The sequence below is a fragment of the Mirounga leonina genome, unplaced genomic scaffold (assembly GCF_011800145.1).
Source record: "Mirounga leonina isolate KUSES-001 unplaced genomic scaffold, KU_Mleo_1.0 Mir_126, whole genome shotgun sequence".
Classification (NCBI taxonomy): Eukaryota; Metazoa; Chordata; class Mammalia; order Carnivora; family Phocidae; genus Mirounga; species Mirounga leonina.
The window spans coordinates 22,952,823-23,088,257 of record NW_023270314.1 but is presented as its reverse complement, the minus strand read 5'-3'; the positions used below and the strand labels follow the sequence as shown (position 1 = coordinate 23,088,257).

Below are 135,435 nucleotides of genomic sequence, written 5' to 3'. Positions count from 1 at the left end.
AGGTACAGGCTTCTACTTATGGAATGAATAAATCACAGGAATAAAAGGTACAGCAGAGGGAATGTAGTCAATGCTATTGTAATCCTGTTGTATGGTGACAGATGGTAGCTACTCTTATGGTGAGCATAGCACGATGTATAGACTTACTGAATAGCAATGTCCTACAGCTGAAACTAATGTAACATTGTGTGTCAGCAATACACAGTAAAAACAAACAAACAAAGTATCATCGATGAATGAGTAGAAGTGAATTGAGGTGTCAAAGGGAAAAGACCATATGTGACTCTGCATGCACTAAAGGAGAAGAAAAAGTAAGATTATTAAAACAAGGAAATAAAACCACAGGTATCCTGGAATGGAAAAAGTGAGGGTGGATGGGGTAAAATGAATCTGAAATTGCAAAAACGGGTCAAATATTACTGTGTCTTGGCCCTGATAAAATTAGACACATTGAGGGTACTAAGAAACTTTTTTAATTTTGCCTGAAAAATGAGAAGTATGAATTTCTCAGACCCATGTTCTCTGAGCTAGAAACATTACTTGCTGGGGATAACATGGCATTGGTGCACTAATTGACTCACTGTCCAAATTCTCCAACCTAATGATATTAGAGCGTTGATCATTTATTTAATAAACAACAAAAACAGATTTATATCTTACATAAGAATAAATTTTGGTTGGATTAGGAAGCAAATGGGAAGAGTGAAACCATAGAAATAGTGAGCATAAATGAATATTTACATGATTTTGAAGTATGTGTGGAAAGGTGCTCTAAGAAGACTAGGTCACCAAGAATTCTGGATACAATATTTTTTAGTAGAAGCACCTCATAAATAAGTTAAGGAGAGGTGCAGAAATACACCTCCACTACTGCCTGGTTTCCATCCCTCATCAATCTAGGTATATCAGCACTAATTATTATCTCCCTTTTGTTTCTCTTTCCAGTCTTCGTCAAATTACTAAGTAGAGAAATAAAACAAATTCATTTGGAATTGAAGACTTTGCAACTGAAGGCCAAAAATAAAAAAGGGGGAGATGGCGCGAGCCAAGCTACTCATGCTGTTTGACAAGGTCCAAGTATGGGGGACGATCCTGAAAACAGGAGACTCCACAGCTGGCTCCTGCTATTCTCTTTCATTTTGTTTATGGCAATCTTTATAATTGTGGGAATATTTCTGGGGTTTCATGATAAAGTGACTACTCATCTTAGTTACGCCTATCTAAGCAATCATAATGAAACTAATTCCATGAAGAATTAGTTTCTATAGAACAAAATAACAAGATGGTCACGCTCTGTCTAGCACCTTTCTCTTTGCGTACTGTTTTTTAGTTTTAGCGAAAGTCGATAAGCGGAAATCAATAAAGGTCATGTTAATCATTACAAAGGAAAAATGAAAGAAGGCTATGGCTGTAATCCAGAAAGTGATCTAAGATTATCTCGATAAATTGTAAAAAAACATAATCACATGTTACGAAACTATGGAAAAACAAAAATATCCTAACATATAAATAAAGTTCCTCCGAGGCTGTCAGGAGGAGATGCTTGCAACCTGATCCTGTGTCTGTGTCTCCTCATTCGCCGACTCCGTCCTTTCCTATGAGAGACCCACCCCTGCTGGAGCTGGACTCCGGCAGAGAGGTTCTGAAAACTTGGTGCAACAAAAGAAATTCACCATGTTTATATTCAAGAAATAAATATCTCCTACTAGTAAATAAGACATAACCCCCAAAAAGTGAACATGAGTTAGGAATAGACAATTCATAGTTGGAAAATAAAATCTTTTAAAATGTTCAATCTCTCTAAAGTATTATGCTCACTGAAATAAGGTGTCAGAGAAAGAAAAATACCATATGATTTCAACCCATAAGTGAAATTTAAGAAACAAAACAAATGTGCAAAAGGAAGCAAAAGAGAGAGAGACAAACCAAGAAAGAGACTCTTAAACTATAGAGAACAAACTGAGAGTTACTAAAGGAGAAGTGTGTCAGAGAATGGGTGAAATAGGTAATGCAGATGAAGGAGAATAGTCCTTGGAATGAGCACCAGGTGTTGTAGGGAAGTTTTTAGTCACTATAGTGTACAACTGAAACTAACGCTACACTGTATGTTAACTAACTGGAATTTAAATAGAAAGTTAAAAAAAAGATGTAAGTGATTATAAAAGTAAGTATAGAAATATACAGAAATTTTGCTGTACTTTAGTCATTGAAACTCCACTGTTTATAACCTTTCTTTCAAGCAACATCTTCTTTTTATTACACTCTAAGTGTCTATAAACTTAAGTGTAGACACATATGGGAATAGCCCTGTGTTTGAGTCATTGAAACTACACTGTATATAATCATTCTTTCAAGTAATATGTCCTTCATTAAGATATAAGTGTCTGTAGACTTAAGTGTAGAAGCATATGGAGATTGCCTTATGCTTAATTCATTGAAATGACACTATGTTTGATCCATCTTTCAAGAAAAATCTTCTTTCATTAAAATGTATGTGTTTGTAAACATATATGTAGGAACATATGGAATAGCCCCATGCTTCACTCACTAAAACTATTAGGTACAAAAAAATGTTCAACCTCACGGGTGCTTGGGTGGATCAGTCAGTTAAGTGTCTGCTTTCAGCTCAGGTCATGATCCCAGGGTCCTGGGATAGATCTCCACGTTCAGCTCCCCGCTCAGTAGGAGTCTGCTTCTCCCTCTCTTCCCCGCTGGTGCTCTCTCTCACTATCTCTGCCTCATAAAATCTTTAAAAAAAAAAAAAAAAAAGTTCAACCTCTCTAATAATTGGGGAATATAAAATTAAAAGAGTAAACATTTATCTACTGAGTACTTCCTGTATCCTAACTAGTCTGTAGCACTTTCACTAATTATCTCCTTTAATCTTTAGGTTATCCTAGTAGTTAAGACTATTAGTCTTCTCATTTTATGAGTAGAATAATTGATGCTCAGAAAGGTTAAATAAGGGCGCCTGGGTGGCTCAGTCGTTAAGCGTCTGCCTTCGGCTCAGGTCATGATCCCAGGCTCCTGGGATCGAGTCCCACATCGGGCTCCCTCCTCAGGGGGAGGCTTGCTTTTCCCTCTCCCACTCCCCCTGCTGTGTTCCTGCTCTCGCTATCTCTGTCTCTGTCAAATAAATAAATAAAATCTTAAAAAAAAAAATAGAAAGGTTAAATAAGTTTTGCAAGTTTGCAAAGATATTGGGTCTCTTTAACCTCAACATCTGGGCACTGCGATCTGCTCTTTACATGACTGTCATTATTTAGTGTATTGTGGCTTCATTTCGTCTTTCCATTTGTACAATGTGTAAATGATTTCTAATATCTGTGATGCTTAGCTTGCAATGGTGTTTATTCTAGTCTGTGGGAGGGAAATTTTGAAATATCTATCAAATTTTAGTACTCAAATGTATGTTCTACCAGTACTTGTATATATGAAAAAGAAAGCACACAAATAGACTTAACATTGTAGCTAATGAAGTGATACTGGTAGCAACCTGATTTCCTAAAACTTAACCAACAATGAAACTGCTAAATTATATGCAAGTCTTCTCTGGTATTCTGTGCAATTTACTCTTATATTTAAAAATGAAAAGTTAAAGTTCCAAACACTCTTCTGAGTTTTCAAGGTATTAAAATGCTTCTTTGAAGGGAGAAGATGGCGTGGCGTGGTGGAAGACCCTGAACACACCTCCTCCACAGAACACACCAAATTACGCCTAATAGTAGTACAATTCCTCCTGAAGAAGAACTGAGGGCTGACTGAATAGCTTCTGAATGCCCGAAGACAAAGACAAAGGCAAGAGCACAAAATAAACAGGGAGACACAGTAACAAAGAGAGCCCCCACCCCCTTACCGGGAACATAAGTGGGAGGGATGGTACTGAGGGACTAGAAATAGATTCCTCTGTCCTTGGGCAGGAAAAAAAAAAAAAAGCTGTAGTTTAAAAAAAACCAAAGAGCTACAGGGACAATGTCTCCCATCCCATCTACCCTAAAAGCCCATACTGGACTAGGATCCGTGTCCAGTGGCCTGAGACCTCAGTGAGCAATCCCTATCAAAATACCAATAGCATTTTTCACAAGAACAGATAATCCTAAAATGTGTAGGGACTCACAGAATACCCTAATAGCCAAGGCAATCCTGAGAAAGAACAAAGCTGGAGGTCTCCCATCCCAGATTTCCATATATACTACAAAGGTATAGTAATCAAAACAGTGTGGTACAAAAGTAGACACATAGATCAATAGGTCAATACAACAGACTACAGACCCAAGAAATAAACCTATGATCATATTGTCAATTAATCCATGACAATGGAGATAAGAAAATACAATGGGGAAAGAACAGTATTTTCAATAAACAGTGCTGGAAGTTACATGTAAAAGAATGAAACTGGCCACTTTCCAACACCATGTACTCAAATTGAAAAAAAAAAAATCTCAAAAAAATAAACTCAAAATGGATAAAAAAACCTAAATGTGAGACCTGGAACCATAAATAATCCTAGAAGAAATCACAGGCAGTAATTTCTCTGACATCAACTGCAGCAACACTTTTCTAGATCTGTCCCCTCAGGCAAGGGAAACAAAAGCAAAAATAAACTATTGGGACTGCAGCAAAATAAAAAGTTGTTGCACAACAAATGAAACCATCAACAAAACAATAAGTCTACCTACTGAATGGGAAAAAATACTTGCAAACGATATATCTGATAAGGGGTTAATTCCAAAATACTTAAAGAACTTATGCAACTGTACACCAAAAGCAAATAATCTGTTTTAAAAAATGGTCAGAGGACCTGAATAGACATTTCCCCAAAGACATATAGATAGCCAACAGTCACACGAAAAGAAGCTCAACATCATGAATCAACAGGGAAATGCAAATCAAAACCACACTGAGATGTTACCTTACACCAGTTAGAATGGCTAAAATCAAAATGACAAAAAGTAACACATTGAGAAGATGTGGAGAAAAAGGACCCCCCTTGCACTGTTGGTGAGAATGTAAATTGTTATACCCACTGTGGGAAACATTATGGAGGTTCCTCGGAAAATTAAGAATAGAAATACCTTATGACCCAATGATTTTATTATTGGGTATTTATCACCCCACAAAAAAACACCAATTTCAATAATATACACACCCCTATGTTTATTGCAACATTATTTATAATAGCCAAGATATGGGACAACCTAAGTGTCTGTCAATAGATAAATGGATATGGAAGAGGTGATATATATTATCATTGTGTGTGTGTGTGTGTATAAAATGAGGTGATATATATAGTGTGTGTATATTGTGTGTCTGTGTCTGTGTATATATATATAATGTATATAATGGAATAATATGCAGCCAGGGGCGCCTGGGTGGCTCAGATGGTTAAGCGTCTGCCTTCGGCTCAGGTCATGATCCCAGGGTCCTGGGATCAAGTCCCGCATCAGGCTCTCTGCTCCTTGGGAGCCTGCTTCTCCCTCTGCCTCTCTCTCTCTCTCTGTCTCTCATGAATAAATAAAAATAAAATCTTAAAAAAAAAAATATGCAGCCATATAAAAGGGTGAGATCCTGCATTTGAGACAACATGGATGGACATAGAGGGTATTATCATAAGTGAAATAGCTCAGACTGAGAAAGACAAATACCATATGATTCTCCTCATAAAGACTTCTTTAAAAAAAAATGAATAAACAGGGTGCCTGAGTGGCTCGGTCAGTTAGGTGTCTGCCTTTGGCTCCAGTCAGGATCTTGGGGTCCTGGGATCAAGCCTGGCATGGGGCTCCCTGCTCAGCGGGGAGCCTGCTTCTCCCTCTCCCCTGTCCCTGCTCATGCTCTCTCCTGCTATCTTTCTCTCTCTCTCAAATAAATAAATAAAATGTTCCGATAAACAAACAAACAAACAAACAAACAGCAGAATCAAACCTGTAAATATGGAGAACAAACTGATGGTTGCCAGAGGAGAGGTGGGTGGGGAGTTGGGTAAAATGGGTGAAGGGGAGCGGGAGACAGGCTTTCAGTTATGGAATGAGTAAGTCATGGGAGTAAAACACACAAAAGAAGATACCCAATCAATATTGTAATACCTGTGTAATGGGACAGATGGCAGCTACACTTGTGGTAAACAGAGCATAATGTATAAACTTGTCAAATCGCTAAGTTGTACACCTGAAATGAACATGACATTGTGTGTCAACTATACTCACATTTTTTTAAAAAATTAATAACTTTAAAAAGAAAACATAGGTAAGTTTGTTGAGCACAGAGCAGGCATTTTCAAGGGAATAATGAGATCCAGAATTGGTCCCATGGAGTAAGTAAGTAGGTTGGGGCTGAGGGCTGACAAGATAAAGGATTTCTAGAGAGACTTTTAGATCTGGCAGAGGATTTAATCCTGAATGGTTTTTGGAAGAAGGTGGACAATAGCTTAACACTGAAGTCGGAAAATGTTTTTTTAGTTTTTTGTTCTTTTTTTTTTTTTTACAACAAATTTGGTAACTGGGACATTTTCATTTCAAAGCTCTATTTTCACTTTAAAGTTAATAATAAAAATACACAACAAAAATAAATTGTTTATTCATTCTATTTTATAAAGGTGGAGATGTATAAATTAAAAAAGCCTGGTGCTACCTTCACTGAAGGGTCCACTACTATGCAGCTCAGTCCTGTATTTAACCAGTCCCAAAGGTACTGGGAATAAATTATCTCCTGAGTGTAGATTGAGTTCCATGGGCATATCAGGAAAACTAAGTACAGACAAAGGGAAACCAGGTTGATTGGGTTGCTGGTAGGTACACTTTTGCTTTTATGTCACTATTTTGCTAGCTTTCTGGGAAGATGCATGTCATGGCATCACTGTACTTCTTGAGTTTATCTCTTTGCACCTTTTCCTTTCTTCACTCTGGTCTCTCAGGGATTTATACAATGACCAGACAAGGTAAAATTGTTTTGGTTTTGGATAGTATTCATTTAATCTTCATTTTATCCAGGGAGCTGTGAAATATTTTACCTTCGTTATTCCCTGGAAATCTCTTAAAGAACTCACAGGTTTACAAGAGTACTTCTTGAAGTTCAGGTCAAAACAATGTTTATGGTTATACAGAAAGATAAAAGTGATAAAAAGAAATTCCTTTACTTAGAGCAGAGGCTATAGAAAGCTTGCATGCAATCCTGCATTTTCTCAGTGTGAGAGGCTTTTACATTACAAAAACAAGGGTAAACTCATGACAAAAGCCTCCTGAAGTAGATTATGAATGCACTGCCTCTCACATTTTAAGTAAATTAAGAAAATCTGGGGTTATATTTATGACTTGAATCATTAGACATATCAAAAAGTAAGTATGTTCCATTCTTGTCAATGAATGTGTTTATCTCTCATTCCAGAGGTTATTTTGTTGAAATAAATTGCAGGGATCCCCAAGTTATCACACTAGTATATTTACAATTACTAATTTTATAATTTAATATTTCAGTCATTGTTCAAAATACAGTAACAATCTCTGAATTTTGATCTGCCAATTTTGCTGGTATGTTATAATAAATATGTGTCTATTCCTAAAAGAAGAGAATATTGATTGTCAGGAAAAAATAAAAGAAGAAAAGGCACAATGTAAGCTTGACACTTATCCCCACAGGAAGAAAATAATACAGCAAATATTATTGAGAACTTATAGCAGAGATTAAATCTGGTTGCTAAGAATAAAGACAGAACATGATGGATAAAAGTCATATAGATTACATTTTTTTAATCACAAAAATATTTTATATCTTTCGGCATTGAAAATTTCTCCAAAACCAAATTCACTGAATTTACTAAAAAAGAAACCTATTTATTTTAGTTAACTGTTTTTTTTTAATTGAAACAGAATGAGCTTCATTTTTTTTACAATTTTTAATTTTTTTATTATTACGTTCAGTTAGCCACAAAGATTACATTTTAATAATTTGTGGTTTCTATAAAGTAAATTTTACAGAAAATTTTATTGATTCTACTTATTTAGTCTTCTGGAAAGAAGACAATGAGATATTTTGTGATCAAAAAATTCCCTTATGCACTCCTCTTGTCCTCAAATTTGAGAGTAAAAAGACAAAGTGAACATAGTTTGAAAAGAAAAAAGAACCAGGAAACTAAGTCAATTGTTAATTTAAATAAGGAACATGAAGATGATATAACTGGATCAGTATGTTGTAAAAAGTATGTTATTTATATGGCTTCATCTATGTGTTAAATTATATCTCTGGCTTCTGTTTTATTTCCCACAAATAAAAAACTTTACTCTCATCTACAACCAAGGCAATTCTAGTTTTATATTTCTAAGATAGGAAACACATTTATTTCTTCTGGTCACATTTAAAAGAATATATATTAAGAATAACAATAATCGTAGCTCTTAATAAGTTCAGGAATTGTGACTGGGTCATCAGCTTCCACCAAAATCTTAGAAGACAATGAAGTTTGAAAAAAAAAAAGAAGACAATGAAGTTTGTAAATGGCATCAAAGTTAAAACTCAGAATTAGGCATTTCAGTCCTAAGGGCACACAATCTTGGAAACTGGAAAACAATGTCTCAATATCTAAACTACAGATGTGATAACTATTATAGCAGAAATGAATTTCCCTTGCCTCTAGAGACATATCTAGAAAAATTTTGTTATGTCCAGTTTCAGAGAAATTACTGCCTGTGCTCTCTTCTAGGATTTTTATGCATTCAGGTTTCACAGGTAGGTCTTTAATCCATTTTGAGTTTAGTTTTGTGTATGGTGTAAGAGAGCAGTGTAGTTTCATTCTTCTACATATAGCTGACCAGTTTACCCAACACCATTTGTTGAAGAGACTGTCTTTTTCCCATTGGATATTCTCTCCTCCTTTATGGAACCAAGAAACAAACTCTTAGCTATAGAGAACAAACTGATGATTACCAGAGGGGAGGTGGGTGGGAGAATGGGGGAAATAGGGGATGGGAATTAAGGAGTGCACATGTCCTGATGAGCACTGGGTGATGTATGCAATTGTTGAATCACTATATTGTACAACTGAAATGAATATAACAATGTGTGTTACCAATACTGGAATTAAAATGAAATAAAAATAAATAAGTAAAAATTAAGAAATATATTTCATATATAGACAATTTATATAACGCCTACAGGAGTTATATAAAGTCACTCATGAGGGGACTTTTAACAGAGACCTGTGAGTATGGGTTTTCCTTTTTAAGAGAGAATGTGTGAAATATTTGTGCCAAAATTGTACACAGGAAAAAAGTTCCATGTTTCATTTCAATGGAGATAATAATATGAACATTTAAATCTTTAAATTTTCAATTCCTTGACTATTCACATACTCTTTCTTTCTGTTTTGTTTCTCAACAGATTTTGCTTAAAGAAAATAAAAAGCAGTATGAGAAACCATACAATGATTACAGAGTTTGTTCTCTTGGGCATCTCAGACGACCCACAGCTTCAGGTTGCAATCTTTATCTTTTTACTTATGGCTTATGTGTTGAGTGTCACTGGAAACCTAACCATCATCATCCTCACCTGGATAGACTGTCATCTCAAGACTCCTATGTATTACTTCCTGCAGAATTTCTCCTTCTTAGAAATTACATTTACCAGTGTCTCTATTCCCAGATTTTTGAGGGCAATCATTACGAATGTCAAGACCATTTCCTATAACAATTGCTTAGCTCAACTATTTTTCTTCATCTTCATGGGAGTTTCTGAATTTTTTCTTCTCACTGCCATGTCTTTTGATCGTTATGTTGCCATCTGCAAGCCTCTTCATTACACCACCATCATGAACAACAAAATCTGCACCCTGCTTGTCTTTGGGTCCTGGCTAGGAGGATTTCTTACCATTTTCCCACCACTCATGCTCATCCTCCAGCTAGATTTCTGTGCTTCCAATGTAATTGATCATTTCTCTTGTGACTATTTCCCCATTTTACAACTCTCATGCTCAGATACAGGGCTTTTAGAGATGATTGGTTTTTACTTTGCTTTTGTTACTCTGCTCTTCACTTTGGCATTAGTGATTCTTTCTTACCTGTGCATCCTTAGCACCATCCTGAGAATCCCATCCGCTAGTCAGAGGAAAAAGGCTTTCTCCACGTGTTCCTCTCACTTGATTGTCATTTCCATCTCTTATGGGAGCTGTATATTCATGTATGTCAAGCCTTCAGCAAAAGAAAGAGCATCACTGACCAAAGGAGTAGCTATTCTCAACACCTCGATTGCGCCCATGTTGAACCCTTTTATTTATACCCTGAGGAACCAGCAAGTAAAACAAGCTTTCAAAAACTTGCTTCAGAAAGTACTGTTTTCTAGAAACAAATGAAAGGATGTATTAACATGAATGGATGTCAGTGTGAAGATCCAATAAAGGACAAATAAAATTTCAACTTCTAGAGTTTCTTCCAATATCCATCTCACAGATACTTGCAAGGCTGAGCACTTCAATTTTTCTTTTAAACCGAAAGTAACTCTGTTGTGTCTTTCTTTCAAACCATCTATAGATTCCATTTCCTCATTGACTTACAAGTCTAAATAGAAAGCCAGTGGCTATAAAGCATACATCATTTTACTGATTGTTCTGAATAATAAAGATATTGTAAATGGTAACAGCAAAAGGAGTAAACAGTTTTAATCAACTTACTCTTAAATTTTATTTTGTCACTGATATCACAGTTTCTTTCTTAAAGTTATAAGAAGTGAAATATATTATCTGTAATAACCATATTTTTTGCATAGTATCTGCAGTATTTGTCCAAGTCCTCCCTCTCAGCTATAGGTTTGTTTATTTTACTGCTTGTAAATTATTTGAAGGTCATATGTCTTCTGTTTTATAGTTAGGCTTAAGGTATATGTTATGTCTTATTTTATATACTCTCCTTGTTTATCTGTATTATATTTAAAAATATGATATAGACGAATATTTAGGCAGTCACCATTACACTCATGCCAACTGGAAGTCTAATAGGAATTTCACAAATAATAATATCTCTTCTGTATAAAGCATTTATTCTATGCCATATACCTAACTAGGTATGTCCTAAATCATATCGTATTTAGTTTTCACAACTATATGGCAAATTAGACTGATTATCTCTTTTTTATAAATGTGTAAATTGAAAGGTTGAGTAATTTGCCCGAAGTCTTGAGCTATAACAGCTAATATGATAACCTGATTTGAAAAATGAAACAAAAAAATGACTAAAAACTTGTTTGCCCTATTTTATACATTTTCCAAACTCTTAAGGACCAGCATATTTTGCTTAGCTTTTACTAAGGATTTGCACAATTTCATTGGTATTTTACACTCACATTATATCATTTGGGCATGACTGCATTATTACAGTCTAGTCAGGGAAGGTGCCAATTCCTAATATTATACTTGGAATATACACTGGGACGTTAATCAATCAAAACAAGAACCTCTTCAAATGCCATTGCTGGTGAGCAACAGAGGGAGAAGGAAAAGAAGCATAAAGTACTAGCAGTACTATAGTACCAAACATTCTTCTTGGAAGGCAGATTAAAGTTAATGGAGACAATGCATGACTTAGTACAATGTGGTAGATTACCAGTTTTTAAAAATGACATGGCGTAAAGACAACTTTGGTAGAGTTTTGAAGTATGAATTGAGATATTTAGTTGGTAACTCTGTCTGAAAAATAATCTCTGTTGGTCTGTTTGTTTCTCAAGAGAAACAAATCACACTTAGAGTGGTTGTTTGCTCGTTGTTATTTTTTCTGTCTCACTGGACACTGTCCCCCAAGCTTCCTTGTCAACTTTCAGTTCTAGTGTGTATTATGTTTTATATTCCTTAGTGTTTTGTGTGCAGTCCTGTTCTGGCAATTTTGATTCACTGAATTATTCCCCGTGAGCCATCGGCAGAGAGAACAGATAAAACATTACAAAGCTCATGCTACATAAAATCTGTGTAGAAACCATATTAGACAGTTTTAAAACACCTTCTGATATTTTCTCTCTTTCATACATTTGCTCCTGTCTCACTCTCTGTACTCAAGAAATAATGGGAAATTTAGGACAAAAACATTAACAGTAGAAAGCGAAGGGGTTCATTAAGAGGAAATGTGTTCAGGAACGCTGCTTTCCCTGCATTACAACAATGGCAACTGCTAATACATTTTATGTTATGGCCACTCTACATGTTAGTCAGCCTGCATGAAAATCAGAGGTACGTCAGACATACGGAAGGCAATGGAGTCTCCCAAACTGTATCATTGCTTCATTACTTATCAGCTCAACTTTTAATCAGATTAAACAGGATATATTAGAATTTCAGTTTCCAACTGGATTTATTTCTAAAAATGTAAAGGGATGTTAGTATATTTTGTTTTATTATATCAATTTATTCATTCTCCATTAAATGAAAAGCAGGAAATTACCATCTCTATGCCGTGTTTCTATCTCAGGGGTTCTTAGAAGGGATTCTTGATTTTGACAAAATGAATGGAAGATAATTTAAGGTAAACCCAAACCATGTTCTTGCAGGGGAAATATGGACCTGCATTCAGAAATAAAAAGGTGGGCTAAATGCTTAGAGATATCCTTCATACTCTGCATGAGTACATCCTTGGGATGGCTTCAGGCTTGAGGAATCATATGCACCTTGTTAAACACTGAGGTTTTTTCTCCCCGAAAGCTGCTGAATGAATGAATGAATGAATAGCATCCATCAGGCTTAGCTGATGTTGGTAAATGAATACAGTTCATTGATTTTCATTAACATGTTTACATAAATAGTGTAGTATACCTCCCCCAAGTCTGTGATATTGGATCATCTCTTGGTAGACTTTCTTTAGGCTTGTATTCACCGATCCTTGAAAATTGGCCTTTAAGTACTCCTTTTCAGTGATGCTCACATGAACCTTTCTATATATATTAATATCTTCCTTCATAGCTCTTCATACATTTCCTCAAAGGTTTAATCAGTAGCCAAAATGTGTAATTCAGTCAAGTTATTATTTTTCAGAAAGTGTTAAAATTGGTAGGAAAGTTAAGAAAATAAGGGATATGCAAAAAAAGTTGAAATAAGGTTAAAAATGCAGTGCATTGACACAACCTATGGAAGAGTAACAATATACCCTTTTAAACCAGGATCTCCTAAGCCAGTAAATTTAGTGCAAAAGTTTCAATTTGGGGATTGAATTGAAATTCAATTCAAATGAAACCAAATATTGTCTATTTGATGAGAATGCATATTGAGGCTTCCAGGTGTTATGAAAAACTGTTTCCTAGGAAAAGCAAACCCTGATGAAGACACAGTATTGTTACTGAGCAGGAGTAAAGTTAATTAAATGCATTCTAAAGAAATTTAATGAAACCGATTTTGAAATAATGTTTTATGAAGTTTTTTTAAAATTATGTATCAGAAAACTTTGGGCTTCTTTTACATGTCCTTTCTTATAAATTTACTCCATATGGAGTATTTAGGCCCAGCAAATAAATACATATTGAAAAGTAGATAAAGTAGGAAAACACATCTTGTAAAACAAAGACACAACCTACATAATATGCAGCCAGGAATTGGGCATACAATAGAGAACGTCAGGTGATGGGTGTTTGTGATGCAAGAACAAGCTCAGCATGACTAATTAATTAATTAGACAAGTGTTTGTTTTAAGCCTCTTATGACACTTCCAGGCACTGGACTGTGTTGCAAAGGCTTTGAGGTTCAGACTCTGTCCTAACTTTCACACACACACAATGTAGTGGAGTAGTTCACAGGAGATTTCAGCACAGATGTGTGGTGGGCCAGGAAGAATCTGTTGAAGATTCATAAAATCTCGCCTAGAGATGAAAACACATAGTATTTCAGCCAAATTCTGGCTCCACACTTCGACCTTTGCTAATTCACTCTTCGAGTTTGTTCCTTGTGTTTTCTCCTAGAGGTCTGGTAGGAGAACAACAAATAAGTGACTGAAGAATGAGAAACCACACAGAACTAACAGAGTTTATCCTCCTGGGATTGTCAGATGACCCACAGCTTCCGGGGGTGATCTTTGTCTTTCTGCTCATCACCTACATGCTCAGCATCACTGGAAATCTGACCATTATCGCCCTTACCCTGCTGGATCCTCACCTCCTTTCTTCCCCAGAAACTTCTCCTTGCTAGAGGTTTCATTCACGACTGTCAGCATACCCAGGTTCCTGGGCACCCTGATTACAGGAGATAAAACTATTTCTTTTAATGATTGCATTGCTCAGTTCTTTTTTTTTTTTTTCATTCTGTTGGGGGTCACTGAATTTTACCTCCTGGTTGCCATGTCCTATGACCATTACATTGCCATCTGCAAACCTCTGCATTACATGACCATCATGAATCCCAGAGTCTACATACTCCTTGTCTTCTCTTCATGGCTGATTTCATTCTTAATCGTATTCCCTGCACTCATGTTGCTCTTAAACCTTAATTACTGTAGATCTAATATTATTGACCATTTCACCTGTGATTATTTTCCCCTGCTGCAACTTTCTTGTTCAGACACAAAATTCCTAGAGATAATGGGGTTTTCCTGGTCTCTGTTTACTTTAATGTTCACTTTGGTAATCATAATTCTGTCCTATATATATATCATCAGAACAATTTTGAAGATTCCTGCTGCTAGTCAGAGGACAAAGGCCTTTTCCACCTGTTCATCCCACATGATTGTCATCTCCATCTCCTATGGCAGCTGCATTTTCATGTATATTAAACCCTCAGCAAAAGACAGAGTGTCTCTGAGCAAGGGAGTTGCTGTGCTAAACACCTCAGTAGCCCCCATGCTGAACCCCTTTATTTACAGCCTAAGGAACCAGCAAGTCAAGCGAGCCTTCATGGACAGGGCAAGGAAGATTCTATTTTTCTCAAGCAAATGAAATGCTGAGGTGTCACGAATTAGACACTCATAATGCAGGGCAATTTAAAATATACAAACATGAAATTTGAGCAATTTCTTCAAATCGCAGTGGCCTTCCTGTCAACCTTATTCATTACATCTTTCTAACAGCTTATAAGCACATTTAATGTATTTCCCATTCAATTGAAATAACTTCATATGCCCTTCTGGTTCCTGTTCTTCTGAACCCATTGTTAGTTGCAACTTCTTGAACAATAATTATCGTAATTCAGAAAGTTGTACTTTGAGTCTTGTTTAGGAAAACAGTTATCCCCCAGAATGGAGGATATACTGTAAATATTGATATGATATTTTCCTTACTCTATACAGAAAATATAATTTTGTGATTTTCATTGATCTTTGTCAGAAATCCCTTCAGCATCTTGCAATTTCTCTAGGAAAAAAAATTCTTCAAATGCCATATGATTTTTTGAAAGATGTGAATGCTTTCATTTAAAAACCAAGAAACATTGCTCACTAGATAAGGTGTGTTCATATAATTTATCTAATGGTTTAAAAAGCGTAGATATAATGGGGCGCCTGGGTAGCTCAGTCGGTTAAGCGGTTGCCTTTGGCTCAGGTCATGATCCCAGGGTCCTGGGATCGAGCCCTGCATCGGGCTCCCTGCTCAGCAGAGAGCCTGCTTCTCCCTCTCCCTCTGTCTGCCGCTCTGCCTACTTGTGCTCTCTCTCTATCTCTGTTAAATAAATAAAAATCTAAAACAAAAAAAGGATTAAAAAAATAATAAAATAAAAAGCGTAGATATTTAACATACATGCTTTTGTAGGCATGGTGCTAAATACATCTCCATCTTTCCAAATCCAGCTACGACTCACTAGGTATAGGTATGGCATAGGTAGGTATACAAGTAAATGCATACATACATACATATGTATACACATACCTTAGAAAGTAGTGATGAAATAGTGTCTTCGATATGTAGAATAAGTTCAATTTCTCTAATTCCATGGAATGTAAGCTCCACTTTCTGACTATGCTGAAATATTTATGTATAGCTCCTTTCCTAGTTTTGGAGTAGTTTGAAACTGGGCATGTGTCTAAATTATTTGATGCCTAAACAGTAAAATCATTTAAGTTTTGTAGAAAATAAAAGCTTCAAAACAGAGTAAAATTTTCCATTTCATATAAAATTAGAATTACATAGGTTAAAATACTCTTCCACTCATTCTACTTAAGGTATTAAGTGCCTAAAGTATTTTGGAAAGATGTACGTGTATGTATGTGTGTGTGTGAGAGAGAGAAAATGAAAGAAGAATATGGATACGATAAAGTATTCTAAATAATATAAACCATTTTTTAGTAATAGAAATATACTATAACCCTATTAGTGGTGCAACATTCCTAATGATTTCTATGCAATATATTCAACTGAGAAATATAGCACAGGAATTGATGAGAAAAAAATAAGTAATAGAAAATTGAAAGGGACTCAAAATGTAAGAGAAAACTTGTGAATGATTTCTCAATTTCATCCAATCTGAAGTATAATCTGTATGTGAAAGAAGGCAAATAGTTGACAAAGTTAGGGTTTCTATAACCTCTCAACATATACCTCCCCACTGGTAAATCAGGTGTCAGATATATCTGGCATATATAACATACCATAGGGATGAAAATGAATCTGTCAAGCCCATAGCATAATTAGCTATCAATAAATAGTAGTGATTATTATTAATATTGGTCTCTATACGTAACTGCAATAATTGTGAATAAGTACAAATTATATTTATAAAGTGGTGAGAACACCTAACTCGAGATCTACCCACTTGTATTTTTAAGGGCACAATATAGTATTGTTAACTGTAGGCAAATGTAGTACAGCAATGTTCTTCAATAATATTCATCTTCAACATCTTGAGAAGTTACTCATCTTACAGAACTGAACTTTGTACCAGCTAACAGCAACTCCCCATTGCCCACCTTGCTCCATCCCAAGACAGCCACCATTCTACTCTCCATTTCCATGAGATAGACTTCTTTTAACATCTCACATAAGTGGAATCATGCATTTTTTTGTCTTTCCACTTGTTTCACTTAGGGTAATGTCCTCCAGATTCATCAATGTTGTCTCATATCTTTAAAAGAAATAAAAATGGAAGAGAAAGAAATAAACAACCACATAATGATCAGAGTTTGTCCTGCTGAGCCTTTCTGATGATCCTGACTTCTAATTGTGATTTTACTCTTCCTATTTATCACATACATGTTATGTGGCAATGGAAACCTGATTATCATCACCCTAACTTGGGTGGGCTTTCATCTACAGACACCTACATATTTCTTAGTTAGAACTTCTCTTTATTAGAAATCTCATTTACAATTATATGTAGTCTTTGATTTCTGGGGTTAATTATCACCAGGGATAATATCATTTCCTATAACAGTTGTGCAGCCCAACTTTTCTTTATTTTCATGGGGGTATGAATTTCAAATTCTAATTGCCATGTCCTTTGGTCATTATGTTGCCATTTGCAAGCCCCTTCATTATCCAACCATCATGAACAAGAAACTCCATAACCTGTTTATGCTATGTGCACTGCTGGGCATGTTTCTGACCATTTTCCCACCCCTTATACTCCTCACCCAGCTAGATTACTGTGTTTCCAATGTCACTGAACACTTTGCATGTGGCTATCTTTCCTTTTTGCAATGGTCTCATTCAGATACATGGCTCCTAGTAGTAATTGGCTTTTTCTTTGTTTTGGTTATTTTGCTATTTACTTTGGCATTGGTGATTTTGCCCTATGTATACATCACATCTCCTAGTCAGAAGAAAAAAAAATTTTTTTTCTCTACTTGTTCTACTCACATGGCTGCCATTTCTATTTTCATATATGCTAATTCTTTTGCAAAAAAAAATCATTTACAAAAGAAGTAGCTATTCTCAATAATTCTGTTGCCCTCATGCTAAACACTTTTATGTATACCCTAAGGGATCAGAAAGGACACAAACCTTCAAAGATGTGGTCCTTGAAATACTGTTTCATACAAACAAATCAAAATGAATGAATGTTATCATGAAGATTCAATAAAAGAAAATGAAATTTAAACTAATTTGTACTATCTTCCTATATCCATGTCCCAGCTACAAGAAATGCTGAGCTCATTTGCTAAACACTCTTGATAACATGGATGTGGCTGAGTTGTGTCTTCCTTTAAAACTATCTGTAAGTTCCATGTCCGTGATTTATGATTGTGAATATAAAACCTGTCATTATGGAGGATAAATCATTTTGCTGACTATTCTGATTAATCAAAATGTTCGATCAAAAACACTAATTCCAAAAGATATATGAACCCACATTGTTCACAATAGCTAAGATATGGAAGCAATCCAAGTGTACATTGATAGATGAAAGGATAAAAATGTTGTGAGATACATATATATAATGGAATATTAGTCAGCCATAAAAAAGGATAAAATCCTGCCATTAGCAACAATATGGATTGACCTAGAGGGTGTTTTGCTAAATGAAATAAGTCAGACAAAGAAAGACAGATACCATATGATTTCACTTATATTTGGAATCTCAAAACAAAACAAAGCAATGAATAAGCAAACAAAACAGAGACAGATCCATAAATACATAAAACAAACTGATGGTTGCCAGAAGGAAGGGGTGGGGAGATGGGCAAAATGTGTGAAGGGGAGTGGAATGTACAGACTTTCAATTATGGAATAAATAAATCACATGAATAGAAGGTAAAGCGTAAGGAATATAGTCAATGCTATTGTAATAGTTCTGGATGGTGACAGATGGCAACTGCCCTTGCAGTGAGCACAGCATAATGTATGGACATCTTGAAATGCTACGTTGTACAACTGAAACTAATGTAACACTATGTGTCAACTAAACTTCAGTAAAAAACGTTTTATACTGTAATGACTTAAAGTCAATACTGTTTCAATCAACTTATTTTAAATATCTCTTTTCTCTTATTGATATAAAATTATTTTTCCTTTTAATAGTTACCTGAATCATGAAATAAATATCTATAGCACCATTGTTTTTGTGTACTATCTGTAGTGTCTGTCCAATTCTTCCCATTCAGTTAATAAACTTGGGTGCATATGTTACCACTTACAAACTATTTGAAGGTCATGTATCCTACGTTTTCTAGATATGAAGTCATGTGTTATGTCTTGTTGTATAAACTCTTCTTTTTTTTAATTGTTTTTTTTTAAAGATTTTTTATTTATTTATTTGAGAGAGAGAATGAGATAGAGAGAGCATGAGAGGGGGGAGGGTCAGAGGGAGAAGCAGACTCCCTGCCGAGCAGGGAGCCCGATGTGGGACTCGATCCCGGGACTCCAGGATCATGACCTGAGCCGAAGGCAGTCGCTTAACCAACTGAGCCACCCAGGCGCCCTGTATAAACTCTTCTTATTTTCTGCATTATTTTTTATAAAAATATGTAACATAAAGATTTTAAAGATTTTATTTATTTATTTATTTATTTATTTATTTATTTATTTATTTATTTATTTTAGAGACAGAGAGAGAGGGCGCATGAGGGTGGGGGGAGGAGCAGAGGGAGAGGGACAAGCAGACTCTGCTCTGGGCACCGAGCCTGACACAGGGCTTGATCTCACGACTCTGAGATCATGACCCAAGCCAAAATCAAGAGTTGGCCACTTAACCAACTGAGCCACCCAGGCACCCCAAGGTAGCCACTTACTCTTATGCCACCTAAAAGTTTGATAGGAATTTCATAAATAATAACTCTTATATAGAGAGCATATATTTTGTGTCATATGCAAAACAAGGTATGTTCTATACCATATCATAATTAACCTTAAAGCTATATGACAATTAGACATGATTATCCCTTTTTACCAGTGTATAAATTGATGCTTAGAAATGTTGAATGATTTGCCTAAGGTCTTGAGCTGTAACAGCCAATATAATAGCCTAATTTGAAAAACAAAACAAAACAAAGAAAAACTTGTGCTTGCTCTCTTTTATTTATTTATTTTTATTTATTTTATTAACATATAATGTATTATTTGTTTCAGGGGTACAGGTCTGTGATTCATCAGTCTTACACAATTCACAGCGCTCACCATAGCACCTACCCTCCCCAATGTCCATCACCCAGCCACCCCATCCCTCCCACCTCCCTCCACTCCAGCATCCCTCAGTTTGAGAGTCTCTTACGATTTGTCTCCCTCTCCGGTTTCATGTTGTTTCATTTTCCCCTCCCTTCCCCTATGATCCTCTGTCTTGTTTCTCAAATTCTTCATATCAGTGAGATCATATGATACTTGTCTTTCTCTGATTGACTTATTTCTAGTTCCATCCACGTCATTGAAAATGGCAAGATTTCATTTTTGATGGCTGCTTAATATTCCATTATATATATATATGTATATGCATATATATATGCACACACCACATCTTCTTTATCCATTCATCTGTTGATGGATATCTAGGCTCTTTCCATAGTTTGGCTATTGTGGACATTGCTGCTATAAACATTGGGGTGCAGGTGCCCCTTTGGATCACTACCTTTGTATCTTTGGGGTAAATACCTAGTAGTGCAATTGTTGGGTCATAGGGTAGCTGTATTTCAACTTTTTGAGGAACCTCCATACTGTTTTCCAGAGTGGCTGCACCAGCTTGCATTCCTACCAATAGCGTAGGAGGGTTCCCCTTTCTGAGAATCCTCACCATTTGTCATTTCCTGACTTGTTAATTTTAGCCATTCTGACTGGTGTGAGGTGGTATCTCATTGTGGTTTTGATTTGTATTTCCCTGATGCCGAGTGATGTTGAGCATTTTTTCATGTGTCTATTGGCCATTTGGATGTCTTCTTTGCAGAGATGTCTGTTCATGTCTTCTCTCCCCATTTCTTGACTGGATTATTTGTTCTTTGGGTGTTGAGTTTGATAAGTTCTTTATAGATTTTGGATACTAGCCCTTTATCTGATATGTCATTTGCAAATATCTTCTCCCATTCTGTCGATTGTCTTTTGGTTTTGTTGACTGTTTCCTTTGCTTTGCAAAAGCTTTTTATCTTGATGAAGTCCCAATAGTTCATTTTCGCCCTTGCTTTCCTTGCCTTTGGCGATGTTTCTAGGAAGAAGTTGCTGCGGCTGAGGTCAAATATATATTTGAAATTCTGTAAGGACTTGCAAATTTTGCATAGCTTTTACTATAATAAGAACAATTTTACTGGTGTTTTTACTCACCTTATCTTAGCTGCACATAGTTATATTATTATAGTCTAGTCAAGAAGGGTACTAACTCTTAATATAATACTTAGCATATAAATTAGAACTTTAATCAATCAAAACAAGAAACTCTTCAACTGCCATTGCTGGTAAGCAATAGAGTAAACAGGAAAAACAGTATTATGTGTAATGTACTAACAGTATTATGGTACCAAAATTTTCTCACTAGGAGGCAGATTAATAATAATGGAATCAAGGAATGGACTTAGTACAATGTGGTAGATTACCAGTTTTAAAAAATGTCATGGTGTAGAGATGCATTTAGTCAAGATCTACATTAGGAAATAAGATTTGAGGTTGCTCATCTCTGTCTGAAAAATAATGTCAAGGAAAACAAACTTCACACTTAGTGTGGTTGTTTCCTTGTTGGAGGTTTTTTTTTCATGTCACACTGGACACTGCCCCCAGGATTTCCTTATGTCGCTGTTTTATATGTTAGTAGTTTATGTATATTCCTATTCTGACAATTTTGATTCACTGAATTAATCCCCTTGAGTGAGTGGCAGAGAGTATAGACATAGTATTAAGTACTTGTACAAGTTAAATCTGTGTAGAAACCATGCCAAAGAATTTTAAAACACTTTCTGATATTTTTCTCTCTTTTATATAGTTGGTTCTTTCTTACTCTCTACAGTTAAATAACTATATTCCCCGTGGGAAAAAAATGGGAAAGATAAGACAAAATGTCAATAATAGAATATATACTTGTTCAATGGCAAAGGAAGGTTATCAGAAATGCTGGCTCCTCTAGATGACAACGATGGAATTTGCTAATATTTTACTATTCCAGCCATTCTGTGTTTGCGAACCTTTATGAAAAGCAGAATGAAGTTAGGCATATAGAAGGTATTCAAAGTCTCTCAAACCTTATCATTGGTTCATTATTTAGCTCAACTTTTAATCACCTTAAATGGAATGTATTGGGGTTATAATTTGCAACTGTTTATATCAAAAAGTATAAAAATAGGATAGTATTTTTTTTATTATATCAATATAGTCATTTGCAGTTAAAGAGAGAAAGTAACTATGTCTCTATCTGTGTGTTTCCAATAGGCTATGTGGTATTCTGTTTAAGAGAACAGACTTTAATTTCACATTATATTTGACACTTGCTAGCTATATGAATTTATGTAAGGTACATAGCCGCTCTGAGCCTCAGTTCTTCATTTGGGAGCAAAGATAAAGTCTACTAACTCTGTTATAAGAACTAAATGAGATAAATAAAAAGTCCTTAAATATTACTGAAATAAATAATGATTTTGTTAAACCACAACAACAGTGAACATCCTTCCCAAAGTTAGGAATTAATTCCAACTAAAAGAAAAGTAAAATAAATAAAACAGCTATTCGTATGTCCAAGTAAGTGCCACATAAATTATAGAGCATGAGGTTTTGACAGTTGATATTCAGCATAAACCCCTACATATATGTGTGTTACTATTTCTGAAAATACTATTAAATGTGATTTGGTGATCTCTTTTTTCCTTGATTTGTTTCTATATGCAATTGTATGAATTTCAAAAAACTGAATCTGCTTATCTTCGTTGAAATGAAGAAATATAAAAAATTCAGATTGATTCAGGTAAATAGTCATCTAAAATAATTATGAAGAAGAGTAAAAGACAATTCCAAAAAAAACAATTCTTCCAACCACTCAGTGGGATCAACCTTGGAGATTTTGTCTCATGCAAGCAGAGGGAAAGTTTCACACAAGCTCTAGTTAATTTGTCAAGAATGAATAAGCAGTGCCTGAAGTGTATTTCAATGCAATTATGAAACTGAGCTAGATGTTGCCCATAACATTAATTAAATTATTTTCCTTTTCTCTAATATATTAAGCATGAGTAACTTTACTAAACATTTTAATAAAGGAAAAAGAAACAGGGTAACATGATCAGAAAGCAAACTGCTTTGGAGATACTCTCTGAACATATTTTTTAAATGACTTTTAATAAGGTTTAACCAAAGAATAGCTAAATCAGTAAATAAATAAGATTAAAAAACTAGACTTTCAAAATCAATGCATTACTAAGGGAGACTTCCACCCAGCAAAATGATATCTATCATTATTTTAAATTTTTTTAAATTTAAAACACCTGAAATGAAATGGAACAGTCAAAAGGTCCCCTCTCAGATTGTCAAAGGAACAGAGCCTATATACTTTTTTAAATAGAGTCCTTTGTCTAACCTCGAGCATCAGTGAAATTTCCAATGACTAGTTTATCAGAAGATCACTGTTAATATTTACTTGATAGTAAAGATTTTAGAAGGGTAGGACATCAACATGTTTTAAAAACAAAAGCCCTGAAGATGTTTTCTGGCTTTCTTATTTTTTTATTTATTTTTTTTTAGGATTTTATTTATTTATTTGAGAGAGAGAGAGAGCAGGAGAGGGGGGAGGGTCAGAGGGAGAAGCAGACTCCCTGCCAAGCAGGGAGCCCGATGCGGGACTCAATCCCGGGACTCCAGGATCATGACCTGAGCCGAAGGCAGTCGCTTAACCAACTGAGCCACCCAGGCACCCTCTGGCTTTCTTATTTAGCCACTGTTCAGTATTATTTTTTAATTTCAATTTTAAATGACTCGGTGAATCTGTCTCAGGAATCCTTAGAAGGCAAGTCAGAATTAATTGTTTGAAAGGAGTGGAAGGAAATGTGTATCTTAGTAGCATAAGCCATTACACTGAACTGGAATAAATATAATTAAATATATATTTAGTTGGTGAGATAACCAAATGAAGCAGAATTATTCTGAGATCTTAAATGCTGTAATTGAATGGTACATCCAAGTGAAATTTAACCTAAGGGCAAAAAGAATAGCTTAAAAATTTTTTAATTGTTCCTAGGTAGGAATATCATGGATGGTATTGCTGTCACTGTTACTCTAATGCTGTTGTATGTGCAGTGTGAGGAAAAGAAGCAAATGAGGATTAATGTTATATTACAATCTTATCTAATTCTATTCATAGTCAGGGCTCTCATCATGAGATAAAGAAAATATAAATGTATAAAAGGTAAAGGGGGTTTCATAAAAATACTGTAGTCCCAAATTTGAATGATACATTGAAATTGCACTCATAGACATTTTACTTGAAAAAAAAAAAATATGTGTTTGCTGGTCCTGTCCACTGAAAATACCTAGAAAGGATGATCAAACTCATAGTATTTATCACAGCTAGTGCCCAGTTTCTTACCTTGATTCACCATTTCCTAACCAATGTAAGAAGGCTTCTTTGGAGAAATGACTCAGTCCAGTTCTAATACAGAAAAGTGTAGCATGAGCCTGGAAACCCTTGTCCTACAAGATGGGAAGGAAACAATCAAGAAGAAAAGTGTACAGTCCAAGAGAGAAGGGTCTACCCCAGAGCTAAAGCACTCCAAAGAGAGAGTGATGCCAATTTCAATCTCTTTTGAAATATTATGTCAATCACTAATGTGACCTACAACAAATATATAATTTATAGAGCTATGTATTCCTAAAGATACCAACAAAAATATACTAGAGAACCAACTCTGACTACTGAATAAAAATAAAGTAGGCGTTCATCTGCGCTTTTTCGTATAAACTGTAACAATGAATAGGCAAATGGTAAATGACAGATTAAGAACAGCACATAATGAATTAAAGGATCCAGCCATTGATCAACAATGGTAGTGAAGAATAAAAATGGAAGACAACTAAACATGTATCTCCTATTGAAAGTTGCAAAAAAATTCCCAAACTTAAATTTTTGCAAAAAAAGTTCCCAAACATAAACGTGGATTAAGCCCTGAATCTAAACAACAATTACAGGAAATCATGGGAATGAGCATGCAGTCAAGTGAGCATTACTGCACACGTGCCCTCCATGAATATAAGAGAGTTTCTTATTGCCTATTAATTGGGCTTTTAGGGTAAAAACATGACACCATTTAATTCTTGCAATGAAACTGATCTACAAGACTACCATATTATATACTTAAAATTGCTGAGAGGGTAAATCTTAAATGTTCTCACTACAAAAAAGAAAGGGTAAATATATAAGTGATAGATGTGTTAACTAACCCTATCATGGTAATCATTTCACAATACACAAGTGTATAAAATCAATCTGCACTCATACCCCAATGATGTTATATCTCTTCAAATTTACACAATGTTATATGTCAATTATATCTCAATAAAGCTGAAAAAAATATAAATGAAGTGGACAAGGGTATCACTCCCTATAATATAGAGCCACATCAGTCAAAATGTTCCTCTACTGAGTGTTCCTTTACTAGGTTAAATAAACACAGTATATACTGTCATAAATTTGAGTTTCTTCCATTTTTCTCCCCACTCTATTCTAATTCCCCTCTTCCAGTAAGTAATTTCCAAAAAATCTTGCATTCCAATTGTGATTTACTTCTGTATTGGTAACTATGTCATTATCTGATTACACAAACTGACAATTGTATTTTTTATGTTAAATGTATATCTTGTTATTTTATTTAGATATATAACACTTATTTAATATTAACTAGTTATGATATAATATGTATTATTAGTTTATATAATTATATAACAAATAACAAATTACATAACAAAAAGCCTTATTTTAACTGATTACATATAATATAATTTTTATTATCAAAATATTTGGGAAACATAAAGAATTACATTAAAAAATAATAATAATTCACTATCCAGAATTTCAAATAAACAAAATATTAGTATTTGGTGATATTTCTCATTAGAATATTAAAGATAATGACAAATAAATATAAAGGCCAAGTTGAAAAATAAGATGGGCAAATTGACAATGCAATTAAATATTGCTATTGTAATGAGGGTTAAATTAACGTGTGTATTGGTATTTTTTTTAAATGTGACCACAATATGTGCTTTGTAATAGTTATTATTAACTCAGAATTATGAAATAACCTTGCTTCTCAATGCTTCAACACCAACAAAGCTTAAGGATAAATAAAAAGGATATATTTAGAAAAATTTATATTTCCAGATGATTAAATATAAATTAGATTGTGAGTTTATTTTTGTAAGAAAGTAGGTTTCACAATAGTTTTTTATTACTCATAAAATATTAAGGAATTATGATTAATGGAAGTAATCATCTTGTAGAAGTCAACATTTTAGGTCCTCTGTGGGATACAAAGATGAACACAACCATTTTCAAGGGAGATTCACTATAGAGAAGAGTTAAAAGGCTACTGAGAAATGCAAGGATGGCTTCCAGAAATCCCTCATGGTCTGTAATATAGCACAGATCGGGCCTGGACTTGGCCTTGTTCCCAGGAGATCAATGAACAACTTTCTTTTGAGGTCAAAACAAGTAGACTTGGAAAATTTCAGCTATAAGCCCAAGCAGAGGAAAGCCATTCTAGTTTAAGAATCTGCACTCATACCCCAATGATGTTATATCCCTCTCAGTCCTCTCTCTAAATAGTGCTTTCTTAAATTTTTAGATCAACATTATTGAATAGGACTACCATATTATTTCCACATTTTTTAAGTTTTCTGGCATTTCATTTTTATTTCCTGAACTGTTTTCCTTTGAGTCATCAAAGGAAACCTAATCTAATCAAATAGAATTTGATTAGAGTGAACTTTGCTGGAGCCTGGCAGAGAAGCGATGATTTGCATTCTATTCTTCACAGCGCAAATTTGACTGTTTTAAAATATAAACAAGGTAACTGTCATAAATTTAACAATCAAAATCTACGGCACAGGATCTGGTAAGCGCTGTGAATTGTGCAAGACTGTTGAATCTCAGATCTGTACCTCTGAAACAAATAATGCCAATATATGTTAAGAAAAAAAAAAAAGAAGAAGAAGAAGGTAGCGGGAGGGGAAGAATGAAGCGGGGGATATCGGAGGGGTGGACGAACCATGAGAGACGATGGACTCTGAAAAACAAACTGAGGGTTCTAGAGGGGAGGGGGGTGGGAGGATGGGTTAGCCTGGTGGTGGGTATTGAGGAGGGCACATTCTGCCTGGAGCACTGGGTGTTATGCACAAACAATGAATCATGGAACACTTCATCTAGAACTAATGATGTAATGTATGGGGATTAACATAAGAATAAAAAAGAAAAAAGAAAAAAGAAAAAGGGAAAAAAAAAATCTACAGCACAGGATATCCAGCACAGCTGGGAATTACCTGAATATGTTAGTACAAATAGACGACATTTTCTTGTATGTTTCTGAAATGTCCTTATGGATCACTATTCTCATATAAAAGATAAGTGTGAGGCAGAATTACAGGAGAACCAATTTTTTTTTCATAAAGCTAATAGCTCAGAAAGAAGAATGTTCAAATGGAAAATGCACTGGACAACAATCTGGGTGACCCAGCTGCTAATATCTGAGGCAAGTAGCTACTTTCCCAATTTGTGCTTCAGTGTAAAATAAAAAAAAAGATGCATGTCCCTTTAAGCTCAAAAATAAAAATATTTTTGTAGCAAGTCACAGGAGATATCAAACATTAATGATTTTGATGGAATTACAAGAAAAAACAATAAGCGAGTAAGTGAATATGTTCTCTATTAAAAAAATAATAAGGCTATTAACTCTCTCATACAGTAAATATATACGTAATATACTACTATATAATATGTATATAACATTCTCATACTATTTTAAAACTACGCCCCAAAATATTAATGTATAAAATAAAATTAATAAATAGATAGTAATTTATTTGCTAAGAAAATCATTAATTGATTTCTTATGTCATAAGATGTATAAAAGTTGTTACTTTAGCTGTCTTTCACTTTTACCTTGTGATGGAATTAAAAGCATTCATTTCTGTTTTTAGGTGGTGGTATAACTAGTAAATACTTAACAAAAGAAAGAAAAAGGCACATTTTTAAAATTTTTCAAACATTATGTAATGATTTACATAAGTTGGACAGAGCAAGAAGTACTGACTTTATCATTTCTCAATAATGTGAGTTATTGTATGAAGATTAACAAACTTTTCCTGCTACATTTCAAATAAGAAAACTGGTAAATAAAGCAAAGCTCACAAATATGTACTACAACCAAATGCAAACAAGAGGATTAAAGGAAAATAAGATCAGCATGGACTATAGAATATATTTTAGAATTGTATCAATGATGGTGATATTGATCATCATGAATTACACCTTTCATGTCCTCCCTTTAATTCTCTCGCCACCTAAATACCTTTAAAAGAAGAAACGGAGAGAGAGAAATGAACCACACAGCGATCACAAAGTTTGTCCTGCTAGGCCTTTCTGATGATCCTGATCTTCAGATTGTGATTTTCCTCTTCTTATTTATCACATACTTATTAAGTGTCACTGGAAACCTGACGATCATCATCCTAATCTTGGTGGACCCTCATCTACAGACACCAATGTATTTCTTCCTCCAAAACTTCTCTTTCTTAGAAATCTCATTTACAACTGTGTGTATTCCTAGATTTCTGGGGGCAATTATCACCAGGGATAAGACTATTGCCTATAACAACTGTGCAGCCCAACTCTTTTTCTTTATTTTCCTGGGGGTGACAGAATTTTACATTCTAACTGCCATGTCTTATGACCGCTACGTTGCCATCTGCAAGCCCCTTCATTACACCACCATCATGAACAGGAAGCTCTGCACCCTGCTTGTGCTCTGCGCGTGGCTGGGTGGGTTCCTGACCATTTTCCCACCCCTTATGCTTCTGCTCCAGCTGGATTACTGTGCTTCCAATGTCATCGATCACTTTGCATGTGACTATTTTCCCCTTCTACAACTGTCGTGTTCGGATACATGGCTCCTAGAAGTAATTGGCTTTTACTTTGCTTTGGTTGTTTTGCTATTCACTTTGGCATTGGTGATTTTATCTTATATGTATATTATCAGAACGATTTTGAGAATCCCATCTGCCTGTCAGAGAAAAAAGGCTTTCTCCACATGTTCCTCTCATATGATTGTCATTTCCATTTCTTATGGAAGCTGTATATTTATGTATGCTAATCCCTCTGCAAAAGAAAGGGCATCATTGACAAAAGGAGTAGCTATTCTCAATACCTCTGTTGCCCCCATGCTCAACCCCTTCATTTACACTCTGAGAAACCAGCGAGTAAAACAAGCCTTCAAAGATGTGGTCCATAAAGTAGTATTTTCTTCAAGTAAATGAAATATTTCTTCTGGGCGGGGGGATGAAGGACACTGTAAAGAGTAACTAAGTAAAATCCTGAAATTCCTAAATATCTGTATCGGTATGCTTCTTCTTATAGTCTCTTATATGCCACATTATAGTTAATTAAATATTTTCCCTGCTCATTTCTTCCAATTCTATACCCAAGTTTCTCCAATGTTTTGTTAATTGACTTATTTTAAAATGTGGTAAACTTTATTTCTCCTACAAAATTTTGTGGAAATGGAATGTATTTCTATAAGACATACTCTATAGCACAATGTGGAAAATACTTTTAATTCTGATAATAAATTCCCTAAAAGGTACATATAGTTTCAAATTAGTGTGTGATTTCTTGTGTGTTTTCAAAAGGTTCATTGGTGACCTCTTAATATTTTAAAAATCTACACTTCCTATATTATTGTATATTAAATTCAGTTCTTAGAAATAATAAGCAGTTGCGATTTGCACTTTAAATGTAGAGCTTTATATTTTGTGAAATTTAGTGCATATTACAAGATAAATATTGATCATGATACTGAGTACTATTTATAGAATTTCCATGTTCTCTATCATTTCTTTAAAAAATATTTATATTTGGGGTGCCTGGGTGACTCAGTCAGTTAAGCGTCTGCCTTTGGTTCAGGTCATGATCCCAGGCCCTGGGATCAAGTCCCGCATCGGGTTCCCTGCTCAGCAGAGAGCCTGCTTATCCCTCTCCCTCTGACTACCGCTCTGCCTACTTGTGCTCTCTCTCTCTGTCACTCTCTCTGTCAAATAAATAAATCTTTAAAAAATATGTTTATACTTGTTAAAGATTTGAAACAAATACAATAAAACTAAAACACATGCCACTTGCCTGATTCATTGAGCATCTTATTACAGAAAATTTGTCAGATGTGCCTATATTTCTCTAGACTGCTAAGAAGGATTTTGTTTCTTGATTGGAGCATTTTTCTCTGTTTCTTCATGTTCCTTGTACCTTTTGCTGATAGGTACACATTTGAAAAACATTTGAAAAACAACCGTCTCTCAGTCTTGTAAACCTGGGTTTGTGCAGAGGAAGACCATCACCCTTCAATCCAGCTTCAGTCCACAAAATTTTGGGGGCCTCTCAAACCTTTTCCAAGGATGTGTCTTCTCAGACTTCCATGGGGATATTCCCAATTAGAAGATTTTGCCCACTTTCTTATTTTGATGGAGTTTGTAATCTCTTGCTCGCTCTGTTTCTGTCTGTGTTAACTCAGGTCCTTGAGGTAACATCTTGCCATCCAGATCCTTTTTGTTCTCAGCAGCCTACAATCTAGACCTAGAATATGTCAAGTGCCTTAAGATAACAAACAAATGTTTTTATTTTACCTTCACTATTCCTTCTGTAATGCTCTTCGTTACTTTATGTAGATCTGACTTTGTGAACTATATTATTTTCCTCCTTTTTAAAGCATTTCTTTTAACAATTCCTTCAAGCCTTGATACTGACAACACATATATTTAATTTCTGTTTGTCCAAAGAATTCTTTATTTTTTTTTTATTGTCAACTCTCTGCTTATCTTTCCCTTCTGTTCTTGCATTCCATCTACTTTATCCACTAGAGCCCTTATCATATTAATCAGAGTTGTTTCAAATTTCCAGTCTTATCATTCTAACACCTCTGCCATGTCTGGTTCTAAATCATTCTCTGCCTCTTCAAAAAAAATGTTTTGCCTTTGTTTTGCTTGTACTGTTTTCTTGACACCCAGACAGGATGCACTGGGTAAGAAGAACCAGAGCAAGTAGACCTTGAGAAATGTGATGGTCAGGCATAGGGAGAGGGAAGCTTTCTATAGTCCTATGGTTAAGGCTCAGTCTCTTAGTGAGCCGAGGCCTCTGGGCTGTGAACTTCATGTATGTTTCTCAGCTTTTTCTCCCCACTTAAGTAGAAGGAAGTTTAGAGTGGGCTGGAGTTGGGTATTTCCCTTCTCCCACATGGAAGGCTAGAGGATAGTCTAGCTGGGTATTGCCTTGTCCGGGGTCAGTTAAGCTCTATAGTGTCCCAGCAGATTAGGCTCTGGTCAGCTATATTTCTGTGAGGGCTGGCTCTCTTAAGAACACAGCACTCTCATGGATTTCAAAATGGTCCCTTTCCTCTTCCCCTGAAGCACAAGGTGATTTTTCTGACATTACCCATCTGAATCTGGTTGAGCTCTTGGAAGTAAATCTCACAATATGGTGGAGGTCTCATATATCTTGGTCCCCCCAGAGCTTTTAATTCTGTGAGTTTCCTCACTGAGCCTCCACAAATAGTCAGTTATACTTCAGGTTTTCCTACTCTAGCACTGAACCCTATGGCAGTTTCTGCTCATGAGCCTCTGCTCCCTGAAACCTTCACTTCTTGGGTTTATCTGTCTGATTTTCAATCTTGAGGGCAGGGATTTGCCTGCTCTAAGGATCTAAAACAGTTGATTTTTCAGGCTGTTCATCTTTTTTCTTATTGTTAGACCCAAGTGGTGACTTGCGACTTCTTATATGAAGAACTGCAAACTGAAGGTGTCATATGTCTTAGAACACATTATTTTTCTGTTTAATCTCACATTTCTATATGTTCATTGCATTAATATTGATCTGTCTCAAGCTACTCCTTCTTACAGAAACAGAGAGTTCCACATATTATGTTTTATTTAATTTGTTAAAAATTTGCATTGTTAAACCCATTTTAGGAATGAAGAAAGAAAGGCCTTTAACAATTTTCTAATCTGACAACGTGAATAGATAACAAAGCTTGAATTTAAACCTATCCCTCTTGGATCTAAAACTCCATTAAAAAAAATCCTTGCTGTATACTGCCTCCCATTGATATTCTTGTATATTATAGGCACTTATGTATCAAACTAAAAATATTTTTTGGATGTTTTAAAGCCCTGAAAGTAACAAACTTATGCATATATGAAAATTTTAATAGAAATTAAAGATATCTGTTAAAATATCTCTTTTTATAGATATGCTGGTTATACTGATTAGCTGTGATATGAACAATTAGATCATCACCCTCAAATTACTTTGATCACATAATTTATTAAATGCTGTGGTTGAATCAGAATAATTTAGAATATTTAACAAACAAAGAATCACCATTTGGGGGCAGCTTTTGGTGAATATGTGACTTAACAGAAAAGTCAGAAAAAGTTGAAAGTACACTTTTGTATAATTTCATATTCGAAAAATGACTAAAAAATAATGGATCAATAGTCTATATTACTTGGTATAATGGAGTAAATTTGCTGATTAAAAAATGGCTTGGTGTACTAAAAAAAGTTCTGAACTGAGAGACAGGTTACTTTATTTATAACTTTCAGCATATTTTCTCTCATTTGCTTGACCTTGATTTTTTGTAATCGTGTAGCAATGGAAATCTTATCTATTTTGATTCCATTTTATCCACAGTCTTTGTATACTAGTTAAAGATAGCAGATCCTCGAAAGATACTTGTTGAAGGAAAAAAATAGTGATTGATTCAACAGACTGCTTTTTTTGTCATTTCTGAAATGAAACAGAAAGAAATCAGAATTGTAAAATCCTGCCAAGTTCCTAGAATTTATGTTTCCATTCATTATGGGGTTAAACTTAGCACATCTTTCAAATGGAAAGGGGACTTTCTGGGTAGTAGATGCTTCTCCAGAATTAACACCATTAGTATGATAGGAGAATGACTTCAAGTGATTCTTGGAAAAGTTTGAATAGTTCAATGAATATTTAATCCATAGTTTTTCTTGCCTTTCAATGGGAAATCACTGAGCACTGAACTCTATCCCATTCTTTTTATTGTTCTATATTCAGTGTTTTTGAATAATGTATTTGATACCTACCAGCTTGGAGAGCCACTTTTATGGAGACATTTTAGTATATGATAAAAATATAATGTTTTCATATAAGATTAAGTTGTCCCAGTATTTTACTCAGCAAAAGAAGAAGTGGGAGCCTCTATTCTTGAGAGAAATCCTGACAGGAAATTCAGGAAACCTCTCCCAAAAACTTTGCATATTTAGTTATTTTCTCATTTAGATCATATGCAAAATATTCCATATGCTTTTGGCTTACTTCTTATGCCCTTTCTATCTCTTTGGGCATTATCCCAAAAGTTTCTCATTCCAATATCGGTGCAACTGAGGATAACATTTATAATCCTTAGTGTATTTTCCTCAAGGCCCTTGTTGGTACATTTGATTCACTGGAGTATTTGCTGTGAGACATGGGCATGTATGGTAAATAAAACATATGCTTTATGCAGGGGAAAATCTATATAGAATCTTTGTCCAGAAAGGCCCAAAGTAACTCCAAATCTAACTTCTCTTCACTATTTTGGCTCCCATAGCTGCAAAGGAAAATGTGTAAAAGAATATTAGCTACAGAAATAAAGTAACTGCAATGTATTGGGAAAGACTGATTTTAAAAATACTGAATCTCTTCACCTAAAACTGAAATAGTTGTCAATTTGCTTTTTCTTATCATCTCAACCAGCTGATGCAGTCATTTGTGTGACAAATAGAGGTAAGATTGTAAAGTTGAAGCCAATGAAAAATCTTAGCACTCATTAATGCTTAACTCAACTTTTCATCGGAATACATAGAATAATCTGGTTTTGTTATGTTATCTGTATTTATCAAGGATTATGAAAAATGAGCATGTTACATTTCCTGTTTGTCATAATAATTTATTCCTCTATTAATTTTCAGAAAATTATTGTCTCTGAATTTGATCTTCCTCATTGAATACAGGTTTAATAAGTAGTACATGCTCTGGTTTCAGGCAGAAAGAGTTAGGAATTCCAATTCTACTACGAACTAACTTATGATGTCTGATCTAGTTTATGATAATCTCTTTCATTGTCAGTTTCTTCATATTAACATAGATAACTCATACCGAGTAAATGAGATAAGTGCGTACAGTCTTTCTTTGTCTCTTAAATGAGTGCCCTCAAAAATGGTTTTTGGTGCTTAAAGTGGGGCTGTATTCCTCAAACGTGTTCATTGATGTTATTTGGGGGAAAATAAAGATAATAAAAACCACTGTCTGGCAGTACATTTTATACAAATTTTGTATAATTTAATTTTACTTTTTTTTTAATTAACACTCATGATTATTCCATGAAATATTATTCCCATTTTTTAAATGAAAGAAAAGCTAAAATTCAGAGACAGTAAGTAACTTGTCCAAAGTCACAATACTATAATGTGACTGAGTTGCATTTTTAATCCATTTCTCTTTGAAAGCAAAGCCCACAAGTTGCCCCAATATCATTCATTATAAATAAATATTAAGTCCTGATGTCATATGTTTTTTAAGAATTCCTTTCCTTTTTAAGTTAAAAATTATCCTCAAATATAGATACCTAGTTTACAAACTGAGATAATCAGGATATAAGTAGAATATCTCTATGAAAACCTACAGATTTTGAGAGTAATTTACATGATTACTGCTTTTCCTTCATTATTCCTATTCTTACTGGTTGGTGCTTTGATCTGACTTGGAATTCAAACTCCCCCTTTTTATTAGGAAAAAAACAAGGTAATTTTTTTTTCCAGGGACTCAGGGAAACAAGATTCTGAACCAATTTTAGAAACACTCTGAGGCATTACTAAAGTAATAATCTGAAAAAAAAACCTAAATTGGTTCTTCATGAGATTTTTTTGTATTCAGTCACCATGAAGTTCTTGCATGACATTAGTTGTCAACAAACATAGTCAGGAATGGAGTGAATCATTCCAGAAAAAAAATTAGTGGCTCTTACAAAACCGAACTGTTATTCAAAATATCACATTAAACCAATATTCTGTTCTCTTCTTTGACAAATTAGCCTAACATATAAACCTAGAAACCAAGAAAAAGAGTGTCAAGTGAGAGAGAAAGATAGAGAATTGGAAAACTGTGTACTAATTTATAGGTGCAAATTTCCTCGAATATATGTGTTCTTTAAGGAGTTTTAAGAAGAGAGAATTTAGCACACAGAATTAAAGAATTCTCTCTCTTTAAATTAAGAAGAGAGAATGCAGAATGATAATGTTAGTTTCCCATTATATTGTTGAACCATGGGGCTTTTTACTGCTTCTTCTAATTATTACAAAAATAAGGAAAACAATCTCTTCATCTTTAGTAGGCCTCTAAAAATTGTTGTTTCTTTAAATTAGACAATCTGGGGAATGATATTGTTCTTTTTTCAAAATTCATATGGAATGGCAGAAGAGTCCTAAAAATCATTTCCAGTTATTTTATTTAACACAATAGTAAGTACCTCTTTATAGAATATGTTAATTTTTACTTTCAATGAATGACACACGTGATTCAAGAATTAGATATCCATGACAGAGTAGAATTCATTGAAAAGAAAAGGACAAATGGGACTACAAAGCTTGTGAACATAAGTTACATGTGACTAGGTAAAGGAAACGTGGATAGGTAGTTAGGAAGGAAAGCTTGAAATGATGTTTTAGAGTCTTGGATATATTTTTCATCACTCTACCAAAAACATCACAGAAATAATTTACAGATCAAAGAGTGTACACACAGTGTTAATTATAGAGGATTGTTCATTGAGAACAATGACTTTTATGATTGAAATATCCATCATACACTTGAATTGCCATAAGTTTGTTTACAAACTATGTCATTATGATGTCTGTTTCTCTTATAAGTGCTCTTCAGCCTGTTTCCTCCAGTCCTTGAGAAATAGCAAAAGAAATGTTCATTTCTTGTGACTCTCACATGCTTTCCCAGTAGGCACTATCCATCTCAGCTGGAATTTGCCTTAAATAATCAACAGCAATATTTTTTGCTAAACAGTGAAGTGAAAAGAGAACTCAGGCAAGTAAGGGGAAAAAAGAGCAAGAAATTTCACAGTATTATGATGCATTATATACCAATAATCAACAATTCTACATCTTGAAACTAAATATCCTATTGCAAAACTTCTCTCATGATACTAAATTGAACACTTTACTATTTAATGAGAATGCACAGAATGAGGGATATGATAATGGACTGGTTTGATTTATTGAGGAAAATTCAGCTTCACTTTAAAATACATTATATTATTATTGTTATTATTATTCAGGAAAAAATATAAAGGGATTTCATGTACTGTTTCATCATATACTCCAAGGTGTTGACAAAATAAAGCTTCTATAACTGAATGCTCATGTAGATAAAAGGAAAAATATAAAACTATAATATGGGATTGAAAGCAGAATTCATATATAAAGAGTAATACTGGGTGCCTAGGTGGCTCAGTTGGTTGAGCAGCTGCCTTCGGCTCAGGTCATGATCCTGGAGTCCCAGGATCGAGTCCCACATCGGGCTCCCTGCTCAGCGGGGAGTCTGCTTCTCCCTCTGATCCTCCCCCTCTCATGCTCTCTGTCTCCCATTCTCTCTCTCTCAAATAAATAAATGAAATCTTAAAAAAAAAAGAGTAATACTAACAACATTTAGATAGAAGAAACTCTGAAGGAAAAAATGTTTGGTAAAATAATTTTAGATATAAATACATTGGTTTCCTTAGCCCATGAATATGTAGATGCAGTCTACTAAATTTCTACCCTGCCTTCTCTCAACTCTGTACTCTTTAAAGTCTGAGGACATTGTGTCAAAGAATTCATTAACTGTGGCTTCAGGTGAGGCATAGGAGGTTGGAAAAGAAGAGTGTGAACCAGAGAGAAAACTTGGGAATTTTGTCATAATGTTGAAAATTGAACTTCAGTGACTCAAATTTTGGTCACATCCCCATTTGAGTGACCTTTCTCCAAACACATCGTCTTTTCTATGTTATACTACTAAATAATAATACAGGGAATTATGTGACAGAAATGAGGAAATGAGACAATTTCTAGTTGGAAGAAGGACAAAGATTTTCCCAATGGGAAGGGAACCCTTCAGGGAATTACTCTTAAGAGTCAACAGGCAGCATTTCTATTCCAGTTATCAAACATTCAGAAAAACCTAGGTTAAAATTCCTGTTCTTCTCATTGAGGGTACGTAATGTGGATGAGATTTTTAAAAATATTTTTAGATTCAGTTCCCAAAATGAGAAATAAGGATTTTATGAAGAAACATTCTATGTAAAACACAGAGTGTAGCACATGGTAAAAATTTACTTTAAACATGTTACCTACTTTTATTAAGTTGTCTTAAAGATCTCACAAATTAATTAAATTAAATTAGTTTACTTCCAGAGATAAATTCCAGCACTACCCATATGTAATCCCCTTTCTCTAATCCTTCCATTTGTGTTTTCTCCTCTAGTTTACACAAGAGAAAAAAAATGAGAAACTACACAGAAATAACAGAGTTTATCCTCCTGGGATTATCAGATGACCCACAGCTTCAGGGGGTGATCTTTGTTTTTCTGCTCATCACCTACATGCTCAGCATCACTGGGAATCTGACCATTATCACCCTTACCCTGCTGGATTCCCACCTCCAGACTCCCATGTATTTCTTCCTCAGAAACTTCTCCTTGCTAGAGGTTTCATTCACAACTGTCAGCATACCCAAGTTCCTGGGCACCTTGATTACAGGAGATAAAATCATTTCCTTTAATGACTGCATGGCTCAGTTCTTTTTTTTCATCCTCTTGGGAGTCACTGAATTTTGCCTTCTCGCCACCATGTCCTATGACCGTTACATTGCCATCTGCAAACCTCTGCATTACATGACCATCATGAATCCCAGAGTCTGCATACTCCTTGTCCTTGTTTCTTGGTTGGCTTCATTCTTAATCATATTCCCATTACTCATGCTGTTCATACAGCTTGATTACTGTAAGTCCAATGTTATAGACCATTTCACCTGTGATTATTTTCCCCTGCTGCAACTTTCTTGCTCAGACACAAAATTCCTAGAGATAGTGGGCTTTTCCTGTGCTGTGTTTACTTTAATGTTCACTTTGGCGTTAATAATCCTGTCCTACATATATATCATCAGAACAATTTTGAGGATTCCTTCTGCTAGTCGGAGGACAAAGGCCTTTTCCACCTGTTCATCCCACATGATTGTCATCTCCATCTCCTATGGCAGCTGCATTTTCATGTACATTAACCCAGCAGCAAAAGACAGAGTGTCTCTGAGCAAGGGAGTTGCTGTGCTAAACACCTCAGTAGCCCCCATGCTGAACCCCTTTATTTACAGCCTAAGGAACCAGCAAGTCAAGCGAGCCTTCATGGACAGGGCAAGGAAGATTATATTTTTCTCAAATGAAAAAATAAAAGTGTTGTCATAAATTAGAGGCATAATGAAGAACAAGTAAACAAAAACCAGGGCCCCTCAAAAGTCTATGAATATCCACATAGTCTCACTAGAGTTTTATTTCATTGCTTATATTTCTATTGCCAGCAGTATACTGAGGATATTTGAATATATATATATTTTTTCCATTTAAATTCCAATCCCTTTCTCATGCATTTCCCTTCCTTTAGCTAGTCTTTCCACTCTGTAACTATGAGACTGACCTCATTTCCTTTTTTTAAATATTTTTAAATTCCAATTTTTCCACAATGATTCTTATAAAATTAAGAGACAGAAAAAGACAGAACAAAAGCGTAAGAGAGACTGTTTTATGACTTCATCAGAAACACACTTTCTAGAAATTCAGAAAATATTAAGTCATGTTTAACATTTTTAATTTACTATACAAAGACCATAAATATAGTCATGGCTAAGAGTTATAACACTCTCTTACTTTTTCCGGCAATTTTGATATAATAGCTTACACATACAATTCATTTCAGTGCAAATGATGCAAAACCTTATTTGTTTCATAATACACTTTGTTCATTGAAAAATCATTTTAACAAAAATCAGTTACAAGCTCGCTATCATTGTGTTTATTCAGTACTATACTGGAGGTTCTACCCAGGGCCCTAGTAAAACAAACACAAATACATTTAGGAGCATTGGAAAGGAAGAAACAAATAAGTCTTTCTTTGCAAATAACATGATTTTCCTGCTAAGGCCTTAGTGCATTTACACTAGGTGGTTCTTAAACCAGACACACTCCTCTCCCAGATATCCACATGTCACCTCAATAAGGCCTCCCCCGATGACACTACAGAAAATTATAGTAGCTCCACCCTTCCAAGGTTTTTCAGTTTTCTCTTCCTTTACAAAATAGTTATTAATTTATAAAAGACCTTATAGCTTACAAATCAATCATGCTTATTGCTCAGTGTCTGTATTCTCTAGCATCCCTCACCCCAGGAGAGCAGGGATCTCTGTCTCCTCTGCAGACAAATGCTGTGGTCCCAGCAGCAGGGTGCAGGGCCTGCCTATACGCTTCCCAAGAGCCAGCTGTGCTTGTGTCTTCTCAATTCTGCGTTCAGAAAGCCCACATCTGTAGCTTGCAACCTGCCATGGGAGGGACTTCACATCTTAGAACAGGATCAACTCTACAGAGCAGCCCTCACCTCCACCCCCTGAGAGGCAGTTGTTAGACATTGACCAGAAGTCACTCTCCTCCTCATTTAGAACCTGCATCTGCCATGTAGTGGGTATTCAATAAATATTTTTTGAATAAATAAATATGTTTGAATAATTTAGAATGGTTCCAGTGTCCTAGCAATCAGAGCACTGACTAAATATTTTACCCAACTTAAACACATATAATAAGGTACATAACACTGAGTTAGCTTTTAAAACAGTGTTCACCTCCTCCACTGTTGGTGGGAATGCAAGCTGGTGCAGCCACTCTGGAAAACTGTATGGAGGTTCCTCAAAAAGTTGAAAATAGAGCTACCATATGATCCAGCAATTGCACTACTGGGTATTTACCCCAAAGATACAAAAGTAGGGATCCGAAGGGCTACGTGCACCCCGATGTTTATAGCAGCAATGTCCACAATAGCCAAACTGTGGAAAGAGCCAAGATGTCCATCGACAGATGAATGGATAAAGAAGATGTGGTATATATATACCATGGAATATTATGCAGCCATCAAAAGGAATGAGATCTTGCCATTTGCAACCACGTGGATGGAACTGGAGGGTATTATGTTGAGTGAAATAAGTCAAACAGAGAAAGACATGTATCATATGACCTCACTGATATGAGGAATTCTTAATCTCAGGAAACAAACTGAGGGTTGCTGGAGTGGGGGGTGGGGTGGGAGGGGGTGACTGGGTGATAGACACTGGGGAGGGTATGTGCTCTGGTAAGCACTGTGAATTGTGCAAGACTGTTGAATCTCAGATCTGTACCTCTGAAACAAATAATGCAATATATGTTAAGAAAAAAAAAAAGAAGAAGAAGAAGGTAGCGGGAGGGGAAGAATGAAGCGGGGGAAATCGGAGGGGTAGACGAACCATGAGAGACGATAGACTCTGAAAAACAAACTGAGGGTTCTAGAGGGGAGGGGGGTGGGAGGATGGGTTAGCCTGGTGGTGGGTATTGAGGAGGGCACATTCTGCATGGAGCACTGGGTGTTGTGCACAAACAATGAATCATGGAACACTTCATCTAAAACTAATGATGTAATGTATGGGGATTAACATAAGAATAAAAAAAACTAAAAAAAAAAAAACAGTGTTCAAATAAAATGTGCATTTTATCATAACTAGACATTTTGTATGACAAAGAAATAACTAATTGAATATTTTCTAAGGCATTTGGTGTTCATTTTTCTCTTTTATTTTACATTAGGCCTTTGACAACTATGTAAAATCAATTTATTTGATGTGTATTGATTTTTGTGAAGTTAATGAGGACACTTCTTGCTAAGGTTTGCATATGGAGCTTTCTAATGGTAGGAATTCCCATGATGCAAACCCTTATTTTTTTTTCACACAAAAAAATTCTTATAACTATTTGGATTACACCTAGTAATATATGAGGTCCAACATCATCTGTCAGTCAATACACTTCTGAGATTAAAAATTCAACTAAGTAAAATAGCTCAGTTGAATGATGGTAGTCAGTTAATGGGAAGCCAACCAGACATCTTGTGGAGGGGCTTACTTATAAAAGATGATAATATATCACTGAAAATAATTAGTAATACATACTGGAATTATTCGGTAATCTGATGCCAGTTCAGGTCTTAGAGAAAGTCTTAAAACATTTGGATCCCTTAACCATTTGATTTAACAACTTTTATTTTTTGATTTTGAACATGTTACAGCAAACCATTATTTGTAATTAAAATCCATCCTCCACTCTCTGAGGAGAGGGAAACCTGGTAGCTTGAACGATGTTTCATTGACCTAAAACATAGTCACTCATCAACCTCAGAATACATGGAGGTAATTGACACATTAGTAAAAAGCAGATGTCCTACTAGCTTGTGGATAGGAAGGTAACAAGTGTAATCAGTGTTCATTAAAAGTAAATTATTAGGAGGCCTAAAGAAAAGCTAGAGAGCAATTTGGAACTAGGAATAAAACAGTAAAGGTAGAAAGAGAGTGAGAGAGTGCTCAAGGAGGAAAGAGAGAGACAATCCAGCATCTAGGAATTTGAGAAAAGATATGAAGAAGAAACATGTCTAATAGGATATTTCATGAAGTGCAGTGCTTTGTGAGATAGAAATTCATTTCCTTTTCCTGTAAGTCACTAAAAATTGCGTTGCTCACAAATACACAAGTGGTGGACACCAGACACTTTAACTTCTTTCTGCTTCAGACTCTTTCTTTACCTGAATAATAATAGCACTGACCTCAGAGGGTTTTGTATTGTCTGCTTGTTTGAAAAAATGAGATAATTTTATGGTCAGTGCCTGGTAATCAATAAAAGCTCTGAATAAAATATGAAAACATTCACTATTTGGATACAAAACTGAAGGCAAAGGAAACGAATTTTCATAAGTAGAAAATGAGTTTCACTATCTCTACTGAAATATCTTGAATAAATATTTTCAGTGCCTATTTCAATGTGTATCACTTATAAATTCAATACATCTCAGTGTTTATGTATTTTCCTATGTGTGAGTTAGTGATTTAGTTCAATCATAAACAATCTGCACTAAAAAAAATAATAATAATCTACACTGCTGGCATTAAATGCATGTATGTTTTTATGTCCACATTTATAACTGTGAAGAAAATAAAGATAAATTGTTAAATATAAAATTATATTACATATACGTGTACATATGGCATTCTTATATATTTCTATACCATACTATTCTTCTAGTAATAAAAATGACATCTCTCATTGAAGGAAATGTGGAAATAAACAAATTCAAAATATCCAATGCCAGGTTGGTATTTATTTATTGATTTTTATTTATTTATTTTATTGATTCATAAATATTCTCAATATGAGAAGATGTCATATGCACAAATATAAACAACTGTTTAATGCAAGTAAATAACACAGTGAAGAAAATAGTCAAAAGGCAATAAAAGCCACATTAGGGAGGGGCTATCAGAAGGGTTTCCCTAAATTCAAAGGGCCAATGTAGGTATAAACCTTCTCATCAGCCTTTAATAGATTGTCCATTTCAGAAGACAATCAAGTCATACTAGAAATCCATAGCAGTGTTTTCCACCATTTCATTCTGGTAAAGAATTCTTCTCTAAGTTGCCAAAATTCAAAGGATATAAGCATACTAATTCTACTGAAGGCAAGTCCAGTTTCTGGGAGAAAAATGTGAATTCCTTGTACAATCATAGAGGAGTGAAATTCTTTTTTTTTTTCTCTTTTATCTCTCTTTTTTATGTTTTTGATTATCTTGGCTTTGATGGTGTATCTGTGGTAGCTTTCAACCACTGGATTTTTTCGTAGGTACATTTTGCTTGGGTCGTGGTGAAATTTTGGGTAATGGGTATTAAGGAGAAGAGTTAAATTCTAAATCAAGCATTCACACACTCAGTATCACGTTGTTTCTATATTTGCCTATTTACTTCAATCATTTTGCTTTACATATACTTTTTAATCAATATTTATAAAAATGATTCACCTGTATCTTAAATGATTCTTCTCCTTGGCACTCTATTTACTTAATGAATTCCCCTGGGCCACAAAAAGACACAGATAAAATAAGTCCAGTTCCATTTCTATGGCGTAGGTAGAGAAGAACATTCCATATTTTCTATCTTTCAAAGCAGCGTTTGCAGGAAAATATAGCAGTCCCTGAACCTAAGGAAAATACTACTTACATTTTATAGATGTATAATCAAAGAATTACAAAATACTGATTTTAAATGATTGCATGAATGGAAAGAAAAATGATTTAATAAATAAGTGTTTTGTATTATATGAAAAGAGGCAAATGGAAGAGTACTAGTCAACCCAGGTGTAGCTGAATTTGTACATGGAGTTTGAGTGAGAGATGAAAAGCAAGAATGAGTTGTATTATAATAAAATGTTGTCAGCATTTTGTAGGATCAGGAATGAAGGGCATTGAGAGTCAAAGAGAATTATACTTCCTAAGAACCATGAAAAAGTTAAATCAACACACTTGTTTTGAAAGAACAATAGAAACCAAATATTTTGTTAACTCGATTTACCAGCTCTGAAATTGTGTAAATGTTTAAGCAAATCAGATGATAAAATTTGAGACTAAATCATCAAGAAGAATCAGGAAGTAAGTAAATTTTTTATTCTTCAATATACATATCTTCATTTTACTCAAATGTTTTAAGAAATTGTGTTTGTATGTATGTTTAAGGATTTACAACTCTTTCAATACTAAAAATTAAATAATTACTTACTACCAAGAGACTATTAATGAAATCCTAAAGCAGGAACACAGAAATCAATCTTGGATTGTTCATTTTTTTTCTAATTTGAAATTGTGTTCTGTTATAAAACAGAGTTATTTTGAAAATTCCCTATTAGAAAGAATATCTGCTTCCCAGTTAATATTATTTTGACCATCTACTTCTTCATTTTCCATAGCTGTATTGTAAAAAAAAGAAAAGGATTACGCATTGTATGAATTAAACTATTTCTAGACAATTATTTAATTTAGTAATAGGTTACCTTCTTGTCCTTCTGCCTTTTTATTAGTAAAGCAAAAAAAAATATATATATATATATGATAAGAGGGTGATAGCATGAACCAAACCTTGAGAAAGTAATTTATGAGAGAATGCCAACAAAACATTCCCATGGATAAACATGCACGTTCTACACCAAGATGATTACTGTGCTGACTAATTGTTTAATCTTGTGAAAGTTTCCTAAACTATGTGGGCCTCAAAATATAAAATGTGGAGGTAGGCCTAAATAACCCCTGTGAGATTTCAAACACTCTATTTAGATTATCCATAATCCAGACTACTTTTTATAATACTGAGGAAAAGAAAAATATCAACTAGAATATTTTCATGTTTTTTATAAAAGGAGCTAAATATTTTAAAGAATAATTAGAATCTTATTTTAAAAAATTAGAATAAATAGCTTCTGCTTAAAGTCAGCGCAAGATTTTTTTTATCCATGGCCCACGACAGTGTATTTTCAACAAAAAGAAATCAAGATTTAATTTCAAATAATATGTATTACTTGAATGTGAGGCCCAGTAGAAATTGGACAGAGTTGCTGAAAGAAAACGTTTGTTTTTGGATTTCATAGATTATTCATCACCATGGATATTTTTAAGATTCTATACCCTAACCTCAATCCTGTTTTAACTTTTTTATGTCCTATAGGGGAACATACATTTTCCATTCTAAAGGGGGGAAGAAAGGATCGGCAATGAAAAACCACACAGTACCCACAGAATTCATTCTTCTAGGGCTATCAGATGACCCAGAGCTTCAGATTCTGATTTTTCTCTTTTTAATTATCACATATATATTAAGTGTCACTGGTAATTTGACCATCATCACTCTCACCTTGGTTGACTCCCATCTGCAGACCCCTATGTATTTCTTCCTCAGGAACTTCTCTGTATTAGAAATATCTTTTACAACTGTCGGTATTCCTAGATTTCTGGTCACAATTATCACCAGAGACAAAGCGATTTCATACAATAATTGTACAGCTCAGTTGTTTTTCTTCATCTTCATGGGTATAACTGAATTTTATCTTCTAACTGCCATGTCCTATGACCGCTACGTGGCCATCTGTAAACCCTTGCACTATACAACCATCATGAACAAAAGAGTCTGCATTTTACTTGTCTTTTGTGCTTGGCTGGCAGGATTCTTAAATATCTTCCCACCAGTTATTCTTTTTCTCCAGTTAGATTACTGTGGTTCCAATGTCATTGATCACTTTACTTGTGACTATTTTCCCCTCTTGCAATTATCTTGCTCAGACACATGGCTCCTAGAAGTGATTGGTTTTTACTCTGCAATAGTGATTCTGCTTTTCACTTTGGCATTAATAATTCTGTCCTACATGTTCATCATTAGAACAATTCTGAAACTGCCCTCTGCCAGTCAGAGAAAAAAGGCATTTTCTACATGTTCCTCACACATGATTGTCATTTCCATCTCTTACGGAAGCTGCATATTCATGTATGCCAACCCGTCTGCAAAAGAAAAGGCATCATTGACCAAAGGAGTGGCTATTTTAAATACTTCTGTTGCTCCTATGATGAATCCATTTATATATACCCTAAGGAACGAGCAAGTAAAGCAAGCCTTTAAGAATACCATCCAAAAGCTTATATTTTTCTCCAGTAAATGAAAGTATGAGTAGCATTAAAAGAATGAAGTTCTTGTAAATACTATTATTCACACTTTCTTAAACCTCCCTTTCCTTTACTAGAGTTATATTTTCCCCTTTCTTTCCATTCCCATATTAAAGTTTCCCAATCATTGAACTCAATAAATTTGATCAACTGAATATTGTTTCAGAATTTTCTGTAAATTCAAGTGTTTTATTCAAATGTATTTGGATGAAGTAATACAATTGGGTTAATGATTATGATTTTGAATGGTAGTGGTTTGCCTTTGAAGAGACACTGGGCATTTAGTTTGATGGAAAGAGTGTCAGGATAGGTGCGGATTTCTGAACTTTTCATTCTTACCCAGTAATAGAAATGAATGTTATTAGAAAATTTTGATTCTATTTGTCATTTCCATGAAATTAAATAATCACAATCACCAGAGGACTGGGAATAAAATACAAATATCTACTTAAATATATTAAAAGATTAGAAACTCATACATATTAAAAATATTTATACTATTCATAATAATTATGATGCTAATGAGGAGGAAGAGAAAGAAGGTAGAAGGGGGTAGAAGATAACATAAAATTTTTCAGCAATTCCTACATTCTAGATCTATTGTTTCCTTTGTATTGACTCATTTAATCCTGCCAGCAACTTTATGGGGTGCTATTTTTTATGGGGTGCTATTATTTACTAATCTCTCTTTGTCAGAGGTATTTTTCTTTAGGTAGATAAAATACCTCCAAAAATTAAAAAATAGAGAACAGACAATGTAAAATATATCAAATGGATAAAATGGATAAAACTATGATAAACCAGTGGAAGTTCACCTTTCTGGAGAACTGAGCTTTAAATTTGTGGCATCTGGAACTGACTTTAGGGTTTTAGGAAATATGAAAGAGAAATAATATCTACTGATAATATTCCACACACTCTACTTTGTATTAAGCAAATCACATGCAGTATTTATTTTACAAAACCTCTTAGAAAGTGAACATTATTACTTCTAATTTATAGGTGAATGAACACAGTGAAACTGAGGTTGAAAGTTCAATGTACAGAGATTGCAGCTTTCAGAACTGGGAATTTAATCACTTTCCTTTAACCTCAAAACCCAGACTAGTTGGGTTACTTTCATCTTCACACTGACTTTCATTTGTAACAATTTATGAATAAAAGCTCATGTTCAATATTAGAACTGTTACATTAAAGGACTTTCTAATGTGTAATGAACTCATTTAGGCTTTTCTTACTTATGGCAGGCTTTGGGGTTATACTGATGAAAAAGGAGGATTCTTGCTCTAAATTATCTCAGATTCTAGTGGGGAGAAAAACAACATGTAATTAAAATTTAATTTGATAAGTGCAATGAATTAGGCATGAGTAGCCTATTGGCCCGGTATAATGTTATCATTGTCAAAGAAAATGTCAGTTTTCCTGCCTTTTCTCTTAGCACAATTATGGTCAGTTTCACAATAATTGCTAAAATTGGTTCTTTTAAACCCTAAAGTCACATGCATAAGACAAACCTTGTCTGCTTTGGCTGTCATCTTAGTTTTCACTTGTATTTTATTTCTTGATCATTATCATATATGTTTAAAAAAAGTTACATTATTTCTTCAGTAAAAAGGGTTTTTGGGAATAGGATTATGATATTCTCCAAGACTCTCCGGCAAGACTCCCTTTACCCTCAAACTGCATTGTGAATCATGCATTCATCTTACACTCAGTTTAACCTGTTCCCACTCCATATCTATTACTCTCTCAGATCTATTTGAAAGAATTTATATCAATGACCACAATCTAGATTTCTCAGGTATTTATCACTTTACATTAGGAAACTCTGAGATATATTTGTCAAATTAAATCCATGCACTAACAAGGCAAACTAAAAGAAAAGCCAATAACAATACTTAATACCTATATGTGGATATTAACTGCTTACTAGAAGCAGAATAGGAAACTCACAAATATAATTTCTTCCTAATTTTTATAGTGAAAATCATTCAAATGTTATTTCTAAAAAGACTTTCAAAGCATCTACATTGCAGGCATGTGCTAGCCATTTGAATAATAGAATAGACCATCTCCACCTTATAAGATTTCAAGCAACAGATTAAAAAGGTAGTCATTTAGATATGGAATTAATCTTTTATAAAAACATATACCCAGGGCCATATGAATATAAAATCTGGGATTGCTCACAACATTTGCAGTAATGCAGTAAGAATCCCACGTAAAAAGAAGAAATATAATTAAATGGATATTCTGGGCAAAGAGATTAATGATTGCAAATAACACAGTTGTAAAAGTGAGAGAAGTGGGCACCTGGGTGGCTCAGTCGTTAAGCGTCTGCCTTCAGCTCAGGTCATGATCCCAGGGTCCTGGGATCAAGTCCCACATCGGGCTCCCTGTCCGGCAGGAAGCCTGCTTCTCCCTCTCCTACTCCCCCTGCTTGTGTTCCTGCTCTCGCTATCTCTCTCTCTGTCAAATAAATAAATAAAATCTTTAAATAAAAAATAAAAAATAAAAGTGAGAGAAGTGAATGGTGAAACCTGTGGATAGAAACGGAAAACAAGTAGCCATTACTTCTCTTTTATGCTTTCCATGAAAAGCCAATTTTATTGATTCAATTTATTATGCCCAGAAAAAATTATGCTATAAAACCAATACTCATGTTCCTCATGTGAATATTATATATTTTTTTAATGGTAGCCCCAGGTTTTATCAAGGTGTGCCTTAATACAGGTGCTGGGGCTTGCCCACAAGGCTTTTGATGTATAAAGCCCAGACCTCCTCCTGCCAATTCTCCTTGAACAACACCACCTGGAAATTGACAGCTAAGAGGATGTTGTACACAAGCTCATCATCTTTTTAATTATCACATATATATTAAGTGTCTTAACCTTCATCTGGCCAACGGCCACTGCCAGACAGAGCACCTTCTTCATTTGCAATTGGATCGTGGATTTCACTTCATCCACTTTGGCCCCCATGTCCTCATTGTGGGTCAGCATGGAAAGGAACTTGCCAGCCTTATTCAGGCCTGGACCCAAAACTTGTGGGATCTGCTTGATCAGAGATTCTGAAGCCAAAAAGGCACCACACTTCTTGGCCAGCTTCTTGACTAATTTTTTATTCTTGTTGAGTTTTCTTCAGTGTGTCAGTGTCCATGTGGGGAATATCCACAATCTTGGCCTCATCACAGTGCTGCTTGTCCCCGAAAACTTGGGGCAGGGAGTGGACTTAAGCCTGATGGTGCCTGAAAAGCATTTGTTCTTCTAAGGGTCATAGTTCTTCAAGCTGATCTGCAGCTCCACCGTCTCCAAAAACTTCTGACACTGGCACTGGTTCCCGATCAGGACCTCCCACACTACCAGGACAGGGTGTCACTTGAAGATTTTGCTGCTCATGGTGCCTCATGCTCAATAACCAGATAAAAGAGCAATGCCTCAATAACCAGATAAAAGAGCAATATTATATGATTTAAACTGTGTTAAACATTTTTTTTGGTGTAATTTTGTGTGTGTGTGTGTGTGTTTTGTGCATGTGTTAAACATTTCACTTATGCCCCTAAGATATTAACAATCCATTTAAGTGGGTATGCTTTTCTCCTCCTTTTAAAGAATGAGACAGATATTCATAGGAAACAAATAATGTATATATGGCCAATATACATTGGAACAGTGATTCAGATCAAAACTATGCCCCCCAAAGAAGCCACTGTACCAATTACTGGGGGAGGTGAGAAATGCTGCAATATAAGCACATATAAGGAAATCTTAGCATTTCAGAATAGGATGTTATTTCTTTCAAAAAATTACTTTTTTCACAAGAGTATGAAATAAGCCCATCTAAAATGCCAGGCTTGGCTTACGGGGATTTCTCTCCAAAATAACATATCTCAGAAAATTAAAAATTCAGAAGACAACTATTCCTTTGGAATTAAACTTAAATCTCAAACTTAAATGCAGAAAATTACTTTCACTAGAGAAACTCAGAATCCCAAACTCTTCCACTGGTTATCTCAGATATAACATATAGCTGTATGATAATATCATCTCTCATTGGCAAGAGTCTCTGTCATTTCTGGATTGAGCACTGAGTTATCCACAGCAACAATAACCGCAGCCATAACCATAGAATATGGGATTGGCAATTGATTCTCTCACTGATAGATAATATTTAGTCATTTCTGATTTGAGTCACAGTAAGCCTTTGTATTCTTAAACAGAGCTCTTTGGTGTTCATCAGGCCCTACCTCTGTCTCTGATAGTAGATCTCCAATGCTAAAGTCCTCAAACTCACATTGCCCTTTTTTGCTCCATCTATGTAATTGGATGTGTTTTGCTATAATTTACAGTCATATAGGATCACATGAGCCTCATGGTACAGTATGCTTATCAATGTGATTAGAAGTTATCACAATATACTGGAATGTCATCTTTCTTGACTATATTAACAGATTATGAGCATTTTGCTAGCAAAGGGAATACTTTGTTCATTATTGTCTACCAAAGGGCTTCTTATAGTGCAGTCATTTACAAAAATATTTGTTAAATTAATCAACAAAAGGATGGAGGTCTCAAAAAGCCTATTCCTATCTAAACTATTAATATCTCCTGCCTTGAAATTATCATTGCTCTGCTCTGATATCTCGTTTGAATAATTTTCTATGACTGGGTTTTCTAGGACGCTTTGTTTTTCAGAACCATGGACAGAAATCGCTATACCCCCTTCAACAATAGCAGCACCTCTCAAACTCCTTACTCAACAGACAGAAACTCTCTTTTCTTTTTAGGTCTACCTCCCAGGATCTCCACTGTGGACACATATAGGGCAAAATTCTATCTTTTAATCAGTAAGGTACCAGATGGAACCCTATGATTAGACTCCCATGGGTATCACACTTTTAATGTTTTCTTAACTAGAGATGTTTTCATATAGACAATAGTAAAAAATCATAATGGTGCTCAACAGTATTATTTACTTAACACATATTAATGGCTTTCTTGACACGGATCCCTTCAGGTCTCTGTAGCAGCTCATATACTCCATTGTTCACTCTACTAAATCCCCATTTGTGCAACCTTGGAAAAATTAGCTAAACTCTCAATGAGTCACTTCCTGACATAAAAATTAAGGACAATAATAGGAATTTCCTCAGAGGGTATTTGTAAATATTATTTAGACAAGGCTAACAAACATGCCTGGTACCTGCCTGGTACCTTCCAGGGCTTAATAAATTAAAACTATTACTATTATCTTAAATAATGTCATTTTTAATTAAATATCATACAGCCAGCCACACGCAATTTACTCAAAAATAATTTGGCTTTATGCACCACAACAGTGTCTATAGGACAACTGTCCTTGTAGGGTACATTATGTGGTACTCCATCTGTAAATTGGGGATGACAATAATGTTCATTTGATTTATTGATGTGAGTAATTTAGACTTCTTTTGCATATCATTACTGGTGTTTTATTATGAACTTACACATTTTGCATCTTCCAAGTTCCATCAAATATGTCTGTCTATATGCAAGGGCTTCGCAGGCTACATTTTCAGTTGTCCTTGAAGCTAGGATTCTAAACGTAGTTTCAGTTCTGCCAATCAGATACATTCAATTAAAAGATACAAACCTTAAACACTGTTATAGTTAAGCATCTTTATTGCTGGTATAAATCATAGCAGATTCAAATGACCCTAAATTTTGTAGCAACAGCACTAGATTCCTGAGGAGGAGTTCTATGGGGATTTAATTTTGTGAAGCAGCTTTGAGATCATTCCAGGAAGCTCATCCTAAAATCTGCCTTCAGGGATGCCTGGGTGGCTCAGTCAGTTAAACATCTGCTTTTGGCTCAGGTCATTATCCCATGGTCCTGGGATCAAGTTCTGCATCATGCTCCTTGCTCAGGGGGGAACCTGCTTCCCCCTCTGCCTGCTGCTTCCCCTGCTTGAGCACTCTCTCTCTCTCAGACAAATAAATAAATAAAATCTTTTAAAAAAAAAAAACCTCCCTTCAGCTCTCTTGATAATTCCTTAAACCAACAATTACTTAATACTAAATAGATTTTTTTTTTATTAGCTACCATAAATCCTGCTCTCTGCAACTGCAGTTGAAATGTAGAGCATATCCCGGTAACAGACTCTCAAAGGAGTCTGGTTTGGTCTGAAATCAGCAACGATTCCATTAGACAATGAAACACTGGTAGTCTACATGGACACATTTATAAGGCAGAGTTCATCTAGAATTAAATGCCTACTAAAAGCAAGGCTGAATAAAACTGAACAATGAATACAAGGCTTATGTAGGAGCTGGCTGCTTCCAAATGCTTTAGACAGCTTAAAAAAAGAAAATGTAACTTTAAAGTTTCAATTATGTCATAACTGAAGAGATGAAATAGCCAATATTAGATCCTTATCCTACAGGTTCCTTAATTATCAAGCTGATTTAATTCACAACCTCTTCACATGTCTTATGTGAATGCTAGGACACTGATTGGGAAAAAATGGAAACTGATCATAAGAATGGAGGCATCTCTGTAGATTCAGAAGACTCAGAGTACCTGAATGTGAAAGCACCACGTAGACTCCCTTGTCAACAGAAGGAACCATCTTTATCTTGCTCTGATTCATGAAACTGACCATGTATCTTTTAGAACCTCTATAGTTACCATGCATGAAGGAATTAGCTTTAAATTTTTCCTTATTTGTACAGTCACCATTCCTAGACTATTTCCTGACCTGTATTCTGTATCAGAATCTAGCCTTACCAGGAGATGGTAAGCAAGTACAAACTCAGGAAAAGGCAGGATTACATTGAAAAATTTTACCTGTTTTTGATAATTTATCTTAACATAAATATGGGAACCTATGTTTGGATGGATTCTTATGGCACACGTCCAAGAGAGAAGAAACAATTTTACATTATGCTGAATTTATTGAATTGAGTGCATCTCTCAGAAAATCTGGGTTTGAAATAATACATTATATGTTAAAAAAAGAAGAAGAAGAAGATAGTAGGAAGGGGAAAATGAAGAGGGGGAAATCAGAGGGGGAGACGAACCATGAGAGACTGTGGACTCTGAGAAACAAACTGAGGGTTCTAGAGGGGAGGAGCATGGGGGGATGGGTTAGCTTGGTGATGGGTATTAAAGAGGGTATGTACTGCATGGAGCACTGGGTGTTATATGCAAACAATGAATCAGGGAACACTACATCAAAAACTAATGATGTAATGTATGCTGATTAACATAACATAATAAAAAATAAATAAAAATAATAAAAAACACATAAATAAAATAAAAATTAAAAAAAAAAAAGAAATTCTGGGTTTGCTAAGCCACCTTGAATAGATAGAAGTTCCAATGGATTCTCAGGTGATTACTGAACTGATGATTCCAAGTTAACTTATAACAAAGAAGTTGAAATGCCATAAATTCCTTAATATAAAGTTTACAAACAATAGACTGATGATATAGATAGTTTGGAAAACATTCAGCATGTTTAAGCTATTCATTGGCCTCCAAACTCTATTCCCTAAGACACCAAGAGTTGAAACAAATACAATGACTTTTTCTTTTTTAAAAAACTGAGGAAAGGAACACCTGGGTGGCTCAGTCAGTTGAGCATTTGAATCTTGATTTCAGCTCTGGTCATGATCTCAGGGTTGTGAGATCAAGCCCCCTGTCAGGCTCCACACTCAGCGGGGAATCTGCTTGAGGATTCTTTTCCTCTCCCTCTACCCCTCCCCTGCTAGTGCTCTCTCTCTCTTCCTCTCTAAAATAAATAAGATCTTTTAAAAAAACAAGGAAAAATGGGAGAGGGGATAATGACTAAAGTGGGAGGTACTGTTAATGAAAGATCCATTAAGCATCCCCACTAATGTCTCCCTTAAGTCTTCAAATGATGAAAGCAAGTTATTATACAACATCCAAGCATGTCTAGATTGGTAATAAAAATGATAATTGACAAAAATTGACCTTGCTATAGGAAATTCATCATGAAAGTCTAGGACAGAAATAAATGGCCAGCCCACTGAGGTAATTCTTATTCAATAACAACAACAGCAGCAACCACAATAATCATAATGTCTTATTATGAAAGCCTGACTTGAATTATCATGATTAATCATGAACTTTCATCCAATGCAGATTTGAATGAATTTCCAGAAAGCATCTTTTGTGAAGTAGAAAGTGTTCTGTTACAAGTTAAGAAAGACCCTGCAGGTTCACAACATACATGCAATGAAATTCATGGTTAATTTACAATGGCTAGTTATCAGAGGAAGAAAAAAACTGAACTTGGTTGACAGATAATTCTGCATCATATAATATAATTGCAATAAATAATCTACTGAGTCCCATTCAGGAATGGCCCTAAATCATAGTTAGGATAGAATGTTTTTTCCAGTAGAATCATTTCCAAGAAGCTTACAGCTAGTCAGATGTAAGATTTTATACTGTTTCATGAACATTAGTTAATGATATGTTGGGTAGCAAGAGGCTTAGAAAGAAATATTGGAGTATCAATAACAAAGAGAGTTAAGAAATTGGTACTTGAATGAGACTCTCATAATGGAACCAGAATATTTAGGTGTTTGTGTGCCATGTGACAGTTCAACAAATATTCATCTGAAAAAGAAATTTATAATAATCAAGAGGATAAGATGATCCATTTTATGAAAGCCATTCACTTTTCCTGAACCATTTACTTCAATATTTGATTACTAAGTTAATGAAAAATATGGCCATGAAGGCAATGATTAAATTTATGTATAAGTTACCTGGATGTCAAACTTGCTAGTACCCAAGATCATGTTGCACTTTTGATATTGCTCATATGCTAGAGGAAACAACCAGCTACCTGACAGAAAATTGATAAGTTTACATCCCTTTCTTCATTGAGGGGGCTACAATTTGTACGCACTGGAAGAAAAACTTTTTCTGAATACGTATTTGCCTTTGCTTCCCACAAGGCTTCTTCCCACAATACCATCTGCAGGGTACTAATTATTTTATCCTGAGTCACAATGACCTAAATAAAACTGGTTCTGAAATGGAACTCATTCGAAAGTAAAAGAAGTGAGGCGACGACACTGATATATCTTACTAGGTCCTGTATCATCCAGAAATGACAAACACAAAATAGCTATGATGATAAATTTTGATCACTCATGAGAAATATAAGTATTAACCCAGTAACTGGGGTTTGTGGGAAATGTCTAGGTGCCAAGTATCCCCAGGGATCTGACTAGCATCACCATTTAAGTGGTAAATTAAAATGGAACATACGTGAGAGATACAGCAAGCATTCATGTAGGCAAACATTTTGATTTCTCAGAAATGAGGTTTAGGTCACCATACCGATAGCCAATAGTGCTGACCGAAGAAAAAAATATATATATATGTATGCAGAATATGTAATAGATAAAGGATATGTATTGAGAGTATATAAAGAAGTCCCAAAATACAATAAGAAAACAAAATTTAAACGTTGGATAAATACCTGAACACAAATGTTATCAAAGTTAATATACAAATGTCAAGTAAGCATAGTCAAGGATGCTTAATATCACTGGTCATCAGAAAAATTAATTAAAAACCCAATGGACACCTGCCTGGCTCAGTTTGTACAGCATGGGACTTTTGATCACAGGGTCTAAGTTTGATCCCCACATTGGGTGTAGAGATGACTAAAATAAATAAATGAATGAGTGAATGAATGAATGAATGAATGAATGAATAAAACCCCAATGGGATACTGTTATATATCTATCAGAATGAATAAAATAATTTTTTAAAAGACAATATCAAGTATTTGAGGCAAAACTACAGAAACTTTCACAAATTGCTAATGTGATACAAAATGCTGCAGCCACTTTAGAAAGCAGTTTAGTAGTCACTTATGTAAAACATATCATTTTTGAAAATCTATCCCTCTTCTAATTATTTTACTCAAGTGAAGTGAAATCTCTCCACACAAAACATCTTTATTCATTATTATCATAAATTGGAGACCACCCACATGTTCTTCAGTATGTGAATGAATACACTAACTGTGGTGTAGGCACCTAAAGGAACACCACTTAGACTAGACAGGAACCACATACTCATTTACCAATCAACATGGGTGAAACATAACTTCATTTTACTAAGTGAAAGAATCCCAATCCAAAAGTTGCACATTATATGGTTCTATTTGTGTGATGTTCTGGAATGGCAAATATATCAGGACAGAAAATACATCAGTCGTTGCCAGGGTTGAGAGAGACAAAGGGTTGACAAGCAAGGGGCAACATGAGGGGTTTTATGAGATGATGTACCCTTACTATGTATTTCTATGGGGTGGACACAAGACTCCATGCAATATAAACACCCATATAACAGTAAACAACCCATAGTATGTGAGTTTTCTAAATGCAAATTACAAATAATCATCCAGGATGTTGGTGGAACTCAAAAGGAACACATTCTGTGACAAATCAATCTCACCATTTTACAAAAATGAACTCTGGACTGGAGGACTGAAATTGAAAGTGTGAACTAATGTTCATTTTATATAAAGTTATTCTTCATTATTCATGGAGTCCTTATTTGCACATTTGCCTACTCTCTAGCATGTATTTTTAACCCTGAAATCAATCCAGGGGGCACTTTTGCAGCCAGTCCAGGACATGGGCAGAGCAGCAAAGAGTTTGAGTTAAACAAGGTGATGCTCTGCCTGCTTGTTTCAGCTCTCATACCTTAATCAAAGTCCTTTTCATGGCCTATATAATGCCGCATTTTTTTGTTTTAATTAGTAATTTCACTGCTTCTAATGGCCCCCCAAGCACAGTACTAAAGCACTAAGTGTCCTGAGAGCAGGAATGCTGTGATGTGACTTATAGAGAAAATACCTGTTGGGCAAGTTTGGGCCACGCATGAGTTATAGGCTGTTGGCTTGATATTAACAAATCAACAACATAGTACATTAAGAAAAAGGAAGAAAAAGTCTGTTGCTCTGTTTGTGAGGCCTCTCCTGAAAGTGCTAAGGTAGCATCTTTACTGCATGATGGAGCTATGGAAAAGATGGAAAGCAGGTACATTTGTAGATTCATGAGATGAAATAGATTAAAAAAAAAAAAGGCTTAATGACAGTATTGTTGGAAGGCTGACAGCCAAAGAAATTTATGGTCCTTACCCATTGTTAGGAAATGTTAAACTCTACAGAGCTAGTGCTGTTGGCTCATGTTTTCCATGATTTTCAAAGATTGACCTGATGCATATTCTTGAGTTATCTTTGCAGGATTTAAACCCCTTTGAGCACTCAGATATCAGACCAACTAAAGCCAGAGAAACAACGATGCTGACCATTGCCAGTCCTTGGGATTTCAATCAACAAAGTCACTTTAAGATGACTTTTGCCCCAATTCCATGCTGAATTTCCCATTGTGCAAGCCCCTGGATAAATATGTATACACCCTTAGTTTAAAACTTCCCCAGTTTGTTGTTGAAGGAGTCACTGCTTTAGGAAATACCCCAGGTGTTCCCTTTACTGATTCCAAGTAAAGCCCTTTCTTTCATATTCTTTAACTTGCTTGTGTTTTTTTGGCTCAACATCCACCAAGAAGTAAACCCAGTTTCAAGTAACAAAACCACAATAATAATTCTGTAGCAAGATCACTATATAATGTAAAATTAGGAATATCATTTAAGATATCCTTTTTTTTCTGATTTATGGAGAAACCCTTAGGATGTGCTAAGAAGCATTGCTTTGTTTACAACAGAAGATAAAATGAACTAGGTGAGCCACACAAGCAGAAAGGAGTTTATTAATATGCCATCTATAAATTTGACTCACCTTTTTTCATCTGTCTTTTGCTTATTTATAATTTTATATATATTCGTTTTATTCATTTTCATTTATTCATTTTTTTATTTCATTTTCTCAACTTTATAAAGTGAAAGCAAATACTAGATAGTCATATTTTTTTAACTGTGCATACTGGATAACTAACTGATGAATAGTACCACTTCAATCACTGGGGGGGAAAATATGGTCTCAGGTGTGAATTTAAGCTAAAATACAAACAAGTCTTAACATGAGTAAACTGATATGGTGTACCATAGGCTTAACACAATGTTCAATATTTGATGGATTTTTCTTTAATGCATAAAAGATTATTTTTTTATTTATATGGTTATTCTTAATTTAACAGATTTATTACTTATATTCTGTCAATCTTTACACATGTTCCTATAATCTAGTATTGAAAATAATTATATAAAAGCAGATTCTGCTAAAAAGTTTGAAAGTAAGTAAGTTGCTATGCTCACTGGAGATATGTTATTGTTTAAAATTGTTACTAGAAGTATCAGTTTGGGGGCACCTGGGTGGCTCAGTTGGCTAAGCCTCTGCCTTCAGCTCAGGTCGTGATCTCAGGGTCATGGGATTGAGCCCTGCACTGGGATCCTTGCTCAGCGGGGAGCCTACTTCCCTCTCTCCCTCTGCCCTACCCCCAGCTTGTACTCTCCCTTTCTCTGAAATAAAAAAATAAAATCTTAAAAAAAAAAAGAAGTATCTGGGTACTGTACTGCTTTGCACTATGCAAAGTGCATAGTGCCCCTCAAGATTCATGTCTACCTGGAATCTATAGACATGACCTTATTTGGAAACAGGGTCTTTGCAGAGGTAACTGAAGAGGAGCAGAATAACACCCCAAAATATGCCTTTTTGGCATAGGGTTATTTTAAGCTGGTTATTCTTTAAAAATAACAAAGGAAAAGCTCTGAAAACTGAGAAGTTCCTTTTTTTAGACAATTTATATAAGGAAGCTCCATTTGTAAGGGTGTCTCATTCTCTGTTCTGGGAAGTGGAGGATGATCAAATTTCAGAAACTCTTAAAGGAGAAGGCGGGGACTCATCTGCATAACAACCATACCCTCATTCACTGTGCTTTGTCTGATAACTTCCTATAACTAGCTATCTCACCCTACAACATCTTCCTTTGGCTTTAGCTGAAGATATTATTTAAGGTGGTGGCCTTAGGCCATTTTGGGGTGTTACTCAGTTTTCCTGGATCTCTCCCATGTGTACAGGAGGTATACAACTATTAAACTTCTGTTTATTTTTCTCCTGTCAATCTGTCTTTTATTACCACGTGGTCTCAGCCAAGAATCTAAAAGAGTAGGAGGAAGTTCTCTTTCCACCCCTACATAATCAAATGAAGATGAGGTCATATACATTAAAGCAATTTTCCAGGTCTCTGGATGTAATAACAGTTTACCCATGATGTATAATTTTAAATAATATTTTGGCCCACACATAAACATCATATAAATATTATTGCAACAATGTTTGTAATGAAACATGAGCATATTTATGACACATTATTCAAGTTCTTGACTTTTATCATGAATAGGTTAATATACTTTGAGTTTAAAATAGCTGCCCTGCTTTAACAGTCACCTTCTTCAGTGTGCACTCAGTATTCCTTAGTCATATATCTTGAATAACTTCATATCTCAAAAAAAAACAATATCTTAAAATCTTTCTTCAGAAAGTGCCTCGCATTTTAAGATCATCAAATAATCCCAATTTCCACTGAATTTAAACTATTTATATGACTTATGGAACTCTGGGATTAAATAGCAACTAAATATAGGTCTCAAATGATGAATGTAAATGGTATATTATAGATGTATTTCCGGATCAATACAGGGAGGAATAAAATGATGCATGGGATGAGGGAAATATTGCTTGTATTGGACATGAGAAAAGGAATCTGAGATATCTAAAATAACGTAGAATTGTCACCCTTTGCTGTAAGAAGTGAAAATTAGGCACACAGCTGTCTTTAGCATCTGTGTGCTCAGAACCTAGGCTTGAGCCCAACACATAATAAGCATCTAAAAAATAATTATTGAATGAATAAATGGTAATGATTCTAATCGTGGTCAAGTTTTCTATGTCATCATTCAGTGGAAAGATATAAAACCTTAAAGACAAGCCTGACATCTCTTATGGTATAGAATGACAGAGACCTCAGTCCCAATCTAAATCATCACAGTGAATTCTTAATATTTTCCCTAAGATTGGAAAAAAACCCACTGTTCACAACTTAAATCTATTGCCATTGAGAAATTGCTAATCTCTTACTCCATTAAGTTTCTTCTCCTTGTAAAGTTATGGATTATTATAAAAATTTAAACCCTCACATGTATTTTTCTGCTCTGATTTCAGGTCACTATCACCAAAACATTCTATTCTAAATGGTATACTAATTTGGACTACAGTTTAATGCTGGTGTCTTGAGAACACCAATCTCCATGGTACATTTTGTTTATTCATTCAAATAATCCCCCTGAGTCCATTGTGAATGGAGCAGATAATATTATGGCTAGCCTGAATAACATTACTATGATCATATCATCTTGCCCACCAAACTTGGGAAGATATTATATTTGCCTTCATTTCAACTATAACATTTCATTTCAAATATCAAGTAGGAATAGGTAGGATATCTTGGGACTTCAGATCCTTAGAGAAATTTGGGTTGATGTATGCCCTTTATGAAAAATTGTAGAGGAGCTCCTGGAATTCTTCTTTATTATCAATATTTTGAGTATTTGGTTACAAATATAAGATGGCAGAGAAGAAAGATTGCAAAGACTTTTGAAAAATCTCAAAGCACTTGTGTTTAAACAAATTAAAGAAGCCATTAGAAATGACATTGTCTAAACCAGTCATATATACCATAAAAGTAAGTATGTCTTTAATAGTCTCAGGAATATAATTTTGCTTTAATAGAGTAAATTTATGCTTCATGCAAGTAATCTCAATTATGCACAATACTATATGTGAATAAAATTAAGCCACACAATTTATATGAAATATATAAATGAAGACATTTTTTAAACTGCTACAATTTAGTAAGAGTTTCATGCAACATTTTTGTTCATTATAACATAAATATTTGTGATTGTTAGGACCGCATGATGGTTTTGTGTTCTTATCTAAATATCTTTTAATAATTATTTTTAATATAGTCAATATTAGGACACATGTAATCATTTTTGCGTAAGACTTAAAATAATTTATTTCATGTGTCTTAACACTGAGCAGATCTACTTTATGCTTCAATTTTGCCCAATGTGAATTTCAGAGAGTGAAGGTTAGTATCCATCATATAAAGGCAGAAGCCAAAAAAAATGCATATCTTATGACCACAAAGAGAACAGATGATGGAAAGTAGGAATAATTCCCTTCCAGCAATTTTGTAGGTAAAGAATTTAATAAGTTCATTAATATAGTAAGTTAATTAGCTAATTATGAGTAAATATTATTCCTTTTGAAAGCTCTGAAACCTCTGAAAGATGTAGAAAACAAGTGAGACATTACAGGCTTAGCCAGGCTGTCTGGACAGTTAAGCATTTCTTAAAATGATCTTAGAGGACAGCACTTCTAAAGCTTTTATGGAAAGTAAGAACTTCAAACAGGAAAAAAATTAAACAAATCCTATAAAGCATCAAGAGTTGCATTAAAGCCAAAAATTAAAAAGAAGAGTAATAAGAAATACTCTTTGCCTCCCAAAAGCTTACCTTGAATGTTGAACTATTCCTTTTGTCTCCCTCAAGAAAAGAATAGGCAATATTAAGGAAAAGCGCTAAATCATTTTAGAACTAAGTAAGAACACTTACAGTTTACAAAAATAAAATTAGGACTCAAGAAAAAGTATTGCTTTATGTATCAGAGAGCAGATTCATGATAGGTAGATAGTAAATACAAATATATTTAAGAAGAATATATATATATATAAAAAGATTTGTTTATTTATTTTAGAGAGAGAGCATGGGGGAGGGGAAGGTCAGAGGGAGAGGAAGACAGTCTTAAACAGACACCTCACTGAGCATTCTTCACAACCCTGAGACCATGACCTGAGCCAAAACCAAGAGTCAGACACTCAACTACTGGGTCACTCAGGTGCCCCAAGAAAAATGTATTCACAATCTTAGAAAAGACCATTATGACAGATTCGTAATTAAAATTAAAATTATGGAAGAGACATTGGAATTAAATAAATAAATAAATATGTCTGCATACTATTATCAGGTACACATTACTCTACCAGATGGGCAAATGGTCTCTGTAGACTGTAAAAGGTTGAATGGGAGAAGGAAACAGAAATGTTTATTCAAAATAGAAATGTTAAAAAATATATGAAGAAGAAAGCAACAAAAAAATACCTTCAAAATTTTGCAGTATGCTGGGAGTAAGCTTGGGTTTTAGATTTTCATCTCAGAGGTTTTAATCTCTTTTTTTTCTTGTTTTCAGGAACATATCAAAACATTTAGAAGACAGGGATTTATACTGAGATATGTGAGAATACAATGAAAGAAATATAGGAATAATTAATATATTACATAATAAATGTCAGCTTTAATAAGTATTTTGTTTCTACATACCACAAAATCATTTTTCTCTAAAAACATAAGGCAGCAATGATATTTTTTTTAAAGTGTGTCTATGTGTGTGTGTGTGTGTTTTTCTTTCTGGTGTCATAACTTTCTTATTTTTTCATCTATTTTTCAGCTAAAACAAAGAAGGAAAATAATGAGAAATCACACAGCAGTAAGAGAGTTTATTCTTCTTGGATTAACAAATGACCCACAGTGGCAGGTTGTACTTTTCATATTTCTTCTTGTTACCTACATGCTCAGTGTGACTGGGAACCTGATTATTATCACCCTCACCCTTTCAGATCCCCACCTGCAGACTCCAATGTATTTCTTCCTTCGAAACTTCTCATTCCTAGAAATATCATTCACGTCTGTCTGCATTCCCAGATTCCTTGTCACTATCATGACGAGGGACAGAACCATTACCTACAACGGTTGTGTGACTCAGCTATTTTTCTTCATCTTCTTGGGGGTGACAGAATTTTACCTTCTGGCTGCCATGTCCTATGACCGCTACGTGGCCATCTGCAAACCTTTACATTACATGACCATCATGAGCAGCAGAGTCTGCATCCTTCTTGTCTTTAGCTCATGGCTTGCAGGATTCCTGGTCATCTTTCCACCAATAATCCTGCTGCTGCAGTTGGATTTCTGTGCCTCCAATATAATCGATCATTTTATCTGTGACTCTTCTCCAGTTCTACAGCTTTCTTGCACAAACACTCACTTCCTAGAACTCATGGCATTTTTCTTAGCAGTGGTAACACTTATGGTCACCTTAACACTAGTTATTCTCTCTTACACATACATCATCCAGACAATTCTGAGAATTTCTTCCCGGAGTCGAAGGAAAAAAGCCTTTTCCACTTGTTCCTCCCACATGATAGTGGTCTCCCTCTCTTATGGCAGCTGCATTTTCATGTACATTAAGCCTTCTGCAAGGGAAAGGGTGACTTTAAACAAAGGAGTAGCTGTGCTCAATACCTCAGTGGCTCCTCTCTTGAATCCTTTCATATATACACTAAGAAACCAGCAGGTGAAGCAAGCCTTCAAAAACATGGTCCAGAGAATGGCCTTTTCTTCAAATAAATGAATGTGATTATGAAAAAAGTAAACCCCTAAAAACAAAGAACTCTTTATGTAAATTCTTCAAATACCTCAATTCATTCTTTCAGATAGACATATATATATCATCAATGATGCCTCTTCAGGTCCTAACTGGTTTTCTATATAGGAAACAGTCTTATCCTGTGTAACTAAATCTCAGATGTCAATGATCTCCACTGTTTCTCACATCAAAGCAAAGCAGTTTATACATTCATAGAAAAGATGCAGGTTGTTATACTGTAAGAAGCTACTAAAAACCACATGCAAATATGGAATGTATTTTATGTGAAATAAAAATATGTATCAATTAATATTTCTCAAATTTCTTCTTCTGTGTCACCAAGAAAATATGTTTACAGATTTTATTTATTTATTTGTCAGAGAGAGAGAACACAAGCACGGGGAGTGGCAGGCAGAGGGAGAAGCAGGCTCCCCGCTGAGCAAGGAGCCCAATGCGGGACTCTATCCCAGGACCCTGGAATCATGACCTGAGCTGAAGGCAGACCCTTAACCGACTGAGCCACACAGGCGTTCCAAGAAAACATGTTTAAAATTAAAATCATTGGGCGCCTGGGTGGCTCAGTTGGTTAAGCGACTGCCTTCGGCTCAGGTCATGATCCTGGAGTCCCGGGATCGAGTCCCGTATCGGGCTCCCTGCTCGGCAGGGAGTCTGCTTCTCCCTCTGACCCTCTTCCCTCTCATGCTCTCTGTCTCTCATTCTCTCTCTCGCAAATAAATAAAAATAAAATAAAATAAAATAAAATAAAATAAAATAAAATAAAATAAAATAAAATAAATTAAATTAAATTAAATTAAATTAAAATCATTATTAAAATGTCTCCATGAATTCATCAATAAAATGTAATTAAAATGTTGAAAAATTAAATAGAAATTTAAGACAAAATCTGATGTCAGACTTATCTTTGCCATTTGAATGAGGTTGTATCCATTTTGTATTAGGTTTTTTAGAAAAAATAGTTTCAAGCAAGAGAAAAGATGAAATTTACCTTTTTCTTCCATTGATAATATGTTCTAAAAAAAATTAGGTTAACTGAAGATTTCCCTATTTCTGATAAGCATATTTGAGAGGGATGATAATGGTCTATAAAAGTAAATTAAACTATCTTGATAGATTTCATATTTATATTCAGACTCTTTCAACTAATTCTAAGATGGTCTTTCCTACTGACATGAAAACAACAAATTCGGAATCTAGAATGGTGTAAGAGGCAGACTCCAGAGAGTATCTTGGAAATGATGATACATGAGTATCTTATGCCTCAGTTTTCCTTTATTAGCAAATCTACATACAGTCTTTATCTTTCCAGTGCCTCTTTCACAGCAGGTTCTACCTCCCTCACCCAAATCCAAGAAAACGACTCTTGCAGGTATCTGAGAATGTAAAAAAATGTGCCCAAGCCTGGTTCCTATAGTTAATGAGCCCCTTGATGCCGACGTATCCCTAAGAAAATTGGTGGTCTTGCGACAGTAGTTATGAATCTAACTCAATACCAGGTAAGTGGATTTGACTTCGGTTTCTTGATTTCCAGCTTGGCCTGACACATAGGTTAATGTAAAGAGTTCTACATAGTTTGTAAGTCCAAAATAGAAAACCTTTTCTTATTTCTCATAGACAGACAAGAGTGTCCATGAGCACTCCTTCTTACCTTTGTCCTTTCATGGAATGAGTTACATTTTTGTAAACAGATTTAACATAATACTACCACAAAATGAAAATTAAATGACAATTTATTCAATTTAAATTCTTTTTTTTAAAGATTTTATTTATTTATTTGAGAGAGAGAATGAGATAGAGAGAGCATGAGAGGGGGGAGGGTCAGAGGGAGAAACAGACTCCCCGCTGAGCAGGGAGCCCAATGCAGGACTTGATCCCAGGACTCCAGGATCATGACCTGAGCCAAAGGCAGTTGTTTAACCAACTGAGCCACCCAGGCACCCAGCAATTTAAATTCTTAATTGGGCAATTTGTAAAGAAATGAAATTATATAAGTTTGCTTTTGTAAGAATGTAACAAGTAAGCAGAAACGCAAAAGTAAAAATTAGGAGGGTATACCAAAAAAATGTTAAGTAAATGAATATATACTATATATATGGCATATATAATAGATAGGTATATAGGTAGACAGAGAGAGAGGTAAAGAGAGAAAGGAAGGAAAATAAGGCATAAGGGAAGGTTGATTTTCTTGATTGACAGAAACTTCTCTGAAGATGTGGTTTCTAATATTCACCTTGTTAGTAAGTATAAGTTGAAATACAATTATAAACTATTGTGATAATGAAATTTTTGTTGCAAATGTGATGGTTGGTGAGAAATGTATCAGATATATGTTGGAGGTCATGTTTTTGGAGGCTTTCAAAAGTATTTAAATTCATATTATTGTTCACACTAATATTTCTAAAATGCTTTTCCTTTAACAATAGGGAAAATTACATGTATGTAATGACCACACAGAGCACACCTGTGCCATAATCCTTTTAAAAATCAAATGGCGGGGGAGGAGCAAAATGGTGGAGGAGTAGGAGACCTGGATGTCGTCTTATCCCAGGAATTCAGCTAGATAGGGATCAAACCATTCTGAACACCTACGAACTCAACAGGAGATCAAAGAAAAGAATAGCAACAACTCTCTGAACAGAAAAGAGACAACTTTCTGGAAGGTAGGACATGCGGAGAAGTGAATCCGAGGTGATATTCAGGAAGATAGATGGCAGGGGAGGAGGCCTCTGTCAGCCGCTACTGGTAAGTAATAGAGCAGCGGAACACAAAATTGGAACTTTTAGAAGCCCGCTCCGCTGACAGATGTCGCTCCAGTGGTTAAGCAGGGGGTGAAACCCTCGCTGGGACAGTGTGGTCTCAGGACCTTTGGGGTGACAGAAAGACTGGGGGCACCTGAGTGCAGCAGAGCTCCCAGATATCAGAGCAGGGAAGCCGGCTGCAGAGACAGAGCCGAGGAGTGGGCTCTCAGCTCGGGGTTGCCATAAACCATGAACCGCAGCACAGTCAGGCCACTGCTCAACCAGCAGGGACCCAACAAGCAGCAGATCCAGGGAGACACCCCTTCCTCCCCCAGGAGGAGCAGCGCGGGAGCACACCACAGGGATCTGCTGGGTTTAGAGACTCCACACGGGGTCGTGTGCCAGAGATAGAAACACTCGGTCACAGGCCGGGTGAGCACAGAGTGCAGCCGGGAGACAGGAGTGATTGACTGCTTTTCTCTGGGGGCTCACTGAGGAGCAGAACCCTGAGTTCTCAGCTCCTCCGGGGTTGGAGATTGAGAGGCCGCCATTTTCACTCTCGTCCTCCAAAGGTGTAGGGAAAGCTTGCAGGGAACAAAAGCTCCCGAGAGCAAACCCAAGCAGATTACTTGGCCCGGACCAGCAAGGGTGGGGCAATTCCCCCTCTGGCAAAGACATTTGGGAACCACAGCAAAGGGCCCCTCCCCCAGAAGATCAGCAAGAACAGCCATCCAAGACCAAGTTTACCGATCAATGAGAACGGCAGAACTCCATCGCTAGGGGAATACTGCACATAGAATTCATGGCTTTTTTCCCATGATTCTTTAGTCTTTCAAAGTTAATTATTTTTTTAACTTTCTTTTTCATTTTTTTTCCCTTTTTATTTTTTTTTAAAGATTTTATTTATTTATTTATTATTTGAGAGACAGAGGGTGAGAGACAGAGAGCACGAGAGGGGAGAGGATCAGAGGGAGAAGCAGACCCCCCGTTGAGCAGGGAGGCCGATGTGGGACTCGATCCAGGGACTCCAGGATCATGACCTGAGCTGAAGGCAGTCGCTTAACCAACTGAGCCACCCAGGCGCTCTTTTTTCCCTTTTTAAACCAACATCTTATCAATCCCTTTTCTAAAAAATCTTTTTTATTTTTCATTTTAGAGTCATATTCTATCCCTTCATAGTAGTTAACCTTATTTTTGGTATAGATATATATAAGTTGTTCTGTCTTTAAAATTTTGGGATACACTTTCTTATAACAGACCAAAATATACCCTAAATCTCTAGTGTATGGTTTTGTTCTAGTATCCTGCTTGATCACATTCTCTCCCATTTTTTTTTAAATCCTCTTTCTTTTTTCAACCAACTTCTTATCAATTCCTTTTGTAAAATCTTTTATAATTTTCATCTTTACACTCATATTCCATCCCTTCATCATATTTACCCTTACTTCTGAACATATATAAGTTTTTCTTTCTTTAAAATTTTGGGAGGCACTTTCTTCTAAGAGACCAAAATACGCCCAAAATCTAGTGTGTGGCACTGATCTATGCACCAGCTTGATCATATTTGATCATATTCTGGTATTTGTTTGTTTGTTTGTTTTTATCATTTTATTTTTCTTTTTTCTTTCTTTCCCTTTCTTTTCCCCCAGTTTCAGGTCTCTTCTGATTTGTTTAGTGTATATTTTTCTGGGGACATTGTTACCCCATTAGCATTTTGTTCTCTCATTCATCTATTCTTCTCTGGACAAAATGACAAGGAAAAAAAATCACCTCAAAAAAAAGAACAAGAGGGAGTACCGACTGCCAGGGACCTAATCAATATGGACATTAGTAAGAGGTCAGAACTAGAGTTCAGAATGACAATTTTAAAGATACTACCTGGGCTTTAAAAAAGCATGGAATATATTAGAGAAACCCTTTCTGGAGAAATAAAAGAACTAAAATCTAACCAAGTTGAAATCAAAAAGACTATTAATGAGATGCAATAAAAAATGGAGGTGCTAACTGCTAGGATAAATGAGGCAGAAGAGAGAATTAGTGATATAGAAGACCAAATGATGGAAAATAAAGAAGCTGAGAAAAAGAGAGATAAACAACTACTGGATCACAAGGGCAGAATTCAAAAGATAAGTGATACCATAAGATGAAACAATATTAGAATAATTGGGACCCGAGAAGAAGGAGAAAGAGAGAGAGGGGCAGAAGGTATAATGGAGCAAATTATAGCAGAGAACTTCCCTAATTTGGGGAAGGAAACAGGCATCAAACTCCAGGAGGCACAGAGAACCCCCCTCAAAATCAATAAAAATAGGTCAACAGCCCAACATCTAATAATAAAACTTATGAGTCTCAGAGAAAAAGAGAAAATCCTGAAAGGAGCTCAGGACAAGAGATCTCTAACCTACAATGGTAGAAACATTAGATTGACAACAGACCTATCCACAGAGACCTGGCAGGCCAGAAAGGACTGGCATGATATATTCAGAGCACTAAATGACAAAAATTTGCAGCCAAGGATACTATATCAAGCTAGGTTGTCACTGAAAATAGAAGGAGAGATAAAAAGCTTCCAGGACAAACAAAAACTAAAGGAATTTGCAAACACGAAACCAGCCCTACAGGAAATCTTGAAAGGGGTCTTCTAAGCAAAGAGAGAGCCTAAAAGCAACATAGACCAGAAAGGAACACAGACAATATACGGTAACAGTCACCTTACAGGCAATACAATGGCACTAAATTCATATCTTTCAATAGTTACCCTGAATGTAAATGGGCTCAATGCCCCAATCAAAAGACACAGGTTATCGGATTGGATAAAAAAACAAGACCCATCAATAAGCTGTCTGCAAGAGACTCATTTTAGACCCAAAGACACCCCCAGATTGAAAGTGAGGGGGTGGAAAACCATTTACCATGCTAATGGACACCAAAAGAAAGCTGGGGTGGCAATCCTTATATGAGACAAATTAGATTTTAAGCCAAAGACTGTAATTAGACATGAGGAAGGACACTATATCCTACTTAAAGGGTCTACCCAACAAGAAGATCTAACAACTGTAAATATCTATGCCACTAACATGGGAGCAGCCAATTATATAAGCCAATTAATAACAAAAGCAAAGAAACACATCGACAACAATACCAATAATAGTGGGGGACTTTAACACCCCACTCACTGCAATGGACAGATCATCTAAGCAAAAGATCAACAAGGAAATAGACTTTAAGTGACACACTGAACCAAATGGACTTCACAGATATATTCAGAACATTCCATCCCAAAGCAACAGAATACACATTCTTCTCTAGTGCCCATGAAACATTCTCCAGAATAGATCACATCCTAGGTCACAAATCAGGTCTCAAACCAGTACCAAAAGATTGGGATCATTCCCTGCCTATTTTCAGACCACAGTGCTTTGAAACTAGAACTCAATCACAAGAGGAAAGTCAGAAAGAACTCAAATACATGGAGGCTAAAGAGCATCCTACTAAAGAATGAATGGGTCAACCAGGAAATTAAAGAAGAATTTTAAAACTTCATGGAAACCAATGAAAATGAAAACACAACTGTTCAAAGTCTTTAGGATGCAGCAAAGGCAATCCTAAGAGGAAAGTATATAGCAATACAAGCCTTTCTCGAGAAACAAAAAAGGTCTCAAATACACAAACTAACCCTACACCTAAAGGAGCTGGAGAAAGAACAGCAAATAAAGCCTAAACCCAGCAGGAGAAGAGAAATAATAAAGATCAGAGCAGAAATCAATGAAATAGAAACCAAAAGAACAGTAGAACAGATCAATGAAACTATGAGCTTGTTCTTTGAAAGAATTAACAAGATTGATAAACCCCTGGCCAGACTTATCAAAAAGAAAAGAGAAAGGACCCAAATAAATAAAATCATGAATGAAAGAGGAGAATTCACAACCAACACCACAGAAATGCAAACAATTATAAGAACATATTATGAGCAACTATATGCCAGCAAATTAGATAATCTGGAAGAAATGGATGCATTCCTAGAGATTATGAACTACCAAAACTAACCAGGAAGAAATAGAAAACCTGAACAGACCTATAACCACTAAGGAAATTGAAGCAGTCATCAAAAATCTCCCAACAAACAAAAGCCCAGGGCCAGACGACTTCCCAGGGGAATTCTACCAAACATTTAAAGAAGAATTAATACTTATTCTTCTGAAACTGTTCCAAAACATAGAAATGGAAGGAAAACCTCCAAACTCGTTTTATGAGACCACCATTACCTTGATCCCAAAACCAGACAAAGACCCCATCAAAAAGGAGAATTACAGACCAATATCCCTGATGAACATGGATGCAAAAATTCTCACCAAAATACTAGCCAAGAGGATCCAACAGTACATTAAGAGGATTATTCACCACGACCAAGTGGGATTTATCCCTGGGCTGCAAGGTTGGTTCAACATCTGCAAATCAATCAACGTGATACAATACATTAATAAAAGAAAGAGCAAGAACCATAGGATCCTCTCAATAGATGCAGAAAAAGCATTTGACAAAGTACAGCATCCTTTCTTGATCAAAACTCTTCAGAGTATAGGCATAGAGGGTACATACCTCAATATCATAAAAGCCATCTATGAAAAACCCACAGCAAATATCATTCTCAATGGGGAAAAACTGAGAGCTTTCCCCCTAAGGTCAGGAACACGGCAGGGATGTTCACTATCACCACTGCTTTTCAACATAGTATTAGAAGTCCAGGCACAGCAATCGGACAACAAAAAGAAATAAAAGGCTAAGAAGAATCAGCTAAGAAGTCAAACTCTCACTCTTTGCAGAGGACATGATACTTTATGTGGAAAACCCAAAAGACTCCATCCCAAAACTGCTAGAACTCATACAGGAATGCAGTAAAGTGGCAGGATATAAAATCAAATCACAGAAATCAGTGGCATTCCTATACACCAACAACAAGACAGAAGAAAGAGAAATTAAGGAGTTGATCCCATTTACAACTGCACCCAAAACCATAAGATACCTAGGAATAAATCTAACCAAAGAGGCAAAGAATCTGTACTCAGAAAACTATAAAATACTCATGAAAGAAATTGAGGAAGACACAAAGAAATAGAAAAACGTTCCATGCTCATGGATTGGAAGAACAAATATTGTGAAGATGTCAATTGTACCTAGTGCAATCTACACACTCAATGCAATCCCTATCAAAGTACCACCCACTTTTTTCAAAGAAATGGAACAAATAATCCTAAAATTTGTATGGAACCAGAAAAGACCCTGAATAGCCAAAGGAATCTTGAAAAAGAAAAGCAAAGCTGGCGGCATCACAATTCTGGACTTCAAGCTCTATTACAAAGCTGTTATCATCAAGATAGTATGGTACTGGCACAAAAAGAGAGACATAGATCAATGGAACAGAATAGAGAGCCCAGAAATGGTCCCTCAACTCTATGGTCAATTAATATTTGACAAAGCAGGAAAGAATGTCCAATGGAAGGAAGACAGTCTCTTCAACAAATGGTGTTGGGAAAATTGGATAGCCACATGCAGAAGAATGAAACTGGACCATTTCCTTACACGACACACAAAAATAGACTCAAAATGGTTGAAAGACCTCAATGTGACACAGGAGTCCATCAAAATCCTTGAGGAGAACACAGGCAGCAACCTCTTTGACCTCAGCCGAAGCAACTTCTTCCTAGAAACATCGCCAAAGGCAAGGGAAGCAAGGGCAAAAATGAACTCTTGGGACTTCAGCAAGATAAAAAGCTTTTGCACAGCAAAAAAAAACAGTCAACAAAACCAAAAGACAACCGACAGAATGGGAGAAGATATTTGCAAATGACATATCAGATAAAGGACTAGTATCCAAAATCTATAAAGAACTTATCAAACTCAACACCCAAAGAACAAATGATCCAATCAAGATATGGGCAGAAGACATGAACAGACATTTTTCCAAAGAAGACATCCAAATGGCCAACAGACACATGAAAATGTGCTCAACATCACTCGGCATCAGGAAAATCCAAACCAAAACCTCAATGAGATATCACCTCACACCAGTCAGAATGGCTAAAATTAACAAGTCAGGAAATGGCAGATGTTGGTGAGGATGCGGAGAAAGGGGGAACCCTCCTATGCTGTTGGTGGGAATGCAAGCTGGTGCAGCCACTCTGGAAAACAGTATGGAGATTCCTCAAAAAGTTGAAAATAGCTACCCTACGACCAGCAATTGCACTACTGGGTATTTGCCACAAAGATACAAATGTAGTGATCTGAAGGGGTACATGCCCCCCAGTGTTTATAGCAGTAATGTCCACAAGAGCCAAACTATGGAAAGAGTCAAGATGTCCATCGACAGATGAATGGATAAAGAAGATGTGGTATATATAAACAATGGAATATTATGCAGCCATCAAAAAATGAAATTTTGCCATTTGCAACGACATGGATGGAACTAGAGGGTATTATGCTAAGCGAAATAAGTCAATCAGAAAAAGACAAGTATCATATGACCTCAGTGATATGAGGAATTCTTAATCTCAGGAAACAAACTGAGGGTTGCTGGAGTGGTGGGGAGTGGGAGGGTTGGGGTGGCTGGGTGATAGACATTGGGGAGGGAATGTGCTATGGTGAGTGCTGTGAATTGTGTAAGACTGATGAATCACAGACCTGTACCTCTGAAACAAATAATACATTATATGTTTAAAAAAAGAAGACAAAGAAGAAGATAGTAGGAAGGGAAAAATGAAGGGGGGGAAACGGAAGGGGAGACGAACCATGAGAGACTATGGACTCTGAGAAACAAACAGGATTCTAGCGAGGAGGGGTGTGGGGGGATGGGTTAGCCTGGTGATGGGTATTAAAGAGGGCACATACTGAATGGATCACTGGGTGTTATACACAAACAATGAATCATGGAACACTACATCACAAACCAATGATGTAATGTACGGTGATTAACATAACATAATATAATAAAATAAAAAAGAAACCTTATTCTACCTACACAAAGTAAAGATGAACACTGAAGAAGAAATAATTGAAGGTAAAATACAATACACTCACTATAAAGATGATTTAATGAAGACAGCATGGTATTGACAATAGAATATACATAAAGATCAATGAAACAGAATAGAAATCCCATATGTAGAACAACATACATACAGTTAGTTGATCTTTGACAAAGGAGCAAATGTAATTCAACAAAGAAAATCTTTTCCGCAAATGTAGAATTGGACATCCATACAAAAAATAAATCTAGACACAGACCTTTCACAAAAATTAACTCAAAATGAATCATAGACCTACTATAAAACTTCAACAATAAGTAAATGGATGGTGGTTGGTGGAGCCAGGATTCTCACTTTTGGAGTGGGTGGTTACAGAGAAGAAGGGGAGGAAGGTTGCATATAGTAATACTTATGTATTTATATATTATTAGGATCATATTTATTTCCTGGCTCTGTCCTGTTATAGGGTCTAGAAGCAATAACACCATGGTAGCAATGAACACACCTAGAGCCACAGATCTTGGTTTCTAATACCATTCTCCAATAAAAGTAACCAGGTATTATTGCAGGAATGTCTGATTAGAGGGCTCTGGTAAGGAATATATAAGATGATCCTGAAGCATCTTATAGTACCAGAAAATAAGGAAGTGATTTTTAAAAAACACACTATGATGGTTGGATGTCAAATGGAAGAGTAGCCAACTGAAAGGCTTCCCAATGGCCAAAGCTAGAAAAATTTAGCAACAAAATAAATTAGTATTGGATATAAGTCAGAAGTATCAATAAATGTGTCATCAGTTCATTAAGTGCAATGAAGCTACCATATTAACATGTTAATAATAGAAGAAACTATGTTGGGGACATATAGTAACTCTACCTTCACATTTTTCCATAGTTCTAAAACTGTTCTAAATAAAAAATTTTTTCAAAAAAGAACCTTGGTGATATATTGATTAGAATTTTGTTGAATCTATTAATACATTTGTTAAATATTGAAACCTTAAAAATATTGAGCCTTCTAAAATATGATGATTTCATAACTTTCTGTTTAGTTATATGCTGATTTTTTAAATTCTCCATCACAAAGAATTGGTTTACTTATTTTTTTATTGAAACATAATTAACATACAATATTACATTAGTTTCAGGTGTACAACATATTGATCCAACAATTCTATACATTACTCAGTGTTCACCACAATAAGTACTATACTATATATTATCACAATATTATTGACTATATTCCCTATGCTGTGCTTTTCATCTCCATGACTCATTTATTTTATAACTGGAAATTTGGACCTCTTAATCCCCTTTACCTATTTCACCCATCCTCCACCCATCTCCCCCCGTGGCAACCACTAGTTTGTTCCCTGTAGTTAAAAGTCTGTTTTTTTATTTGTTTATTCCTTTGTTTTGTTTTTTAGATTGCACGTGTAAGTGGTATTTGTCTTTCTCTGACTTATTTCACTTAGCATAAATACCCTCTAGGTCCATCTATGTTGTTGCAGATGGCAAGATCTCATTTTTTTCTTTTTCTTTCCTTTTTTTTTTTTTTTTTTTTTTTTTGGCTGAGTAGTATTCCATTGTATACATATCACATCTTCTTTACCCATTCATCTATCAGTGGACACTGGGTTGCTTCCATATCTTAGCTATTGTGAATAATGCTGCAGTAAGTGTAGAGATGCATATATCTTTCTGAATTAGTGTTTCTCTTTTCTTTGGGTAAGCACCCAGTAGTTAGGCTACTGAATCAAATGGTATTTTTATTTTTAATTCTTTGAGGAACCTCCATGCTTTTTTCCACAGTGGCTGCCACAATTTACATTCCTACCAAAGAGCATGAGAGGGTTCTCTTTTCCTCCACATTCTTACCAACACTTACTTTTTCTTGCCTTGTTGATTCTAGCCATTCTGACAGTTGTAAGGTGATATCTCATGGTGGTTTTGATTTGTATTTTCCTGATGATTAATGATGTTGAGCACATTTCATGTGTCTGTTGGCCATTTGTAAATCTTCTTTGGGAAAATCACTTATTCAGATTCTCTGCCCAGTTTTTATTCAGGTTGTTTGGTTTTTTTGATGTTGAGTTGTTATAATTTCTTTATATATTTGGATATTAACTCCTTATTGGATATATCATTTGTAAATATCTTCTCCCATTCAGTTGCCTTTTCATTTTGTTAATGGTTTCCCTCACTGTGGAAAAAGGTTTTTATTTTGGTGTAGTCCCAATAGATTGTTTATTTGTTTATTGTCAACATATTTTTATTAACAAAATATTTGAATAGCACACTTTATATCCTTGTGTCCTTTCTTCTTGCTGTTTTCTGCTTCACAAGTTTACATGTAATTTGATTATAGTGCCTCGGCAGATATTTATCTCAGGTAAAAATAATATAACATTGACAATATGAAAATTCTAAGACTGCTTTTTCCTCACTGCTATCCTCTGCACTTATACACCTCTCTGACATTTAATATTTTTTTAAAAAATCATTTTCCAAGGCTACCTAATTAAAATTATCCAACTAAACTTTAGAATATACTCCTCAGGAACATCTCTCTCTAGAGACATTTTAATTGTTTTCCTGCAAGAATCTCCTGTGACTATCTTGAGGGGGAAAAAAAAACCGTCTGTTTGTTTTGGTAACAATAGTTAGAAAACCAACTTTCCCACTGGAAGGTAAGAAAAAGTTTTTTTCTTAAAAAATTACAACCCATCTTTATCTTACAAAATTTACTGGGAGCCAGGTAAAATGTTATATTAGTAGGTCTTCCTAGCATCTAGGGTTAGGATACTGTTATTTTTATGGAAATTTTGGAAAATGAGAAATACTAAATGCCTGCTCTTTGATTGTGCAACTTGGAATGGTTCCTTACATTTCAAGGATTTTCTCTCTCGCAAATTTTTGTTCATTCCTATGCAGCTCACCTCTTTCCTATAGCTGTTATTTCTTGATTCTCACTCATGGCTTGAGCCTCTCCTTTTGAACTAAGAACTTCACTTAATTAACCAGCAAAATACACAACTTTGTCACCTCTATTTGCCTATTTCACTGTAACTACTGCCCGATCCCACATTTTTCTCTTTCTTTTACTTTTTATTTATTTTGAGAGTCTTACCCACATTCCAGGAGAGTTCAGTCTTTAGTTCTGCCATCTTACTGGGTAAAAATTTAGGGCAGAAGTCCATTTTGCTTCTGGCCTCCCCTCTCCACACTTCTAGCTTTACTCCTAAACAACGGGCTAGTGCCAGAGATACTGTTACCCAATGAAAAACTTTTGCAAGACCACTTGAGTCTCAACCTTTCAGACTAAACATGGATTGACTACATGGAACAATCCACAAACCTGTTTCCACTGTGTCACCAACTCTTTCCTGGATCACCAGTTACAGAACCTCTTGGATACTTTTCTGCCACTTTCTATGAGCAACTGGGGCTGTGTCAACTTTCTATCAGGGTCTCCCCAACTTCTGGAATAAACTTTCTCCTAAACTTATTCTTCAGTGTATTTCATCTTTCTCTATGTGACCAGGATCATCCTGCCAAATTCTACCTACACACTACAGAAATATGTTCTTGCATAGTGAAATTAAAAGCAGAAACAAATTGTGAAGTCTATAAAATGCTCCAAAAGTAAAGTAAAGCCTCAAACACTGACACTCATTTAAAGTAAGGCAACAGAACATTTGGATTTGAGAAGTCAAATTGTTACCACATAGGATTATATATAACTGTAAGTATATTTTTAAATTTCTTACCTTATATATTTTTTTCCATTTTCTAATCAATTTGTAACTTAAATCACTTAAATTTGTCTGTTTGAATATCTTCCAAAAAGTAATAGATTATTATTTGATTCAGAAAGGAAAAGTTTTAATTCTTAGTTTGTTTAGGATTATATAAATTTCAGATTTTATAGCTCTGATTCTTTTTTTAAGTTATTAATTCTCTATTTAGGCAAGACTGACATGAAACATCTTGAAAATTTGTAGAAACTATTTTAAAAAGCAAACTTCAAATGTTTTATTTTAAGAAAACTCATTAGAACATGTGGTCATTAGTAAAATATTTAAATAGAAATAAAATAATATCTTACATTTTATAATTTTCATACACATATGATCCATTTTAAAAGAAAGTAAAACACATTTGATAAGTATATTTTTCATATACAGATGTGTTTATCAGACCTATCAAGTGACTCACTCAATGTTAAATGGCTAGTGGTCTACAAGGAAGATACTGGGTATAAGTTTCTTTGTCCTGGCTCATACATATTTTCAGAATTCAGTACAATTTGGTGGCTAATTTATTGATCCATTATATGTCTTATATATTTTTTAACCAGCAGAAGTGATAAAAAAAAATAATCCTGGACTCACAAAATCATTGTTTCTTGTCTGCATTTACAGACCTGGAAGAAGTCAACAATAAGAAATGAAAAATCAAACATCTGTGAAAGAGTTCATTCTTCTGGGATTAACAAATGACCCAGAACTAAATATTTTGATTTTTCTATTTCTATTTTTCACATATATACTGAGTATAACTGGAAACCTGACAATTATTACCCTCACTCTGATAGATCCTCACCTTAAAACTCCCATGTATTTCTTCCTTAGGAATTTCTCTTTTCTAGAAATCTCATTCACAACAGTTTGTATTCCTAGATTTCTGGTCAGCATTATAAAAGGAGATATGACCATTTCCTATAATTCTTGCATTGCGCAGGTGTTTTTCTTCATACTCCTTGGTTCAACAGAATTTTTTCTTTTGACTGCTATGTCTTATGATCGGTACGTAGCTATCTGTAAGCCATTGCATTACACAACAATAATGAATAGCAGAGTCTGCAACCAGCTTGTAATTAGCTCTTGGCTGGCTGGATTTCTCATTATCTTTCCACCTGTGATCATGGGACTTCAACTGGATTTCTGTGACTCCAACATCATTGACCACTTCACTTGTGACTCTTCTCCTATGCTACTGATCTCCTGCACAGACACAGCATTCCTAGAGCTCATGGGATGCTTCCTGGCAGTATTCACGCTCATGGTAACCTTAATGTTAGTGGTTCTTTCTTATGTATTCATCCTTAAAACAATTCTGAGAATCCCCTCTGCTGAGCAAAAGAAAAAGGCCTTTTCCACTTGTTCTTCGCACATGATTGTTGTCTCTATTTCTTTTTTTTTTTTTTTAAGATTTTATTTATTTATTTGACAGAGAGAGGCAGTGAGAGAGGGAACACAAGCAGGGGGAGTGGGAGAGGGAGAAGCAGGCTTCCCGCGGAGCAGGGAGCCCGATGCAGGGCTTGATCCCAGGACCCTGAGATCATGACCCGAGCCGAAGGCAGACGCTTAACGACTGAGCCACCCAGGCGCCCCTGTTGTCTCTATTTCTTATGGAAGTTGCATTTTCATGTATGTCAAAACTTCAGCAAAAGAAGGTGTGGCTTTGACCAAGGGTATAGCTGTGCTCAATACCTCTGTTGCCCCAATGCTAAATCCTTTTATTTACTCCCTAAGGAACCAGCAGGTAAAGCAGTCCTTTAAGAACTTAGCCAACAAATGCTTCTCAAATAAATTGTAATCATAAAGAAATTCATGACCTCAATTTTAAATGGAACCTATGTCTAAAACAATGTTAACATTGTTATATTTCTCCAGCCACTATGATTCTCAACTTCCTTTCCTTCAGCTCTTAGTCTCCATTTATTCTATTTTGGCCTCACTTAGTTCAACTATCTTTTTACATTTATATGCTCTGAAAATTTTCTAAGCATGAGTGATGTGATGTCATGTAAATGAGGAGAACACTTAACAAGAATGCCAGAATTTAGTTTTAACAATCACTGAAAGAACTTTCTCTTTGCACACTAATCAAAAGCTAGATAAAATTCTAAGCAATTCTAAAAAGTTATTTCTCCCGGTGCATAAGCATTGAGTATTAAAGTAATTTCATCTGTGAGGTAAAATCTCCTACCTCTAGTGTGCTTTTATTTGTCCTTGTATCTCCTAGGGTTTTTATACATAAATGTTGATCTATGCTATTTGGGACATAGACATTATATCTTCATTGTGAATTTTATCCTTTAATATTGTAACTTATCTTGTTTAATGTCTTTTTTGGACTAAATTCCAAAGTTACTACAAGTATGGCATTGCCATTTCTGTGAAATCCCAATATTTTCACCACAAACATTCTGAGTGAACTACACTGATGATTATTCCGTAGCCCATTACTTTCTTTTAATTTGCTGATGCTGAGCCTGGAGCTTATCTGATGCTCCCCTGGAAAGAACCTGGTTTCCTATGATCCAATTTCCTCTTTTTTTATTTCATTTATTTTATTTTGGAAATTAAAACCACATGCTTTCTATCTCCCAGATAGTTTTTAAAATTTCTGGCACATTGATGGTACCCTAAAATGTTTTCCAGTGTTCATATGGTTTCATTATCTTAAATATGAAAAATATGTCTTTCAGAATTTTTATGGACATTGGAGGGTGTGGATTTAAGCATGTTTGCACTATCCAAAACTTGACATAAATCTTTCCTATAACAAGTTCTTAATCATTGCTTTACACTTACAAGAATAAAACTTAATTTAGTATTTGTCTATTTGCTTCTTTCCTGTCTTCTCCCACAAGCAATGCATGAACACATGAAATCATTTAACTTACCATCAGAACATTTTTCCTTAATATTTATTTGAATTCTCAGTGCTTTGGTTTTCTTTTCTCACCATAAAAAGAAAGAGTTCTTCTAATAAGTGTTTACAGAAACAGGGTAACACATAATCAAAACAGGTGAAAATTAAATTCTGAGAGCATGAATGTCTAAAACATCTGTGATATTTACAATTGTGTCTCAGCAAAAATATTTACTACATCTGCTTATAAAAAATGCTTTAGTCAATTTGATAGTAACTTTAGTTAGAATTGGGAAGTACAGTGAACACTCTTCTTAGGCATCATAGATGTGAATTTTCCACCTACTGCAGAATTAGGTTCTTATTTCTTTCTTTGCTTTTACAAAGATTTTCTTTTATCCAGTTGGTGCTTTGGAGATTCTATGTAAATCTAAATACTTGCTTTGCATCTACTGATGCAGGCACAGCTCAAACAGTGTGGTGTTCAATAAAGTCCTGATGCTTCAAAGTACATGGGCAGACAGAACTAGTGTGCTACTGTTTAAAACCAATTATCAGAAAACAATACACAGACATAAATTTTACTAATATAATTTACAAATAATAATAAAACATTCAACAAACTTAATTGGAAATTCTATGTACCAAATTGATTTTCACAGAATGATTTCACTGATTTTTTTAAATTTTATTTTATTATGTTATGTTAATCACCATACATTACATCATTAGTTTTTGAGGTAGTGTTCCATGATTCATTGTCTGCGTATAACACCCAGTGCTCCATGCAGAACGTGCCCTCTTTAATACCCATCACCAGGCTAACCCATCCCCCCACCCCCCTCCCCTCTAGATCCCTCAGTTTGTTTTTCAGAGTCCATAGTCTCTCATGGTTCATCTCCCGCTCTGATTTCCCCCCTTCATTCTTCCCCTCCTGCTATCTTCTTCTTCTTCTCTTTTTTTTAACATATAATGTATTATTTGTTTCAGAGGTACAGATCTGTGATTCAACAGTCTTGCACAGTTCACAGCAATCATTAGTTTTTGATGTAGTGTTCCATGATTCATTGTTCACTGATTTTTACCAAACTCATCTCCATAACTAATCTGTTTGCATATCAACCACAATTTGAGAAATGCAGTTGAATTTAACACTGCAGCACTCAAATGCACAATTATAGTCAGAAGTTTCAATGCACTCAATAATTAATATAAAAGGTTGAAAAAAAAAAACCAGTAAGGATGTGGAAGACTCGAACAATCTTATCAACCAAATTGACCTAATTGAGATTTTCAGAACATTCCATCCAACAGCAACAGAATACTCATTCTTTCCAGTATTACACAAAACATTATCATACTAGATCATAACCTGAGTGACAAAAGAGTCTCAATAAGTTTACAACATTCAAGTCATGCCTAATATGTTTACTGAGCACTATGTAATTAGAAATCAATTATGGAAAGATATCTGGAAAATCCACTAACATTTGGAAACTAACATATATATAATCCCTGGGTTGAAAGGAAATCAAAGAAAAATTAAAATGCCTTGTGAACAAAATAAACATAAAATTACAACATAACAAAATTTGTGGGATGCAGCTAAAGCATTACTTAAAAAGAAACTTAAGATACTCTAAAATTAAAAAAGAAGCAAATCCTCAGATCAATGACCTCAGCTTCCACCTCAATCAACTATCAAAATAGTAAAGCAAATTAAACTCAGAGTAACCAGATGAAAGGGAATAATGAAGACCAATGTGGAAATCAGTGAAATAGAAAACAGAAAAATAAGAAAATACCAATAAAACCAAATCTGATTTCTTGAAAATATCAAAATTGATAAATTTATAGCCAGATTGATGAGGAAAAATACAGAGAAGATACAAATTACCATTATTAGAGAAGATTAAAGTCATATGACAGATATTCTACAGTTATTGAACAAATAATATGGAGATTTTTGAACAACTTTATGTCAATTAATTTAAAATGTAATGAAATGGAAAAACAACAAAATCTCATTCAAAAAAAAAAAACAATAAAATCCTATTCAAGAAAGGAATAGATGATAGGTCTATATCTAGTGTAGAAATTGAACTTATAATTAAGAAATACCTCACAAAGGAAATTCTACATTCCAGTGATTGCTACAAAATATTTAAGGAAGCAATACTAACAATTGTACATAACTGTCCCAGAATATATTAGAATAGGGAATACTTTCCAACTTACCCTATGAGAATAGAATTATCCTGAGAGCAAAATCAGGAAATAGACATTATTAGGAAAATATGGTAACAAATCTCACTCATGAATAAGCTGCAAATATTTAAAATAAATGGCAAATAAATCTAGAAATATATAAAAAGTTTTATTAGTTTTGGTCAAGTGGAGTTTTTCTTAATAGTTGCAGAAAAATGTACAACGTGCATATCTAATAAAAACTCTCAGAGTGCACTTGTGATGAGCACTGGGTGTTGTATGTAAATGTTGGATCACTAAATTGTACACCTGAAACTAATATGACACTGTAAAAGAAACCAAAACAAAAAACTCTCAGTGAGTAGATCTAATAAATGGCAAATACCAAAGGACATCCAAAATATAGTTTAAAAAAAAAGAAAAAATAAAAAATAATTAAACTACAGCTAACATCTTACTTCATTGTGAAAGTCTGAACAATCTGATCCTAAGGAAAAGACTAAGGCCAGGATGGTCACTCTTGCTACATCTACTTAATATCGTACAGTAGATTCTAGCATGCCTGGGTGGCTCAGTCAGTTAAGCATCAGACTCTTGGTTTTGGCTCAGGTCATGATCTCAAGGTCGTGAGATCAAGCCTTGCATCAGGCTCCACACTCAGCCGGGGGTCTTCTTGAGATTCTCTCACTCTCTCCCTCTGCCCCTCCACCCCATGCTCTCTCTCGAAAATAAGTAAGTAAATCTTTAAAAAATTTTATATTGTATGGTAGATTCTAATTTATATAATAAAGTAAAAAAAGGGAAAAAGCATTCATACTAAAAAGAAGCAAAACTGATTTTATTTAGGCAGACAACATAAGCACCTTTATAGAAAATCCTATTGACTTCCTGTTTCAGCTCCATCTTTTAGCTCCATCCTTTAGAGTTTGAAAGTCATCACTTCTGCCTTATACAGGTCAATAACTTTACTTGAACCCATGGTAGAAGTGAAATTGAAGAGAAATGGCACCCTGAAATCTAGAGACACAGGAAAATCCAGAGTCCTAGTTAATATTTAATTTCACAGAGCATAAGTCACAGGAACTATATATAGGTGGGAACACTAATAGTAATTTTGGCAAATTCCTGGACACGGAGTGTTTACCATGAGAATGAGAAGATACTGAGGATTGTTGTAATACTAGATTTTGCCTCCACTAGTCCCACCAGTTCCTCAAGCTGAAGAACCAAGAAAGATCTTCTCTTGACTCAGGCAAGGACAGGGAAGAGTAACCATTCTGAAAAAAATCTCTGAATATTCTTCACACAAATGCCTACACTCCAAGGGAAAAGATTTTACCAGAAACACTTATGAAGGCCTAGGAACACAGGCTTACTAAGACTGAGATTTAATCATAAGATAGAATGCTATCCCTCTGCCACAATTTACAACTATACCAACATATATTCAAAGTATCTCCACCAAAATACTTGATAATTTCAAAGGGGAACTTTATGATGGAGAGACCTGGAAGACACCCATTAACCAAGTTAACAAAGTTAACATCAGTAATAAGATGTAGATATCATATACTCCCTGATACAATACACTGAAAAGGGCATACCACCTCTGTGACATTCTCCACAAAAATGTATAACCTCGATATAATCATGAGAAAACAGTAGACAAACAAAATTCGGAGGCATTCTATAAAATACCTGATCAGTACTCTTCAAATACATTAAGGTCATGAAAAACAGGGAAAGACTTAGGAACTTTCACGCATTGGAGAAAACTAAGGAACATGATCTCTAATACAATGAAGATTCAGGATTTGATCCTCAGCAAGTAAAGAACGTGGACAGAAAAATTTATGAGAACCCAAATAAAGTCTGTCCTTTAATTATTTGTATGGTACCAAAGCTAGTTTCTTAGTTTTGATAATATTCTATGGTTGAATAAGATATTGCACTTAGAGGAAGCTGAGCAAAATATATAAACAAACTTTGTAATATTTTTGCAAGTTTTCTAAATCTAAAATTATTGCAAAATGAAGATATTTTTAAATCCTATATCTAATCCCATCTTCCTAAATGCAAGAAACCATCCTACTAGCCATGAGCAACCTCATAAAATGATACATGCTACGGCTACACCATCTCCCTCTTATTCAGATATGTCTGTTGATTCCTTATTGATGAGAAAGAATTTAAATTACATGGACATCATAGTTACTTTATTTCTGACCAGCTCACAGGTTTTAACAACATTTTGAAGGGCACTATTCAATAATTCTCTATCTTATAGAGTCAAGTATAATTATATCAAGTTAGCCCCTGAGGAATACTTCTATTGTGAAGCCAACAGTGAAACTGTCTCACACATATCTTAAAGAATCAGTTTTCAGGTAGCTGAGGCAGGACTCAAAACCACATTGTGTTAGCTACTAAACTATTCTGTCTTTTGGGGTTATAATTACTTTTAATATATACTAGCACAGAGAAGTCAGATTATAGAAAAAATCTATAAATATGATGTATACTCTTTTTTCTAGCTTTTCCATAAATCTAGAATAATGGTTTCTTAAGGATACAAAAATATTAAATCAAAGAGATTACGTGCACCTCAATGTTTACTGCAGCATTATCAACAATAGCCAAATTATGGAGAGAGCCGAAATGTCCATCAACTGATGAATGGATAAAGAGTGGTATAGATATACAATGGAATTTTCCTCAGCCATCAAAAAGAATGAAATCTTGCCATTTGCAATGATGTGGATGGAGCTAGGGAGTATTATGCTTTGCAAAATAACTCAGTCAGAGAAAGACACCATATGATTTCACCCATGTGGAATTTAAGAAACAAAACAAGTGAACATGGTGGGGAGAGAAAGAGAGGCAAACCAAGAAACAGACTTAACTATAGAGAACAAACTGATGGTTACTGGAGGGGAGGTGGGTGGGAGGTTGGGTTAAATAGGTGATGGGGATTAGGGAGGGCACTGGTGATGAGCACCAGGTGTTATATGTAAGTGATGAATCACTAAATTCTACACCTGAAACTAATATTATACTGTATGTTAACTAACTGGAATTTAAATAAAAACTTGGATAGAATAATGGTCTCTTGAATTTTCTTGTTGGTGTTTTATCGAATAAATTTTGAGCATTTCTCTCCTTAGGATTATTTCTTTCCCATAACATATATAGGTAGATGATAGACGATAGATAGATGATAGATAGATGATGATAGATATAGATAGATAGATAGATAGATAGATAGATAGATAGATAGATAGATAGATGATAGATTATGATAGATAGATGATAGATGGATAATAGATAGATGATGATAGATGATAGAGAGATAGATGATACATGATAGAAGACAGATAGATGATAGATAATAGATGATGATAGATGATAGATGATAGATGATGATGATGATGATAGATAGATGATAGATGATAGATAGATGATCAATAGATGATCAATAGATGATAGAGAAAGAGAGAGAGATGATAGATATAGATAGATAGATGATAGATGATAGAGAGAGAGATAGATGATAGATGATAGAAGACAGATAGATAATAGATAGATGATAGATAGATAGATGATGATAGATGATAGATGATAGATGATGATGATAGATAGATAGATGATAGACAGATGATAGATGATAGATGATCAATAGATGATCGATAGATGATAGAGAAAGAGAGAGATGATAGATATAGATAGATGATAGGTGATAGATATAGATAGATAGATGATGATAGATAGATGATAGATAGATAGGTAGATAGATAGATAGATAGATATAGATAATAGATGATAAAATTTCCTTTCACAGTGTTTGGAAAACTTGTTTCCACCAGAGAATTAACATTACTCGCATCCTTCAAAGCAGAGGTGTGTGAGAATAGAACTATCCTAAGGGAAAATATTTTTATAAGACCCTAATTATGTTTGTGAAAGAAGCTGTTAGCATGTGCTAAGGTGTATTGTTTGTTTACTACAGAAGAAAAAGTCAAATAGGTACGACATACAAGTCAGAAAGAGATTTTTAAATGTGTTATAAATTATATCCAGTATTTTTTATTTCTATATTTTTTGTTTTGATAATTGATTTATCAAATTTTTTATTTGAGTATATTTGACACACAATGTTACATTAACTTCACCTATACGACTTAGTGATGTGACAAGTTTACACATTATGCTATGTTAACCACAAGTGTAGCTACAATCTGTCCCATTACATCGCTATTAAAATATCATTAACTGCATTCCTTCTGCTGTGCTTTTTATTCCCATGACTTATTCCTTCCATAACTGAAAGCCTGTCTCTCCTTCTCCCCTTCACCCATTTAGCCCAACTCTCCACCCTGCCCCCTCTGCCAACCATCAGTTTGTTCTCCATACTTATAGATCTGATTCTGTTTTTTGTTTATTTATTCACTTGTTGTTGTTGTTGTTAGATTTCACTTATGAGTTTCCACACATATGATATTTGTCTTTCTCATTTGTCTGATTTAATTCACTTGTCATAATACCCCCAGGTCCATCCATGTTGTCACAAATGGCAAGATTTCATTTTTTTGTGGCTGAGTAATATTCCATTGTATATTATTATTTCTCCTTTTCAGGGTAGATATTGAATTTTCAGAAGAGGTTTATACTGAAATATATGAGAATATGATGAATTAATGTAGGAATAGTGAATTCATATATGATGTAATAAATAGTATAGTTTAAAAAAATATTTAGTTTCTATATACCATAAAATCATTTTTCTCTAAGAGGAAAAAACAATGATTTTTTTTTAAGTGTGTGTATATTTTGTTTACTGGTGTCATAGCTTTCTTATTTCTTCACCTAATTTATAACTAAAATAAAGAATACATTAATAAAGAAGGAAAATAATAAGAAATTACACAGAAGTAACAGTTTATTCTTCCTGAGGTGACAAATCACCCAGAGTGACAAATTGTACTTCTCATATTTCTTCTTGTTACCTACATGCTAAGTGTGCTAAGTGTGACTGGGAACCTGGTCATTATTACACTCACCCTTTCAGATCTTCTGCAGACTTCAATGTATTTCTTCTCTCAGAATTTCTCATTTCTAAAAGTATAATTCAAGTCTGGCATTTCAGATTCTTTGTTACCACTGTGACAGAGGATAAAACCATTCCCTACAATGGTTGTGTGGCTCAGCCACCATAGTCACTATGCTATACATTATATTCCCAGGACGTATTTATCTTATAACTGGGAGTTTGCACTTTTTCACCTCCTTCACCCATTACCCACATTTCCATCCCTTGTCACTGGCAATCATCAATCTGCTCTCTAGATCTATGAGTTTGTTTTGTTTTGTTTTGTAGTTTAGATTCCCACATATAAGTGAGATCATACTGTATTTGTCTTTCTCGTCTGACATATTACTTAGCACGGTGTCCTCAAGGTCCATTCATATTGTTGCAAATGGCAAGATTTCTTTATTATAGTGGGTAATATTCCATTTCATGTATATATCACATTTTCTTTATCCATTCATCCATCCATGGACACTTAGGTTGTTACTATGTCTTGGTTATTATAAATAGTGCTGCAATAAACATGGGAGTGCAGACGTCTATTCAAGTTAATGTTTTTATTTTCTCCAGATAAATACCAAAAAGTAGAATTGCTGGATCATATGGTAGTTCTATTTTTAGTTTATTGAAGACCCTCCATATGGTTTTCCATAGTGGCTGCACCAATTTACATTCCTACCAATAGTACACAAGTGTTCCCTCTTCTCTACATCCTCTCCACTATGTGTTATTTCTTGTATTTTTGAAAATAGCTATTCTAACAAATATGAGGTTATCTCATTGCAGTTTTTATTTGCATTTTCCTGTGATTGGTACTGTTGAGCACCTTTTCATGTACCTGTTGGTTATTTGTAGTTCTTCTTTTGAAAAATATCTATTCAGTTCCTCCTCCTATTTTTAATTGGATTGTTTGTTTGTTTGCTATAGAGTTGTAGGTGTTCTTTATTTATTTTGGATATTAACTCCTTATCAGATATATGGTTTGCAAATATTTTCTCCTATTCCACAGGTTGCCTTTTCATTTTGATGATTGCTTCTTTTGTTGTGCAAAAGTTTTTTAATTTGATATAGTCCCATTTGTTTAGTTTGGTTTTGTTGCTTATGCTTTTGGTGTCATATTCAAAAAATCATTGTCAAGACCAATGTCAAGGATTTTTTCCCTATGTTTTTGTGTTTTTCTTGTATGAATAATTCATGAAGACTTTAAGATAATGGACAAAAGTATTCTTTCCAAGTGGATTTTTTTCAGACATTCAGTTTTGTGCCCTGTTTTTTTAGATGTAACTCAATTTAAAAAAAAAAAAGAAAGCAAAAAAAAATTCAAATTCAGTTGAGTATGACTGAGTATATCCACTCCTCAAAGGTCAGGGTTCTCCTGGTTGATATTGGCATAAAAGTGAGATAAAATCTCAAGATAGCCTTTTAAGTTTTATATTGTCTTTACCATTATTGATATGAGACACTGTTTACCATAATCATTACTTCCAGTTTTACAAATGCTCCCTATTATGCAAAGTAACAACTATTGTTTCAGAGTAGAGCACAGACCACATGGTCTGACATTCCCATGACACCATTAATCAAAGCCTGGAATCCATTTGCTAATGACTTAAAATTAAACTAAAATACCCAATATTGGGTCCCACATTTTATCTATTCCATTGGAATCCAAGTATCAAATATATTTTAAGAAATCTAATAATCTGCTAATTCACCAACTAAAAATGCATGGCCTTCTCCAAAGGGAACCTCAACTGTACTAAAAAAAATACTTCATCTTTGTTTGTACTGTAGAATCACCTATGTTGATAAAAATCACCTTTTTTTTCTAGGACTCAATTAAATTTAGACTTCATAATTCATGTTTTTTCATTGAAATTAACAAAAGCATCAATGAGAATATCTTTTCTTTTAAAATAATAATCAGAAGGATAATTTAAGAAATAATCAAGAAAGAGATAATTTTTTCATCAGTATTTCCTTTTACTTCATGCAAAGTCTAATATTATAGGTAGAATTCTATATTCCTCCAATATATAATGGCTCCCAAGGGAACCCAATTAAAAAGTATTGCCAAAATTAATTACATTTTATATGCATTAGTTTTTCTGTCTCCAGAGAGGTTTCTGTTAGGTTTCCCACAAACAAACTCTCCAATAATGGTATATATTCAAAAACACATAAAATGTGTCTTGCTTCTTTTGGAGAAAAGTTTCCTGGAAAACCAATATCACTAAGCAGTATCAGAAAAATCATGAAACACATGACATTTAAATTCCAAAACAAAATATTTTTGAAAGTATGCTCATTAGATTTTTCTCATCCTCACAGATTGGGTATTTTATTGAGACATGTATGGTTTATAACAAAAGGAAATCTGAACAAAATCTTTAAATTTTATTTTATTTTTTTTATAAAGATTTTATTTATTTATTTGAGGGAGAAAGAATGAGAGACAGAGAGCATGAGAAGGAGGAAGGTCAGAGGGAGAAGCAGACTCCCTGCTGAGCAGGGAGCCCGATGCGGGACTCGATCCCGGGACTCCAGGATCATGACCCGAGCCGAAAGCAGTCACTTAACCAACTGAGCCACCCAGGCGCCCAAAATCTTTAAATTTTAAATAGTGAGTGCACAAATGTGAATTAAGTTTATAAAATATAAAAATGAAGGAACACTTTTCTATCCAAAACATTGTGCTTCTTTTATTACACATAATCAGAAAAATATCTAAATTTAAACTATGACTTGGATCCATCAAGGACTATCATAAAGTATGTTTCCTCTTAATCGACATTATTAATTTATCTTTATAAATCATAGAACTCTAACAATTACTCTCTTTGAAATGTGTCATAAAAGTATTTCGTTAATTCTTGCATTATTTTTTCTTCCTATAGCTTCCTAAATTTGTCACAGCTGAGTTCATAAATGTATCACACTTGTGTAGGAAGAAGTCAGGTAGCATTTTTTTTTAGCCAGACCTAATCTTGTATGACCACCTATAGTCATACCAGCTGCAGGATAACCCCATGTTATTCTCATCTGCACATTCCTAACACCTCACACTTTGATTCTGTTATTAAATTAGACTATCCTCATAGTATACTCCATTATTGCCAATCTGGTTTCTCTCTTTCTAGCACAGAACCCCCCCATTTGTGGGGGATATGTTCCAAGATCCCCAGTGGATGCCTGAAACTATGAATAGTACTGAACCCTATACAGACTGTTTTTTCCCATACATATATACACACCTATGATAAAGTTTAATTTATAAATTAGGCACCGTAAGTCATCAATAACCTAAATAAAATAAAACAATTATAACAATGTACTGTTAAAAATATGTGAGTATGGTATCTCTCTCTCAAAATATCTTATTGTATTATATTCACCCTTCTTTTCTTGATGAGGTGAAATAATAAAATGCTTACATGATGAGATGAAGTGAGGTGAAGATACCCATGAGATGTAGCATTAGGCTACTACTAACCTTTTTTTCTTTTTTTTAAGATTTTATTTTTTTATTTGACAGAGAGAGAGAGTGCACAAGCAGGAGCAGAGGGAGAAGCAGACTTCCCGATGAGCAGGGAGCCCAATATGGGGGCTTGATCTCAGGACCCCGGGATCATGACCCAAGCTGAAGGCAGATGCTTAACCGACTGAGCCACCCAGGTGCCCCTACTAATGACCTTCTGATGACAGGTCAGAAGGAGGGCCGTCTGCTTCCAGACTGCAGTTGAAGGTGGGTAACTGAAACTGGAAAACAAAACCATGCATAAGGGAAGCCTGCTGTACTGGTAGAAGCACACCATGACAAACAACATAGGTAAATATATTTCATGATATTAAGTATCTACCTGACTGGGATTCTAAAACTCTCATTACCTGAAGTTCCCATTTTGTTGACACACACTGTTACTGGTCTGTTTATCTGTCAGGATTGACTAGTTCAGAATAATTGATGCATGAATGCAGAGCTAAACCCATACAGCCAAAGAAATCCCTGGATTTTTGAGGCATTCATATACATTATTCAACCATTAATGTGTTCTTTAATTCATCAAACAAAATTGAATCAGAATTTGTGTTAAGCACTAGGAATGATGCAGTCGAAGACAGACATGGATGCTAACCTATCTACATACACTGTTTATGTGACCTTGGGCAAGTTACATAACCACTGTGTACCTCAGGTTCCTCATCTGCAGAGTGAGTCTCTTATTAGGACCTACCAGAAGCATGTTGGGGTGCAAGATAAATATTATTAATAAAATTATTAATTAAAATGCAGTTAGAAATAGATCAATATTATGAAGAAAGTTCAGTTCTATCAATTATCTGACAATGTACAAAAAATATTTTCATGGAACACCTGGGTGGCCCAGTTGGTTAAGGACCTGCCTTCAGCTCAGGGTCCTGGGATCGAGCCCCCTTCGGGCTCCCTGCTCAGCAGAGAGCCTGCTTCTCCCTCTCCCTCTGCCTACCAAGTTTTGCCTACTTGTGCTCTCTATCTCTCTGTCAAATAAATAAATAAAATCTTTAAAAATACATATTTTCACAATTTTTTATCATTGTAAAATTTTTTATAATGATAAAAATATGAAAGAAGGTAAAATGATTTAAGGTAACTGGAAACAGCATAATTATCCATAGAGTGATATTTTACAATGGTGAAACTTTGGAAGCAGCATACATTTACAACAATGACAAATTTTGGTTTAAATTCTGTTATATTAATACAGTGGACTAAAATTAAATAGATTTTTTGTAAGCAAAAATTTTTGAAATGCGTGTGATTCTTTGAATAGTTTTTCTCCCATTAATTACCACTGGGTGCATATCAAATATATCTGAATTCTAAATGCAGATTGAATTGAAGTCAGAAGTCAATGATGAAAAACCACACAATAACAACTTTTATCCTGCTGGGACTGACTGATGATCCACAACTGAAGTTTATGATTTTCATCTTTCTATTTCTCACCTATATGTTGAGTATAACTGGGAACCTGAGAGTCATCTCCCTTACCTTCTTAGATTCTCATCTTCAGAATGCCATGTACTTTTTCCTACAAAATTTCTCCTTCTTAGAAATCTCATTTACCTCTGCTTGTATTCCCAGATATTTGTACAACATATCAACAGGTGACAAGACAATCACATATGACAATTGTGCCATTCAAATTCTTTTTACTGATCTTTTTGGTGTAACAGAATTTTTTCTCCTAGCCACCATGTCCTATGATCGATATGTTGCCATCTGCAAACCCCTGCATTATGTGACCATCATGAATAAGAGGGTCTGTAGAAGAGTCATCCTTGGACGCTGGACAGCTGGCTTCTTGATCATACTCCCGCCACTCAGCCTGGGCCTAAATCTGGAATTCTGTGACTCTAACCTTACTGACCATTTTTTCTGTGATGCATCCCCCCTCCTAAAGATATCATGCTCAGAAACATGGCTTATAGAGCAGATGGCCATAGTCTGTTCTGTGTTGACCTTTATTATGACCCTCATATGCATAGTTCTATCCTACATATACATCATCAAGGCCATTCTACGATTCTCTTCTGCCCAGCAAAGAAAAAAGGCATTTTCTACATGTTCTTCCCACATGATTGTAGTCTCCATTACCTACGGAAGCTGTATTTTCATCTATGTTAAGCCTTCAGCAAAGAAATCAGTGGCCATTTATAAGGGTGTGGCAGTCCTTACTACATCCATTGCTCCTATGCTGAACCCCTTCATTTACACCTTGAGAAACAAGCAAGTAAAACAAGCTGTCAAAGACTCAATCAAAAGAACTGCATTATTCTCAAAGAAGTAATGGAATTTGCTGAAGTAGAGGAATCACATTTTCCTAAAAATATCATTAGTTCTTAAGTATATATCTTTAGATTTTTAAGTCATTCCTTTCTAGCAAGGAAGTTATTTCAGGAAGCATTCTTTAAAAAAAAAAAAAGATTCTATTTATTTATTTGAGAGAGAGAGCACAAGGCGGGTCGGGGAGCGGCAGAGCTGAGCAGGGAGACTGACTAGGGGGTTGATCTCAGGACCTCGGGATCATGACCTGAGCCAAAGGCAGACCCCCAACTGACTAAGCCACCCAGGTGAAGCTCTCTTAAAAAGAAAATGTGATACATTTCTAGGAAACAAAAAAATGACTTCATGTCTTAACAAGCCTTTACAAAACTGCAAACAAAATGACAAAAGAAGCAGAACCAGCAAGTTAATTATATATTTTGGATAGATTAATTGTGTTTATCGCCTTTTCCAATTCTAGCTTTCAAGAGCATTTTTGATGCCAGGCACCATTTTAGGCACTGGAGATAGAATAGAAACCCTGCAGATTTCTTGCTCTTAAATGCCTTACACTTTAGAAAGGATATGTGACTAGTGCATTAAATAAAATATAAACATCACTGTCAACCTATAATTGTCAGGAGGCAACAGTCAAGCAAAAGTGTGTATTTGGGATCAAAGAATTACAATTCAGGTACACAGATTTGGGCAGCAACCCAAATAGTGTTCCACTAGGGAGCAAAATCAGGAGGTTTTAAAGACAAAAAAGGGAATGCTCATGTAAGTTGTCTACAAAAATTTTGATTGGTGTTGGCGGCAGAAAACTAATCTTGGCACATAACTGGCTGCTAAGGCCATCACTAAGCAAAAGTCCATTACTGTAGCAAGTTGCAAATGTTCTTGCAGAGTCCTTGAGGTATTTGGGGTTTGGCGCAGTTCAGAAATTCATGGTTCTACCTGGTGAGGACATGCATACAGCCCACATCCTTAGTTGCCTCCCAGATTCATTTTTAAACCCCTTCACATAAATGACTCCATTTTATTTCACCTTTCACAATTACAAACAACAAAAATATCTTTAAAAAAAAAAGGAAGCTATGACAAATGGTTGCATCTTAATGCAGAAGCTGAATTATAAAATGTAGGCTCGTATAATTATGAATACTCAAAAAATCACAGACTAGCAGTTAATTTGAAGTAAAAGTGCCAATTCTTCTTAAAAGATGAGTAAATTCCTAAAGATAATGGTTATATATCTGCATCTGTATTTGTTTCTATACCTTTATCTATAACTATATGCATTGGCTGTTGAGAAACTAAAATGATTAGGAAGATTGTGAAAACATGTAAAAAAGTGTAAACAAGTAAAAACATGAAATGCACCTAAATTAGGCACAGAAATGACTACAACTCAAAGGAAACCTATAGAAGCAGTACTTTCATCTATATTACACAATCAGCCATGTACCTCGTGGCTATTACTAAGGGCGTGACAGAGTCCATGCTTCCTATGTGCAGAACTTCTTCCTGAACCCCTTCATTGACACCTTGAGAAACAAGGAAGTAAAACAAAATTATGACATTTCAGGGACCTTGATTGAGATATATCTCAAAAACAATTTTATATTGATTACAGGTTGAAATAATATTTTGATATATTTGATTACATAAAATATACCATTTAAACTGATTTATTTTTAATTTATAATATGGCTATAGAAGTCTGAATTAAATATGTTGCTCACATCACCTTTCTATTGGAATGCTTCAGATATTTAAGCAGTGCTGGTTAGTAGTGGACTCAGAATTTAACTTCTGTTTATTAGACCCAAAATTCTGTATTTGACTTAAGGAAGCCTCACCAAAGAAACACTTCCAGCAAAAAGATATTTTCAAGAGACTCCTAAAGCAAAACCTACATGTAACGAAATCAGTATAAGTAATATTTAAAAATATTAACCCTAATATTAAAAACTGCTCACATAGGCTTAACCTATAAAATGCAGTACATGTTTTTAATATAAGATAATGCACAAATTAATCTGTGGTTAAAAATGAAAAGAACTTTTGAATGAAAATATAAATGTAGTGACCACTAGCATAACTCTAATTTTCTTTTAAAAAGAGTTGAACTTTTAAATATATACAAATTAGGGGCACCTGGTGGCTCAGTCTTTAAGCGTCTGCCTCCGGCTCAGGTCATGATCCCAGGGTCCTGGGACCGAGCCCCGCATCAGGCTCCCTGCTCAGCGGGAAGCCTGCTTCTCCCTCTCCCACTCCCCCTGCTTGTGTTCCCTCTCTCGCTGTGTCTGTCTCTGTCAAATAAATAAATTAAAAATCTTAAAATATATATACATACACAAATTAATATAAATAATGGGAACCTGAATATGTAAGCCATGTGATTTTTTTAGAACAATACTCCTTGGTATCAAGTAGGTAGGAAGGACGGCTGAGTGCAATGAGTTCAGGAGCCTTGGGAAGCTCTTTCTAATGCAGGCAGAGCTTTTTGGCAACTCACTGTGTCAACTGTCCTACAGCATTAACTCCAGTTCATGCAAAAGCTCTGACTCTCTGGTGGATTCATTTTTTCCACGTCATTTTTTCACCTTTGCCTGACCTTCTCACATGTCCTTCGCTGGTCTAGTCGATGCCCTCACTCCCAGATAGACAATACTTTTAAAAATTATATTCTCCTTGTCCTGAACCCCTGATCTGACAAACACTGGGTGTTTCCAGAGATGAGTGGACTTAATGACTACTAAGTTATTAGAAACTGTCAGTTTCTGGAAATTTAGATTGCAATAATAACCCTCGCCTGTCTTGAAACAAGGAGCTACACGAGGCCTGCATTATAGGAATAAAAGTCCTTACTCCTCAGGCCCACTAATAATAGCTTACCTGAGGGCCCAGACTGAGAAATTATAGTCCTCCAAGTCTTGTTCTAAGATACCTGCCTTTTTCAGCCCAGGAGTAATTACAACTAGTCTCCTAAATTCCTTAAAATGTCCAAAATGTTAAAAACATCTTAATATCAACAACAAATATTTTTGAGTGTTTATTCTACCCCAAGCTGTGTGTTAAGCACCTCATTTCTTTAAAACTTACATAGAGAAAATTTCCTAATGCACAGTGCTGTATTGATCATATCAACAAGTATCGATTTATAGCCAACTTGTTTCATCTACAAACAGGTCCATTCCTTCCAACCCCTGGTTGATTATTTGAAACAGATACATATTTTATTTCATATACACTTTGGTATGACTCTCCAAAAATATAAATACTTTTTAAACATTGATGATAATATATAATATAGAACATAATTCACTGTGCACAGCTTGATGAGTTTTCATAAGCATTGATACTCATGTAACCATCACACAGGTCCAGATACAGCACATTTTCAGCATCCCAGACATCTCTTTCATGCCACTCTATAACAGTATCCTCCCAAATGTATCTGCTATGCTGACTCAATGCCAAAGATCAGTTTTGTATAATCATGACCATCATACAAATAGGAATACACAGAATGTACTCTTTGGGGTCTAGTTTCATTTGCTTGACATTATGTCTGTGACAGTTGTCCAAGTTCTTATGTTATCAGTACTCAATTCTTTTAATTTATAAGTTGTAGTCAATTATAGAAATATAGCACAATTAATTTAGCCATCTCCTATTAATAAATATTTTGTTGTTTCCTATATATAACTATTATAAATAAAGGTCAAAGAATATTCTTGTACATGTTTTTTGGCAGACATATACATTCATATCTGTAGAATATAGAACTAGAAGTGGAATTGATAGGCTATATGGTAGCCGTATGTTTAGCTTAGTTGACATTGTCAAACAACATTAAAAATAGTGTACCAATTTATCTTCTTATCAGCAATGTATATGGGTTATAATTGCTCCATATTCTTGCCAACATGAAACTTTGTCAGACCTATTAATTTTAGCCATGTTATGACTGATGATGTGGAATACCCTGTTATAGGTTTTTTGGATATAAGACATCCTATTTTGTGAAGTGCCTATTCAAATAATTTGTCCTTTCTATTAGATTTCTTTCAATTTGAATTTATTTTTAGGAGTTTTATAAATTTTCTATATATCAGTCCTTTGTCAGTGGTATATACTGAAGTTATTTATCCCTTATCTATGTCTTGCCTGTTCATGTTGTTTATGTTAAATTTGAAAAACAAAAGTTCTTAACTTTAATGAAGCCCAATCCATCATTTCATTTCTGTTGTCTACAGGGCTCTTTGTTTTTTGTTTTGTTTTGGGGGTTTTGTTTGTTTCAGAAATTTTTGTTAACTCAACATTATGAAGGTAGATAATTACGTTCTATTCTATAAGTTTCACTCACAGTTCTTACAAATTAAGGTTAATGGCCCATCTGGAATTGACTTTTTCTATGGTTTGAGATAAGGAACTATGTTCTTTTTTTCCATGTGAATATTGAAATAACTCAGAATCATTTCTTGAAAAAATTTCCCCTTTCTCCTTGAATTCAGTGGCAATTTTGTCATAATCAATTGCTGTTGTGTGAGTGAATCTTTTTCAGGGCTCATTATTTAATTCCATTGTTATGCTTATCTCTGAACTAATGCTATACTATTCTGTTTATAGTAGCTTTATAATAAGTTTTCATATCGGGTAGTATAATCCAAACAACTGTCTTCTACTTCCTCAAGTTTACTTTTTTCTTATCAGCCGTTTGTTTTTCATAAAACCTTAAAAACCTTGGCAATTTCTACAAGGAAAAAAATTCTCTTCAGTGATTAAGTTAAGATTGCATTTAAACCAACAGGCCACCTTGGGGGAAATTCATGTTATTATAACATTGAGAATTCTAATCCGTTAAAACAGTCCCATTTGTGTCTTTAATTACTTTCAAAAATATTTCAATTTTAAGTGTATAGAGGCCTTGCACAATATTGATAGACACATTACTGGTATTTTGATGGATTCATTACTCAGCCTTTGATAATATGTTGCTATTTTATATGGATTTTTTTAATTTTTATTTTCTAATTGTTGCTAGTTTTAGAGGTACTATTGTTTTTGAATATTGATTTTGGTCTATCAACCTTCCCAAATTTAATAATTACTAGTTATTAAATTTAGTAATTAATTCTAGTGATTTACCTGTAGTGTCTTTTAAATATGTCAAAACACAATCAAATAATATGCAAATAATGACAGGCTATTATATTTATTTTTCTTTTCTTTATTGCTCTGTCTAGGCCCCCCCATACAATGATAAATAGAAATGGTGAGAGTGGACATCCTGTCATATTCCTCAACTAAAGAGAAAAGATTTCAATATTCAAAATAAAATACCTAGGAAGAAATGTAACCAAGGAGGTGAAAGATCTGTACTCTGAAAACTATAAAACACTGATGAAATAAATGGAAGATACAAATAAATGGAAAGATAATCTATGCTCATGGATTGGAATAATTAATATTGTTAAAATGTCCATACTACCCAAAGCAATCTACGGATTTGATGCAATCCCCATTAAGATACCAATAGCATTTTTCACAGAACTATAACAAAGAATCCTAAAATTTGTATGGAACCACAAAAGCCCCCAAATAGCCAAAGCAATTTGACAAAAAAAAAAAAAAAAAAACCCAAGCTGGAGGTATCACATGCCCTGATTTCAAATTATATTACAAAGTTACAGTAATCAAAATAGGATGGTGGTACTGGCATGAAAACAGACACGAAGATCAGCGGAATACAACAGAAAGCTCAGAAATAAACCCACACACATGGTTAATCAACCTATGACTAAGGAGGCAAGAATATACAATGGGGAAAAGATAATCTCTTCATTAATGGTGCTGGGAAAGCTGGACAGCTATGTTTAAAAAAAATGAAATTGGACCACTATCTTACACCATATACAAAAATAAATGCAAAATGGATTTAAGACTTGAATGTAAGACCTAAAATCATGAAACTCTTAGAAGAAAACAAAAGCAGTAAGCTCTTTGACACTGGTCTCAGCAGCATTTTTTTTTTTTTTTTGGACCAGTCTCCTCAATCAAGGGCAACAAAAGTTAAAATAAACAAATGAGATTACATCAAACTGAAAAGCTTCTGCACAGTGAAGGAAACCATCAACAAAACAAAAAGGTAACCTACTGGATGGGGGAAGATATTTGCAAATCATACATCTGTTAGGGGTTGATAATCAAACTATGTAAAAAAAGTACACTGAATATCAAAAAAATAAACAACCCCGTCAAAAAATGGACAGAGAAACTGTCTCTCCCTCTGACAAATAAATAAATAAAATCTTTAAAAAGAAATGGACAGAGAACTTGAATGGACATTTTTCCAAATATACAGATGGTCAACAGGCACATGCTCAACTTCACGGATCATCGGGGAAATGCAAACCAAAATCACAACATATATTACCTCACACCAGTCAGATTGGTTATCATCAAAAAGACAAAAAGTAACAACCATTTGTGAGGATATAGAGAAAAGGGAACTCTTGGTGGAAATTTAAATTGGTCCAGCCATTTTGGAAAACAGTACGCAGGTTCCTCAAAAAATTAAAAATAGAACTACCATATGATTAAACAATTCTACTTCTGGGTATTTACCTGAAGAAAACAAAAAACACCAATTTGAAGAGACAAATACTGCACCCCTATGTTCATTGCAGCATTATTTACAATAGCCAAGATATGGAAGCAACCTATGTGTTCATTCATAGATGAATGGATAAAGAAGATAGGATATATATAATATATACAATGATATGTTATTTATAATATATATTATATACATATTTAATACATTTTATATAGTTTAATAAAATATATTTATATGATTATATATTATATAATAAATATATGTAATGGAATATTACCCAGCCATAAAAAATAATGAAATCTTGCCATTTGTGACAACATGAATGGACCTAGAGGGTACTACACTACATGAAATAAGAAAGACAGAGGAGGACAAATACCATATAATTTCACTTACATGTGGAATCTAAAACAAAAGAGCAAAAAAACAAAACAGGGAGTGCCAAGGTGGCACAGTCGGTTCAGTGTCTGACTCTTGGTTTAGGCTCAGGTTGTGATCTCAGGATCGTGAGATCAAGCCCCACATTGGGGCTCAGCACAGAGTCTGCTTGAGACTCTCTCTCCTGCTCTCTCTGCCCCTGCCCCCTATGCTCTCTCTCTAAAATAAATAAATAAATCTTAAAAAACAAAACAAAACAGAAACAGACTCACAGATAGAGGAAACTGCTGGTTTCCAGAGGAGCTAGGGGTTGGGTGGCAGGTGAAATAGGTGAAGAAAATTAAGAGGTACAAATTTCCAATGATAAAATAAATCATGGGGATGTAATGTACAACACAGGGAATATAGCCAAAAATATTGTAATTATTTTGTACAGTGTCACATGGTAGCTAGACTTATCGTGGGGATCATTTTGTATGTATAAAAATATTGATTCACTGTAATATACACCTGAAAATAATAGGATATTGAATGACAATCTTCACTAAAAAAATAAATAACATATTTTCTAGATTCCCTTCATCAGACTAACAAACTTTGCTTCTATTCCTAATTTGCTGAGAATGTTTAATAATGAGTGGGAATTGTAGTTACAAAATGCTTTTTTCTGCATTATTGAGATATTTTTTCCCTTCATTCTACTAATGTGGTGGATTACATTTACTGATTTTCAAAGGTTAAACCAACGTAGAATTTCTGTAATAAACCTCTCTTTATGGTTACACATATCCTTTTCTCTATTTAACTTGATAATTCGTATATAAGGATTTTTATGATTATTATGACAAAAATCAACCTGTAACTTAACTTCTTGCAAAATCATTTCCAATTTTGACATGGAAGTTATACTGCCCCCATAACCAAGTTGAGAATTATTCTTCCTTTTACTCTTCTCTGGGTTGGTTTACATAAAATTAGTATAATTTTTTCTTTAAATATTTGGAATAATTTACTAGTGAAGCTACCTGGCCCTGAATTTTCTTTGTGAGAATATTAGTAATTATGGATTCAGTAATTTTGACTTACATTGGAATATTTATATTTTCTTTTTCTTTTTTTTAGTTGTGTTTTTAACATAAACTAATATATTATGTAAACTATTTTATTGGCCTAATGTTCTTTATGATGTGCTTTATTATTATTTTAATATTTGTTGCATCTGCATTGATCCTCCTGTTTTTCATTTGGATAATTTCATTTTGGATAATTTCTTATTTTTTCTCTTTTGCTTCTTCTTGACTATACCTACAAGTTTTCCTTTTTTAAAGAAATCATTTAATAGTTGCATTTATTTCTTTAATCTTATATTTATTCTCTATATAACTGATTTCCACTTTTATTATTCTTCCTTCCATTTATTCTGTTTTAGCTTGTTCTTGTATCTCTTAAAATGAACTTAGGTCACTGGTTTTTCAATATATTACATTTTAAGTAAAATTTCCCTCTAAACAATGTGCTGCTATATTGCACACATTTTGATATGTTATATATTATTGTCAGATGAAAGAAAAGTTACCATTACAACCCACATCTCAAGAAATTACTAGAGCATAAACTATAGTTTTTTTTCCCGAGTGCACAGGATTAATCCAAGGAAATAATATGAAAATGAAAAGCAGCAGTGAATGCCCAAACCAGGTGTTTATTGTGTAAATATAGTAGCTTGATATGAAAACTATACATGATAATATGCACAATTAAGTATATTGTAAAAAGAAAATATATATTTACATGAGTTTAAAAAAACTATCTTTATGGGATGCCTGGGTGGCTCAGTCAGTTAAGCGTCTGCCATCGGCTCAGGTCATGATCCCAGGGGTCCTGGGATCGAGTCCCGCATTGGGCTCCTTGCTCGGCAGGGAACCTGCTTCTCCTTCTGCCTGCAACTCCCCCTGCTTGTGCTCTCTCTCTTTCTCTGACAAATAAATAAAATCTTTAACCAAAAAAAAAAAAAAAAAACTATCTTTATATGAATCTATATATGACCAATCTTAAGAAGTGCTGAAAGGGGAAGATGGAAAAAGCATTTTTATTTTTTTAAATATTCATATATATTCATACATTTCCTTAAAATATTAAAACGATTTAGTTGCTTTGAGTTTTCTAATATTTTCCTATTTTATCCTTTTTAATGATTGAGAAAAAATGATTAATGGAATAGAGTTGTGATCTTTCAGCTTCCATATATTTTAGGGAAGAAAGGCAGGAAACGCAGACTACTTCTTGACCATCTGTTTTTTTACTGTTGCATCTTGACCTGTGCCTGATGCTATTGTTTATCTTTGTGTCTCTAAGGACACTGCCCCACTGCTGCATCTTTTAGGATTTTTCCCAGATTCATTACAAAGGCTAATTAGTGATGTTTGAACCTGGGTCACCAAGGACTTAGTTGTTTATTATTTAGTTTGAAATTTAGCAAATAAATCAAATATAAATCTTAATAATGTAAAAGCCTCTTATCCTTTCCAGAGCATTCATAACAGTGACTTCAAAACAAGAGGAGAAAATATTTTAACTATATTTTACTTTCAACCAAGAGAGAGCTAGAAAATACTTCCTAGACATAAAAAGGACCAAAATTCTTGAAATTCTTCTGAAATGTCTGAAAATCTGAAAATCTGAAATTCTGAAAATCTTCTCAGTGTGTTGAACATGAAAAATACAAGGAGTTCTAGGCTCTCCCAGAGCATCAGTCAGGGTAAGTAAAGTCATAAACTGAGACCAAGTAAATGCCACACAAACCTTTTCTAATAGATCCTCTTCATCACATTAGCTTTTAGGGCTCATGTTAAATAATCAACTGAGGCTAAAATTAACTCTCAGAAGATGAGACCATTTCATTTATTTTCATCTTTGGTAAATCTACGTGTCAATTTTTCTCTGAGAAGCAAATTTGACAAGATTTACCAAAATCAGATTAAGTAATATTTGAATTATTATATAAAGATGCACAGATATTTCTGAGATGTATTTTTTGAATGCTGCTTTTTATAGTTTACATAAAGATAATGTGGAGTTATATGCAGTGAGAAGTTATCTTAGCCACACACTCATTTTCCTCTTTAAAGAGAAAATGTCTACCTACATTAAAAATCACTGATATGACAATTTACATAATATTGGCAAAGTTAGTTATCCTAGATCTTTTTTAAAATATAAAACTCTTTGGGGATGCCTGGGTGGCTCAGTCAGTTAAGCAACTGCCTCGGGCTCAGGTCATGATCCCAGGGTCCTGGGATCCAGCACCACGTCGGGCTCCCTACTCAGTTTGGAGCCTGCTTCTCCCTCTCCCTCTGCCTCTCTCCCCACTCCTGCTCTCTCTCTCTTCACTCTCTCTCTCCCTCTCAAATAAAATCTTAAAAAAAAACTTAGAAACTTAAAACATTATATATATATATATGTATAGAGGGAGAGAGAAAGTTAAAACAATATATATGTGTATATATATATAAAACTTAGAAACTTAAAACATTTTATATATATATATATATATATATATATATATATATGCCAGCCAGGCATCCCATAGCTTTTTTAAACTCATGTAAATATATATTTTCTTTTTACAATATACTTAATTGTGCATATTATCATATATAGTTTTCACATCAAGCTACATATTATATTTACACAATAAACACCTGGTTTGGGCTTTCATTACTGCTTTTCATTTTCATATTATTTCCTTGGATTAATCCTGTGCACTTGGGAAAAAAAACTATTGTTTATGCTCTAGTAATTTCTTGAGATGTGGGCTGTAATGGTAACTTTTCTTTCATCTTAAACCTTGTCTCTTAAAAACAGCATTGATGAATGGAATAAATGAAAAATATTTTGGAACGAGGGCCACCACCTAGGGGGTACAGGAAAGAGCACATTACCATGTAAAACTCTAGGAGCCACTGGAATGAGAAATAATGGATTGAGGAAGTTAGGCAGGCTGAAAAGAGTATCTTTCCACTTCATTAAAATTATCTATTATAGTTATTATGGTGTGCCCCTTTAATTCCTAGGAATGTCAAAATTCTTCAAAAAAAATCATTGTCATCTCTCCTGTCCGATGAAGGTGACAGTAAACCTTGGGCTTTAATTGTAGTAACTGGGCATACAGTGAGAGATGATCCTGCCCTCATCTCTGGAGAAAGTGAGTATTTTATGGAACAAATGACAGCCAATCACAGCACAAGCTAATTAATTTTTGCCAGGAAATTGAAAAGCACATTGCCTTCTATTCATTTATATGAGACCCTCAAATCCTGGAGATACTAGTTCAAAACTAAAAAAGCTTTTGAGTATGTTAGTAAAACTAAGTGTGATAGCTGAGGAAAAACTACAGAACAACTATCAAGCCAATGCAAAAATTATAGAGAGTTCTTAAACTCCAGTTTTAAAATATGAAAATATGCATTGAAGAGACATAAATGGAAATTTAAGAGGGGAAAAAATCTTTCTCTGCAGAAGACAAGAATGAAAGTAAACTGAACAGATGAATATTTCATGGTGAAATTGTGTGAATTAACACCCAATGGCACTGGCCTTTATAAAATATGTGTCAGTAATCTTGAAAAAAGGTACATGATACATTGTAGTAATTTCAGCATGGATACAATTAAAGTCCCACAGTGAGTTGAAGGAAACCATGATAGGAACAAAGTTTTGTTTTTTTTTTTAAAGGGAAATATGTCCTTTCTTTTTTTTTTTTTAAGATTTTATTTATTTATTTATTTATTTGAGAGCGAGAGAGCGGGGGGGTGGGGCCAGAGGGAGAGGGAGAGAAAGAGAATCTCAAGCAGACTCCCCCACTGAGTGCACAGCCCAACGCGGTGCTTGATCCCACAACCCCAAGATCAGACCTGAGCCAAAACCAAGAGTTGGACACTCAACTGACTGCACCACCCAGGTGCCCCAGAAAGCAGTTTCAAGATGAAACCCAAATAGGACAGAAGATAGCTTTGAATATGTAGGCAAATGAATAAGATACATATGTGTATGTATATATACAACAATATGTCTTTTTTTTTTTTTGTCTTTTTCTTTTTTATTTATTTGACAGAGAGAGACAGCGAGAGAGGGAACAGAAGCAGGGGGAGTGGGAGAGGGAGAAGCAGGATCCCCACAGAGCAGGGAGCCCGATGCGGGGCTCAATCCCAGGACGCTGGGACCATGACCTGAGCCGAAGGCAGATGCTTAACGACTGAGCCACCCAGGCGCCCCTATACAACAGTGTCTTACCATTGACTATAAGTCTAGAATTGTTAGTTTTAGAGTTATCCCAGTAAAAAAGACAAGAGTCGTTATTTTCAACAAACTTACTTTCTCACTGAAAGTGCTAAGATGGCAGTAACAATTATTTGTTATGAGAGCACAAATAAGGACCAGTCAATACATAGAGTTTAGAAGACTTCTCAACAGAAGTGATGTTCCATGTGAAAATCACAAATAAGTAGATTTACCTGGGTAGTTTTGGAGACTGGGAAGTAAAGATGCAGTGTGGAAGGACAGAGAGAGAGATTGAGGGGGGGATTCTTTTTTTTTTTTTTACCTATCACATGGTAAATTTTCAGTAAATATAATCTAGTCCTCTTACTATAAGAAATGTGGAATTGAAAGAAGATATGACTTACACAGAGCATAAATCCCACTCAGGATTTTGTGGTTTTGAGTTCACGTCACATGAATTACCTATAGGAGTCCAGATAATACTAGCTGATACATATGAAGCATATACTATGCATCAGCTTTTATTATAAATGTATTACCTCATCTAATTATTTTAACTGTATATGGTAGATACTCTTATTATCTCCATTTTATAGATTAAAAAACTGAAGGCCGAGAGGTTGGGAAACTTGCCCAAGGTCATACAGAGGTGGGCAGGAAAGCCAGGTATAGTGAGATGGAGATCTCGCTATAGAAGGTATGCTCTTAATCAGCATGATGCTGCCACTGCAACTTAGAGTGAGAAAGAGAGTAAAGACAGGTGTGTGGAGAGTATATTTAGTATTTTTAATTTGATTTTGAGTTTAGTGATAATGAGGTATTACAGTGTTTTCCATTCTTAACTAAACAGACTGAAATATGTGGGTTTTTTTCCAGCTGTGTATCAGTGATCCCAACATTTCTTCATATGTAGCAGATAAATTGTGCATTAAAATACTCTCTGTAACATGTATCCAGTGGACACTGAGCATAAATTACATACTACCAGAGAAACATGAGAGTCAGAGGAGTGATCCAACAATGTGGAAGTTGCATGTTAAAACACGAAACAAAACATAAATACATGCTTGGTCACCGTGGCATGATGCAAAATGCAGGTCACAGATGGATCAGCAGAGCCTGATGGAGCCCAGATCATTTTTATATATTTATATTTTATCATGACCACATCTTCAAGAAAAGACATAAAACAAATTAAATCGAGATATTCACTTTTGAAATAAAGAAGAGGGGCGTCTGGGTGGCTCAGTCGTTTAAGCGGCTGCCTTCGGCTCAGGTCATGATCCTGGAGTCCCTGGATCGAGTCCCACATCGGGCTCCCTGCTCAGCGGGGAGTCTGCTTCTCCCTCTGACCCTCCCCTCTCTCATGCTCTCTGTCTTATTCTCTCTCTCAAATAAATAAATAAAATCTTAAAAAAAAAAAAGAAAGAAAGAAGAAATGTTAGATATAAGAAGAAATTATAATTTTGTTGAATCACACACAACGTAGGTCATATCTAATCACATGAGAAAATCCATTCTTGGGTATAGATTAAAACTGTGAAAGAAAAGAGGAAAATGAGATGGTAGAACATTTTTAAAAATATGTTTAATATTCTAGAGGGGAGGGGGTGGGGGGATGGGTTAGCCTGGTGATGGGTATTAAAGAGGGCACATTCTGCATGGAGCACTGGGTGTTATACGCAAACAATGAATCATGGAACACTACATCAAAAACTAATGATGTAATGTATGGTGATTAATATAACATAATAAAAAAAATAGTAGTAGCCACTCACTAAAAAAAAAAAAAAAAAGTTTAAACATCTCTCACAAAACTGCCAAAAGAATAAAATAAAATAAACAATTGAGTAGCCAGAGTATTGGCAATATCAATCATTAATTTATAGAAGAAACCATATGTTCCTTTGTATGCTGTCTCTGGTAGTCACTGTTTATTCCCATCTAGCTTTGACACCACTCTATTCAAATAAAATATCTCTAAATTTTATGTGAAATTGAATAAAATTCAGTAGTCAGTGATGAAAAACCACACAGTAACAACCTTCATCTTATTGGGACTGACAGATGACCCTCAACTTCAGATTCCAATTTTTATGTTTCTATTTCTTACTTACGTGTTGAGTATAACTGGGAACCTGACCATCATATCCCTCACTTTAGTTGACTCTCATCTTAAAACACCAATGTACTTCTTCCTACAGAATTTTGCTTTATTAGAAATTTCATTCACATCTGCATGTATCCCTAGATATTTGTACAACATAGCAACAGGTGACAGGTCAATTGCATTTAATATTTGTGTTATTCAAATGTTTTTTATCGACGTCTTTGGAGTAACAGAATTTTTTCTCTTGGCTACAATGTCCTATGACCGCTATGTGGCCATCTGCAAACCCCTGCATTATGTGACCATCATGAACAGCAGAGTCTGCAAGAGGCTTGTCCTCTGCTGTTGGATGGCTGGCTTGTTGATCATATTCCCACCACTTACTCTGTTCCTAAATTTGAAATTCTGTGATTCAAATGTGATTGATTATTTTTTCTGTGATGCATCTCCAATCTTGAAGATTTCATGCTCGGACACATGGCTCATAGAGCAGTTGGTTGTGGTCTGTGCTGTGCTGACCTTCATTCTGACCCTTGTGTGTGTTCTTCTGTCTTACATTCACATCATCAAGACCATTCTACGATTCCCCTCTGCCCAACAAAGGAAAAGAGCCTTTTCTACTTGTTCTTCTCACATGACTGTTGTTTCCATCACCTACGGAAGCTGTATTTTCATCTATGTGAAACCTTCAGCAAAGGAATCAGTGACTATTAATAAGGGTGTGGCAGTGCTAATGTCATCCATAGCTCCCATGTTGAACCCATTCATTTACACTCTGAGAAACAAACAAGCGAGACAAGCCTTCAGTGAGCTCTTCAAAAAACTGCATTGGTATCAAAAAAGTAAGAGAATGCTCAAGTCCAGAAATAAAATAACAAGCTAAGCATAAACCATGAAGCTCTAAATCTGTTTGTCTCTTTTTAATCTGATCTCTATTTAGGTTAACTTTCTCAAACATTTATTGCATCCAGAATGAATACCCTTCACCACATGAATTCACTCCTTTAACCTCCCACCCTGCAAACAAACCCAAGATCCCAATCAGAGGACATGGTAATAATTTTCTATTAAACGTAAGCCCGATTTTACTTCTGATCTCACAAACAAAACTGAAATGCAGAAAAATAAAACAAATGAGAACCAAACAAGGAAATAAATAGCTTATCTTATATTTTCTTGGACTTGCAAAAAAATAATGGATTTAAAGTGCTCTTCTAATCTTCTAATCTAAATGTTGCTGAATGTTAATTGATTAAATTAAAATGTATTGAGTACCTAGTCCTGGCAGGTCAAGTTCTAAGCAAAATAGGCACCATGCGCAATGTGGAACCCAACACAGGGTTTGAACTCGATCTTGCGATCAAGACCTGAACTGAGATCAAGAGTCGGGGGCATGGGGCGCCTGGGTGGCTCAGTTGGTTAAAGCAACTGCCTTCGGCTCGGGTCATGATCCTGGAGTCCCAGGATCGAGTCCCGCATCGGGCTCCCTGCTCAGCGAGGAGCCTGCTTCTCCCTCTGACCCTCCCCCCTCTCATGTACTCTCTCTCATTCTCGCTCTCTCAAATAAATAAATAAATCTTTAAAAAAAAAAAAAAGAGTCGGGGGCTTAACCAACTAAGCCACCCAGGCACTGCTCTAGGCACAAATTTTTAATTAGTAATATCCCTGATTATACTTAGCTCACTAATAATCCTGTATTACTAAATTTTTTTAAAAGCACCATTGGGAAGAGGTGGGCAGGGGAAAGGGTTAAATGGGTGACGGGTATTAAAGAGGGCACTTGTGATAAGCACTGGGTGTTATATGTAAGTGATGAATCACTAAGTTCTACACCTGAGACTAATATTACACTGTATGTTAACTAACTGGAATTTAAATAAAAATTTGAAAAAGAAAAAAAAAGCACCATTGGCAAAGAGTAATATGATATAATTGAAAAGTAAAGAAAATAAAAGTAAATACATATCCAAATAAATGTGTCTTAAATGGAAGTAGAATTTGATATCTAGGATCCTGGAGTGTATTTATTTGTAAATACACACACACACACACACACACTCATATAAAATGCTGAAATTTTAAAAGTAAAAGATTCACAGACTCTATAAAATACATCATATTTTAAATGTGAGGAAAAGCTGTTTTCTAAAAGGATATGATATTATAAGTTCAGTGCCAAAATGTTAATTGCTATTGAGGAAGTAAAGAAGTTGTTAAAATTATGAAAAATATTCAATTGTTTAAATACAATATGAATATCTTAATTCAAAATATTGCTAAATTAACCAATAAATTTTTGTATATCATGAAAAGAGAATTTCAAAAGATATCTAGAAAACAAACCATCAATATACATGGAAGTCTAAAAGGAATTCCAAATGAAAAGTTATAATTAAAGTAATAGTTAAATTTTTTCATGAAGTAAATGGCATATAGATTAGAAGACCACAAAATATACATCAATTTTTCTTAAAAGAGCTCATAAAACTACTAAGTAAATTATCATGTTGGTAAGTTTTCTCCTGGCTTTCTGGCATCCATGCCTAATCGCCATCCTTTTGGACTCTCTCCTGGTATCTCTAGGATATGGCACTTACAGTTGACTCTGTTAAAAAGAAAAGGGGGGGGGTGCCTAGGTGGTTCAGTTGTTAAGTGTCTGCCTTCAGCTCAAGTCATGATCCCAGGGTCCTGGGTTCGAGCCCCACATCAGGCTCCCTGCTCGGGAGGAAGCCTGCTTCTTCCTCTCCCACTCCCCCTGCTTGTGTTCCCTCTCTTGCTGTGTCTCTCTCTGTCAAATAAATAAATAAAATCTTTTTTTTTGTTTTGTTTTGTTTTAAAGATTTTATTTATTTATTTATTTGAGAGAGAGAGAATGAGAGAGAGCACATGAGAGGGGGGAAGGTCAGAGGGAGAAGCAGACTCCCTGCCGAGCAGGGAGCCCGATATGGGACTCGATCCTGGGACTCCAGGATCATGACCTGAGCCTAAGGCAGTCGCTTAACCAACTTGAGCCACCCAGGCGCCCAATAAATAAAATCTTTAAAAAAAAAGACTCTTTCCCTCATTCTTTCATTCCATTTTCTCTATTTTTCGCTTAAGTCTCAATGTAAATGTCATCCACCTACAGGCTGTTACTTCCTCTCCCACCACACAAACATACAAACTAAATCTGGAGAAACTGTTTATCCCACCTGCTGTTTTGACCTAAACTTTCTGTTCTTTAGTACCAATTTCACTAAAATTTTGTTTACATTGTGTATCTAAAATCTTCTAGAAAGTCAAGCACTTTACTTTTTATGCATACTTTACTATATATATAAAACCTAGTAAATAAATGATATTAAATATGTTAGCTTCAAATATACTAGTGAAAAATCCTCACAACTACTGAAAAAAAAATTACTTATTAAAGAAAAGTGCTAATTTCTGTCAAGAAAATTCATAAAAGAATCAAATGGAAAAATGGATAAAATATGCTATATATTTTTAAAGAACTTTACATCAAGATTTAACTACCCTACTACATTTGATTTCTATTTTAAGATATGAAAAAAATTAACAAAAGTTGTTATTTACTGGGAGATCAATTTAGGCTAACTTTACATAAGCTACAATATTATCTACCTATGAATTTACTTTAATACACACACAAACACACATATATTTTTTTAATGGATAATCTTCCAAAGAGCACTGGAATTGGTTTTTAATCTTTGTTTCATGCATTGGTAAACTGAGATGTGAGCATATTAAGTAATGTTAATAAGTGTTGGAGCCAGGGTTCAGTCCTGTTTCATGTTATTCTAGGTCTGTAATTTCTGGATATGGCACTGCCTCTTCAGGATTGCACACATAATCATCAAAATTACATCAAGGAACATCTCAAGAAATTTTATTTTATCTAAAACACCCAATGTTTATATCAAGAAAGTGGAATAAAATCTAAACGAATATCAGTTGATAATTTTATAATTGCATAGATTAATCAAAATCAAAATATCATCATTTGATAGATCATTTATGATGTTAAAAATTACAATTACTTATTGAAATGTCACATTGTATTATCTTGCAAAAATGTATAATTTTATTTTATTTTTTTTTAAGATTTTATTTATTTTTTAGAGAGTGAGTGAGAGAGAAACAGCATGAGAGGGGAGAGGGTCAGAGGGAGAAGCAGGCTTCCCGCGGAGCAGGGAGCCTGATACAGGGCTTGATTCCAGGACCCTGGGATCATGACCTGAGCCGAAGGCAGACACTTAACCATCTGAGCCACCCAGGCGCCCGCAAAAATGTATAATTTTAAAATACGTAATTGAATAAAGAAACGCTAATAGTCTAATATATAATAATAAGGAAGAGGCAAACATCTCTTAAAATGCAATTCAGAGACTTCCAGGGAGAGGATCCTAAGCTCACCTCACCCCATGGACACACTTAGATAACAGCCACATCAGTGTAAATAACCCAGAAAATGACCTGAAGACTGGCAGAGCAGACTCTCCACAGCTAATAGTAGAGAGGAGGCCACATCAAAAATGGCAGGAAGGGTGGCCACTCAGTAAGTAATAAAACTGACCACAAGACTGTCTGCAGGAGGGAGAGACATGCAAGCTTATAAAAAGGACAGGGCAGACCCCACACCAGGCATCCCAGGCATGGGAGACCCACACTGGAAAGATAAATCCCCATAACATTTGGCTTTGAAAACAAGAGGGGCATAATTTTATGAGTTTTTATAATCAATGGGGCTTAACACCTGGAACTTTAAAAATCAGCAGGCTTGGCTCTGGGAGAGCAACTGGGCAAAGGAAACTGAGTCCCTGCCATTAAAGAGACAGCATAACAGCAACACTGAGATACAACATAAAAGCAGCATTTGAAAAATGCAGATAATATGGGAAGGAGATTTAATTACTAATCTCAGAACATGTGCTGGAGGGGCAGGGATCTTTAGGAGTCTTCTCCAAGAACAAAGCATGGGCGGGCACCATTTCCCTCTGCCACCCCCCACAGACACCTGCAGAAACCAGTGCAAACACTCTCTACCTAGTTTGCTAACAGTGTGCTTCACCCCCAAGTTTTCCTGCAACCTGCCCCCTCCAACCTGACCTTGACAAGAGCTCAATAAAGCAGATCCAGGTCCCACAGCAGACTGGCACAAACCTTGCTAACACCATGCACCCCACCCTCATGTTCTCCTGTAGACCAGCCCTCAGCAGGAGTCCATCCAAAGCAGGACCACAAGTTGTGACACTGTGCAAGCAGCCCCAACAGTGGCCATCACCACTCTAAAGTGACTCCTATCCAGGGGCAAGGGGAAGACAACCACACACACCAGTCCAACTGTGGCCCCAGCATGGGGCTAGGGGCAGACATCTGGTCTGACTGCAGGCCAAACCGACAAATGAAGGCCTCTCATGGATAAGACAGGGAGGAAACCCTGCAGTTTAGTGTGACCACAGCTCTGGCAAATGCCTGGTTTGACCCAACTAAAGCCCAAGGAAGCCACAGACTGGCACATTAACAACACAGGAACCAAACCCTGCCCACAACAGACAAAGTGAGCCATTGCAGATGACTAAACTGAAGGCAAACATGGCTCAGCCACAACAATAAGGTGCACACAGTACTCATAGGAGACACCCTGAAGCACCAGATTCTGGATGAACAAGGAACACTGCACTACAGCGCATTATAGGACCTCTTCTTCATATGGCCACTACTTTCATGAGCAGGAGATGCAGCTGACTTTCCTAACACAGAAGAACAGAGAGTTAGACATATGAGGAGACTGAAGAATATGTCCCAAAGGAAAGAACAGTACAAAATCACAGCAAGAGAGCTAAATGAAATGGAGATAAACAATATACTGATAGAGAATTTAAAGTAATGGTCATAAGGATACTCACTGGACTTGAGAAAAGAGTGAAGGACCTCAGTGAGACCCTCAACAAAGAGATAGAAAATATTAAAAAGAACCAAGCAGAGATGAAGAACTCAATAACTGAAATTAAAAAATACACTAGAGGAATAAATAGTAAACTAGAGGAAGCGGAAGAATGAATCAGCAACCTAGAAGACCAAGGAATGGAAAATAATCAACTTGAACAAGTGAAAGAAATAAGAATAATAAAAAATGAGAATAGATTAAGGGAACTCAGTAACACCATCAAGCATAACAACATTCTCATTATAAGGATCCCAGAAGGAAAAGGGAGATAAAAGGGGGCAAAAAATTATTTGAAGAATAAAAGATGAAAACTTCCCATATCTGGGAAAGGAAACAGAAATCCAGATCCAGGAGACAGAGAGAGCCCCCAGTAAAATCAACAAAAAGTTCACACAAAGACAAGTACTAAGTAAAATTATTGCAAAAAGTAGCAATAAAGAAAGAATTTTAAAAGCAACAAGAGAAAACAGTTACTTACAAGGGAAATCTCATAAGGCTATCAGCTGAAACTTTGCAGATTAGAAGGGAGTGACATGATATAGTCAAAGTGCTGTAAGGGAAAAGAAAAAAACCCTGCAACCAAGAATACTCTATCCAACAAGGCTATCTTTCAGAATACAAGAAGAGATAGAGTTTCCCAACAAACAAAACTTAAAGGAATTCATCACAATGAAACCAGCCTTACAAGAAATGTGAAAGGGGATTCTTTAAATGAAAAGGAAAGATAATAAGCAGGAATTTTTAAAAAGTAAGAAGCAGGGGTGCCTGGGTGACCCAGTCCGTTAAGTATCTGACTCTTGATTTCAGCTCAGGTCATGATCTCAGGGTCATGGGATCAACCCCTGTGTTGGGCTCCATGCTCAGCTCAGAGTCTGCTTGAGACTTCTCTCTCTGCCCCTCATTCCACTCATGTGTTCTCTCTCTCTCTCTCTCAAATAAATAAATAAAATCTTTTAAAAAAAATGAAAAAGGAGAAACAACAACCAACACCACAGAAATGCAAATAATTTTAAGAGAATAGTAGAAAAATTATATGCCAACAAATTGGACAACCTAGAAGCAGGGCATAAATTCCTAGAAACATAACCTCCCAAAACTGTATCAAGAAGAAGTAGAAAATTTGAACAGACCAATTACCAGCAATGAAATTGAATCAGTAATCAAAAAACTCCCAACAAACAAAAGTCCAGGGCCAGTTGGCTTCAGAGGTGAATTCTACCAAATATTTAAGGAACAGATTTAAATAACAAATATTTAAAGAACATTTAAATACCTATTCTTCTCAAACTACTCCAAAAAATAGAAGATGAAAGAAAGCTTCCAAATTCATTCTATGAGGCCAGAATTACCCTGATACCAAAACCAGATAAAGATGCCACAGAAAAAAAGAACTATAGGCCAATATATCTGATGCACATAGATGCACAAATCCTCAACAAAATATTAGCACACTGAATCAAACAATACACTTAAAAAAGTCATTCACCATGATCAAGTGGGATTTATTCCCAGGATGCAAGGGTGGTTCAATATTTGCAAATCAATCAATGTGATACATCACATTAATAAGAGAAAGGACAAAAACCATATGACCATTTCAATAGATCAAGAAAAAGCATTTGACAAAGTACAATATCCTTTCATGATAAAAACCCTCAACAAAGTAGGTTTAGAGGGAACATACCTCAACACAATAAAGGCTGTATATGAAAAATCCACAGCTAAAATCATACTCAGTGGTGAAAAACTGAGAACTTTCCCCCTAATATCAGGAACAAGACAAGGATGTCCACTCTCACAACTTTTATTCAACATAATACTGGAAGTTCTAGCCACAGCAATTAGACAAGAAAAAAATAAAAGGCATCCAAATTGGTAAGGAAGAAGTAAAACTTTAACTGTTTGCAAATGACATAATACTATACACAGAAAACCCTAAAGACTCCACCAAAAAACTACTAGAACTGATATATGAATTCAGTAGTCACGGGTTACAAAATCAATGTATAGAAATCCATTGCATTTCTATACAATAATGAAGTAGCAGAAAGAGAATTTAAGAAAACTCCTAAGGACAGGCACCTTCTCCTTGCTTCTTCTTGGGGTCTTGGTCCTGCTCCCTCCCTGCAAAGAGTTTGGACATGTCAATGCACATTTGTGCTGGTGGGGCCTTAAGTGCTCTTGGGTCCACACTGTCTCTGCAGGTGCAGAAGCATGAGCCATGGGTAGATCACCAGCACCCACAGGGTCACCTTCCAGATGAAGGAGAATGAGAACATCACCATGGTGAGGGGCATCCTGCTTTTGGAAAATCTGATTGTATGAAGGAAACTTTCCCATCTGGTTCGAAATCTCAGCAGTATTCTGGTGCTTATGGTTCCTCAGTTTTGAGGAAAAGAAGAATTGAAAAGAAGAGTGTGAGGAGCAGGCATTGGAGCAAACCAAGAAAGAGTCTGGAAATCAGAAACAACTAAAGCAAGGCAAAGAACCAAACTGAGAGAGGACTTTTGCCAATGAGCAGTTAACCAGAGCAATTCTTCAAGACAGGATTTCAAGTGAAGAAGAACGAACCAAGGCAAAGCACTTGGCTAAGCAACTGAAAAGAGAAAAATCAAGTCACAGAGGCAGGATGCATTCTATAAAGAGTAACTGGCTAGAGGAGAGGAGCTCAGAATTCTACAAAGTTACCGTTGAACATTATCAGAAAGCTGCTGAAGACGGGGAAGCAAAGTTCAAGCAATATGAGTTTCATCTTGTCTGGGCTGATCCGCAGGCCACAGTTCTCCGGTGTTACTGCCAGAACATCCAGCAGACCCTCAGCTGCTGCCCTCTGGCCAACCAGTACATGCACTGTGTCTATCAGGCTAAACAGGGCCTTCTTGAAAATGGAGGATAAAGTCAACTTTTAAAACAATCAAACTCCTCAATGTTAATTCCAGAGGCAGAACATTTTTTTCCCCCGTAGGTAAGAAAGTAACCCATTCAAAGAGAAGACAATTAAAGAAAAGCACCAGAGGGCAGATTCAACCAAAGAAGATCACAATTTGAAAAGCTGAGGCCTAGATCAGGTATCAGCCAGCAAGGACACATGGCAGTATTAGTGAACCCCATTTATGATGATTAAAAGAGAAAAGCAGTCCTCTCTACCTTTTTAACTTTCTATTCAACTTTCTCTTCTAAGCAAGCTCCATCATTTGGTGAACCTTCAATCTGCCAAAGCTGGGTTTGGAATTGAGAGCTAAAGTAATTGGAGTGGGGAGAGGCTAGGGCACCAAACCTCGATCTTGGCTCAGCAGTGCTGGGTGGAATGTCTAGGCTGTGGCATGTTGGTTTTCACTCTTTTTCTTTTCTCCCTTGATGATATAAGAGCTATTTTATTTTAACTTATTATGGTGATCACGCAAGTAAGACAAAAAGGAGAGAGAAATGTACCTCTTTTACTGGAATAATGTTTATGATTATAAGTGAAATAAGGCATTTTTTATCCACATAAAGGCAACCTTGGCCTTTACAACCTCTTCTCGATTGTGAATACTTACATCTTTACTTCACTCACTATCAATAATAAATATATTTTCTGACAGAAAAAAAGAAAAAGGAAAACAATTTCATTTACAATTGCACCAAAATAATAAAATACCTAGGAATAAACTTAACAAAGGAAAAAAGGAAAGGAATAAACTTAACCAAGGAGGTGAAAGACCTGTACTCTGAAAACTATAAAACACTGATGAAAGAAATTAAAGATGACACAAACAAATGGAAACATATTCCACTTCCATGGATTGGGAGAATAAATATTGTTTGTGTCCATACTACTTAAAGCAATCTACAGATTTACTGTAATTCCTACCAAAATACCAACAGCATTTTTCACAGAACTAGAGCAAATAATCCTAAAATTTGTATAGAACCACAAAACCCCGAATATCCAAAGCAATATTGAAAAAGAATAAAATTGGAGTCATCACAATCCCAGATTTCAAAATACACTACAAAGCTGTAGTAATCAAATCAGTATAGTACTGGTATAAAAACAGACACATAGGTCAATAGAACAAATTACAGAGTTCAGAAATAAGCCCACAGTTATATCATTTCAATTACTTCACAATGAATGAGACAAGAATATGCAATGGGAAAAAGACAGTGTCTTCAACAAATGGTGTTGGGAAAACTAAACAGCTACATGCAAAAGAATGAAACTGGACCAATTTATTACACCATACACAAAAAATAAACTCAAAATGAATTAAAGACCTAAATGTAAGACCTGAAACCATGAAAATCCTAGAACAGAACACAGGCAGTAATCTCTGATATCAGCCATTCAATATTTAGATATATCTCCTAAGGCAAGAGAACAAAAGAAATGGCAAGAGTAGGAATCTTTGTCTTGTTCCATTCTTTACCACTGAGGATAATATTAACTATATGGCTTCACATATATTGCCTTTATTATGTGAGATAACTTCTTTTTTTTTTTTAAAGATTTTATTTATTTAACAGAGAGAGACACAGCGAGAGAGGGAACACAAGCAGGGGGAGTGGGAGAGGGAGAAGCAGGCTTCCCACCGAGCAGGGAGCCCAATGCGGGGCTCGATCCCAGGACCCTGGGACCATGACCCGAGCCAAAGGCAGACGCTTAACCACTGAGCCACCCAGGCGCCCCGAGATAACTTCTTTCTATAGACAATCTGTTGAATGATTTTAATCATAAAAGGGTTTGAATTTGTCAAATGCATTTTCTGCATCTAATGAGGTGATCGTGTGATTTGTATCCTTCATTCTGTTAATGTGATGTATCACACATATTGACTTTCATATGTTAAGCCCATTCTTGCATCCCAAGGATAAATCCCACTTGGTCATGGCTATGCTTCCTTTAACGCATTGTTGAATTTGGCATGCTAGTATTTTGTCAAGGTTTTTTGCATCTATGTTCATCAGAAATATTAATCTAGGGGGAGGAGCAAGATGGCGGAGGAGTAGGAGACCTAAATTTCATCTGGTCCCAGGAATTCAGCTAGATAGGGATCAAACCATTCTAAACACCAATGAACTCAACAGGAGATTGAAGAAAAGAATAGCAACAACTCTCTGAACAGAAAAGTGACCACTTTCTGGAAGGTAGGACGTGCGGAGAAGTGAATCCGAGGCTATATTTGGGAGGATAGACGGCGGGGGAGGGGGCCTCCGTCAGCCCATACCGGCAAGTGATAAAAGCAGCAGAGCACAAAATCAGAACTTTTAGAAGTCGGCTCCGCTGAGGGAAGTCGCTCCAGTGGCTAAGCAGGGGGTGGAACCCTCGCTGGGACAGTGTGGTCTCAGGACCCTCAGGGTCACAGAAAGACCGGGGGTGCCTGAGTGCGGCAGAGTTCCCAGGTTTCGGAGCGGGGAAGCCGGCTGCAGAGACGGAGCCGAGGAGTGGGCTCTCAGCTCGGGGTTGCCATAAACTGTGATCCACAGCACTGTCGGGCCATTGCTCTTCCAGAAAGGACCCAACAAGCTGCAGATCCAGGGAGATTCCCCTTCCTCCCCTGGGAGGAGCAGCTCGGGAGCACACTGTAGGGATCTGCTGGGTTTGGAGACTCCACACTGGGTTGTGTGCCAGAGATAGAAAAGCTCAGTCACAGGCCAGGTGAGCACGGAGTGCGGCCGGAGACCCGGGAGACAGGAATGACTGCTTTTCTCTGGGGGCGCCCTGAAGAGTGGGGCCCCAAGTTCTCAGCTCCTCCAGGGGAAGATTGGGAGGCCCCCATTTTAACTCTCGTCTTCCAAAGCCCTACGGAAAGCTTGCAGGGAACAGAAGCTCCCGAGAGCAAACCCCAGCAGATTACTTAGCCTGCCCCCAGCAAGGATGGGGCAATTCTGCCTCCAGCAAAGACATTTGAGAACCACAGCAACAGGCCCCTCCCCCAGAAGATCAGCAAGAACAGCCAGCCAAGACCAAGTTTACCGATCAATGAGAACGGCAGAACTCCAGCGCTAGGGGAATACTGCACATAGAATTCATGGCTTATTTCCCATAATTCTTTAGTCTTTCAAGTTAATTTTTTTTAATTTTTTTTCTTTTTTTTTTTGAATTTTTCTTTTTCCCTTTTTCAACCAACATCTTATCAATCCCTTTTTTAAAAATCTTTCTGGGCGCCTGGGTGGCTCAGTTGGTTAAGCAACTGCCTTCGGCTCAGGTCATGATCCTGGAGTCCCGGGATCGAGTCCCGCATCGGGCTCCCTGCTCGGCAGGGAGTCTGCTTCTCCCTCTGACCCTCCTCCCTCTCATGCTCTCTGTCTCTCATTCTCTCTCTCTCAAATAAATAAATAAAATCTTTAAAAAAAAAAATCTTTCTTATTTTTCATTTTTAGAGTCATATTCTATCCCTTCATAGTAGTTAACCTTATTTTTGGTGTATATATATGTATATATATATATAGGTTGTTCTCTCTTTAAAATTTTGGGATACAGTTTCTTCTAACAGACCAAAATATACCCTAAATCTCTACTGTATGGCTTTGTTCTAGTCTCCTGCCTGATCACATTCTCTCCCTTTTTTTTTCTTAAATCCTCTTCTTTCTTTTTTCAACCAACTTCTTATCAATTCCTTTTTTTTTAAAGATTTTATTTATTTATTTGAGAGAGAGAGAATGAGAGAGAGAGAGAGCACATGAGAGGGGGGAGGGTCAGAGGGAGAAGCAGGCTTCCTGCCGAGCAGGGAGCCCGATGTGGGACTCGATCCAGGGACTCCAGGATCATGACCTGAGCCGAAGGCAGTCGCTTAACCAACTGAGCCACCCAGGCGCCCCTTATCAATTCCTTTTATAAAATCTTTTCTAATTTTCATCTTTACAGTCATATTCCATCCCTTCATCATATTTACCCTTATTTTTGTACATATATAAGCTTTTCTTTCTTTAAAATTTTGGGAGGCACTTTCTTCTAACAGACCAAAATACATCCAAAATCTAGTGTGTGGCACTGATCTATGCACCAGCCTGATCATATTTGATCATATTCTGGTTTTTGTTTGTTTGTTTGTTTTTATCTTTTTCTTTTTCTTTTTTTTCTCTTTTTTCTTTCTTTCCCTTTTCTTTTTCCCCAGTTTCAGGTCCCTTCTGATTTGTTTAGTGTACATTTTCTGGGGTCGTTGTTACCCTGTTAGCATTTTGTTCTTTCATTCATCTATTCTCCTCTGAACAAAATGACAAGATGGAAAAAATCACCTCAAAAAAAAGAACAAGAGGCAGTACCGACTGCCAGGGACCTAATCAATACGGATATTAGTAAGATGTTGGAACTAGAGTTCAGAATGATGATTTTAAAGATACTAGCTGGGCTTGAAAAAAGCATGGAAAATATTAGAGAAACCCTTTCTGGAGAAATAAAAGAACTAAAATCTAACCAAGTTGAAATCAAAAAGGCTATTAATGAGGTGCAATCAAAAATGGAAGCTCTAACTACTAGGATAAATTAGGCAGAGAGAGAATTAGTGATATAGAACAACAAATGATGGAAAATAAAGAAGCTGAGGAAAAGAGAGATAAACAACTACTGGATCATGAGGGCAGAAATCGAGAGATAAGTGATACCATAAGACAAAACAATATTAGAATAATTAGGATCCTAGAAGAAGAAGAGAGAGAGGGGCAGAAGGTATATTGGAGTAAATTATAACAGAGAACTTCCCTAATTTGGGGAAGGAAACAGGCATCAAAATCCAGGAGGCACAGAGAACCCCCGCCCAAAATCAAAGAACCCCCGCCAAAGAAGATGTGGTGTATATATGCAATGGAATATTATGCAGCCATCAAAAGGAATGAAATCTTGACATTTGCAATGACATGGATGGAACTGGAGGGTGTTATGCTAAGCAAAATAAGTCAATCAGAAAGGCATGTATCATATGACCTCACTGATATGAGGAATTCTTAATCTCAGGAAACAAACTGAGGGTTGCTGGAGTGGTGGGGGGTGGGAGGGATGGGATGGCTGGGTGATAGACATTGGGGAGGGTATGTGCTATGGTGAGTGCTGTGAATTGTGCAAGACTGTTGAATCACAGATCTGTACCTCTGAAACAAATAATACATTATAAGTTAAAAAAAAAAGAAGAAGATAGCAGGAAGGGAAGAATGAAGGGGGCGGAAATCAGAGTGGGAGACGAACCACGAGAGACTATGAACTCTGAGAAACAAACTGAGGGTTCTAGAGGGGAGGGGGGTGGAAGGATGGGGTTAGCCTGGTGATGGGTATTAAAGAGGGCACGTTCTGCATGGAGCACTGGGTGCTATACGCACACACTGAATCATGGAACACTACATCAAAAACTAATGATGTAATGTATGGTGATTAACATAACATAATAAAAAAAAACTAATGATGTAATGTATGGTGATTAACATAACATAATAAAAGAAAAATAAATTTAAATTTAAAAGTGTATTTTAAAAGCAAAGGAATGAAAGCAAAACAAAGACTTGTCAGACAAAAAATAAATACTTTGCAACCTGAAGGCCCAGATTACCGGCATTAATAAAGGATTTATTTCTGACAGAAAAAAAAAAATCTCAGATGAAAATTAAACAACACAACATTTGATACAGCAAATTGTGGGCAAATGTTCAACTTGTGCGGAGTATAAGAGACCATTTTTATGTAGAACAAAAGCCAAAAAATGTTTTTGGCAAATTATTCTAGGCTAAGCATGCTTGGCATCATTCATTAAATTTAGGAATTTTCTAGCACTGTGCCTTGACGAGCTTCCAACAAGAGCTTTTGTAGATGTTAATATATACCTTTATAAATTGGATATGGCAAGGGGTAGTTCTTTAAGTGGGAAAATACTAAATCCTCCTGAAAGTAATGTCTTTATGCAATTACTGTGAAGTAATGCTATAATAAATGATCACTGATTTGGGTATTGGTATATGCATTTATATAAATATATAATATATGTTAAGTCACACAGAGAAAGACAAATACTGTTTGATCTCATTTATATGTGGAATCTAAAAAAACTGAATTCATAGACACAGGAAGTGGAATGGTGTTTTCCAGGGGCTGGGAGGAAGGAGAATTGGGGGAGTGTTTGTCAAACGGTACATGGTTTCAGTTATGGAAGATGAATAAGTCCTAGAGATCTACTGCAGAGTGCACTACCTATAGTTAACCATACTTAAAAATTTGTTAAGACAGTAGATCTTATGTTAAATATTCTTATCACAAGGGGGAAAAGAGGGAAAGAGGATACTTTTAGAGGTGAGAGTTAATTTTATGGCATGGTTTTTGATGACATTTTCGTGAGTGTATACTTCAGATTCATCAAGATGAATACATTAAATACATACTGCATTTTTGTATGTCCATCATACCTCAGTATAAATAAATAAATAAATAAATAAATAAGTACACAAAAATGAATAAATAAATAAACTGCCACCTTAGAATCTATACTCAATGAAGGTATCCTTAGAAACTAAAGTTTGCTTCTGTTTCCAGCAAAGATGAAGGAAAAAGATTCATTGCAGATCTTACAACTAAAAATACCTGGAGATAACACAACAAACAAGCATAAGAAGACTCTGAAAGGTGAAAGAAAAGGAAGACTACCTAGGGACCTCGAGAATGGAGGAACAACATGACAGTGAGACCCCTGGTTTTTCTATTACCTCCCATGTATCCCAGACAGGGAAATTCAGAAACTCTCAATCCAGAACCACCAACAGGCACAAAAAATATATAAACTCCAAAAAAGATCTCCTAATCAAAGCACTAGAAAATAGGTGGCCTAACAGTGGAGAACCTTTGGGTAATAGCTGCTTTACTCCAGCCAAACATCAACAGAAAAAAAATGCACACCCCATCCTCTGCAGCTTAGGGGAACCAGACAGGGAGCTTATCTTTGACTCTACCTTCCCACTCTGCATAAGTAAGTGCACTGCACTGATTTCCCCCCACGAAGCAGTGTTGCCAGACCTGAGAAGATAGCTGGTTGTAGCAGGTGGCTCTCTAATTCCCCCACCGAGTGGTGTCAGCAGGGTCAAGAGGGGAGCAGATCTTCCATTCCCTGCTCCATGAAAGCAGCTCATTCTCTGATCTGCCAGCCAGGGTAGCATCAGTGAGCTGAGTGGGGAGCTGATCTTTCATTCTCATCCAGTGGAAACAGTCAATGCTTCAAATCCTCCTGTAGGGTAGGACCAGCAAGATCCAGTGGTGAGCCAGCCTCCACTCCCACGTGGAGGTGGTGTTGTTTGGAGCTACATTCTACCTTCTTCCATCCTTACTGTCCTGGGGTCCAATGGGGAACTAAAACTCCACACCCACCTGGAAGCAACAAGACTGAATGAGGCAGTGAAAAATAGGGCTGGTCTACACTCTGGTCCCCTGCAGTATACGTGGGGCAGTGGAGAGCCGACCCTCCACTCCCATCTGGCATTAACAAGGCAGAATGATGCCGTGTGAGGTAAAGGTAATCTGTATTCCATTTCCCCCTTCCCTGTGTGAGCGGGCCCCAGTGGAAAGCTGACCCTCCACCCCTACCTGTCAGCATGATGTGGTAGGATGTGGAGTGAGGTGGGCCAGTTGGCCCCTGCTCACCCACGTCCCCTGGCCAGCAAAGACTAGCAGAGAACTGGGAAGCCCGATGCTGCAGCAACAAAGTAGGGTGCGTCAGATCTCGGCATGCCCTTCCCTGCTGAGTGTACACCCTCACTAAAAGGCAAAAAGACAGCGTGAATCAGTGCCTTAATTTCAGTGTGAAGGTGTCATCAGGGCCGAGAAGGAAGCTGCACTTGCACCCCACCCATCTGCAATGGGGCAGCATGGGTAGACTGTTCCACTTTTGCCAGGATGGTGTTGGCAGGGCTGAGCAAGAGACTGGAAATACACACTCACTTGGCCTTGTGCTCGCCTCAACAAAGAGACCGGCTGCTAAAAAAAAAAAAAAAAAAAAATATATATATATATATATATATATATATATATTACATAAGATTCAGAATATTATAATAAAGTATCCAAAATATCAAGAATACAGTAAAAAATTGCTAATCACACAGAGAACCAGAAATACCAAAACTTCAATGACAAAAGACAATCAATAGATGCCAATATTGGGATGAATCAAATTTTGGGATTATCTCACAAGAATTTTAAAACAACCATCATAAAAATGCTTCAATACAATTGTGGATTCTCTTTAAATAAATGAAAAAATAGAAATCTCACAAAGAAAGTTATAAAAAGGAATTAAAAGGAGATTATGGAACTTAAAAATACAATAACAGAAATTTTGAAAACTCAGTGGATGACCTCATTAATAAAGACGATTGAAGACAGAATCAGTAAACTTAAAAACAGATCAATAAAATTTACTCAACTGGAACAACAGAAACTAAATACATTTTTTAGGGGAGATGAACCATGAGAGACTATGGACTCTGAGAAACAAACTGAGGGTTCTAGAGGGGAAGGGGGTGGGGGGATGGGTTAGCCTTGTGATGGGTATTAAAAAGGGCACGTACTGCTTGGAGCCCTGGGTGTTATACACAAACAATGAATCATGGAACACTACATCTAAAACTAATGATGTAATGTATGGTGATTAACATAACATAATAAAATAAATATAAATAAATAAATAAATAAATAAATAAATAAATATTTTTTTAAAAAATGAACAAAATCTCAGGCATCCATGGGACAATTAGAAAAGAGCTAACATTGGTAAAATTGGGGTCCCAGAAGGAAAGAAGAGAGTAGAGCTGAGAAAGGATTCCAAGAAATAATTACTGAAAACTTCCCAAATTCGGAAAAAACAAATAAACCTGCAGATTCAAGTAGTTGAGCAGATTTCAAATAGAATAAAGCCAAAGAAATGCATGCCAAGACACACCACAATTAAATTTCAGGGTGCTAGTTATTTAGGTGTGATATTTAATCTATGTACTTCTTTTTGTGTACTTTTCTTATGCTTGTTAAATTTAAATAAAAGATTTATTTAAAAATAAATGATGAAATAAAAGAGATTTTCATATATAAGAAAAATAAAAATATTTCCCATGACAAGAACCAGGCTATGAGAAGTTTAAAAAGGTCAATGGATTAAAATGTCAATATCCTGATTATACTATAGTTTTGCAAGATGCTACTATCTTGGGAAACTAGTAAAAGATACACAGGATTTCTCTGAGGTATCTCTCTGTATTAGGTCTAAAATGGAAGAAATCACATGAAAGAAAGAATGGATAACAAGTAAAAATGTAAATATGCAGGTAAATCTAAGTGAACATCACATCTGCAACATCAGTAATAGTCATATAGTATGGGGTTTTAACAAAACATAGAGCATAAAGATATAAAATAAAAATGCCATACTAATTAAGAGATATGAAATGGAGATAAAACCCTACATTCCCTTTACTGACTGAGAGGAGGGTAAAGATACTAAGTAATAACAGACTTTGATAATTTTTTTGTGCACATACAACTAGGCCTCAAAATTAACGAAATAAAAATTGGTAAACATAAAGATAGTTAAATGTAATATCATGGTGGGATTTTTTTTAGCCACTACAAAAAATATATAGATTTAAGGCACAAGATTTAAATCTGGACTTAATGAAAATATAGAAAATACACTGCAACCAACAAATTCAGAATTCACTTTCTTTCCAAGAACAAGCAAATAAAAAACAAAAAAACAGGATGTTTTTATAATCATAGAACCAAACTGCAAATCTCAAGAAATTTCAAAAGATTGGAAAAATGGATTTTTTCTCTGTCCATAGTGTAATTAAGCCAGAAATCAATATGAAAAATACAACCAGGAAATACTAATACGTATGAAAATTTTTAAATGCAGTCCTAAATAACCTGGATATATTTCTGGAACAAACTTCTCTACATACACTGTAGTATGCATATACAAAAATACTCACTGTAGCATGTATAAAATTTCCCTGAAATGGAAACAACCTAAATTTCTATCGTAGTAAAATGCATAAATAATTTTAATGGTAAATTCGTACAGTGAGTACAGCACTATTGCACATGTTTAGAAGTTATCTTAGATAAATTCTTTATAGATCTTGGATACCAGCCCTTTATCTGTTATATCATTTGCAAATATCTTCTCCCATTCCGTAGGTTGCCTTTTACTTTTGTTGACTGTTTCCTTTGCTATGCAGAAGCTTTTTATCTTGATGAAGTCCCAATAGTTCATTTTTGCTTTTGTATCCTTTGCCTTTAGAGACATGTCTTGCAAGAAGTTTCTGTGGCCAAGGATGAAGAGATTACCGCCTGTGTTCTCCTCTAGGATTATGATGGAGTCCTGTCTCACATTGAGGTCTTTCATCCATCTTGAGTTTATTTTTCTGTATGGTGTAAAAGAATGGTCCAGTTTCCTTCTTCTGCATTGTGGCTGTCCAACTTTCCCAGCACCATTTATTGAAGAAACTGTCTTTTTTCCATTGAATATTCTTTCCTGCTTTGTCAAAGATTAGTTGACCATAGAGTTGAGGATCCATTTTTGGGCTCTCTATTCTGTTCCATTGATCTATGTGTCTGTTTTTGTGCCAGTACCATGCTGTCTCGATGATTACAGCTTTGTAATATAGCTTGAAGTCAGGCATTGTGATGCTTATCAAACTCAAAATGCAAAAAAACAAATAATCCAGTCAAGATATGGGCAGAAGACATGAACAGACACTTCTCCAAAGTTGACATACAAATGGCCAACAGACACATGAAAAAATGCTCCACATTACTTGCCGTCAGGGAAATACAAATCAAAACCACAATGAGATACCACCTGACACCAGTTAGAATGGCAAAAATTAACAAGACAGGGAACAACAAATATTGGCAAGGATGTGGAGAAAGAGGAACCTCTTACACTGTTGGGGGGAATGCAAGCTGGTACAGCCACTCTGGAAAACAGTATGGAGGTTCCTCAAGAAGTTAAAAATAGAGCTACTCTATGACCCAGCAATTGCACTACTGGGTACTAACCCCAAAGATACAGACATAGTGAAAAGAAGGGGCACCTGTACCCCAATGTTCATAGCAACAATGTCCACAATAGCCAAACTGTAGAAGGAGATGAGATGTCCTTCAACAGATGAATGGATAAAGAAGATGTGGTTCATATATACAATGGAATATTACTCAGCCATCAGGAAGTTGAATACCTACCATTTGCATCAACATGGATGAAACTGGATTACTATGCTAAGGGAAACAAGTCAATCAGAGAAAGACAATTATCATACGGTTTCACTCATATGTGGAATATAAGGAATAGCACAGAGGACCACAGGGGAAGGGAGGGAAAACTGAATGGGAAGAAATCATAGAGGAAGACAAAACATGAGACACTCTTGACCCCGGGAAACAAACTGAGGGTTGCAGAAGGGAGGGGGGTGAGAGGATGGGGTAACTGGATGATGGGCATTAAGGAGGGCATGTGATCTGATGAGCACTGGGTGTTATATGCAACTAATGAATCACTGAACACTCCATCAAAAACTAATGATGTACTATATGTTAGCTAATTGAGTTTAAACTAAAAAAAAAAGTATCTTAGATATTTCCTGGTTACCATTAATAACAAAATTTCAGCAGAGGCGTTGCATCTGGTTAAGGTAATGCCTATGACTCCCAGGATCCTGAGCAAAGTGAGCACAATTAGCAGGAAAAGAGCATGTTGGTGGTGAGCCTGAGGGAAATCCTGTTGTCCAAAGTAAAATATTGGCATAAAAGGTATGCAGAATATAGGTGATGTTAGGAGGAAGGCCTAGGAGTGAGATATGAGTGGGGTTTATAACAATGAAACCAAAGGCCTAACAGGAGTGACTGTTTTGACAGAAACATCTTGTATGGGGAGGTTTCTATTTATAAGATGCCAGTAAGTGATGATCAGGACAAAGCAAGAGGTCCTAAGTGTCAGAAGTTGAGCATAACTAAGGTTGCTGATGGCAGTGAGAGTCAGTGAGCAGACCACATACTGTTCCATAATTTTAGCAAGGTTTCTTTAAGGAAGACTGTACTGCACTCTCTAAGGCCTGCAGACTGAGCCCGGTAAAGGGGGTGGGGAGGAAGAGGTGGGTTTTACTGAATGCCTTTTCAAGAGCCCAGCACCGTGTATTTTCAGAAGTGAAGTAAGTACCTAGGTCATTATCAGTAATGTCTGGAACTCTGAAGGGAATAAGAAGTGTCTTCTTGATGCCCATGTTATGGCTTCACTGGTTCCATGTCTGGAAGGATAGATGAGTAATACTCCCTTCTAAGTGTCCACCATGGTCAGAGAATAGTTAAGTGTCCTCTGCAGAGGGAGTCAGTGACCCCATAAAATCTATCTGACATTGGTTAATGGACAGTCCCCAGGGAAATGAGCCTCATCAACTGTATAGACAGTGGCACATTTTCCCACATGTGGTACATGAGTTAGTCACGACGCCATTCATGCCTGAGGAGAAGGATAGTCCCTTTCATCCTTCACAGGACCTCAGGGCAGTAGCTTCTCTGTGGCCTGATATTTCATGGGCCCACCCGTCCAAAGTTAGATCAGAGCTGAGGTTGTGCCAATATGTGTCTCAGAAATCAAAGCCAATTTATCTGCCTGTGCATTGCAATGAGCCCCTGAAAACTGAATTTTAGTATGTGTAGCCTTGATGTGTATTTTGGGTATCTGAGAGGCAAGAAATTCCCAAAGTTCTTTACCCCAACATAGAGAGGGGAGCACCTTAGATAAGGAATTGTTGTTGCTGCCATTAGTCAGACCAGATAACCATACCATTGACAATGCCTACAGTCTATAAAAATGTGCAGAAGGGACCAAGTATTGGCCAGGACACTCTCTAGTGCTAAGATAACTGTTGACCCATGGGCCCCATCCTTGATCAGGGATGTCCCAGTTAGGGAATGCAAGGCAGCAGCTCTTCAGTAGGCTCTATCATGCACGACAGTGGTGCCGACATCTATAACAGATACAAACTCCCTTTCCTAATCATTCAGTTAATCCAAATGGGGTTCCTAGGTAGTCAGCAGATATGGGAGAGGGGTAACCTCTAGGCACTATTGTATCTAGCAAAGGACTAAGAACCTATAAGTGGGATATGCCAGAGGGCCCAGTTTGGCTCCATAATTAACATTTTCCTTTTACTAATGGCCATGCCAGGTTTCTGGAGTGCTGTCTCAATGACCAAAGGCACAATAGTCAACTGGGTTCAGAGAATCACAAGCTCAGGACCTGTGAAAGCATTTATCTCAAGAAGAGCCCACTATACAACCAACAGTTGCCATCCTAATGGTATATTGATTCAGCCAAGGAAAACAGTTTCTTGCACTAGAAGACCATGAACAATTTAAGGCCACTGTGGTGGATCCAGAAACTCCAGAAGGAATGTAAATAGGTTGTTGAAGTCTCTACAGTGAAGGAGCTTTTGGGGACACCAATGGGAATGCCTATTTTATTGCAATTTAGACAGACTCTAGAGCCTTTTGTCATTGGATGGCCCGTTCAAAGTGAGCCAATTTGTAACAGCATAATGAATTTAAATAAAATATGTAAATGAGGAAGATGTCACCTCTGAAAACCCAAATAAATACAGTAAATCTGGAGTCTACTTTAAAGTAATCAGTGCTGATGTCAGTGAAGAGTTGGTTCCTTACTGAACCAGATATGGATCATGCCTGGACTGATAAGTAATGTCCAGAAATTTAACTGAAGTAGCAGTGCTTTGAATTTCCCAGGAGGCAATGGCCTACCCCAATTGGAAAGCTTGACTTTCCTTTCAGGAGGATGTTATCAATATAATTTCATACCCGTGTTCTTGGAATAAGTTGAACGTGGTTAAGATCTACAAAGGTATGGGCATTGGCAAGGTTCCCCAAATATCCCACGGAGAGGTGGGTGAAAATCTGTAATTCCCTCAAAGGTAAAGAACCACTCATAGAGGAGAACATATCAGCCAAATCTATAACAGCAAAATATTTTCCAGTTGCTCATTCCTATTAATTTCAGTAAAATTACACATGCAAATCTTAATGGAGGCTATGATGGCATTAAGGTTATGGTGATTCACTGTGAAGTAAATTCATTTATTTCAGATTTGAGCACAGGCCAAACTGGGTTATGAAAGGGAGAGATAACACGAAGAATGAGTAAGCCAGGCACACCAATCCCCAGGGATCTCGCTCCATTGCTTTCAACTTCACAAACATCATGTCTGCAGCAGATTCTCTCATGGAACCCGTTATCCTGGTCTCTCTGGACCTTCTCTCCTCAGCCATATGTTCACAACTTGTTCTCAAAGTTGTCAACAATTGAGGTTCGTGTGAAGCATTTAAATTTAAGTCCACAGGGCATGTTTAGCTTCTTCGGGAAATCGATCCCCATGTGCCTATTCTCAAAAGAGCAGATAAAACCTGTGTTACTCTGCCTAACATAGAAACTGCAGAGAAGCCCAAACCCTGCCTTCTGACTTCAAAATAATCTCCCTTAGAACAAAAATATTAAGGAATTTTCCATCTATCAAAGTCCATTCTTCTATCACTGCTGCGGTGAGAGTTATTTGTTTATTTGTTTTTCTTTTTTATTATATATGTGCACTATGTCTCTCAGGAACTATGATTGGATTCTGGTTTGGATTCATAGAATGGAAGGTAATACACTTCTTACCTAAGCCCCACACACGTGGGTACTTTCGTTAAGAGAAGAGTACAATGTTTACATACGGAATCTAGGAAACAAACCAAAAACAAAACAGAAACAGACTCATACATACAGGAATGAACTGATGGTTACCAGAGTAGGGAGAAGCTGGGGGGAGGGAAGCAAAATAGGTGAAGGGGATTAAGAGGTACAAACTTCCAGTTATAAAATAAATAAGTCATAGGGATGTAATGTACAGCATAAGTCATAATCAATAATGTTCTAATAACTTTTATGGTGGCAGACAGTAACTGGACCTATTGTGGTGACCATTTCATATGTCTAAAAATATGAAATCACTATGTTGCATACCTGAAAATAATGTAATATTGTATGTCAATTATAATTCAATTTCTTAAAATAATTAAATAGTCACCTATGGCTCACAAAAGGAGAGAGAGAGGGTAGAATGTTGATGGGAAGCCAAAAGATAGCATGTTAAATTTGATATCACTCAGAGACTCACATGGCTCATCTCACCTTTGATTTACCTCTTAAGAACAACAAGGGAAACATCTCACTGCAGTCATTCAGATTGCCAAGGGTGTGAGCATTGTATGTTTTTAAAGTCACCGATGTTATTATTCTATAAATGTGGATCATGAAGTCCATCAGTTGTGAAAATCAGGATGAAAATGCAGTACTTGCCAAAGACCACAGGTTAGTACAAACAGGGAAGGGAGGGCTGAAGGCAAATCCAGGTCAATGTTTAATATCACCTAGTGCTTCCAACAGCTGTATGGAATAATGGGGAGATTGACAAGACCAATTCTGAAGATATGATTTTTTTCTAACCCGTATGCATGTGAATTAGAGGGGCCTTTTCTATTGTCTTTGGCTCTGAATCAGAAAAATCCAAAAATGCACACAGAACACCACCCCCAAAGTTTCCTTCCTTGGGAATTACCAATTTATCTACAAAGGACTCTTCTTTTCAGAAACATGAATGTCCCTCTTCCTGGTTTCTATATGCCAAGAATAGAGAACAGGAAGCTTTGAGGCATGATAAGCTGTCATCCTTAGTTTGCCATTGAGGACTCTTCAAGACTTTGAAAAAAATCCACTCTGAGTTGCTGCCTGTGGATATCTCAAGATCTCTATTCTCAGAGATATATCCCAAATCTACCTACAAAACTTCAACCATGCAGAGAAACATATAAGAAATGCTAATTAATGATTTATGGACACCAGAGCCTTGTTCATATAGTCAAAAATTCTCACAATATAATACTAGAGAGTACTGAACCAAAGACCTTAAAGGCCTATTACAAATTTATGCTTCCAAAGAAATAGGGATGCAGGAAAAAATCACTTATGCATCAAAACCTTCAATCATATCCATGTGAGGAATTCCCTATTGGTTGCTGAAACAAGGAAGTCAGAGGTTTGGACAATAATGGAGATGAGGATCTATGGCAGACAGCCAGTGAAACGTCAAATAGTACAGGGAAGGGGGAAGAGCACAAGGAAGAAAAACGGAAGCACAGAAAAGAGAATCTGATAGAAATAATTCTACCAAGAGCACAGAAGTATGAGAAATTAATAGAGTCAGAGGAAAGTGACTTAAATGTGGAGATTTTGTAAACATTTTGGGATTAAAGGATAGGTTCAAAATGTTATTCTTCTGAAGAAAAATTGAGTAATTATTCTGTAATAGAGTCTGTCACCTTGGGGAATTAAAAAGACTTTAGGAATAAGGTCATTCACATAGAAGATATTGGGCTTCCATGGAGCCAAGTCCAGTGCAATGCAATGCTGGTTTAGGTCAACTGACATGACATGACTCATTAGGATCAGCTTTGTCTCTCCTATCCTGAAAAACTTGAGTTTCCATCACTCACCTCTACCTTTAGATCTCCTAAAGGTCAGCAATGAAAAACAGGACGTTTTCTGAGTTTATTCTGTTGGGCTTCACAAATCAACCTGAGGTCCAGGTTGTGATATGCATCTTTCTGTTCCTCATCTACGTGATAAGTGTCCTAGGAAATCTGACTATCATCATTCTCACTCTAGTAGACCCTCACCTCCAGACTCCCATGTATTTCTTCCTCCGGAATTTGTCCTCCTTAGAAATTTCCTTCACGTCCATTTTTATTCCCAGATTTCTGACCAGTGTGACAACAGGAAATAAAGTCATCAGTTTTGCTGGATGCTTGATTCAGTATTTTTTTGCTATATTTCTTGGGGCAACAGAGTTTTACCTCTTGGCTTCTATGTCCTATGACCGCTATGTTGCCATTTGCAAACCCCTGCATTACCTGACCATCATGAGCAATAGGGTCTGCATACAACTCATGTTCTTCTCCTGGCTGGGAGGATTCCTAGCTATCTTACCCGCAATCATCCTGATGAGTCAGGTGGATTTCTGTGCTTCCAATGTTCTGAATCACTATTTCTGTGACTATGGGCCCCTTCTGGAGCTGGCCTGCTCAGACACAAGCCTCCTAGAAGTGATGGTCATCTTCCTGGCAGTTGTGACTCTGGCGGTTACTCTGGTGCTGGTGACATTTTCTTATACACACATTATCAGGACCATTTTGAGGATCCCTTCCGCCCAGCATAGGACAAAGGCTTTTTCCACTTGTTCCTCCCACATGATTGTTATCTCCCTCTCTTATGGTAGCTGCATGTTTATGTACATCAATCCCTCTGCAAAAGAAGAAGGTGCCTTCAACAAAGGAATGGCTGTGCTCATTACCTCAATTACTCCCTTGTTAAACCCCTTCATTTACACTCTAAGAAATCAGCAAGTGAAGCAAGCATTCAAGGACACCATCCAAAAGATTGTGAAGCTTTGAAAGACAGTACCTTTCCATGAAAAATATATTTCACTTACTAAATGTGTGTTGAGTGTCTACTATGTTTCAAATGCTGAACTGGCCCTTGAGGGATAAATATATGAATGACATATGTCCTAAGTTCAAGGAATCTGCAGCCTAGTAAGACAGAAAGGTGTTAAATTGTAATTCATGTAGTTAGTTGACAAAAAATAAAAGAACATGGTAAGTGCTATTAGAGAAGAAAAATGAGAATCCATAAAAAGAACAGTTGGAGGGAGTTAATTATTTTCCAGAAATGACTTGAAAATTTAGAGGCAAAACATATTGCTTATTTAGAAGAGTGGAAAGATAAGAATTTAGAGGGAGAAAGAGAGGCCATCATGAAGGTATTTTTTAATTACAAACTATGGAGTTAGTTGACATTGGTGAGTCAAGAGAAGTTTTAAGAAAGGAAGTTATAATATCAGCATTATTTCGAAGGATATCTGACATTGGCATTGTTCTTCCTCATGGAGCCCTGGAGACTATGCTTCGGACAAAGTGTCAATAAATTGATTCTCCTCCCCTTTGTCATTCATCTTTCAACTGTAGCCATTACAACTTCCAACCTTCCCTAAAGGAAAAAAAAAAAAAAAGATATACATCTGATCCACTTTTCTCCAAATGAGGTGAAAACCCCCTAGATTTTGTCAACTTACACATCCATTTTCTAGAAGTTGTGATTAAAAGAGGCTTCTAGAGCCAAGGTTAAAAGCCTCCCGCTTCTAGACAGGATCTGTTGTTGCTTTTCTTAGCTGACATTTTTTTAAGTTAATGGCTGAAATCTCCCACTCTCTCTCTGTGGTAGTTTCTGGTGATTTCTTCTATTGTAATCTTATTTCATCTGTTTGTTTACTTTCGTTAGATATTAGGACAAATTCTGTGATATGACTCCATTCTTTTAACTTTTCCCCAAGTTTTTGTTTTTGTTTATAACATAAGCCATGGATGCCTGTTTCATAAATGGATAATGAATATAAAATAGTAATATGGTTTTATATTTAGAATTCAGAATGTTATGAGTCTTAGCAACCAAATGGGAATAGACTACCCTACCAAGAACTCTATACATGGTTTCAAAGTAACAACAGCTTGAATATGAACTGGTGGTGGTAGGGCCTCAACTTAAAGGATGAAGAACATTTTTAGAAATCTGAGTACTTGCACATAGTTTAATAATATCCTAATGCATTGCAGAATGCTTGTTACTGTTTGAGTTACAAGTGGAACATCATCTTGTGTGTTCACGTGCTTTATATATGGTAATACTGTTCACTGGGATGATGCTTCTTGGGCATTTAAGAAACAAACTGTACTGGACTGGTTATGAGCGAAAATTTCCAGAACCACAGAAAATATTGAAGAGTGCATGGTATTTTGAATAAAAGGTCTTTTATGGAAAGCCATTGTTATTTTGAATATTTTAATTTCTTTGGTGGCTAAGCTAGAGATTAGTGATGATTTTTAATTTATTACAAATTGTTGGGGAACATCATCAAAAAGACATAACCCCGCTAAGCTGGGCCGGGGTTGGGGGTGGTGACCACATGCTCCTCGCCCCCTCCACTGTGCTTGGAATGTGGGTTCC

At 35.7% G+C, this 135,435-nt stretch overlaps 10 protein-coding genes and 4 pseudogenes across 10 annotated transcripts; 13 read left to right on the top strand and 1 right to left on the bottom strand.

Moving 5' to 3' along the window:
* The first annotated feature begins 9,397 nt into the window (after window positions 1-9,397).
* On the top strand, window positions 9,398-10,336 carry LOC118008448 (olfactory receptor 6C3-like). The gene has a single exon (XM_035001991.1). The coding sequence runs from the start codon at window positions 9,398-9,400 to the stop codon at window positions 10,334-10,336; it is 939 nt and encodes a 312-aa protein (XP_034857882.1).
* A 3,615-nt stretch (window positions 10,337-13,951) lies between these two features.
* Window positions 13,952-14,883, top strand: LOC118008447 (olfactory receptor 6C1-like). The gene is given in 2 exon segments (XM_035001990.1): window positions 13,952-14,108; window positions 14,111-14,883. Coding segments are annotated over 2 exon segments (930 nt in total).
* An 809-nt stretch (window positions 14,884-15,692) lies between these two features.
* Window positions 15,693-17,929, top strand: LOC118008994 (annotated as a pseudogene).
* Window positions 17,930-28,356: 10,427 nt separating this feature from the next.
* Window positions 28,357-29,292, top strand: LOC118008446 (olfactory receptor 6C3). The gene has a single exon (XM_035001989.1). The coding sequence runs from the start codon at window positions 28,357-28,359 to the stop codon at window positions 29,290-29,292; it is 936 nt and encodes a 311-aa protein (XP_034857880.1).
* An 8,288-nt stretch (window positions 29,293-37,580) lies between these two features.
* On the top strand, window positions 37,581-38,537 carry LOC118008993 (olfactory receptor 6C1-like). Its single transcript, XM_035002891.1, has one exon. It carries the CDS (start codon window positions 37,581-37,583, stop codon window positions 38,535-38,537), a length of 957 nt encoding a protein of 318 aa, XP_034858782.1.
* A 6,408-nt stretch (window positions 38,538-44,945) lies between these two features.
* On the top strand, window positions 44,946-45,884 carry LOC118008445 (olfactory receptor 6C3-like). Its single transcript, XM_035001988.1, has one exon. It carries the CDS (start codon window positions 44,946-44,948, stop codon window positions 45,882-45,884), a length of 939 nt encoding a protein of 312 aa, XP_034857879.1.
* A 2,728-nt stretch (window positions 45,885-48,612) lies between these two features.
* LOC118008992 lies at window positions 48,613-52,495 on the bottom strand (annotated as a pseudogene).
* Window positions 52,496-62,473: 9,978 nt separating this feature from the next.
* LOC118008444 (olfactory receptor 6C75) lies at window positions 62,474-63,412 on the top strand. Its single transcript, XM_035001987.1, has one exon. The coding sequence runs from the start codon at window positions 62,474-62,476 to the stop codon at window positions 63,410-63,412; it is 939 nt and encodes a 312-aa protein (XP_034857878.1).
* A 14,164-nt stretch (window positions 63,413-77,576) lies between these two features.
* Window positions 77,577-79,091, top strand: LOC118008442 (olfactory receptor 6C76-like). The gene is made up of 2 exons (XM_035001986.1): window positions 77,577-78,385; window positions 78,602-79,091. The coding sequence occupies exons 1-2, from the start codon at window positions 77,655-77,657 to the stop codon at window positions 78,804-78,806; spliced, it is 936 nt and encodes a 311-aa protein (XP_034857877.1). The 5' UTR covers window positions 77,577-77,654; the 3' UTR covers window positions 78,807-79,091.
* Window positions 79,092-92,057: 12,966 nt separating this feature from the next.
* On the top strand, window positions 92,058-92,993 carry LOC118008441 (olfactory receptor 6C2-like). Its single transcript, XM_035001985.1, has one exon. The coding sequence runs from the start codon at window positions 92,058-92,060 to the stop codon at window positions 92,991-92,993; it is 936 nt and encodes a 311-aa protein (XP_034857876.1).
* A 14,282-nt stretch (window positions 92,994-107,275) lies between these two features.
* LOC118008440 (olfactory receptor 6C2-like) lies at window positions 107,276-108,249 on the top strand. Its single transcript, XM_035001984.1, has one exon. The coding sequence runs from the start codon at window positions 107,276-107,278 to the stop codon at window positions 108,245-108,247; it is 972 nt and encodes a 323-aa protein (XP_034857875.1). The 3' UTR covers window positions 108,248-108,249.
* Window positions 108,250-108,678: 429 nt separating this feature from the next.
* On the top strand, window positions 108,679-116,291 carry LOC118008991 (annotated as a pseudogene).
* Window positions 116,292-132,899: 16,608 nt separating this feature from the next.
* On the top strand, window positions 132,900-133,826 carry LOC118008439 (olfactory receptor 6C4). Its single transcript, XM_035001983.1, has one exon. The coding sequence runs from the start codon at window positions 132,900-132,902 to the stop codon at window positions 133,824-133,826; it is 927 nt and encodes a 308-aa protein (XP_034857874.1).
* A 388-nt stretch (window positions 133,827-134,214) lies between these two features.
* The window catches only part of LOC118008990, a 7,377-nt pseudogene continuing 6,156 nt past the window's right edge, over window positions 134,215-135,435 (top strand).

Excerpts from the sequence above, each read along its gene's own strand:
- LOC118008448 (XM_035001991.1), top strand. The coding sequence starts at position 9,398 with ATGAGAAACCATACAATGATTACAGAGTTTGTTCTCTTGGGCATCTCA.
- LOC118008446 (XM_035001989.1), top strand. The coding sequence starts at position 28,357 with ATGAACCACACAGCGATCACAAAGTTTGTCCTGCTAGGCCTTTCTGAT.
- LOC118008993 (XM_035002891.1), top strand. The coding sequence starts at position 37,581 with ATGAGAAACTACACAGAAATAACAGAGTTTATCCTCCTGGGATTATCA.
- LOC118008445 (XM_035001988.1), top strand. The coding sequence starts at position 44,946 with ATGAAAAACCACACAGTACCCACAGAATTCATTCTTCTAGGGCTATCA.
- LOC118008444 (XM_035001987.1), top strand. The coding sequence starts at position 62,474 with ATGAGAAATCACACAGCAGTAAGAGAGTTTATTCTTCTTGGATTAACA.
- LOC118008442 (XM_035001986.1), top strand. The coding sequence starts at position 77,655 with ATGAAAAATCAAACATCTGTGAAAGAGTTCATTCTTCTGGGATTAACA. Across the intron at positions 78,386-78,601 it reads ACTTGTTCTTCGCACATGAT|TGTTGTCTCTATTTCTTATG; the intron begins TGTTGTCTCTAT and ends CCCAGGCGCCCC.
- LOC118008441 (XM_035001985.1), top strand. The coding sequence starts at position 92,058 with ATGAAAAACCACACAATAACAACTTTTATCCTGCTGGGACTGACTGAT.
- LOC118008440 (XM_035001984.1), top strand. The coding sequence starts at position 107,276 with ATGAAAAACCACACAGTAACAACCTTCATCTTATTGGGACTGACAGAT.
- LOC118008439 (XM_035001983.1), top strand. The coding sequence starts at position 132,900 with ATGAAAAACAGGACGTTTTCTGAGTTTATTCTGTTGGGCTTCACAAAT.